The sequence below is a fragment of the Fistularia commersonii genome, chromosome 17, assembly GCF_037954325.1.
Source record: "Fistularia commersonii isolate RoL2024-O1a breed Wild chromosome 17, RoL_Fcom_v1.0, whole genome shotgun sequence".
Taxonomy (NCBI): domain Eukaryota; kingdom Metazoa; phylum Chordata; class Actinopteri; order Syngnathiformes; family Fistulariidae; genus Fistularia; species Fistularia commersonii.
In genome coordinates this window covers 10,595,551-10,739,261 of record NC_141300.1, presented here as the reverse complement: position 1 = coordinate 10,739,261, position 143,711 = coordinate 10,595,551, and the positions used below count along the sequence as shown (strand labels likewise).

Sequence of the window (143,711 nt, the reverse complement as noted above, 5' to 3'; positions counted from 1 at the left end):
TACACACCATGAGAGAAGATTTTTCTCTGTTTATATTATGAATAATTCAATAATTCTTTGATGAAATGACAGCGGTGGAGTTCAGCTTTATAAGAAGTTATAGAGGAACATTTCACTTTTTTAACTTAATGTGAGTGAAACACCTGCATGGAAGAAATGCAAATCAGGCAAAAATAATTAAATATAATCAGCATTTTTTTAAACTATAGTGAGCACAGTTAGTTAGCTAGTTAGATAGATTAACTTGTTCAGATTTGTCACATTTATCTGATTGTGCGACTGGCTGCTTGCATGTGTTTAGAAAGAACAACGCCAATAACTTGACACAGATAACTGATGTCTTTGTTCTTATTTCCACGAAACGTTCCTGCACGAGGAACAAACACGAGGGGCTCTGCACTTGACCGGTGAAATTAAACAAGGCCGACTGCGAAAACCGAAAACGCATGGACAATTAGCAGCGACGCTGGCCGTGAACGTCACCTCATTGAAAAGCAGAATCGTCACGTTGACAGTGTGGTGCCACCGGTGTCGAGTGAATATCTGATATGTGTTTCGTGCTGGAGGTGACAAATACGTAGGCAGATATCAGAGTCACATCAGATTAATTTCCATACATCTACTGTGGAGAGAACAAGTATTTGATACACTGCTGATTTTTCAGCTTTTCCTACTTGCAACGCATGTGGAGGTCTGTTGTTTTTATCATAGGTACGCTTCAACTGTGAGTGACGGAACCACACAAAAAAACAGAAAAACACATTGTATGATTTTTAAATAATTCATTTGCTTTTTATTGCATGGCTTCATTATTTGATACATCAGAAAAATAGAACTTAATATTTGGTACGGAAATCTTCATTGGCAATTACAGAGATTCCCTTGAGTTCTTGACCAGGTGTGCACACACTGCAGCAGGGATGTTGGCCCACTCCTCCATACAGATCTTCTCCAGATCCAGATTTCAGGGCAGTCGCTGTGCAATATGAACTTTCAGCTCCCGCCAAAGATTTTCTATTGGGTTCAGGTCTGGATACTGTCTAGGCCACTCCAGGACATTGAGATGCTTCTTACGGAGTCACTCCTTCGTTGCCCTGGCTGTGCGTTTCGGGTCGTTGTCATGCCGGAAGACCTGGCCACGACCCATCTTCAAGGCTTTTACTGAGGGAAGGAAGTTGTTGGCCAAGATCTTGTTATACATGGCTCCATCCATCCTCCCCTCAATACGGCGCAGTCCTCCTGTCCCCTTTGCAGAAAAGCATTCCCAAAGAATAATGTTTCCACCTCCATGGTGTTCTTTAGAAACCTTATTTCTTCCTTTTGTTTAATTTGGTTAGGATGATTACATACAAAGTAATATCTGTATATTTATATGATCATTAATGATTTTGAAGTTGAAATATAATGCCAAAAAATTTAAATATTTAAACTGAAATTTTCATTTTGTGCAATGTACATGATACCCAGTTGGCCCGCGCATAAAAATGAAGAAGAAACGTGACCCCCCCAGCCAAAATAATTGCCCACCCCTGACTTAGAAGATACTTTAGAGCACAAAGAAAACCAAATAATTAGCTAAATCCGACTGGCTGAATGAGTTCTTTAAAACAAGTCCGCTACTTCAAGAAACCTCTGCGGGATTGGCTCAGGTGGCTCTGACAGCGGCCGCATCATTGATGTTGTTGGAGAAAATTACAGTTCATCATCACATCAGCAAGCAGCGAGCCGCTGACCCAGGAGCGCCGGCACCTTGATTTGCAAAACTATCCGGCAGTCTGCGTCTGGAATTATCTTTTCTTCAGTTCGCACTTTGCCTCGGCCCCCAGTTGTTGTGTTTTGTTTTGTTTTTTTTACCTTTTTATATTCATGAGAGCAAGCCAAACGAATCAATTTCTTCTTCTTTTTTTTTTCACTTCTCAAGTTATGGGTGTCTGGCTTTGTTTGGATGCCTCGCCGCCTCCCAACACACAGGAAATTTGTGTCCTTTTGTCAAACAGGTGTGGAATCCAGAACTTTGACTAACTGACTCCAGTGCAGGTGCGCTGGTTATACGTCACACATACAACTTTATGACTTTGTATGTGAAAATTAAAAAGTGCAATTTTTTTGATATATAAAATATTTGGCCAATAAGATCTAATAATTTCATCTTTGAGTCCAAGAGGACATCTTTGCCAGATGTTCCTTAGAAGCTTAGTTCTTGAGAACATGGAACAAGTGTTCCTAAGATACAGCTTTGCAGAAATAACCTAACCAGACCAAAGGATGATATGCTAATATTTTCAGAGCGGCGCCCATCAGTCCGACGGTAATTGCAAATTTATTCAAGAGCGCGATGTCTCAGCGCCGGCAGCGTTGAGTTTGAAAAAAATAAAATGGTGTCAATTTCTCCCCAAAAATCAGCTGAAATATAATCAACGGATGATGGACTAATCCAACTTTTGATGCTATTTCTACATCCTGTCTTCGTGGAGGAACCGAGGTGGAGGATTTCAGATGGCTGTTGTCATCGGGGCGGGTCATTATCCAGATATGTGGTCCAAATAATCTCAGCATACGGATAGACTGCCATGTCAAAGAGTTCTCCGGGCTATCAAGCTGTTCTTTGTGGAGCGTGTGATGCTCCGAAAGATCACACTTTAATGGAGCATAATGGAAAGCTATTTGGTTGTCCTTTTGCTTCAGTGATGAATTGTTGACTTGCGTTCACGTCCACCTGCTGATGGCGGCAGGCCTCCGACAGCTCGCAGGGGCTTTTCAGGAAACCACTTGAGCTACCAGAAGGAAGCAGATGCTCAATATCTTGATAAAATGCTGCAGAAATGTTTGAATATTGGTATATTTGTGCGAAAAGAGTGTTTTCTATCGTTAAGGCCTGAAGATTCGTCCAGATTTGGGCGTCAGAGCGAAGAATCTCAAGTTACCTTCCCCCTGTAGGAACTTTTCTGGAGCAAGGCTGCTGTTCTGTGCCTTGCGACGGCATTAAAACCAAGAACCATGTCCTCACTTCCTAGAACCGTTTTAGCTCCTAGTCCAGGGTCTTCTAATGTAGATGCTTGATGATTGATGGAACTCATAAACCACACTCATACCCAGATATCTTGTGGAGCCTTAAAAAAAGTATTGTGGTCACCAGTCATTTGTTTTCTTGTAAGGAAATGGACAGAATCTGTGGGAAATGGACTCACGAGGAGTTCCAAGCTCTTCTGGCCAGCCACGCCACAAAGGGGTTCCCATTTTGTCCAAAATAAGTATGGTTAGCTAACGGCAGGGCTCCTTACGAGGAGAAAATAAAATCGCTGTGGCTTCATGTTGTCTCCATGTCGTCCGCTTCTTCTCGGTGGTTTGTCTTAGAGTGCGGTGCTTAAAGTGCATGTTGCAGACATTTGTGTACGGGACCACGGCCCCTTACAGCCTGTGAGAAAGCATCACAAAAATGTCTCCCTGGAGGAGACTACTTCCCGGAACAGAATCGGATAGCTCTTAGAGCTGTTCTGTCCAAAAGCGGTTATCACAAACAGAAACCGGTGTAACCTCCCCATCACCAAACAACCATGAACAGAGAACCCGCGGACATCTTTGCTTCCACGCAGGAGTGAAATGTCGGAAGATGGAAAAGCAGTGACAGAGAACATGACCCCATCAACCTCCCATCACCGCCGGCTTATGGTCCATCCATTCTCAAGCTTTTAGTGGTTGCTGTTTGCTAAGAAGAAAAAAAAAACAAATCTAACAGTTCCCTGCTGCCGTGCTTGGCCAAAAAGTAGAATCTCTGTAAAACTAAATAGATTGAGTGGAGCGGAAGCGTGATGTTTTGTTCAGTGTCTCTGCAGAGGCCCAAGTGATAATAAGTGGCAGGTTCAAATGTCACTGTAGAGTCATTGAGTTCCGGCTCGTCCCGGTTAACGCCCACGGGCATCCAAAGTATTTTCTCCCACCAACCTCGGCATTAGATGAGAACACCGCTGAGAGCTCATTGACAAAATGTGAAACCGGCTTCAGCTCTTTAAAACGCTTTTGTCGCCCTGCGGACGCTGGAGGGTTGTCGTCCGACGGGGCCGCAAACGCTTCAGTCAGGAGTTCTTCGCAGCTCCGACCAACAATTGTATTGGAAAGCAGCCTTTTTTTTTTTTCTCGCCTCTCCATATCCGGTGTTGCCGTCAGCTTTTTCTTTTAACCCTCACTCATGGAAGGAAAAGCTTTGGAGGCTGAAAAGCCTCATCAGCTTGTTTTTATCACACTGTGATTCATTTTTTTTTATCGTAGCTTTCTATGAAAGCCGCGTGGGCGCGCGTTTGTCTTCCTGCAACCCCGGCCTTCAAAGAGAAGCTCTTCAAGGAAAAAGGTGCAAGGGGCTTCACACACACACACACACACACACACACACCCGCGCTCCGGCCATTTTTCAATCTCCGTCCCAGAAACGATTATGGGCTCCGAGCCGTTGAAACACAGACTTCTGCCCGCTACACCCGGCCTCTTTGATTCGGGGTACAAGAAGAGGGCGCGGCGCAACGGGCGACAACAAGAACCGCTCAAACACACCGCTCGGCCGAACGCCGTCATCAAATTTAGACTCGATGACAAAAGTGGTCAAGTGTGACAGAGAGGACGGCCAGCCAATACCATCTGTCTACGAGTGCGGCGAGCCGTGTCGGGCTAGTGGAGGGATCACATCTGATAATGTGACAGCTTCTGTGTGTGTGTGTGTGTGTGTGTGTTGGAGAGAAATAGCCTGCTAGACCAGTTTTGAGTAACAGAGTCATGGGACGCTGCTTGGCGTGACATTGAGAATGATGGACATGGAGGCCTGGGGTGGGAGCTGGCATATGGATTCTATATTAATATCCTGTAAAGACACAAATCTTAATATTCTCCGTCTTCCTTCCACGTGTTTCAAACAGCCGGCAGAACGGCGGCATGTATCTCCATGTGTGATCGACAGGCGGCCTGTCCAGGTTTTTTTTTTAAAACCTTCCCGCCGCCATCTTGGCAAACCTTGTGTACAAGAGAAGCTGCATTTGAATTCAATTTGTTTAATCACAATTTATTTCTATACAGGTGTGTAAAGCACGGATATGCTTGAACGCCAGTCTGTTTTGAAGCTCCCTTTTGAAGATCCTCGAACCACGTGACTCGCGAAAAATAGTTTTTTCTCGATGCCCGATAGTACAGCTTATATATGTGCTTATATATGTGCTTAAAGAAGAAGTTTTCCCCCCTTTTTTTTTTTTTTTTCAATCTCACACTTCCCTCCCTCTCCGCCGGTACTCCGATCAGGTCTGATCGAGGATGTGAGTGGACAGGTTAAGGATGTGGCCTCCCTAATGTTCAGGATGATGCGAGATAGCGGCTGATGATTATTTCCTTATTAATTCGCCTCCAGTCAAAGTGCGTTGAACAGAGCGGGAGCGGCGAAGGAGGAGGAGCTTTGTCACTGTCAGATGTGGAAGATACATCTACTTCTCACGACTTCTTTACGTCAGCGTTGTGACGCAATGCGCCCACTGGAGGGCGGTGCAGGGTTCAATTCCAAGGTTACGCAGTCTGTTTTAAGCAATAACGCTGCCCCCGATGATTGCTGTTGGTACTTCTGTGTTTGCTGCATCCGCAGAACATGAAAAAGTGTTGGAATTTTTCGCATCCCTTTAAAAAAAAAAAAAAAAAAAAAAAATCTTTTTTCTTTTTCTGTAGCTGTTTAAAAGATCTCCAGATACTTATAAACTTCTTTTGAACTTTAACTCCCACAGAGCTACAATTAATGTTTTTTGTTTTTTAATTATCAGCCAGGCCCCTGATTGCTTTCTTTATCGATGGTCTGTTTGGGACCAATATAGAAAGGAAAGTAATTGCTGTGTCCGAAATTTCCGAGGTGACTTTTGCTTCCGTCTGTTTGATTCAGTGTCCGTCACGGATGAAGCAGTAACATATGCATCCCATAGTAGCTGGTGGACAGTGTTCTATTCATATAAACCCGCAGCTAATAACCTTTCAAGGCTCAAACTGGAGGCCACTTCAAGTGCCAAGGAACAAAAGACCAATCATTGGCATTGACTGAACCGCTGCGCTCAAGCACTTTTCATGGTTTAACGAAGGCGAGTGCTAGCTTTGACTGTCATTGCTAAGAAATCTCTATTTAATGAGTGTTTTTTTTTCACATTTAGAAAAAAGTATAATTAGCGTCTATAGCGGCGGGACCACAAAGGCACGGCAGGAACGACGAGAAAACAAGAAAAAAATGCCAGTTCTTTCAGTCAGGAGGCGTCTTTGAAAGCGTGCAGTTGAAAGACATCAACCAACATTTTCTGACTAATAGATCTTTTCACCGTACGCTCTTCTGATCTCACCCTCTGCCATGGAGACACACACACACACACACTCCCAAACAAACCAAATGAAGTGTGTGTCACACCAGCAATATTTCTGAGTGTAAGGCACGTCGTAAACTCGAGGTCGGGTTCATTGAGGTTCCCGTCAAAATATTGTCGTGGCAACCGGACTTGAATTTCTTCACTTAGAGATGTTTCACCACAGACATGTTCACTGAGGGTCTCAAGTCAGTCAGGACCTGGTTAGTCGTCAAATATCGTCATGGCGGCTGAAGATGTCACACTTCGGGAAACTCCCCACGGTCTATTCCAGAAGAAGCCAAAAAAAAAACCATTAAACAAATCGTATAAACATTTCAACGTTAAATCTGCTGTCCGCCCTCTGCGTTCATTTCCTGCATTACCCTGTTAATGTGATATAACCGTGTTAGCATCGCCCTCTTTCATGCAGTTGCTGAGAAAGATTCACTTATTTCCATAATCTGAGAGTCCCTGATGCTTCAGTGCCAGTCAGAGTCCTTGAAGAAAATTTCCTGACTAATGCAGGAGGTGAAAGGAGAAGTACTTCCTGTAGAGAGACAACTACTTCCTGTTGCTCCATCCTGCCATCTTGTATTGTTTTTGATTCAAACTTACCATAAAGTGGTCTAATATCTTGTTGAGAGACGTGGTTCTGCCACCAGATCGGGTCAGATGTGCATGCATCTTAGTTTTAATCAAATTAATTGTGCATATTAGTCGATCTGGATTGATTTTGACAGCCCTTGTCGTTTGTCCAGCTTTGGACAATCGTCACGCAGGAAATGCGTTGCTATTAGCCAAACAGAGCATCTTTTGTGAGTCTCTGCGGGTGCTGTCCGCCCCTGGGGGTCGGCCGCTTCAGCTCACCATCAAGCTCCTGAAATGATATCACAGAAAGTTCGCCGCGACTCCGTTCGAGGGAGAAAAGTTCGATTACCGTGGCAACCATCGGGTCCCTGAAAAACAGAGCGAGCTCTCTCGCAATGGGAAGCGAAATACTCCACAGAACTCGCCTTGATCATGGCGCCGCGGTAAATCACCGCCGCCGTGGCCTCAAAGGTAAACGTGGATTCCCTTCCATCTTGTCGGAGGCACGGCGATCCTCCGGGAACACACTCAGCGTGTTGTAACTCGCTCACAAACTTGAAAAACCGCATAATATTGACTTAATGTGCCCCTTACAGAGCTCAACTGTGACAATCCACTTTTGTCCACCCAGGTATCTAATTTCCACATTCTTCTCCTTTTATTTTTGTTTCCCGGCCCACCAGTGGCTGTGGATACACCGCACAGGTGTATACCTTGTGATTTGGTCCAGGTGAGACCAGATATTGTCATCGGTATCGATCGCAATGCATCCGCAGTCCTCCGCTTCAATTCTAAATGCACTTTTTATTTAAATTATTGACTGCCTTCACACTGCAGCGCTTGGATATTTTTATCCCTCGCTGCGAGGTGTTGCTATGGACATTATGAATGTGCGGTCGCCATGCCAGTACACCAGAGACGGTGGTTTCTGATGTCGATTTCATCCCGGTCTCGCCGTGCTCGTTGCGAGACCCTCCTGTCAGGAGTTTACGATTAATCACTGACCTCGTTTTAGTCGACTAATGCGGCCCTCCCAACCCACCTTCACGCTGTTACCATAGAGAATGTTAACAAGTTATTGTTTCAGGCAGACATATTGATTTCCCCTCAGATGTATTTCTTTTTTGGCGCATTCTTTGAGTTAACGTTACGTATAAACAGAGACGGCGCAGCTCCCCCGTCGCTTCCACCCCCCGCCGAGGCAAAGAGACGTTTGTGCCGACAGAAAGTCGCCGATGCTCGGAAATGTCAAAGCCATCTGTGCCCACGCTGTGCATGAATCGTATGGAGAGCGAAGGCATTGGGCCAGGCGCTATGCAATGTACATTGGGGAAGATGAATCTCAAGCAACAAAACAAAGGGAAATCTCAAAGGAAATAAATGAAAACTATAATTCCGTTCCGACTTTAATGGCTTCCGTTTCATCTAAATGAATCCGAGTGTGTTATTTCAACAGAGGCTGTAAGTGCCGCATTAGAAAGATGAGTCTCATCGTTGATGAAAAAGTATTCTCGACGATGAGCGGGAGAATATTCTGAGGATTTTGCGTGATCCGGAAGCAAGAAATACAGAGATGTATTCCAGTGATCAATGACGGCACTGCCCGCTAAGTTTCAGGATAGATCCCCGTTCCCGGGGGCATTAACCGTGAAAATTTGACTTCAGGACCCAATAGTGGAGCTAAACCATCGCATTTAAAAGTTCATTTGATTGTGTCGAGAAGGAGTGTAAACAAGGAAAGTCCCCCTCCTGCGCTGCCATTTCATCCACCGTTGGTAACCGGACTCGATAGATAAACTCATTTTGGGCTTTCACGTTGCTCCCCGTCAGCTAATTACTGGTTTGCCACCCTCCAGTAGTGGTCTGGGGGAAGGCCGGCGTCGCGTTTCCTCACATTAATTGTCCTCCGCCGATCAACCAGAACTCGCTCTGACTGTGAAACCTGCAATCAAATTTGGAAATACTCGCGATATGACGAGGACGAACCATAACCTGGTAAATGAAATGGACGACTAGAACGCGAAACCCCGTGACCCCCGATTTTTACTGACATGTGTCTCCATTGTGATGTGGTGTAGATCGTGAAGAACCCGACAGACGCCGATAAAGTACAACTGTCAGAATCGCAACGACAAATTTACCGCTGGTGGGCTCGGGCTCTCCATCCATACCCCAAATCTGGTTGCCTAGCGCTGCTTCACTTCTGTTTCATCAATTGCCCGTATTGAGTAAAGCTTCTCAGGGGTCTTATTTTTCGGAACCGCTGGACTTCTCGTATCTCTCTGTTGGTGAACCAACAGCTCCTTTCTCATTGGATCCCAGAGCAAAAAGGAAGCATTAGTTATTCATTTGGACAAATCTTGTCATCAGTAATAAACTCTTCAATATTCAGTCTCTTTGTCTCTGAGGCCTTCCTTTTCTTTTGACACTTTTGATTTTGGCATTTTGGTCCAAGCCTGGCTGGAGGATAGAATGTCCCTGCAAACCAGAAATCAGTGCTGGATCTTCTCCTGAATGAGGAGCTGCTCCCAGACTGCCAATGTTTGACTGGAAACTTTGGGAGCTACGGCACATAGATCAGCCCAAGATAGCGATCAGCTAGCCGGTGCGGCTTATATTGAGGTGCGCTCGAAATTAGGGTCAGTGGAAATTAGAGCCTTCACACTGGAAGGGAAGGAAGTCGTCTCCAGCTTTATCCCAATGTTGAAGTCTCTCTGACGCAGTTCAGCGAGACCCGGTAGGAAAACTAATCCTGTACCAGTAGTGAAGGTCAACCAAGTTATCAAAGCATGGTAGCTGTTCTGACCGGCAGGAGAAGTTTGGGGTGACCGGTATGCTTCTTTGCTAAATAGTAAAGCTGCTCAATTCAAGACTACTTTATGTCAGGTACTTGTCAGATATACATGTATCTTGATGCCCAAAAAATGTATCACAATTTTTCACCCTTTGGTAGCTGAGTTGTGGGATTCAGCCCACGGACCCCCCCCTCATCCGGGATTATCTTGTCCATATGTGTGTACATGTATGCTTCATTTTTTTTTTTTTTTTCCTTGAATAATTTTAAATTTCTTGTACCAGCCTAGAACTCATCTCCTCTTAGACACTAAGTGAAATACTTGGTGGCCTTGGATCCTGGATCTCCGGAGTCCCAAATACTGCTTCCTGTTTGAATTCCCAATGATATTAATATTCCTGGTTGCTGCATCTTTTATACTTGAGGTCATGCATATTCTACTCTTTCTACATTCCCTGACACTCCCGAGTTGGTTGATCCTTCCTTTTCTGAGTATTATTTTCAGGTTTTGTCAAACTTTTAAGCTTAGATCTTGCCAAATCCCACTCCGACTTCCATTTTCAACAACCGAAATCGAAACTAGCTCTTCCACCTTGTGACAAGAGGGTCCGCGGTTGGATTCCAACAGGTGTCCTTGGTGCGTGGAGTCTCCGTTATCTCCTCGCATCCGAGTGGGTTTCCTCTGGGTTCTTTTGGTTACCTCCTCAATGCACAAACACACACACACACACACACACACAGTGCGCAGAGAGATATGGACTTGTGGAAAAACAATTGATATGTTTTAAGCTAATAAAGCATGGTGGAAATTAAATTGGGTTGTCATCTCCATCAGTTTCAGTTCAGTGTGTGTGTGTGTGTCTATGTCTAGGCATATGGAGGAGATTATGGGATGCTGGGCTCTCCCCCAGAACTGGATGGGAGGTGATAACAGGAAGGATACAATTACCAGGAGTTTGACCTCAAGAACTTTCCGCGCTACTGATAAAACAATCCAGCATTATGTGCACTCCTGAATTCAGCATTTGGGCACTATTTGATTCAATTCATATACTTCATTAGTCCTGTTTTTTTTTTATATCATCAATATGGGATGGGAGGCAAACCATTAGTTATGTCAAACAGAAATTAGAGATTCTTTAGGTTTCTTTACCACAGTAGTATAACTATAATCCTGCTGTAAGCGAGGTGTCTTTAACCAGGCTAATACACTTATCTTCCTCGCAGCGACGGGCCAGCGCGCGGAGCCGTTACCCGCCATCTGGCTGGACCGGCTAGAAACGAGGTAAAGCCCATGAGCGGTAATGATGTTTCAGCTTAACAAGGTCTGCACAAACAAGCATCCAGACATTGTTTCACGGACGGTTTAATGAGCGCTGTCTGAGCGGGTCGGGAGTCTTCACAGTGACCGTCGTCTCGGTAAAAATCCACCGTGTCTATTTTCGGGTGATGAATGTGTTAGATTTGTGCGATCAGGTTGTCGCCGATAACTTCGCAACCCGTTTAGCGGAGGGATCCGGTCTCCTGAGTGGCCGCAGTGAGGTTCTTGTTTGCAATACAGTATACCCTTGTTTTTCGCGGGGGTTACGTTCCAAGAAGAACCCGTGATAGGCAAAATCCTTGTAGTTGAAACCTTTATTTTTTTTTACAATTATTATACATCCTCATTAAAACTTATTGCTGCTGTCGTCCTTATGATTTTTCTTCCTTCTTTATGGAATGAACAGAAGATTAATTCATTCTGTAATGCCGACCTACAGCCGCATAGCTTTTACCTTCCCTGAGCATGTCTAGAAGTTTAACTTTATCTGCGATAGACAGCAGGTACTTTTGTCGGCCCAGAGCGTTTTGTCAACATTATGGGTTTTAGAGAAACGCAAAATTGCAAAAGAATTTGCACGTACGTAATGTAAATCTGGCAAGCTGTTTTACGTACGTGTACATATTGAACTGCAACGTTATTGACGCACGGGTAGAGAAGAAGCGGAGTGACTTTTTAGCCAATCAGAAAGCAGAACACAATGCGCGATGCAAATCCGTGAAGTAGCGAAACCGTGAAAAGTAAACCGCGTTATAGCGAGGGATCGCTGCATAGGATTTTAAAATCGTACTTGAAGTTGCGTGTCAGCGTGGGATTCCTCTGGGTTTTCGGGGTTCCTCCCGCAGTCTCCAAGGAGACCCCAAAATCGCCCAGAAATGTGAATGAGCGGTGAACGGTTGCGATCGACCTATGACAGACCCCGTAACCCTGAGCACAGGGTTAGCAGTATAGCTAATGAATGAATGAATACATATTCATCATGCATGTATTACAAAATTCTTAGTAAATTATAAATAAATTATAATCTCATTCTCTATATATACTCATGTTATTCCAATTCTGTGACATTTTCATGGAACCCCCTTGTTTATTTTTGTGAAATACTTTAGAGGAAGAACAAGTCCTCCGATTTCTTCCTCTTGGTTCATGTTCATTACAGCGAATTGGTGCTGTCAAGCTGTTTTTTGATTTTTGTGTTGATTCACATGTGTCGTGTGTGTGTGTGTGTGCATGTGATTGTGTATTCTTCAGCAATTCATAGCCCTGTAGATACAGTCTGGCCTTTGTGTGCTCAGTTTAATGTATGTCAGGGATCCATTTGCACCTCGGCGGCAGCAGCATGAGGCGCAAGGATGCTGGAAGGAAATGTAATGGCTGTGTAATGGCTTTGCAAGTTGATGTCTGAGAAGCCGGATGTGGGAACGCCAATAATTCTGCAAGCTTTGTCGGTATTTATGCAATTTGAGGGAAGTTAGTATCGTCAGAAACCCGCCCTCGGATAAGACGGATTTGAGATGGTTTTGTTAGTCAGAGTTCCTCGCAGGTAACTGCCTTTTAAATGCACCACATCTGCAGAATAGAAGGTCATTTTTAGAGGTTACTAAAAGTTGAGTTCATTTGAGACTTAACATTTGTACAGTGGCCATGTCGAACATGCACAAACGCACTGCAGCAAAAAATGTGCCACGAATTCCTCGGAATTATAGTTCATCTCACCTTCAAACTCTGATTATTTCCATTTTCTTTAGGTATCAAAATACAAACCAATCAAAGTGTTAGTGACGTAACCATGTTTGCTAGTGGAGTTCCAGTTATATCATAGTGTATATAATATATGATAAATATTATATATTATTCCAGTAATATTAAGTGTTCATTATATTCATATACATAGAGAGGATATGAATTTAGGAAACATCATGGAGCTTGAGTCATTCCAAGTGATCTAAAAGTTCCTAATGTAACTTATCTATACATTCTTGTTTGTCCATCTTTCCCCTTTTGCCACCGACGAGTAAGAACTCAGAACCCTGACAGAGACTTTCAAACCTGCATGATTTCAGTTTAAACCCACTTGGAAATAAGTCGATTCCAAAAAACAAAAAGCAAATGCAATTTTCTTTCCCACTATGTAAAAAAAAAACAAGACAAAAATAAAAATCTTTTGCTTTGGTCCGGTGTACTTCACTATGCTATTCTTGCAGCAGAGCTCTGCTAGCAGATTAGCCATCAAACAACTTACTCTAGTACACCTAAATTTGTCACACTCCGGGCCTTTACACTCCGCTCATTAGTATTCATGATAGAAACGCAGATGACGCAGGAGGAACGAGATCCGATCAGGAGATACGTGAAGCCCCGAGAAGCCGTGGTGTGTTTGAGATAGTTCCTGTCTCCTCACCGTATGGCCAGAAGCCTCAGCGCTGCCCTGGTAGTCAATTAGCTGTGAGCATGTTGAATTATTGAGATGAATTCTCCGGGCGCCAGACGACTAAATTAGTAAAACAAAATTCCAAAGGGAAAAAAAAAAAAACAAAACAGTTGCCGAAAGACTCGGCCAAATGGGGGAAGTTGATATATTTATCTCGTCACCAGACCGCGGCTGATAAATGATCAAGCAGAGTTATATGTCAAGAATGATTGGTTTCTTTTTAATTAAAGCAGCAGAAAACTAACGGCAGCCGCATCTGGCCTCCGTCAGAAGGCTCTCAGAGAAACTCCACCGCCGGCCATGACGTGCCGACCATAGACAGGCAGAGTGAGTGACATTGATCATCTGGTTACCATGGCGCCTGACAAGAAGTGGGCAGGTAGAGTTTGAAATCAGGGAAAAAAAAGAGTGTTACGTTAAGCGAATGACTCGGTTGGAACATATAGGAATCCGAAGCTCCCAGGCCGGGTGTGGTCTGTCGAGGGTACGTGAACATAAGTGAAGTGACGGAGAAAGGTCAACCGGTGTTTGTAAGCCAGTTGATTGGAAACTTTGGGAGCTATTGCACCTACCAACCAGGCAGAACAACCCTTCATGGAAACGCGGTGAGAAAAAGTTTCGGGAATAGTTTGATGATTCATCCATTCAGCTCAACCTGCTCTTACCGTCATGAGTTTGGAGTCCATCCCGGCTGCCATTGGGTTGGCGTACATCTTGGATAAGTCGCCGGTCAATCGCAGCGCCGCCGAAAAAGGCATACAAGTCTTACAACCCTGCAACTCACTTCTCAGGGTGATTTCAGGGTCTCCAATGAACCTCCTGAGAAAGCCAAAGCCCTGAGGACACACAGAATGGCCCCCTGTCGGAATCATACAAGGGACGTTATTGCTAACCGCTGCCCCGCGGCGCCGCCATAGTTGGACAATGTGGTGGCCTAAGAAGCGTCAATCACCGAGAACCCAAATGGAGTGGATTTCTTTGCAAAAACTTTGTCGGGTACTTTGGATATTTCTCCCGATCCACCTGTGGAGCTAAATGCTAAATTGTTAACAACTCCGCCACTCGCGGTCGGTGGCAGGATTCAGCAGCCGGCGGCGTGACGCGCACAACTCCACGGATGACTGGCATGGTTCTTCACGCGACTTTGTCCGCACGCCGTCTGACTTCCACATCCGTCTCCAATCGTGCCGTGATTTCCAGCCACTAAACTTCATCTCCAACTAGCCGCCTCTCATCAGTCGATATATTTGAGAAGGCAATGAGATGAAAATGGCTATTCAGTAGCCTGGTAACCATTAACATCATGTCACTAAATCATCTTGTACCATCTTGACTCCGGACAAATGGTTTCGTTCTCTCGGTCGAGAGGGAATATCATCACAACGGAAAACAACGTGTTCGTCATAATGGTGAATTGAGGAGGGGATTATTGAGGAATTCAATATTTCGCCGGCTGCCTCCCAGAGGTTCATCCCATTAAGTTGTCAGGCGTTGAAACACACAGCCGTGAATATTCCCGCTGGTAATGAGGGAACTGAAATACCAGAACGGGCTCCTCTTTCCACGCGGGTCCGCAGGAATTTTGTATTTTTTTCCGTTGCTCGCGAGGTATGTGTGCATGTGTGTGCGCGTGTGTGTGTGCCCTCATTAAGTGTGAAAGGCAGTGGAACGGTAATATGTAATCACTCATTAAGGTGATATTAAATGAGTGGGAATCCATGTGTGTCAGACTGAATGGCAAATGTTTAAAATGCGTTACGGTTGCCATCATTAAAAAAAAATGACAGTTTTTCCAAAGAGGCGCATCCTCGCATCGGCTAAATGCTCGCGGCGGCTCCAAATCCATCTTTGCCTCGCGTCCACGTTACGCCAGAGGTCTTCGTAAAAGGACCGACCGCTTCCTGTTTCTGTAATTAAGGCAGAAAAGATGATTCACTGTTAAATATGTCCAGACTGAAAAGCCAAAAACTGGGAACTGGCCTGACGTCAAACCAGTGATGTAAATTAATGCCGAAGAAAATATTTTTAGCAGTTCATCACAATCTCGGCACATAACATCCCAGCACCAGATTTTATAGCGCTTGAATTGTTATTTGATTGATGAAAAAAATAATCAGCTGTCGGTGAGCTCAGAAAGAAAATGCACAGATCCTAAGGGGAAGAATTCATCCTATCTAACATGGGGTTAAAATCTTTCAAAGAAAAGTTACAATTCGTCCTTTATAAATTTAGAGCAACTGTTTGAACACCCGAGCTTTGACAACACTTGGTCCTGTTAGGAAGAAAAAAATAAAAACATAAATAAATAAAAAAAATTCAAACTGGACACATTCCAGACGGTTATCTGCAAATAAAAAATCTGCAAATATTCTTCATTTAGATCCAGCTGAATTGAGTTTCCTCCCCTACTTGTGCTCTAAAACCTGTCCTGCTCCTTCAGGGACTGAAACTCGCGCTCCCCCCGACTTCCTGTTTTTTCGCTACAGGCGGCGTCTGGCCTGCGATCGGGATTCCGGCACAGGGGCCGCATTTCAGCAGGACGCCACGTTTCTGGCAAGATATGCGACTAATAATTAGCAGGGGAAGATGTGAGAATGCATGACGAAGGCTGGAAGACCGGGAATCAGCGGAAGGATGTTCAAATTTGATGACGAGACGTTCATCTGCGACCGTAACACGAAATCTCTGTCTTCGAAAACAATTATTCATGTCTATTTTTATTCTTACACATGACGTAATCAGAGAATTTGAAACCTGACAGTCCCGTGGAAATATCCTGGGACGGTTCCCATGGAAACCAGACAGGATGCCAATGCCCTTTTTTTTTGTGTGTGTGTGTGTGTGTATATTCTCCGGTCTTCTTCTGTACATTAGACGTCTTCGGTTTGCGATGACAGCAGACACCATGACAACGCATCGGTCCTCTTGCGTTGTCGGAGTCGAGGTCAAGGGTCAAGTTTTTCAGGCGGCGCTCGAGACTAACAAGAAACCACGGTGACAGAGAGAGCGGAGGCGTCACGCGCAATTTTTCCGACTAGCTCGGGCCGCGATGACAACCGAGCGATGCGCAATAACCGAACCTTCAGAGAAAAGCAAAAGACGGACAGCCCGGATACGAGCGCGTTCGTGTCCAAGTCGTATCCGGGCGGATTTAACGAAGACGAGACAGGAAAAACACAGCGGTGGAAACCGTTCAAATTAGATTGAAGAGGCGCGTCGGCGGGCCGGAGGCTCTGGTCTGAAATTCGGCTTCGGTCCCGATCTAATCCCAAGTGATGGAATGGCGGTCATTAGCTTGCAAAGTGGAGTTAGTTAAACATGGAGGACCACACCAGCTCTTACCTCCAGGAACCAGGGCATCTATTATTTAAAACCAAGCCTGCCCGGGATGTCTGTTTTTCACTCGGTGCAAAATCACTGTCTCAATACACACTTAATGCTACAATGTGTTGCTAAATGTAACGTGCACACTTTGCTAGTGACAGAACAAATGCGGACCCTCTTTTTTTAAATGGTCAAACCGTCCCCAACTGGCTTTGAATGCCACATCACAAACAAAAATAATGGCTTGTGCTTGGGAAAATTCGTAAGTCGATGCAGTTGTAAGCCAGAGTGCCATTGTATCTGGAAAAATCGAAAGGTACGCTTTGGGTGCTTCAACCACTTTGGAAATTCATTCCCAAAAAAAGCCATGTCCAAACCTGCTGAATGCTAACATTTGCCACTCCAGTTTAAATCAGAAATTGCTACTGTTGCAAAACATCTCACTTGGCATTGTGCTCCTGAGCCTTCTCCTGGTCAGACATCCCATATAATGGCCATCACATCTGTATTTCCCCCAGCGTTGTAAAACTTATAATTCAAAGTTGAACCCTCATAGATAAACGTTCATAATAAGGTCATTCTGCACAGCCAAATTGGTCGTTCAAAGAAGTGTCCTGCTTGAATTTTGGTTCGAGGAACTAGCCTCCTCTAGGGAAGCGTTTTAGTTTTGGATACCTGCAGGCCAGACTGAATGCCAAATGCTAATGTTCCTCCGCAAGCCCTTGGAAGCCCTCTGCGGCATCGAGGGCCAGAAGAGCTCAGGCCTCTTCGTCAAACCAATTCTTGCAGGTTTTGCACATTTTGTTGCAAAAAAACAGCTGACCAGTGATAGTGTTTTTTTTTTTTAGAAATGGCGCAGTCGGCAAGTGGTTTCTGGTAACGGGCATGACTTGAGCATGAGTTCCACCAACCAGCACCTATGTTACTCTGGAACCATAAAAAGTCCTTGCCTTGGAGTTCAAACAGTTCTTGTAACTTAAGTCCAACGGTCCAGCTCCTGAAAAGGTTCTCGGATCTGCCGAAGGTTCCTCCAGTGTGAATGGGGCTCTAGAACTATTAGAATGAGGCTCTAGAAAACCCACCGTATCTATTTTTGGGTGATGAATGTGTTAGATTTGTGCGATCAGGTTGTCACTGACTTCTGTGTTCGTTGTGAATGGTTGTGATTGACCTATGACAGACCCCGTAACCCTGAGCACAGGGTTAGCATTATAGCTAATGAATGAATGAATACATATCCATCATGCATGTATTACAAAATTTGATTACTTTAATATTGTGATTTCTGGACTACTTTTTTCACACGCTTTGAACACTGCGGCTTAAATAATGATGTGGCTGATTTCTTGATTTTTAATTTATGAGGACCTTTCTCCCCATCTTGCTCTAAGTTGTAACCTAAATCCTGGCAAATCCAACTCCCAAAGGATAAGTGATGTTGGTTATTTCCAATTCTGAAACTTTAATATTTCATAGAGTTGAAGCGAATCCTTCGCCTTAATCCCAAGGCGTCCGTGCAAAAACGCTGTTAAAGCAAATATAACTTGCCTCTACGACCTAACGACGCTTCGACGCGCGTCGTGTCACGTGGCGTCTCATCCACAACAGGGGTTTGACGGCAGATGATAAATTATTGATATTAATCAAGCACAGTTTTTTGTTTTTTTTGGGGGGGCCGCATGCGGGAAATGATGGATTTGTCTCCGTTCAGGACTTAAAACTTTCTCATTAAAGGTGTTCAGGGGTTCAATAGCAGCGGGAGCTGAAATAGTCAGATCAATACAAGTGTAATTCTTTGTCGGGCCGGCCCCGGTGCCAGGAGGACACCCAGGGCTTCTTTCCCTGCTCTGTTATTATGAGTAATTGTCTGCTCTGGTATGAAAGAGGGCCATCCTTCTCCATAAGCAAAGTGAGTCTGTTTTTTTTTTTTTTTTGGAGGTTTGCTGTTTCTTTTCAAGATTTCTCAACTTTTGCTTGTCCAATCTCTCACACTGAGTCAACAGCTTAGGGAAGAAGAGGCTCGCTAATCTATTTCCCTTGTGACTTATGACATTTCTGCAGGCCTCTGACAATATTATTGGGATCTGATAGGCTCATAAGCATTATTAAACAGGATGGGAGTCAAGTAAATTCAAGTGCAGATTCAGAGGCCGAGCGGGAAAACGAGCCAGGTCAAAGGTGCACAAAGGTGGGAAGGGGTGGCAAAAAGCAGAAAAGAAACCCAAGGCAATATGAAAACAAACATGCTGCAGGATTTCTAACATAAAAATAGATAAAAACTTTCTCTGTGTCTGTACCAGGAGGCAGGGTTGTACGGTACGCTCAAGCCCAACAACCAAAAGGAACAGATATTATATTATTGTCTCTTTCTCTTTCTGTTGTCGGAGCAAAGTCGGAACTTGGAAGGGAACGCCGACCCCTGCAGCGCCCTCTAGTGGCCGTGTGCTTCACAACCTTGGTAACGTAGCATCCTTGTGTGCCAAACAGTGCAACCTTGACTTACAAGTGCATTAACTTACGAGTTTTCAGGAGTACAAGCCGTCGCCCGATCGTTTTTTTTGACTTTAAGATACGAGCTGGGAGTGAATGGGATGAGCGTCTGGCGGCGAGCGGCTGCTGCTGTTTGTAGAGTCACATGTAAAAACAGTTGAATGCACCGCTCGCCACTGGCTAGCCTGGCGGGAATTATGGAAAAACATGAATGAGGTGTGTGTGTTCTGAACTTATCCGTGAAGAGATGGAGAAGTTGCTGTCGGTGAGATGCGGTGACAGAATAAGAATAAGAATAAGAATAAGAACGACTTTATTTATCTCGAAGGAAATTGTTGTGACAGAGTTACATGAAAAACATAACAATAAAATGAAAAATAATAGTAGAAAATTGTATAAACAGTTACAAAAAAAAAAAAAGGGGGGGGGGAATAAGAAATACAAATAGTGTCTCAAGTAAAAAGTGAAGACTATAAAGTGTCTTAAGGTCTTAAGTAAAGATAAGGAGTGCACAAGAGTATGAAATTGAAAAAATATTGCACATGCAGCTGTTATGAAATGAAATATTGCACAGTTATGAATATATATATATACAGATAAATTATTACAATTTACAGAAAGTGGATGAGTTTTTTTTTTTTGTTTTTTTTTAAGGTTTAAGATTTTGACTGAAAGAAGCACAAACTAACATCTGAAATAGCTAAAAGTCACAAAAGTAAATGTAAACACCATTCTAGAGTGTTCTGGCTGAGGTATGTGTTCCACCCACAGATAGCTGTGCAAACACACACACACACACACACACACACAATCCAGACTCATTAGAAATAGCTGTGGAGCTTTGTCATAGATCAGTATCAAAGTCCCGTCCTCCTTCCCGCCCCCTCTCGCTCCCAGGTTCTGCTCATCTCAGACATTGGAGCTTATTAAAATCCCCCCGCTATGTCCAAAAGCGTCTGAAAGAGCGCAGGGGAGCCGACAGCCTGCGACGCAGCGGGCGGACGGTCAGTCATCTGGCGAGGAACAGGACAGGAAAATAATGCATAGCTGCGAAGAACGCGTGCTCGGTCGTTCACATCCCCACAAGACGTTATCGAATTTAAAAAAAAAAGGGATTCGTTCGACATTTGGAGATAAGATAATTTCCCTGTCATTTTGCAGTTCTTCGCGGCGTGTTCGACCGTCTGCCGAAGTCCTCGCGGCGCTTAAGTGCAGCTTCTCCAAGCGGAGGTCAGGGAGTTGATCCGCTCTCAGCACACGTCATATGCAGAGCAAAGATCGGTGACATCGTGATATTACATCCCAACTCACCAACTCCGTGTTCGTCTTTTTATAACAAGCCGCGATCGTAGTCGGGTACCGACGGTTCGGTGCACTCTGGTTTAAAAATTTGCACGCCTCTGTCCGCATTTGTACTAAGCGGAAAAAAGAAATCCCTCCGAGCCGTTCGGGGCGAGGCTGCGCCGTCTGGCGAACGTCCGGCAAAACAATCGTCTCGATTTCTACCCGGCTTCGTGAAGAAGTGTGTGATACGGCCAACCTGGCGGAGAAAGTGTGTATAGAACACAATTCTCCATTCCGTGAAAGCATGGAAGTACCAAGTGATCGGTATGTTTATCTCAGCTAATATTACGGGCTCTGTCTCCAAATTCAGGCAACCCTGTTTCCACTGGATACGGACTCCATCCGTCGCCTGTACTCCTACCGTATTATTCTCATTTGTAATATCTTCTTTATTATTCGTCTCTGGAGTCTCTTATGGATGCCGAGCCGGTGGTTTCATCCGAAATGAGCTGCGCTCCAACGAGCACTCCCGCGGGGAATTTGCGAAAGCCGTAACCGCTCGGTTGGGATACAAATCCGAAAGAATGACCGCCGCGGACGGTCGGAACCAGCGACACTTCCTGTTTGGCCGTCCGCGATTGGCCCAAAATAAAAGCTTCATCCGTCACATCTTAGAACGAGCAATAAACGTAGCTGCGTTGTTTTTTTATCAGACATTACAAGGGCGGGAAAGAGAGGGTTTCTAATTCCATCTCACTTCCTATCGTTAAACAGAAATCTCCCTTCAAGGGAGCTTCTTTTGGACTCAATGAGCTTTTTCTGGTAAAAAAAAAAAAAAAGCCCAACGAAAGAAGACACGGAGCTTTTCCGAACTAAGAGAAGGTTGAATAATTAAGCGCTTTAGGAGAAAACGTTAACGTGGAGATGCGACGAATAAAGACCGCTTCATCCTCAACCAGTCGGGTGAGATTTGAACAAAATTAAATGATCCAGTTCATCATAAACAAACAAGCCGGCCCAGATTGTCATGAAAATAGCACAAATTTAATCAAACAGTGGATCCCTGTTATTTAAGTGACAGTGACAATAACTAATGGCGGTAATTTTTGTGGACTTGGGTTAGTCTGAGTTACTAACTAAAGCGATCCGGTTCATTTGAGTCAGTGTTCAGAAAAAAAAACAAAAAACTGTCACTCGTAAAATATGTCAAATGTAGAACAGCCATCGAACAGAACCAAAAATTAGAAAATGGACAAAAAAATATGTATTTTCTGTCGAAGTTGCCGCTGACGGACGGCAGGTTGATAGGTTAAATGCAGAGAACGATTAATTAGTATAAAACGATTGATAAAGTATAGATTATAAATATTCCCTGTGAGTCAGTTGAATTGATTCAGTGAGCTGTTTCAACCGAATCATTTGATTCACTAGTGTTTCTAGTGCTGACTCGAGTCGGGGGACTGGTTCAAATGAATCGTCCGAGTCCAAGATTTTTCCGGTGAATCCGCCGCCCTTCGCGCTCAGCAGCAGCCAACCAGAAGGATCCGGCAGATTCAGCGCGATTCGAATCTTCAAACTTGGTGATTCAGGAACGATGAAAGTAACCGGAAATATTTACCGCATTTCCTCAGAGAATCGAGAAAGCGAGCGAATTTACTCAGGAAGCGCGGTGTTTTAAAATCTTCACATTACATTACATAACAGTCATTCGGCGGACGCTTTTATCCAAAACGACTTATAAAAAGTGCATTTCAGAATGACGGTCATGCGTTTCAACACTAAAATAGTTTCGGCAATATAGATGACATCTTTGATAATGCGGCAAGAACCGTATGAAAAGCGGCACCTTTTTCATTATGCATTCAGTCTTCAGTCTCTGGTTATTCAGCTCCACCGCCAGACTTTCTCTCGCCGCCTTGAGTGTCTGGAACACTTCGGACGACGCCACCTCTCTCTCTTGCTCTCTCCGCTGTAAAATTACTAAACCATAAAGTGCCGATGTAGCGAATCCCCAATATGGTTGTCTCTTCTTCAGCAGCCATTAGCACTTCGGCTGATTTTGCTCTCGCCGAACCCCCCGTAAAGGTACATCGCCTCCTTTTCCGGCGACTTTCCAATCACAGTCTCCATCCAGACCTTTCGGATCGTCATGTTATCATCGGGTAAACGGGCCAAACCGCCTGGAAAAATGGGACGATTAACTAAGTTAACGCTTGGTGATAGTTGTCGCTCTGTGTTTCACGTGAACATAATTCCATCGGATTATAAAAATATGGCGCAAGAGAAGAATGAAACCGGTGTGAAGCTTAAGTGCTTTTTGTTACAAAACACAACAAATCAATTGTTTTCTCCCCCCCCCGGAAAGATGCCGCTTGCAAAAGAGGGTCCGACTAGTTTGTTTTTTCGCGGCGGAAAGTAAAAAATGATCAAGGCCGGTCTGACAACAACGCGTCTCTCGTGGCAAATCAAATCCCCCTGCTGCGCTCAGGGGATGCAGCTTACCGAGTTGTGAGTTGAGGAAGACGGACGTTTATGCTTTCAGCTGAGGTCTAATTATGGCTGTTGCCGCAAATCCAAATAGACAGAAAAGAAGTTGTTGTGCAGCAGTGGAAGGAGTTGTTATGAATAATGCGGGATTGATATCGAGGGATCTTTTGCGTTCATTTCCTGCGGTGTCCTGTACCTTCTCTGTACCCTCAACGCCCAAAGAGCCATTTGGACCCGGTTTCCTCGGAAAAGAAAACGCTGGGAGCCGCGATTACTTTTTGACGTCTAAAATAAAGGTACCGCTGTATAAATTGCATTTTATTACCTTTACACTTTGTATAAACAAGTGTGTAGTGTGTTGCTTCTGAAATTCACAAAGTATTACAGAGAAAATTAAATTTTATTAATGTATTGAACTCATTTTGAGCTTTCAGAGCGTGTAGCGGAGCCTTGACCTGAATTTTAGAAATAAATAGTGAAAAAAATCGCTGTGTCAGTAAACACTAAAAAATAAATATTTGTGAAATATCTTCATAAATAAAAAAAATAATAAATATAATTTCATTTAATATTTCAAGATCACAATCATCTTCCAACTTAGAACTAAAAGTTAAAAAAAGGAATTAACACGAATGAAATACACTTCAATTAAATATTTATAATTTATACACCCAAGCCACTCGAGAAGAAGAAGAAGAAGAAGAAGAAGAAGAAGAAGAAGAAGAAGAAGAAGAAGAAGAAGAAGAAGAAGAAGAAGAAGAAGAAGAAGAAGAAGAAGAAGAAGAAGAAGAAGAAGAAGAAGAAGAAGAAGAAGAAGAAGAAGAAGAAGAAGAAGAAGAAGAAGAAGAAGAAGAAGAAGAAGAAGAAGAAGAAGAAGAAGAAGAAGAAGAAGATATTCCATCTTCTGTTGTCTGAAGCAGAACGCAAGAATTCGATAGTGACATCTGAACTATGCGCTGCCCTCTAGTGAAGGTATTGTGTAACAACCACGGTGACGTAAAGCACATAAGCATGTGAGTTCGGTACATTCGGCCACGTTCGAATTTTCGTTCAATTCTGGTCGAAATCTTTCCGTGACAGCTGGACTCAGGATTTATCTTTCAAAGCCGCCCGGCAAACACCCTTTCCAGCCTCTTGCCTCCAGGGAGAAAGTACCGGAGCCTGATGCTAAGATGCTGAGCTCTCGCTCCTTGCATTCATCATCCCCCCCCTCATCCTACTCTCTGGATGCCGAACTCTCCCCAACTCTCTACTGGACTCTGAAAATATATCAAAATATTACCACTTTTTTTTTTTTTTTTCATTTCTGCTACTTTGCACAAAGGAAACCATCATGCTGCTATTGCAGCATGTACCATTATGGTATTAAAAAAAAAAAACAACCTCTGCTGCAGCTTTCTCATGCCGTCAAATATCAGTCTGTATCTGTATGTAGTACTGTATCGATGAATGTAGGAGCTCAAACAGGAGATTATTTCATTTTTTGGAGCTACTTTAGAATTTTCCTGTGCTGAATGACACAGGTTAGCTTTGTGATTTAGCCTTTACTGTGGACAGACTGACACACATGAATGAACTGGACGTGAAGCTACAAAGGAAAAACTGGTTTGTGCATGAAACGCAAGCAAACGTCAGAACCTTCAAAACCAAGCTGGTTTTATTTTCAAAGCAAATGTCAGACGAGTCTGATATGTACTGTTAACAAATGCGTTTTTTTTTATTTTTTTTTATATGTATCGTATCTTGTGCTGAACCGACCCATCTGTCAAATTCTAAAAATCAATGCGGCCCCTGAGACAAAACGTTTGGCCACCCCTGGTTTAATGTTTACTGTTTAATGTTAATTAAACTGTTAATTTGCACTCTATCATTATTATTTTGTTAATTTCATGTCATAATTGTGAGAAAGATCATCTCAATTCCTCTATATGTCCAGTAAATGCGGAGATATTGACTATAAATATACTGACTATATTATATACTATACTCTATATAGCTATACTATAGTGTACTATAGTATAGCTATACTATACTCTACTCTATATACGTCTATATACTATACTCTATACTATATACTGACTATATACTGACTGAATATACTGACTATATTGACTATAAATTGACTATAAATTTTGACGTTGAAGACGTTTCAGCTCTTATCTGAGAGGCTTCGTAAACATATTTGTTTACGTACAAAACCTGAGCATAAAGCGAGGAACGATGTCAGATCAGCCATCGGAAAATATCATAAAACAAAATGCAGTTGAAAGTGGACTTCGTGAAGAAGTTTTTAAACTTTTATCTCTAGCCTGCACTCTGGTACGCCCCGGGGCGTGCGGATAAATCTGCTTTGCTTTCGCTTCTCGGCTCCCCTGGAACGGTCAGATGGTTGTGCATCTCCGAGGCGCCCCTTTGAGACGAGACGGGCTTCATCAGTCACTTACTGCTCCCGAGTTAAACGCCGAATAACAAGATGATCTATTCGAAACAGAACATGAGGTAAAATAAAGTAACTACTTTAAATCTCCGAAGACCCCCTGATCGAGGAAAGTGAATTTGGTATGAGTCACGCACATCCCAGAGAGTCATTTTGAAAATCATTTCCCATCCAATAATTCCTGAAAATAATTAACAAACATCTTTGGGGACGTTTTAAGTTTCATCAGACGCGCAATGTCATAGTGTTTTATCGCCCGGTCTGTGTTTGAGTGTGTTAAGATAAGATAAGAATGCCCTTTATCGCCATTATACTGAATATACAACGAGATCGGAGAGCTTTCAGTGCAAACAGTTAGCTATACAGTACTAGTATTCTAATGTATACAAGTTATATTCCTACAAGACATTAATTGTGAAGATAAAAATTAAGAAACTAAAAAAATATAAAAAGTATTGCACAGGATGTAAACAAGTATTGCACTGAATATTGGCATTATTACATTGTTAAAGGTGCATATTGTCAGATTTGTTGATGTTATGTGAATGGATCCAATATGAGAACATGTGTACAAAACAGTTTCCCATTTTTTCCTTTTTTTTTTTTTTTTGTGAAAATTCATGCTTTTTTTTCCTAAATGTTTTTTTTTTTCTGTCTTATGTTTATGCCATCCTGTTCTTTTTTAGCTGCTTTAAAAACGCAAATAACGCACACATCCATTTACATATTGAAGTGGGAGGTGAGATCTCATCCCACTTGAGATGGGACACGTTGTAATACCGGGCATTAACTCGTGCGCTGATAGACGGCTGCTGGTGGAAGAGCCGTGTTCTTAGGGGTTATGATTATTTCAATGACAATGTAGGAGATTATTTTGTGGATTAAAGCAGGTACACAGTGTAATCCCTCTACTGTGCGCTGAATTCTTACATTCATGTCTCACATCTTCTTTACCCCCACGACTCGGCAGGGGGGTTGACGTTTCGACTCGCGGTGGTACGGCCCGCTTCCGAGTTTGATGACGACGCGTTAAAAACACGGCATCGGTCAATTTATGCCCCCCCTCCTGTGTTGTTCGCTATCGGCGCGAGCATGCCGAGTTTCATATCGTACCCCCGTGGAGCTGCGGGGATAGCAAGCCGATGCCCGAGTCCATATTTTTTTTGGACCTATTAGAGATGATTAATAACATCATACGACATGTGGAGGTCCGAGGAGATATTTTGCGTGAAGGCAGGCCCGGCGTGGTATCCGGCAGCCGAAACTTAGCCAGCAACAGGAGCTTGGTGGATTCCCATGCTAATCTGAAACACCAAACTAATCTAGGGTCGAGGTTATACTTGGATTATCCATGAAGGACTCAGTAGCTGGTTTGACCGTCTCGAATGAACGCCCTTTCAGGCGCAATGGCACTGTTGGAATAGCGGCAATGAGTCATGCTATTGGTTTTCTTCAGAGATATAGTATCGGTGGTTAGCGGCGCGACAGTTAGCACTTCCGCCTCATAACAAGAAGCTTCCTGGTGCGATTCTGACATGGCATCTATCTATGCGGAGTCTCCATGTTCCTCCTGTGTCTGCGCGGGTTTCCTTCGGGTTCTCCAGGTTCCTCCGTTGGGCCAAAAACATGCGGGAGGTTCATCGTAAACCATAAGTTTTCTAGACGTGTGAATGAGTGAGTGAACGGTTGTGTGTCTCCGTGTGACGTATGAATGAGAGGCTGAATCGCTTTATCTCTCAGATCCTGAGTCGATTGACAGCTGAGATGGGCTCTAGCACCCCCGTGACCCCGAGCGCGGCATAAATATATAGATAATGAATACATTAATGGATTTATTGCTTATATTCTTGCACAGAAAAAACTATGAAGGCCAGGGGTTCTTGTTTGTCGCACAGTAAATGTAAGAGGTTTCATCCATCCATTTACAAGGCGGGCGTTGTAGTAGTTATATTTTATACATTTTACCTCTCTCACACTCACACACTCCTCAACTGCTGCTCTCCGCTCGCCGTCATAGTCACCATCAACGTCACCGTCAATCAACGTTAATCAATGTCATTGTCAGCGCGGCTAAAGATGCTGCAATCAGTAATCCAGAACCTGTAGCTGCAGAGGGCAGAGAGAGAGGGGTAAATGAAACTGAATATATTGATTTTTGCTGCTATTTTGATGTAGAGTACATGCATATTATCATATAATTACTCTTTGCGTTATTATTTATAGTTAGTCCAAAGGTTTATTTTTTTGCACTTTAAATCTCCATGAATGATCCCAAAGCAAAGTTTCAAGATTTAATGCGACCTGTGAAGCAAAGGTCATAATGTCAGTAGGGTAAACAGAACGAAACAGCCTTTTCCGAAGCCGTTAACAACTTTCAGAACCCTCAGCCGAGCTGAAGTTGGAGGAGGAGGTGTACAGAAATCAAATTACGGGGAAGTTAAGCTCTTGATATAACTTGATATAAGATCTGCATCAAATAAGAACTGCAAAGCTCCAATATAGCAATTTAAATAAATATCCTGCACCTCATTCTCACAATCAGAATCAATCTACAAATTGAATGGAAACCCGGAGAATGTTCACTTCCACGCAAGCGACAGATTCGTGTCTGGTCCCGAATTCTTGCTCGGTGACATCATTGCGCGCTCGTCAGTGGAAACGCAAGCTTCACACTCTTATAATGACTTTACGCGTCCAGTGTAAGCCAGGCAGCACTGACGTTACCGTGGAAATGATTCCACTGTCTCCGCCACCCCATGGCCAATCGGGTAAGTCGAAAAAAAAAATCTCTGGTATTAACTGTACTGTGTTCCCTGAATGGTAAAGATAGCGAACGTTAGCCTAGCCTGCGGCTAATTAAGCAATTACTCCACCGATAAAGGTCATTTGGCAGCTTTAAGCAAAGTGAAATGGAATCATCACATCCCATAATATTTCACACATCCGTCGACCCTTTCTCGTCGCATCCGGCTAGCCGATGAGCACAAGTTAATACGGCTGGTTTTGAACCCCAACCCTACTGGATACAACCGGGTGGAGTTTGTGTTTGATGAGAAAAGGTTAAGTGAGCTTTCCAGCTGGGATTTTATTCTTTCCACCCCCCGGTGTGGGTGAGGTGAAGCTGAAATGATGCCACTTCAGCTATCAAAGGGAGACAAGAGGTTTTTAAGGGCTTGGGATGAGAGGTGGGGGGGGGGGATACGGACTCCACGGCGGCCGTCATCCCTTTTGTTGTGTCGCCACGTGGCTGATTTTTTAGCAGCCTTTTCAGAGAACCGACCGAAAAAGACGCGAAGTTCGACCGACCTGCGCGAGGCCGTCAAAAACCAGGTTGTCTGCAACTCCTGACCCGTCGCTCGCTCTTATCGTTCCCTCCCAACCCATCTTTCCTGTTTGCTTGGCCAATACAGCGCCGGCCATTATCTTGTCAAACATGCAAATGCAATCATCAAGGCGTCTTTGGACATGCTAATGAGGGCGTCCGGGGAGAAACCGGCTCTTATTGCCTGTTTCCGGACGCCAAGCAATGTGCTGAGACTGGACAGACACGCTATAAACAACATCTTGCAGATGAAGATTTTTATTTCTCTTCATGTTTCAAAGGATTTCTTTTAAAAAGAAATTATCACATTAGTTATTTCTTGGAAAAAAAAAAGACAGACATGGTGGTTATTATTTTATTCTTTTTTGAAGCGGCCATTTCTTCCATTTATTTGGGACGTAGGAATGAGGTTATTTGTATAAGAACACACCGGCCGTCTGATGACACCTTCCGTGTTTCGAGCAGGTTTTGCTCTTTAAGATGATGCCACATGTGAGGTGTCTCGCATCTAAAGACTAGTTTTTCGAAAAGATTTGGAAAAGACTCACGGAAAACTACAACTAGATTCTTTTGGCAAATTTTTGCAATGTTTTCAGCGGATATTTGCAGAACCTCTGCTATTTCAGTCCATCACTTTCCCTTCTCCGCATTGACATCGTCCAAGCCGGGCCGTTCCGCCCTCAGCTCCCTCTTCCGCTCCTCTTTCCGGACGCTCCAAACTGATCGGAACGACCTTCGCCGTTCCCGTTCATCCGAACCGCCGGCAAACACCGTCTCCGCCGCCGATATCACTCTGGTGATATTTTGTCTACGTAGGTTTTCTGTTCCCAGTTTTCTTCGAGCTCTTTTATCGGTCGTCGATAGCGTTACGTCACCGCAAAGACCGAAAGACTTACGATAATACCAGACTTGATATTGTCGTACGCCCAAGACTAGGAAAAGACCGATCTACGACTGCAAGATTATTAACTTACACTTAACCTGGTGAGATGACGAGACTGCGACTCCAGTAAGACTGAAGATTTCCTTTCGACCTTTAGTTTCAGTGAAAATCGTAAGGTGCAAGCCCAGAATTAGCCTACTTTAGCCTTACTTTCTTAAAAATAAAGGTTTCAAGACTTTTTTTAAACAATAAATTGTATATCCGCCCCCCCGGATGAAGATTTGGATGATGTTTCCACCGAGGAGGTGTTCGGTATCCGAACGCTCCAAGATCGCTCGGCCTTCTCTCCGCATGGGAGTGAGTACATCATCGCCGATTTCGCTTTTTTTGTTCTTCGGATAACTAACGTCAGCAACCACAGAACACTCATCTAGAAAAGTACCGACGTGGATTTTGTCCTTGTGACTTCAGCCCTGAGAGTGAAGGCAGGGCTTCTTGCCAGGGCCTCGCAGAGACGTTAAGGTATTATCCCAGGGACGGTTTTAACAAAGCAAAGCGTGAAAAGATGCGTTTTTTTCAACAAGGTTATTAAAAAGTAATCAAAATATTATCCAGAATTGTCGCCTTTGCTTCTTTGTAAATGCAAGGCCACCTTTTCTTGCTTACAGCTTCGCTTCAGGTACCAATTGCTTGAATGTTAAAGTTATAATCCCATGATTTCTGATGCACATTTCTAATATTGGACAATTACATTAACAGTCTCAGAGAGTTTGTTTCCTCGTTTCATTTCGGGGCATTGTAATTGGATTACATTTTTGATGCACATTGAAAACTGGTAGACATAGGAGACATAATTAAATATCAGAACCGTATCCATATAATATATGTATGTTTATGAGATTCTCATAGCCTTGACTGAACAACAAACTATATCCGAACACCAAACTATGGACCGCGCATGTTCCCTACCTCGCTTAACAAGATGTCCGTTGCTTAGTCGACTTTCTGCCTTCGTAACCGATAGGACGTTGATAAAATTCCTAGACTCTTCTCTGATTCCAGTTCATTTTCCTTATTGTGCCTCGCAGGATCAGCAAGTGAATGATTTCCTTGACAGGTTGACCTCTGTTCGATCCCTTAAGATAAGATAAGATAAGATAAGATAAGATAAGAACAACTTTATTTATCCCAAAGGAAATTGTTGTGCCAGAGTTTCAAGCAAAACATAACAATAATAGATAATAGTAGGAAGGAGGGAGAATAAGGAATACAATAAAATATAAAGTGTCAAAGTTAAGGCTATCAAGTGTTTTAAGGTCTTGAAAAGTACAATTAATACATCGTTGTAATGTGTTACATTTTAATAGCCTTGGTGGCAGGCTGCTGTTTAAGTATTATAAAATGTCCTTGTAATACTTCACATACTTCAGGGTTTGTTATTGTTTGTTGATTGTTTTGTGTTGCCCCCTTTCTTGCGGTAATGGCGCTAGCCGCCTCCTATAGGTATGTCCGTCTAGTCCAGGTGTGCCCAATACGTCGATCGCGATCTTCCGGTCGATCGCAAAGGTAGTGTGGGTAGATAGCATGGAATTAAAACGTAGACGCCAGCTTATCCTCCTCACTATGACATTTTTTTTTCACTTGACTGACAGTCCGTCTGTCCGATCTGACCTTTTCTGACACAGGCGTCACTACGCGTGTGCACATAATGGCGCGTTCTAGCAAGCTAGCGAGTTAGCTTCCAATTTATGTCTTCTAAACTAGTGGGTATAAAAATGAGTTGGGGAGCCGGACCAAGTAAAAAGACTAAAACGTATCACTACCATAAGGGAAGGGAAGGAGAACTTTTTTTTTTATTCTGTCATTTTCAAAGTACGCTTGCCTCATCTACCAGTCTGCCATTGCTATACCGAAAAAGGGAAATGTGGAGCGGCATTTTCAGACCGTTCATAAAAACTACGACACCGACTTCCCTCTGAAAAGTGAGCCGAGAAGGAGAAAGGTGAAGAAACTAAAATCCCAGCTGTCGGGACAGCGGTCATTTTTCTCACAGCTAACTAAAACTATGCCGCTGACTCCATTCATGTCGTCAGAATAAGGTATTTACCGAAAAAGTATTGTGTTGTAGAGTGCCATCAGGGTTAATGCAGTTATGCAAGATCCACAAACATTTATTGTGTTAAGTATACTCAGTAGATATGCAGATAAATATATATATTCAGCATTTTTAGTGGAGATAGATCATTTTCACAATCATTTGAAATGTAGGTCAAGAGGCTAAAAAGTGGCACAACACACTTTCTAGTCGATCTAGTCGTATTTTGGGGCGGGATGTTTTTTTTCATCTCGCTGCCAGTTATCCACCGTCGACTTATTGAGTGTTCTTTGGACACGGAGACAGTTTCCATCACGTTGAATTTGTTTTTTTTTTTTTTCCCTTTTTTTTTCTCTTTTTTCTAAAAGCCATTTCTTTTTGTAGATAACAAACATGCCAAAAGGAAAACACATCCAGGTGGTCCTCACTTAACGACGTACTCTGTTAATGATGACTCGGATTACAACAAAATCAAAATACGCATGGAATGCACTGACAGCGGAGTCGTGAATGAGTACGTATTGATCACGCTTACAAATGATCTATATTCATGCAAATATAACCATGAAAGAAAAAAAAAAGATAAAATAGTATAGCACAAATGACCTATTAGTGTGTAAATACCGTACAGTATAAAACAGAGGTGGGCAAACATTTTTATCCGCGGGCCGCATGGAGATAGTATATTAAGACAGCAGGTCGCAATAATCAAAACTTTCGCTTTATACCATACCATTAAAATTAAAAAAAACGTTAATTTTTTACTTTAAATTAATTCATTTCAAATCGACAATGTTGAAACACCAAAGAAAATAATTTTTTAATGATGAGAATAAAGTGCATAATGAATATTGATTAAGATAAAATTTTGCTGATGTTCGTGGTAAAAGAGCTCGCGGGCCGCACTGGAAACTCGTTAGGGCCAAAATTGGCCCGCGGGCCGTAGTTTGCCCACCCTGGGTATAAAAGTACGCAAATACGGTATGTTCTGTACCATGTTGCATCGTACTGTCAGCCGTCGTTAAGTGAGGACGGCCTGCATACGTACGTTTGGTGGACATTTCGTTGCTCCATTTTGCCTCCAAGCCGACAATTTTAACCAAATATCAGCATTATATCACAACCTTCAAGAAACAGGCAAAAACTGTTCTCTTTCAGGACTTTTTACTGCGCTGATGCCCCAGATCAGGTTAGGCAGCAAGTTAGGCTATGCTGTGTGTGTGTGTGTGTGTGTGTGTGTGTGTGTGTGTGTGCACGTTTGTGTATGTCTTTGTCCAAAAAAAAAAAAAAAAAAACAACAACTCACTAACCCAAGCTTACTGTTCTTTATATTTCCTGTGCATCGTGTATTTGCAGTCCGTATGTCCCCTATTGTAAGTCGCTTTGGATAAAAGCGTCTGCCAAATGCAATGTAATAATAATAATAATAATATTTATGTCAAAGCTTTACAAAGCATGTGACCCCAGCAGCGGCTCGAGGTATAAAATGCTATATTTTCTCCATTTTGAGAATCGGATGTGTTTTCTTTCTCGACCCCTGCCTCTCCCTTGGCTGCCCATCATGCATGCCAGACTGAAAGACGGCTTCCCCTTCCCGTGTTTTCTCTCCGCCCGGGTGTCATCCACCCCCACCCCCGCCCCCTCCTCCGGCCTCCCCGTCGGAGGGCACGGGGGCCACGCTGCATTTCTGCACATGTATAATTCAGGAAGGGAGGGAAGGACGTTTAGCTCTGCGTTATCAGTTCAACGCCCGAAGGGGAAGCGCGACGCCGCGATGACAGCCGGGTTTTCATTATACAAAGGGATTGTTATTTCCTTTTGTCTCAGGCCGCTTGCTTTCACACCTGTGCTGAAACAATATGATATATCCTACGGTATGCAACGCTGAATGTGAAGTATTTACGCAGACGATATATTTAGAATAACTTTGCAAGTTGAGGTCAAGGGTGCTTGAAGTGATTCTCCAGATGAGCCGGGGATCCAAACAATTTTAAATAGCGGGCAGTAATACGTTCACCCGATCGATGTGTTTCCATGGATTTTGTGGTCATAGCAGCTGTTTACCGGCGTTTAAATGTTCATGGGAGTCACGTGTTTCTCTGCATTACAAGTCACCCGAGAATGAATCCTGTAAATAAATCAGGTCCGGTTTGCAACTTATACGGAAACGCGTCAATATTATTCTTTCATGTTGAAAAATATATGTCATAACACAACAATTCTTCCGGTATTTCATTGGCTGAGGGCTCAGAATAGACACGAGCCTCAATTTGTCGTTGGATTTATGACTTCCAGGAAAAAAAAATCTAAAAATATTTAAAAAAAAAACGTGTTTCCTTACACCAATGCAGGTATTATAGAATATTCTAATGTTTATTATTAATATTTTAATTGAATGTATTTTCCCCTCATACAAGACGGCATTGGGGTGCAATTCATGATGTATGCATTATTAAAAAAAAACTACAAAAAAAAGTGATAACATTTATTTAGTTTTGCTCCCATATCATATTCATGAACTTCTACACAATTGAAACTCGGGATTAAAATACTGTTTATGACCATGGCATTCTGCACCGTGTCCGCTGTGCAAGCAAAAGAGGATAATCAAAAAAATCATCTGGCATCCAACTGTTTAGTTTCTCCAATATCTCTCGTTATGCAGACGACACGTTGATCATCAAATAATCGGACGATATAAACTCGATGCTACCTCCCATATGAAAAAATTTATAAAAAAAATAAAAAAAGATCCTCCCATGGTAAACCTTTATTCCTTATATCTTCAATCTTTCCTGCAAGACCTTCATTTCTCCTAATTAGTTTAATAAATATTATATTTCATCAATATGAATGAAATAATTCATAAATATTCAAAAAATGCATGAATTCAAAATTCATATATACACCAAAATACATATCTTTGAAACAATTACGTCCAAGATGCTCGATACGGCAAGCCCTCATCTCAAGCGAAAGGTTTTATTGATTTGCACTGAAAATAAAACACTTATGTCCCCAGCAGAAAGAGTCTCTCGCTCCCACTTTGAAAAAAGGCCCCAAGACAAGAGCAAACCCATTTACCTGCCAAACCTATTTACACCGCTTGGAAATCTATTTGGCCATCTGGCCTCTGAGAGATCCTTTATCCCTAGGAGTTTTCTTGTCTCCACACATGTAAGAAGTCAGTAAAAAAAGAAAAGAAAAAAAAAAACCTTAGTTGACTCACTTTGAAGATATTAAGAATAAAAGCAGGGGAAGGCTCATTAGATCCATTTCTTTCTTTTTTTTTGTTTTGTTTTTTGTTTTTCAACCTAATCAGATCAAACGATCTGAGAATATCTATATTTCTCTTTGTTTTGGATGATGTCTTATTTCCATATGTAAGTTCAGGCTATGAACCATCTGGACTCTCCTTACTCTGAAGTGATATTCCCTCCATTGGTTTCCATACCTGGTATCAATTTCCCGCCCGTATCCAGGTTTTGTTTTTTTTTTTGGTCCACCTGCTCACATGTACTTTAAAAAAAAAAGCAAGATATGCATTTGCACCAGCTGAACGCTTGCGTACGTATAAAGGCTTGATGGATGGAATGGACAGTAAACCAGCTGATGTCGTGGCGTGAATACACAAATACCCGGGACGAGTTCTGACGGATACAATAAGGAGTTGAAGCACAATCAGCGCCCGGTGATTTGTCATATATCAGATTCATACCGCGCTTATTTCCAGATGTGAATGAGGCCCGGAGTGGATCTGATGGTAATTGAGTCCTGGTACTTTTTATTCTTTCTTCACCATATGTATCTATCTGTGTCACGTGGGAGGAAATCATAAGGCTTGATGGAAGTCATAAAATCTCATAAGATGGACAGGGAGTGAACGACGTGAAGATGTCGGACGCCATCTTTTCTAAATGAGCCCTCTTTCTTTGGCGTTCGGACGAAAGGCAACGGCAGCTGTAAGTTGCGCCGTCTCCCGTTTGTTAAGAATGCCACACCCCGTGGGGAGGAAGCGAATCAATCCCTCATCCCCCATCGGGAGCAAGAGATCAATTTCACAGTGCTTTTTCTCGGCACAGTTCTCACTAATGCGACGGGTTAAATTTGTTTGAATCCTGACGGTAACAAGCACGGAGAGGTCGTCTTGCCGTCATGAGCACCTGGATAGGAAAAAAAAATTGGTATAACAATGATAATGTGATGATGGCAAAAAAAATCCCATCCTTGACTTCATGATTTTTATTACATTTTGTGTCATTAGGAAATCCTTATACAATGTCTCTGCTATTCAAATATTTGCAAGGATTTAAAACAAAATGGAAAGAAATCAAATAATTTGCTGAAAAATCATCATTTTATCCTCCTCAGTCTTTCATTCAATATGATATCCATGGTAACTGAAATAATCGCTTTCTGATAATCTGTATTTTTCCCTATTTATTTGTTTCTTTACACTATGATGGACTTGCGTAGCTTTTCATCTCACTAATGCGACAGGTTAAATTTGTTTGTATCCATGATTTTTATTACATTTTGTGTCATTAGGAAATCCTTATACAATGTCTCTACTATTCAAATATTTGCAAGGATTTAAAACAAAATAGAAAGAAATCAAATAATTTGCTGAGTGGTCTCTTGACGCCTCCATTTTGGGGATCAAGAGTTGTAAATCATCATTTTATCCTCCTCGGTCTTTCATTCAATATGATATCCATGGTAACTGAAATAATCGCTTTCTGATATTCTGTATTTTTCCCTATTTATTTGTTTCTTTACACTATGATGGACCGGCGTAGCTTTTCATCGCGTCGATAAAAAGTAATTTGCTGCGGTTTCAAAAATAACGAGGACACCGCATCCGTCAGCGGGGAAGAAGGAGCTGAGCCAGAAAGCAAAAATCTCTCCATTTACCGACTGTTTACGGTATATTTCACCTCTCGCAAACGGTCACGACCTTTTAGAAATACCTCACCTGGTTTCAGGTGATGCAAATTATGCATGACACAAATTCCCCATCTACTGTATGTAGATTCATACAAACAAAAGGCATTTCGGCTAATGCAGGCACATGCAAAGCTATGTAAAGCTATTTAAAAGTATAGTTAGCGAGGAACAGTGACACAAAATAGAAACAAACTAGCAAAACTATTGCGCGGCCATTCATATAGGTTATCATTTTCGATCGTTTAACTCATTTAGCGCCAAAGGATTTGGCAGGCATTGCCCGCAAGGTTGAGATTCGGTGTCTGGCTCATTAAGATAATAGACTATCAACAGGTGCTTAGCAGAGAGTAGACAAGAACACGAGATAGCACTTTAAGATTAATGAATAAATAATCAGAGACGTGTTCGTCGTCGGGCGAAATTCAAATTGTGGAGTCGGATACACCGATGTGCGTGTGTTTGGAGGGTCTCTGAGGAGGCCTCAAGTATCTCCTTCTTCTCCTGACTGCATTATTACCGTAAAAAATATAATCTATGCAACCTCTGAATGCATGTGTTTGAGTCAGCGGTCTTGGCAATCATCATGTCAATGCGTGAAGTGTTGAGGTGAGATGAAAACGTGAGACGCACCAAGTCCTTTGTGCTCGCCAACCCTTCCGACCGCCGCCGTTCTCAAAGGGATTTGCGTCGCTTTGTCGCGCCGGAAGACGAGGACGACTCCCACTCCCGTTGTGAAAGGATCAAGGTTTGGTCGGCGTTAACCAACCCCGACGCGTTTAGCTTCTTTTTTGACGTCTGTTTTCCGATACTTCGCTTGCAAACTCTGCGGAGAGACGGAAATATGGAGTTTAAATGAATATGAGACCCTAGTTAAGAGGACAGAATGTTATTTATCAGCCCCGATCGACTCCAAACATCTGGACGATCGGATGAATGTGTGAAGCTTGGATGCTAGCGGGGTCGCCGTTGTTGTTGTTGAATTTGTTTATTCAAAAGTGATTCCTGTGAATCCCCGTTGGGTGATTTGTGGAATCCACCAGTCGTTGTTCTGGCAGGGGGTTCGAGATGATGTCTGAATTTTCGTGATGTACCAAATCACTGCATCTGGTGAGATAAAGTTATCAGACATTAAGAAAAGTTTCAAAATATGTCATTGACATTTCTTACATGTACCTTTCAACGAAGCCGGTTGACCCAACCTGCCCCAATAATACCTCCACAGGCAGGCATTTGGAGTGGTAATTCATATCTGGGTTCTGCCTGGGAGTGTTTGGAGGAAAAGCGGCGGGGTTTGGCCGAAGAGGCGGGGGGTTCTGGTCATAAAATGCAGCGGGGAGTTTAGTCATGAGTGGAAGTAACAGCGAGGGGCGTATAGGGTGACCGGCGGCCAACATCCGACGAGCCGTTCCTTCCCTCGTCGGACAAATTCAGAAATACAGAACGCGGATAAAAACGCACAGCACGCTGCCTGAGGTCTAGTTTTTGGGAACTATTTGAATAATCAGAAGCTTCCTATCGAGCCGATCTGCCTCTTTTGCCTCGGATCGAACACCAATCGCATTAGTGCGTCTGGGATTTATTGCTGTAATACGGTTCTGTTAAGTATTTTTTTAAATTAATACCATCACACCATCAGCAGTGTGTCAGTCACGTTCCGAACAGCGGGACGCTGGATTTCACCCAAATGAAGCGAATTCGTTTTGTCACGAATCAGCCGGAGGAGCCTATCTCCGAGGAAAAAGCTCCAAACACGTCTTATTTGATGTTAACATCTATGACAAATACAGATGGCCCGTCACTGAAAGATGAACACGTTTAATTTCGAGACAGAGAATCCTTCAAATCTCCCCGTGGACAGAAGTGAGAGTAATCTCTGCTCGAGCGCCGGGGTAATTGTTGCCACTGGACCATTTATAGCGAAACCCAGGCAACAGGTGACACGCAGGATAAGAACCGGGAGGCCGACCGCAATATGTGGGTGCAATATCTCAAGGGTTCAGCGCGCCGGGAGCCACAAAAAAAACGCGCAGAATTGCCGCCGCCAATCTAACGGTACTGTTTGCGAGCGCATAAAGAAAATTCCGCCACTTGAGTAAACACAGCTAGAAACGCAACGTCCATACAGATAACACCAGAGGGGTACGGGTGTGATGTGGAAAAAAATAACGGAACACCGACAGGAGGAATTTTTACGAAGGTTTTACGAAGGTGCCGAAAGAAGGCACTTGTCCGCCGAGACGGACTGATTTGTGTTTGATTTTGTCGTTTTTGAACAGCTCGAACCGCCGGGTGTTAATTGGTAATTACCGGCGTGGAGCTGCAGGGAATGAACATAACGTGGGCGGGGGAGCCGTGCAGAATCAGAGACTTTTGCAAAGCAAGAAGAGACAAATTCAGAGGAAGTGAGAAAACAAAAGAAAAGGAAGGAAAGAAAATTGCCTCCCGGCTGTGGACGGACAGCGCACGTTCCTTACCTTTGCGGCCGCGACGCGGTCCTCGCGCGTGCCGACGTGGACAATTTGTTTCATCCGCTGACTGCGAAACTTAGCGGACAGGGTTGAAGCGCATGGCGTTTTTCTAGCGTTCCTTGTCGTTGACGGGTCCCTTCGGTGGCAAAAGGGTGCCGTCAAGGAAAAAGGGAGTAAGTAAGAATAAGTAAGAATGAAAATGAAATTGTTGTGCCAGTTACAAGAAAAACATAACAATTATAAATAATAGTAGAAAATTGTATGAACAGATCAAAAAAAAAAAAAAAAGGAGCTATAAAGTGTCTAAGTAACAAGACAAGACTATAAAGTGTCTTAAGGTCTTAAGTACCAGGTGAAAGATAAGGAGTGCATAGGAGTATGAAAAAATATTGCACATGCAGCTGTTATAAAATGAAATATTGCACGGCTATGAATATATATACAGATAAATTGTTACAATTTACAAGTGGGTGAGATTTTTTTTTTTTGTGTATTTGTTGTGTTCCGGCCTAACTTGGGCCAGTCGAACTTGTTACGTGTCATGGGGATGATCTGGTTGGTCCTGATCAAGCCGTCTCATTCTATCCCTTTATACATCTTTGAAATGTGTTACATTTTAACGGTGACGTGCGATGAGGTTCATGGCTGGTGAGGCGCCGACGTCATCGGATTTACAAACATATGAACCCTACAGAGTTGCTCATTTAATATATCATATCAGCATTCTTTACATATACAAACTGTAGCATTTAAAAAAGCGTTATTATCTCTTACCTTTACTTATAAATGAAGTCCTGACGCATTGATAACTTGCTTGAAGAAGTCTTCCGTTTCTTTCTTCAGTTTTAAAAGTCTCTCTGTCTCACTGCCAGTGAAGACGGTCGTCCTTGATCGGCCCTGTTCCGACTGTTTGTTTTGAGTCTTTTCGGTGAGAATGAGCGCTCCGCCGATGTTGTCGTAGCCGGAATTGTGACTGCCGGCCGGAGCAACTTTGTCGCGTCAGGAACAGTTTGAATGAGATCCTTCTGGGCCAAAAAGTTGAGAAGCTGCCCAGGAGATTGACGCTCATCCCTCATTGTTTGTGAGCTATGCAGCTTGACGAGATCGTCAAAAAATAGCCGGATGGCTGCACTTGACTTGCTAACTGTTTACTGTAGCTTGCTATTGCTAATTCTATTATTCTGTAGCCGAGTAGTAAAAAGGATCCCTGGGATCAGCGGTGCCTCCTACCATGAGGCACCGTCACTGCGTGCCTCACTTAATGTCTCTTCGCAGTTATGATTACGACAAACACGAGAAATATTGTTGTCGAAAAGCATTCGACACATCAGCTTAACTATGGAAATTCAGTTCATATATTAAAAGTGCGGTTTCAGTGCATAGCATGCTTGCAAGGTTAGCAGAATCATTGCAAAATCCATAGTGGGCTCAGCGGGTTGCTGCGTCACCGCACGTCTCTTTCTTCATATTTAAACGGTAAATGTGAATTTTTTTTAGTGATATTGAAAACAAAAAAACCTAAAAATGGTGAAGCTACGTGGAAAATAACTTTATAGTACAAATCACTGAATAAATATAACCATTTAGTTTATTTTTTCATTTTGCATTTTTTTCTTTCCATGATGACAGGTGAGGCCCGGCCTCCCCTGCCTCTACTGACTGCACCTCACTGCATTTTAATATCCTTGGTGGCAGGCTGCTGTTTTAGCATTATTGAAATGTCCGTGTAATACTTCATGTTGTCGATTATGGGCTGACTGCCTCCTATAGGTATGTCCGTCTAGTCGTATGTCCAAGAACGGTTTGTTTACTCTTGTCGAGTATGTGTCCTTGCTGCTATTTGTTCTCTGCTTTCATTAGAACTTAGCACGTTTTGTTGGAAAACGTTGTTGGAAAATGGTGACAGTTTGACCTGGGTTTTCTAGTAATAAAATATTTTACAGGAATCTCCCCTCCGCCTCTGCATTTTTGGCCTGATCCACCATCGCCTAGCGTCTGTTCGCTGTGTCTGTTTGCCTGTCAAAGTGGAATACACGCAGATTTCCATCAAGAGTTTAGTTGTAAAGATGTATTTGCTATGGGACTAAATTAACATCTTCCAGCTTTTCAGTACACGGCATGTCTTTATCAAGGCAAACAAACTAAATGAGAAAGATGTTGCTCTGATGGACGCAAACCTCAGAGCACACATACGCGATGTTGTTTTTGCTTTTCATACACCAGACAGCTAAAAGTTACATGTTTCTTTTTATCCTGTCGCACCTTTTATGCCTCTTTATTAATCTGATGCTATTCAGACGTATAAACATACACCAGGACTAAGACGTACCCGGAAAAATTGATAAGAAATACACAAAACGCGCAACAGAGATGTTTAACGAACAGTATCTTCTTCCGATTCAGCGGGGAACATTTCTCTCCCCCTTGTTTCCTGTCACCTGTCTGTTCCATAAACTGTTTGCGCCCATCTCCGATCTCCCTGATTACGGATATATAAAAAAAAAAAAAAAAAGGTGAAAGATAGAAGATAAACAAACGAAATATCAGTCGACGATTTGTCAATATTTGTCAAAGCATTTGGTTCAAACCCGGCATTTAAATCCCCCGCAGTCTTTTAAAATCCTCCACGTTGACGTCCATGACCTTCGTGCTAATGATAGCATTGGGCCACAGCGCAGAGGAGGGGTCTGATAAAGGAGGACGACTGAATGAAAATTGCATGTACTGCCAGTTGCTGATTATTAGTTTTAGCCAATGATTTTTTTGTGAGTAAGACCTACGCTTATACAACTAGAGGAGCATTCTTCATAGGTGTCAATATAGCCTTGCGGAATTTATGGCTCTCCTGGAAGTGATGCCAGATTGGTTTAAACCCCTGCACAGGAACTGGGGAAGAATCATGAAGGGTAAAAGTAAAAGAGATACCACCAATTCCAAATAAGGTGATGTTAAAGTAAATATATCACACTGAAAGACCAAACCATGCTCAGAAATGCCGATCAACTGGACTTAGTTCCTCTCCTCAAAGACATTCTTGTGGGGAGCCTCTAGTATATCTGCTGGGCTTGGGTGTCGGTCCAAGTTAGGATGGTTCATTATGGGAATGAATTAGTTGATTAAATTGAGTTGTGTTAATAGGTGCATCATTTGTGCAATTTCCAGGGACTCACCTGAGTTGGAATCTGGGCAGGTGACTGAAAAGCTAATGGTTAGATTGGCTAAAACAAAAGAAATCAGCTACTTCTCTTGGGTCGAGGTTTGGATGGGAGTAGCAGGGGTCCGCTTTGGGTTTTCGATCTCTCTGGTTGGTTTGCAGGGTGCAGATCGATCTGGTACAGGTGTGTTGATCTGTCTTGGGACGAATCTCAACACGGCGTTGTATGCGGGCGAAAGCTCTTGAAAGGGGCAGCCCTTGTCGGTGATGATGGACTACAGGTACTTACAGGTACTTTGGGGTCAACATAGCACAGCTCGCCTACCGGGCAGCGAATGGGACGGCCCCGTCATATCTTCAGGATATGGTCGAGCCACATGTCCCTACCCGTCCCCTCCGATCTGCCACCTCTCAGCGACCGTCCACCTCATCGCTCCGAGCACCTGGCAGCCGATCGAACCGGTCTCAACTCTTCTTGATCTTGGCTCCTCGGTGGTGGAAGGAACTTCCGAACAAGGTCAGAACAGTGGGGTCGCTACCCATCTTCCGCCGTGAGCTAAAAGCATACCTCTTCACCAAGCACTACCCCACTAATCGCACTGAATGTATGTATGTATATGGTTTTGAGATGGCTATTTGGTAGAGTGTTGACTTCTGACTACCGACTACTGGTACTTTGGATATTCGGTGACTGAATAGCACTTTTTGTAAGTCACTTTGGATAAAAGCGTCTGCCAAATGACTAATGAAAAAATGTAATGTACGCTGCCTCTGTACACATAAAACAAATGGCACTGGACCTCCTATATTAGGTTATGGCAGAATCTATTCATGTGTCAGACATTGAAGTATGTAATTTCCTTTCACTATGAGTTTGGGCTTCGTCAAAAGAATCTCCCTGTCCAGTCACCAGTTATCTTGTGAGGCAGGTTTGATAATTGGCAGTGCCGGAACAAAAATTGCCCCGCGGGGAATGCCGAAAGCAGCGTTTTGCACTCATGTAACCATGAGATTGCCGCAACCGTCAAATCGGTATATGCATACCGACGAAGAAAACAAACAAAAAATCGGGTCCTTGCCGCTAATTGGTTGTTTGTCCAGCAAATTTAGCCGCGTCGCTGCCTGGCCCGCGGCCAGCGCTCACATCCAAGTCTTCGCTGCTGCAGTCACGGTGAAAACGACACGGAGAACAAGGCGCCGAAGATGCTTTCAGATGGAGAATGCTTTCAGGAAGTGGAAATCTCTAGTGAAGATGAACAGGAACATCAGTGTTCATCTTCTTAATAGTAATAATATGTGTTTCTATCCAGTGTGGCTGAAGTATCAGATCATTGTGTAATCGTGAAAACAGGGGTACCCCCGCATACCGACCGCCTCCTTACCAAATGTGTCAAGAAGAAATCCACACCAACATTTAGGACTCAGAACCTGAAGAAGAAAACCGTGTTGTTTAAACCCATTTTTTTGACGAGATGCTTTATACGTCAGGAGACTGTTGTCCAGAAAAAACAGGATACTTTCCAGCGGTGAATTAACAAAATGAATGCAAAAACCCAAAAAGGGATTGTGTTTACGGTAAAAAACACTCACAGTGTCTGTACGATTAGAATTGATCAAAGATTGATTAGAAGGCGGGGGTTTTGTGAAAATATATTACTTTACTTTTCTGTGTGAAACGATGCATGTCTATGCTGTAGAATCCAGCAATCCCCAAACTTTTTTGTACCAGGGACCACTTTAATGCATGAAAATGTTTCCACGAACCGGTGAGGGGTTCAAATAATAAAAACGTTTGTCAGTTCACCGTATTCAGTTCAACAATTACACTTTATATGTGGCATTTACAATAATATTTCACTTTAATGTCAATCATAGCTTCATTAGCAAGCAGATCACCGCGAATAATGCATAGCGGGCGATGAACTCGTAACTTGGGTAGGAATCCAAATATTTTCTTTTAAATTCAGCTTTCTTTTTGCTAGAAGTCTGCTACACTTCCGTGGTCACATAATTTGCTCGTTTCCTCCCAAAAAAAGCTCTCAGGCGACTTTTGTTTGCGGCTCATTTCCGGCTCATAGCGCAAGCTAGCTCACAAGGGCTAGCTTGTGCTAGCTGATGGGTGAAATGGCGCAACAGAGTCAAGTACGGCGGTAAGACAGACACGTTTTTTTTCAAAATAAGATCAGGAAGGTCTAATGAAAAAATAACTCAAAATAAGAATTTGAAAACCATTTTGACCGCTCTTTGTTATTCACCAACTTTCTTAAAGAAGGCTCCAAAAAACTCCGCAACAGAAAGCTTGTTTCAGCAAAGCGAATATGAGTCACCCTGCACACGTCCATCTTTTGGAAACGATAACAATAAATGGGGTTTGCATGAATGCGTGATGAACTCTGGAGAGCTGGAGGGTTTTAACCAAAGAGAATTTACTGGATCCTGCATTATGAGAGTTAGCACAGTCCAAGGTGTTGTGTTGAGAGAGCAGCGTATCTGTGACGTATGGTCTCACCCAGGATGCTGCCAAATTACATTGTAGTGACAGCAAAATGCACAGCAGTCAGATTTCCACAAGCGCTTTCTTGATTAAACTCGGGGCAACCTGCTCAGGCATGTGAAGCGCTTGATCGTTTTTTTATATCCGATAACTAATCTCGGCTTTGTTTTGGGTCCGGCGGAACTCGACGTTTCGCTGGAGAACAAAATTGAGACTAATGACCGCGATGCAGACGGGCGAAGACAAGGAGCTCGATTGATTAACGCAGGTGTACTTCATTAGCGAAGGGACGCAAAAGACCCAAGAGTCAAAGTCACAAGCGGGGAAAAGTCTAAAAACTGTCACTTAACTTTCTCACCTTGGTTCCTCTCGCGTTGTTGTTCCACACCGTGTCGTGTGGATGCGGAAACATAATGCGTCACAACCTCAGCTCAGGTAAACATGCACCTTCGGGAGCGAGGATTTTTCGGGATTGGAGATCAATCACTTCAGGATGTGTCAGGCAACGGGGTGTTAACTTCAGAAAATGAGGCCCATCTAAATATACTGCTCAAAAAAATAAAGGGAACACTTGAACAACACAATGTAACTCCAAGTCAATCACACTTCTGTGAAATCATAGTGTCCACTCAGGAAGCAACACAGATTCATTTTGACTTGTTTTAAGGACATTACATCAAAGTTGGATCAGCCTGGAGTTTGTTTTTACACTTTAATTTTGAGTGTGATTCCTAATCCAGACCTCCATGGGTTGATACAATTGATTTCCATTGATCATTTTTGTGTGATTTTGTTGTCAGCACATTCAACTGTGTAAAGAGCAAAGTATTTCATGAGAATATTTCATTCATTTAGATCTAGGATGTGTTTTTTAAGTGTTCCCTTTATTTTTTTGAGCAGTGTATAAATGTTTGGAAAAAATACGAAAAAATACTACGACGATTAAAGAACAACGATTTCTACCGATCGGCTCTTGCAATTACATAACAAGCCACGAGAACCTAAACCCGCCCAATATTCGGAAACTCAGAAATGAAGAAGTTCTGAGATGAGGGATGAAATGTCTTCCAGTGAAGAAAAATTCAAGTCCAGTTGCCACGACGAGACGATTTGGACAAGGATGTAAGTAGTTGTCATCCATCTTCCAGTCACAGCTTCTTCATCACGTTTTAGCCAAACCTCCTCATAAGCCCCGTGTTGGATTTCTGAATTAATTCCAACTTGGATGTTTTTGTTCCCCGTATAATTGAAAGACAGGTCTGGATTCCGTTTTTAAAAAGCAGGCAAAAATGAGGCGCCGTCATGCCCTTCGGATTTAAGTCTCACTAAACAACATGTGAACCTCCTGCATGTTTTTGGACTGTTGGAGGAAAGTGGAGAACCCGGAGGAACCCCAACTTCACGCAGAAAAGCCCCCTCTTGTTGGACCTTCTGGCCGCGAGGCGAAAGAACTGAGCACTGCAGCAATCGGCCGTGCAAAGCTTTATAAAGGAAGAAAATAAAAAACAGATCAGCGCATGATTTCATTTGAAGATGCTTTGGATACTTTTCATTTCATTCAATTTATATCTCCTAAAGTGCGTGTTGCCTTGATATTTTTTTTTTGGATTTTGGATTCATTTGTCCCAACAACGCCTTACAAGGATTTAACCCAGCAGCCAGAAAATAAAGAAAAGTTTACGGGAGGTCATCCAAATAGTAGAATACATTTTTTTTTAAATATCTCTTCTGAAGTGGCGATGTTTCTTCTAATCTAGCGGGTTCAGTGAGACTTAAATCCAAAGGGCACGGCGGCGTCTCATTTTGGCTCACCTTTTAAAACAGAATCCGGTCCTGTCCTTCAATTACACGGTGAATAAAAACATCCACGTGGAACTAAATTCAGAAATCCAACACGGGTGTTATGAAGAGGTTTAGCCGAAACGTGATAAAGAAATGTGAATCTCACATGTGAATGGAAGAAGGATAACAACTTCTCACATCCTTGACCAAATCTTCTTTCCGAGGCAACTGGACTTGAATTTCTTCACTTGAAGACGTTTCATCCCTCATCCCGGAAGCTTTTTTCAGTTCCTTTCTTTTCAGAAAGGAAGAATCCTCTGGGATTAGGGCTGAAACGCCATCAAGCGACAAAACTCAAGTCCATTTGCCACAACAAGAAGATTTCAACCATGACCTGGAAGACCGAGAACCTCCAGAGCCCCGCTTCTCACATCGTACTTTCTAATCACTTTGGTGCACAAGTATGCTGTTTATATTTTCCCCTTTCTTCTCGATCTGCAGAGTCGAATACAGAGGAGAAACATTTTAAGAGTTTGGATTTTCCTTCCTCACCTTTTGGCCTCCGGCTCTGGGAGCTCCGTCACCCTGCAGGTGTGTGACAGGCAGCCTTTATTCGACAGCAGTCCTCCAGCTGTTCCACAGCTGTCAGAACGGTGTCATGTTGGAATCATTACCGGCATGATCTTTCCATCTCCCCCTGACCTCGTTGCCTCCGGAAGCTGGAAGGGCGCCGTCTGGACTCCGGGGGGACGGGAAGCCACTCTGACAAGTGACGAACGTTTGATCGGAACTCAAATCTGGTCCAATTTAGAATCTCGGCCGTGACAGGAAGACGGGCTCCGTTAGCGCCCTACAGGTTCAAAGTGGTGGTTTTTACACTAGGTTGCATTCACGAGCGCAAACCGATGGTGGCAGAGCTGCCATACGAGGCACTAACCAGGCCATTGGGAGCAACTCGCGGTTCAGCGTCAATTACCAAACAAGAGGAATGGGGGAAGGAACTGCCAACCCTCCGAATTCCAAATTAAAATAAACTCCCTCTCCGTTTTGGATTAGCGGTTAGCGGTTGCATCTCACAGCAAAGCAGGTGGTGACATGAAATTTAAAAATAATAATAATAGAGTGCAAATGTGAAAACCTCTTATTTGAAATCTGTCTAATAAGAAAAATCAATTTCTGTCACCGCAGGAGGGATAAACTTACCGGGATGCGCAAAGCTACCGTGGATAGTGGCAGTGGTTGGCCGTCAGGGTCTGCACAGCCTTCTCTGCAGGCCTAAAAAAAACTGAATCACAGACTGATTTTAATTACAATTGAATCTTAATAATATTTTGAATCTCGAATCTGATTAAATAATTCCAAATGGTCTGTTCGCTTCCTTTCATAGCTTTTTCCCTGACTGTGCTGCTTCCAGACATGCATTTTCATTGAACAAAAAGCATTTAACCAATCAAATTTCAGCTGTTATTTGTTGCCAGGTGGTGTCAAATTCAAAGAAATCTGCCTGGAGGCCAGCAGAATCTGATTCACGGGCACTCTGGCGAAAAATAAAAGTCAATGAAACTGTGTCACAACTCAGATTTTGAGTTGTGACACCAAGGCCTTCTAGAAGGCTACGCTAACGTCAGTGTGTTACACGCCTTTTGACTGGATCGTCAGAGAGCGTTCTAGCCAGAGCGAGCGAGCCGCATCTGTAGCGAGCTGCATGAACACAATTATAGTTTGTGCAAAACTTTTCTGGGGGGAAACCAGAGTGGATCTAGAACTTAGTGAGCAAGTGCGCAGGGAAACACAGCTCCACAACAAAAAGATGAGGAAAATTTGAAAAAGACTGAAGGTTTTATAGCGGCTCTTACCTCTGACGAGGCCACGGCCCTTTGGCTCAGACCCGCAAAAGCTGCTGGTTTTAAATATATCGGGAATCCTGGCGGCCTTCTCGGCGATTGTGAGTGACATGTGAGACCGACCCCCTCCCAAGGTGTGTGAGTGTGTGTCTGGAGCGACTGTCAGTCTCCCCATTCACGTCAGAAAGCAGAAAAAAAAACACTAAACACGCCTTGCATATTAATTCACCATCCAAAATATACAGCCAGATATATATTTAACACAACATAGCCTTCTTCTAGGCACCTGTTGTTACTGCTTTTTTACTGTTTAGCATTCTGTTATCTATCTTTATCCTTATTGTTGTCATCGTCCTTTTGATTATCTCTTTTATTTATATTTATATTCATATTTGTGAATGTTGCGCTGCTGTTACAAATCAATTTCCCCTATGGGGATCAATAAGGTATTTCAATAATTATCATGAATAATTACTAGATGGTACATGTCATGTCAAATCTGCACGTTCCTCTTCAAGTTTCTTTTTTTCTTCTTGTTTTATTTACAGCCAAGCGTTAAATGTTCCTCGCCACGTAGACGGCCATGTAATATTCATACATATGTACCGTATATATCGCGTTTAAATTATGCATGAGGCCGGGCCGCCACCTGTACCGCTGGAGAGCTGTCTGAGCAAATAGCCAAGTGTTAATCATTCCTCCTCGCAGCACGTGTTTATCTCCAATGGCAAGCGCGCACACATGACTTGTGTGTCCTCAACTTTGATATGTAAGCGTTTATCGCCAATGCACGTTATTACACATGTTACCACCTCTTGAGATGTTAAAGAGAGCACCCTTTCTCCTGTGAAATTTGCATTCTGACTGAGAAAAATGCATTTAATGTGTGTTTCTGTGATATCGGCTTCACTTTGTGACAGTGGTCAGTCGACGCTTTTTGTGCGTTCAATCGAGTTTATTGATTGGCGATGGATATGTTCCCCGGGAAAGGGGCGGGATCCGGTCAGCTGTCAATCACAGGGACCTTATAGACACACATTCATTTAATCTGTTGTGCGTTTTTGTTTTTTTTTAATTCAGGCAAGTCATCACAGTAGTTTCAATTTTTTTTTTTTTTTTTTTGCAATTTTACTTTAAACCTTGCAAATATTATGAAAATGCTACAATGCTACAGTTAAAAAAAATTCTAAGTCTAACAAAATAATATTAAAATATTCTTATCGTTACTTTCACTTCCAGTGCTGTCACTGAGCCAATCAGAGCCCAGGATACTGAACACCGTGCTCTGGGTGGTCGCCACCCTAGAAAATGCTTTTTTCCACATAAAAACAATTTTAATTCCAACTTTTATTAGTGAGTGGGATATTTTTAAGCCAACCTTTTGGCATCACAGAGACGTGCACACACCAACGTGCAAGTGAACCAGAGGTCATCCCTGCACCCCACGGGGGATTTAGTGAATATTAATATCTTGTTGACGGTTTTCTGTTTCAGGCTCAGTGATGATTGCCGTCTGCGGAGGTTGAGGGTTCTGGTGAGCGGCCGGCGGGGCCGACGAAGCGCTCACGGTCACGCAGAAGTAAGAAGTCATCCGTTTTTCGCCATCTGGCCCGTCACCGCGCTGGATTTTTTTTCATCAATACATTTGCCGCGTCAATTCCTGAAGCGGCGAAACGCGGCCTTCCATCTTCAGCCGGGAGCTGACATTGTGAGAAGGAGAAATTCATTTGTCAGCGGAAGCAGAGGAGTCATTATTTTAACTCTGAGCCCTTCGGAGGAGGGCGGCGGCGGGCGGCGAGGCTTAACTGCCATGTTTTATTCATGGGAGCCCATATGAGGGGCTTTATCCGAGGCCAGGATGCGGATGGAGGGGCGTTTAGCTCCTCCGGCCCGTCATTGCTCCCGGGCGTCGTCATTTGCGCCGGACGTCAGTTGTAGATCCCGTTTTTCGGGATGTTAATTGTCGCCCAAAGGAGGACCAAAGTACTTTTGGTACTAATTGTTGTCATTTCAACTTTATATATCGTCCTGTGTTGTGAAACTAAATTGTCCTCTGCGTCGTGCTAATTCCAACTAATTCCTATTTTCGGCGCTAACGCGGCTCCTACTACTACATGTGTTGTCATCGAAACAGAAATTACATGATTAGCAGTTTTGGGACATGATTACAATGATTTATGATTTTATTTTTGGACATGATTACAATCATTTGCAGTACTGGTGTCACATGATTACATAATTCTACATTATTTCAGTACTCAAAAGTAAATAAAAAATAACATGATGAGAAAAGTAAAAATACATGGTGACATAATCTAAAAACAGCTATAAACACATAACATGATTAGTATCAAATTAATATTGACATTTGCGACAGTGCAATTGCCATTAGAAATTAAGTAACAGTGTACTCTTATAACATGATTACAATAGAACTCATTGAAACTATTGTACATGATTGCACCAACATGATATTAATACATGATTACTTCAGCATCATGAAGTCATTATGACATGATTACCATAGCGTTCAGTTGTAATTAATACCTGATTAAACACATATTGCTTTAGCACCAAGCAGTCATCAACACACTTTGCACGCAAAAACACACATTATTACAAAATTGTATGCAGCTAGTCAGCATTACATGATTGATCGGTTGCCATCTACTCAGGCAATATTAATACATGATCACTTCATCACTTCCGCACATAATAGTCATTAATACATGATTAGTACTCAATACTCTTAAATAGGTGATTACTTGAATACCGAGTAACCAGTGTACATTTGATACATGGTTACTATGGAACCGAGTAATCGTAAATACATGATTGCATTATTCCTATTCACAAAGTATTCAGTAGTAAATTATTACATGATCACAAAAGTAACACATCATCAATACATGATTGAATGATCCCGATATGCACAGCATGATTACTCCAGTATATCAATACATGATTACTAATCAATACATGATTAGTTTTGGGCAAAGTAGCCAATAAAATACATGATTACAATAGTAATCAGAGGTCATTGCTATTTGAATGGACGCCTCGTGTACTTTTGATACACAGTGTTCCATAATTACTCTCCAGGGAGTGCCGACCGGCGGCCGAGCCGAATGACGAACTTCCAGCTCTTTTCGGCAGGTACGTAGTCGAGAGTTCGAGCTTGCGTTTCATCCTTGAGGACGTTGGTGACTCGGAGGATGACTTGTTTTCCGCCTGCTGGTCCAGCCAACCCGGTCTCTACTTCACGTGAAGGTCATCCAGCTCTGAAAGACAACCCGGGGTTAAGCTTCATGCGCCGCTTCGGAGGAACGCTAAGTGTTGGAGTCGATGGCGGCGTCAAAATGGGCCGTAAATGATTCAATCTCGCCCTGATTAGCGCCGTAATCGCATTAAGACGCCGCCATTTAAACAGCATTCTCCGGAAAGCTTAATTCAAGGGGTCATGATTGGAGTAGGTAATAATCAAATTACAACGCGCAGACACTTCCTTTCTTAACAACCTCATTGTACACGAGTAAGTACGCCCTAGTCACACGATGACATCATATTCTTGAAATTGCAGACGGCATAGGATGGTGGTTTGTAGGATGTCTCCGGTGACAAGGAAGATCGAGAGGACAAAGATAGAGGAGGAGTGTTGTATGGTTTTCAGGGAGGAGTTGAGAAAGGCAGTTGGTCCTGAGGAAGTGTCTAGGAGAGGCAGCAGTAGAGTTTCTGACTAGATTATTCAGCAGGATCTTAGAGAGTGAGAAGATGCCTATAGAGTGGAAAGGAAGTGTGATGTGCAGAATTGCGGCAACTATAGAGGGATAAAGTTGACGAGCCATACAATGAAGTTATGGGAAAGAGTAGTGGAAACTAGATTGAGAGCAGAAGTTAGCATTTGTGCAAAACAGTATGGCTTCATGCTTAGAAAGAGTACTACAGATGCAGTATTTGGTTTGAGAATGCTAATGCAGAAGCAGGAGAAGGAATGGGTGGAGAAAAATGTACAAGACAGTGGTGTGAACAGTGATTCTGTATGACCTAGAAACAGTTACAATGATGAAAAGACAGGAGGCAGAGCTGGAGGTTGCAGAGATGAAGATTTTGAGGTTCCCTTTGGGAGCGACCAGGATGGACAGGATCAGGAATGAGTCTATCGAGGAACAGCACATGTTGACTTAGATGGTTGGGTCATGTGCAAAGGAGGGATATTGAATATATTGGTAGACGGATGCTGGAATTGGAGCTGCCAGGCAGGAATTCTAGAGAAAAACCAAAGTTGATTTATGGATGTGGTGAGAGGATATGAAGGTGGTTCGTGTGAGAGAGGAGGATACAGAGAATAGAGTTAAATTAAAAAACAGTAAAGGTTGATTCGCTGAAAAGCTGAAAGGAGAAGAAACACCATTTGGAAATTTCACAAATATGAGGCCACAATGGTTCGCCGCTGCTTCCCTTGCAACATCCGGGGAACCTCTGGAGATTTTAATTTGAAGAAAAAGAAACATATCTGCTAAACATGCACCTTTGGTAACGGTGTTCCTTTTGCTATGGTAACCCTGGTTGCGCTTGTTTCCTACCTTCTGTGAAGGGACGCCTCCTGCATGCTCTGCGTCCGGAGTCCTCGTCCTGTTCTTGGAAAGCGCGCTCGTCCTCTGAACCCAACCTGGCGATCTCCCGTCATGAGCTTTTGCAGATGCTCCGAGTGAGTCCAATTTATACACCCGGGGATGCTGCACCACAGCTTCTCCTTTGCTTTGCTCCCTTTAACCTTTTAATCCTGACTTTAAGGCAGGATTTAAAGCAATCTTTAAATCAATCTGACACCCGGTCTTTGTGACATCACAGCTAACTGACAGGCTCTTTGTGACATCACAGCTAACTGACAGGCGGTTTGTGACATCACAGCCTGCTGGCACGCCCCTTTGTGACATCCCAGTGGCTTTATTCCCTTTATACAGAACAGCAAAGGTATTTTTCCCTTTCAGCGTTCGTTCCTGTGACCTAAAAAAGTTCCTAAACCTTTGTTATTTAAATAACAAAGGTTCCGCCTCATGTCCAACCTCAGGTTAATGAGTGTGTTCATTCCCCCAAACACACACACACACACCTTTTTTTTTTTCTTCAAAGCCAGGGTTTTTTTTTGTTGTTTTTTTTGGCGAGTTGTACAAAGAAGAGCAACAAAGACACTTTGCAAGTTTTATTTCATTTTTTTAATCTAATTATCATTATTGACATTTGTTCCATTACTCAAAGAAAGCCACTGTCTTGTGCATGCACAATATGAAACCACCAACCGGAATCACCATCGAACATCAGATCACGACTATAAAACACACAATGTTATTACTTTACAACACACTGAAAGTACAACAGCAGCTCTCCAGGGCTAAATTAGGACAGAGTTACACAGAGACAATAGCAAGGCTAAGGAGTCCTGCTCTGCTACGGTCCGTCTGCCCTCACGCTCATTTACAAAACGGTTTTTAGCTTGCAGCACGATCGAGGGTTTGTTTAAGTGCACACAAAAAATAGGACCTATTGTTTGGTTCTTGCGACAAACACGGAGCCCCGTGTCGGATTAGAAGTCAGCCAGATAGGAGGCATTCAGGCCATAATCCCAAATCTATTTGTCAAACTACTTAGCAGTCGTTGTTGTTTAGCTTGGTTGTTTAAACGGGATTTATTATGGGATCGGAATATTTACATCAAAGTAGAAAATGTATTTATTTATTTATTCATCACTTTCGCCTTTGGATTTGCAAATCGAGCTACAAAAATTACAGGGGGTTCAGTATTGATAAGCTTATGTTTAAAGTCAAGTCATAGGCAAAGAAACCAAACAGAAAAGAGAAAAATAAGTAAAAAATATAAAATAAATTATAAATAAATAAATAAATAATAGACTAATACTACTACTTCTACTGTTACTGCTACTACTACTACTAATAATAATAAAAATAATGATAATAATAATGATAATAATAATTGTTGTGTTTTACAACAGCAATAGTGTGATTATCATGAGTATTATTGTACTATAATTGAATTAGTATAACGATTATAATAACTCTATTAATAATAGTAAAACTGATAATGATGATGATGATAATAATTAATATTGTTGTTAGCTGTTCATTTAAAGAAAAGTCTGCGCATCATATGTTGTGGCCCTGAGGCAGATGTACATCAACCCAAACCCTTTTCAGTTAATTCCACATAAGAACATCCTAACAGCTGAAAGTCGTCCCCATGGTGGCAGAGGAGCTAGATGAGCTCGCGTTGGAGAGGTTGATTTAGTTTAAATGCTTTGCACTTGCTTTTAGGCCTTTGTATTTGTTACGGAGAGTTCGTTGTTTCACATGCATGCAAGTCTTGGTTCAAGGTAGCGCTAATAACAAGCTATCGCGCCACTGACTAGTCTCTTAAAAGCGTTCATATTCAAGGTTCCCAATCCTTATATCAATATACTTCTCCAAGTGCCAGAGATCCTAAAAAGCTGGAAGAAGTTTTGTAAATAAGTAAGCCATGTCTTGATTCTTCTCAATTAATCTAAAGCGTTATTAAATAGTAACAATTTATTCGGTGATTATAAAGGTCATCCGCACGCAAACAATCCTTTGCATTTACACTTTGAGTTTAAATTTAAAGAAATTTTATGAACCCGGATACGGTTGCAAAACGTTGCCACTAAGTAATCAGTATACATAAGAATATTGTGATAAAGTTCTTTATCCTCTGTAATGCAATTAAAAAAAAAAAAAAACTTTTTCATGATATTCTAATATTTTGAGATAGGATTTTTGAGTTTTCTTAAGATGTAACCCATAATCAGCAATATTTAGATAATAAAAGCCTTGCAATATTTCAGTTGATTTGTAATGAATCCAGAATGTATCACATTTTTGTTTTTGTAATTGCATTACAGAAGATAAAGAACTTTATCACAATATTTAAATTTTCTGAGACAGTCCTGTATTTTGGCACTTAGCAGGTACATACATGTATCATGTAATCCCACAGCCGGTTACTTTGGCGCACAGCGGCAACAGAGCAGAGTAACACGCGTGTGGAAAAATATCTACAAAATAAATACTATTGGTCCGTCTTCATGATTTGATAATACATATCAGTGTACCATGGTTGCCAGGTTACTAAACTCCACTGTTGTGTAGAAACCCAAACAAATGTCCATCGCGCTCAAATATTCAAGTCGGTAGAAACTAATTCAGTCACGTACAACACTATACATTTTCATTTACGCAAACGAGTAAATACACAGGACCAACTGATAAGAACAAATAAAAATATCTGTACATCCGGTACCTCCTTCGGGAGTTTCATTTCAGGTTAAGGAAATATTTCTTAATTCAGGAAGTAAATGTTGGCACGTGCATTTGTGATAACTGAAGGTCCTCGGTCGTTATATTCTAATTGTGAAATTAGGTTTATAACAAATGTATTCATTGATCTTACGCAACAAAGATCAGTGGAAACAGGAGCAGCAAAATATACAGTTTATACAGCGGTTCATCCCTTTTACACTGTTGGCTGACTTTCATACTCCCCGGTGAGTTGCAGTTGGAGTCATAACTTTCTTTCATATTAGAAAAATAAAGTGTTTCCTCTTAATATACTGCTATGATATTGCCGTGCTAGTATACGGACGAGATTAATGCTCTCAATATTCGCTGTGACAGCGGTTGGGGATTTGCGTCTGTCTCTTAATACATACTGTTAAAGTGCATGTTTTGGTTGAAATTAATATTAGCGATAAAATATTTAAACAGATGTCATGCTTTCAATACAGAGGATGCTAAAGATCTGCATTTTAGCTAAAGGCCTGATACCAGACTGAAAGTGCTCTTTGAATTAATTCTTTCATCATCTCGTACTTTTATATAACATTTATTCTAGGGCTGGGGCTTTAAGACATTCATTTTGATGAATTGCATCTGAAAAAATTACAGGTTGAGAAAATAACTCATTTTAATCTCATTTTAATTTGCACCACGGAGCATTGCGCGTGTTGGAGGGCGGCACATTTCACCGATGCACCGTGTGGTAACAAGATGGACGAGGTAGACGGGACGCGACGGGTTAAAGGGAAATTTAGAAACTTCCAAATGAAAGTAAAAATAGAAGCGCTGTTCTTTGGACTTTAGGGCGGGAAGGAGTTTGCATTTCACAGGAGCACCTTTACCTTCCATTAGCACCTAAATACCAAACAGGTAGCTAGCATGCAGGGTGGTAATATTAGCTTGGTATTAGCACGCAAGTTGCTAATGCTAACTTTGCACAACACGCAGGTTAGCCATAATAATTTAGTACGCGTACGCAGGCTGCTAATGTTAACTTCATATGAGCATGCAGGTCGGTAATGTTAACTTTGTACGGCATGCGGGTCGGTAATATTAGCTTGGGTAATGCTAGCTTTGCCGCAGAGAATAACGGCGATGCTAATGCAAGCGGGCAGAGCGTCGCCAGTCAACGCTCGACCGAATGTCGACATTCAAAATTCAAAAACGAAATATCGAAATCCACGGCTGATAAATGGACCTGTTCAACGGCAAGATGGATCTTTGTGGACTTCGGACAACTGTCCAATCCATGGTAGAAGATCGGGGCTTACAGAAGGCGCTTCAGATCGATCCAGCCGATGAGAAATACAAACCGCCATTCAGAAAGACAATGTCAAAACAAATCCGACAGCTGGATGAGGACGGAAGATGATTCTGTTGAGGAAACACTGACATGTTTTCTGGACTCATCTACTCATCAGTGTAGAAAATAAATTCTGAATTTTAAGCTCGTGTATATTTATGCGATTAATTCATTAATTACACAGCATCCTGATTTATAATCCCTAATCCCACCCCTAATTGATTCACGTTTACGCTGCATTAATGTGTGTGTAGCTTCTGTGGACGTTAAAGGTAACTTTAGCCACTTCCTGTCCATAAACCCATTACGTTGTTTCTTTTATTTCATCTCCAGGACAACGGACGTAACAGGCAGGGAATTTTTTTCAGTTTATCGCCGGCGTTTGACAGGACGTGGTTTTGGGATTAGGGATTATTATCCGAACAACAAGACGATTGTTTGTCTTTCTGATATGAAGTGGAGTAAAAGTGTAAAAGTACAAGTTTTCTTCTTCTTCTTTCTGGATCAGAGATCCATAACATCTATGTTTCTATTAACGAAACCCCTTTCTGATTGGTTTCTGCATGTGTGTCTGATAAATCAACCTCGTTTTCATCACCGGATGGAGGCGGATGCAGCTTTGCACCGCTGGCCGTCTCCGTCGGCCCCAGGTCCGAAGCGCACGTGGCCGCGGGAGTTTCCGCCTTCTCGCCTCTGGCTGCTGTTACCTCTTTGCAACCGGCTCCGTTCTGCTTTGCTGTCGTTTCAGGACCGGCGTTCGGGATCACCCTCTTCGCCGTCTTATCGGTCCCGTTGCTGCCGGCCTTGGCGGTCCAGTGGTCCCGCGTGCAGCTGAAGCCGGTCTGGAACACCGACAGCGTCCTCTGGTTCCCTTCGGGCTGCTGACAACGGTACAAGTTGCGAAAGGCGCAGCGGAACTTCTGAGACATGGCGTTGTATATCACAGGGTTGATAGCGCTGTTGGCGTAGATGCATATCCGGCAAAACAGGAGAAACCAGGCGTCCAAGTAGGGCGTGGACACGAAGGAGTTGATCAGAACCAAGGTCCGGTAAGGCATCCATAGCAGAGCGAAGAGGATCACCACGACCGCCAGCATCTTCGTCACCTGCAAAGTGGACACGGATTATCATCATTAACATCTCAATTATAAATACATCTTAATAGTCCGATTTCCTCATTCCATATGAGACATGAACAGTGGAATTCCACAAATTTGCGAACGGATCATTTTGGCCGTCGGGTTTATTTCATGAGAAAAACATTACAAAGGTAATCCGAGCCAGTTAACTTGCCAGATTACAGATTAATGGTGAACAGCGGCCCATTCGGTGTAATCCCATCGGGAAGCCTTCCGGGGAAACAGCAGGGATTTTCACCCCTGAAATGTCAAAGCGTGGCTTATTCCCCCTCCCCAGCCCGGCTCGCCGCCATTGGCCGGTCGCCATAGCAACAGCTCAGACATTTCCGAGCACCCCCCCCACAAGACACAGGTGGGAGAATAGAGCCGGAGAGCCTGCAAGACTCCAGTGATTAGTCTTATCAGCTCCAATAACGCCGCGCACCTTTCACCCGCATCCCCTTGCAGCCTCGCCGCCGCCACATCCATCGCTTTGCGATTTCAAGCCCACCTTTCACGCCCGTAAAAAGCAAGGGGGTGGGGGGAGAAAAAAAAAAACAAAGTGCATGTTGCTACCAAGCATTACGCCATTATTTCTCCTGTCAGCAAAGTCATATTTGCGATAAGGGACAGCGGCGTAAGCCCAGATGCGGCTGCCTCAGCAGGTAGATAAAGAGCAAATACCTGGAGTTTAATTGAACAGTTAAAGAGGCGATGCAGGAATGCTTTCTAATTATCTCTGCCCCGCAATAATGAGACTGGAAGCATCAGGTGGCGGAATTTTAAATACGCGTATTATGACTAATTACGTGTCTACATTTATCAGCGGCAGAGTCCAGGCGTGGACGCGCCGTTATGTCGAGGAAGTCAAAAAAAAAAAAAAAAAAAACATTTTAGCCTCCTCATGTCTAATCAGATCGCCCCGGACAATAAGCTTCCTCAAAACGCACTCGAGAAAGATCACAAACGTGAAGCTCTAAGAGATTAGCACAGCACGCTAATCTCAACAACACAACTGGATTTAATCTTGAAGCATTTAAAAAAAAAAAAAAAAAGTGCCATTCTTTGGCGCGGTTTATCGAAACTCCCATCAGAGGGAGCCGCCCTATCGACAGATGAATGGAAGAGCGTGGAGCGCCCATTGAAAAACAGCGAGGGCCAAATCATCTGTGGCGTTACGCGCACTTCAATGCAAATCCCGAATCACATTATGCAAATCTTCTGCTCTTAGATGGAGCTCGTCGAACGTGACAAGATTACCATCTTCTCTCTGTCGGAGCGCAAGGAGTTCAAGCTCGCCGAGGCCAACGCGTTTCACGCCGTGGCGGAATATCAACCTATTACATCAGGAAGGTGAAGTGCTGGGATCCCGAGGAACTGGGACTTTTTTTTTTTTTTCTTTAACTATCAGCTTGTGGATGACCTCCATTAGCAGCAGTGACACCGGAACTAATTGAGATTGGAGACGAGAAAATATCCGGTGGCGCGAAACCGTCCAGTCTTACCTTTACGTCCTGAATCTTGCCGATTTGCAAGTAGGGGGATAAAAATAACAGGAAAAATAAATCCCAAATATTTACCACACATTAGCAGATACTAGACTTTATGTTGTTTTGTTTTTTGTTTGTTTTTTTCAAGTGAGTTTGATTTGAAACAGATCTGATTCCACGTTTTTGTTTTTTTTTACACATGGGAGTGGGCAATTAGTTCCTCGATTTCCCAAAGTTCTGCCGATCAATATCTCAAGTGGGATGAATCAGTCTTGGCGGACTTGTTTGCTCCAACTTCATTTCCTAGTGTTGCTGGACCGCGTTTTTTTTTTGTGCGATATTGCTTTCCTGTTTGTTAGATGTTCTTTGTTTGAGTCTCATTTCTGTTTGTGTTCCACGGCAGCGTTATTAAAAAAAAAAAAAAAAATTATTTGTGCAGGCAAAACAAAGGAGATGAAACGGCAGTTTAGAAAAAGAAAGAAAAGAAAGCAGCTTGGGCAGGAAGCTGAAGGACGCATTAACAGACAGGTGAAGACCGTGAACTACACAGTAAGTAAAGCCAGTCGTAACGCCGGCGAGGGAGGATTACCAAAATCAAACAGGAACTAGACGCTGAAAAAACCAAAGCAAAATTATGCAGCAGGTCAATCGGAAAAAATTGGGAAAATCGCCCAAATGTATCTGTATATGTGGCCCTGCAATCGACAAGCGACAATATCGATATTGTTGCCAATAATTCGTCACTACTTCGTCAACTGAAAGGAACGTCTTTGAGGGATTGAATTTAATTCTTTTTAATTTAAGCCCTCCTGAAACCCACAGCGAATGCGTTGCCTGTTTTTGCCTGTTTTTTGTAAAAAAAAAAAAAAAGGATGTCACACGAGAGTCTATGAGAAAAGTCTAGCAATTTCCATCTGGCATGAAATCGCTAAAAAAGGGGCAGTTCTCAAACAAAGCGCCATTGCAAGGTGATTGGATGTCGCGTTCAGAGATAGCTACAACGGTTTGAACGGGCGTAACAGTGATGGAATGGGATTTTAAAAATCCCCTCCATTTATGCACTTTGGTGGTGCTCAGATCACCCTTATGAACAAACCGCTTATGGTCAAAATTAAAATTCGGGGTCTGCAAACAGTGTGAGGGCATGATATCACTTTTGAAAGTCAAGCCGCGAAGGGGCTTACCGTCAAAGGGAAACACATGAAGGTAAAAAAAAAAAAATTAAATTCACCACTGAAAGCGTTCAGGTTGGATAATAGGAATTTTTCTCGAATCTCTTAAAGGCGCTTGAATCTCTTATTTAGATATTCCTCAGCGTCTGCACTTCCTGCTTCAGGTTCGGGAAGGTTTTCTCTGGGGAAACTACTACAAAGGGGTTTCGGCGTTAAAAATCCATCCCTCATCGGGGGGGGACGGGGGACGGCCGCCTCTTTCCTCTTCGCGCAATTACGCCAACTTGGCTTTTTGAAGGAAGGAACAAAATGCAGACGGAAAACTATACCCCCCCCCGGATGGGGCGTCCCAAATAAATAAAGGTCGGATAAAAGCAGAGGCTGTCGAACCAAAAAGCCCAAGAGAATGCAATATGAAAGGGAGGGAGCTTTCTCGGTATGAAGACGGTTTGGCTGAGGCCATTACCAGGCTGAATTGCCTTCGGGGGGTTTCGTAATAGCCGGGGGACGTCGGCGGGGATGAGGTACTTCGGCGGGGGAATGGATAGCATCATCACCCTGGTGTTAAAAGGGAACGACCGTTTCTACACCGGCAGCGGATGGCGGACCTGACCGCGGACGACCAAGGTCAAATGCGATGAAAAGCTATCGCACCGCAATTACTTAAAGGATAACACCGGCCGTAACAACAAGAGGGGTGCGAGTTGTCGATGCGAGGCTCAGACCTGCTTCCTGGACGAGAGGGCGCTCTTCGGACGGTTCTGGCGACCTCCCTTGCCGGCTTCGGAGACCTCGCGGCAGCTGCGGCGCAGCGTGGTAGCGCTGGTGTCGGGGTGGTTGGGCAGGGGGCTGCGGGGAGGAGATATTTGCATTTTTAAGGAAAAAGTTTGATATAAGATGCATTTTATGACAAAGGGATCGAAGGTCCGAAAGGACTGCAGGATTATGGCATGTACTCGTGTGAACACCAGATGGCTACCTTGGTTAAAAATGGATTCAATATCCCAGATAATTATTTAAAAGACATACTTTTCATGAACCTGTTGCACGATATCTCCATTTATTGTGGAACTCTAAACTGACCGATTGGTCCGGTGTTCCTTCTACGACTGTAGTTGTCTCATGTTGTCGACTCTGATTAATGGCAGCACCATTTGGACCTGCCGGAGTTGTTGATGCCCTTGGCAAATCTAAAAGGCACCCAAACAATTTGTCTCTGCGATTGGGTTTGACAATGGTGGCGTGGAAAAGAGGTTTCCGTTTTTGTATAAAATCAAACCTGCGCTGATCTGGATCCTCCTGTTTGCCTGGAATATCTCGGTCACTTCCAAGTGAATATTTGTTGGAGAAACAAAACTTTGCATGTGGACAATAAACCCAATGATGGAAAAACAAGAGAAATTTTAAAATTTGGCCGCACAGCGAGAAGGTCCCTGGTCGAATGGAGACGTGAATGCTTGTTAGGGCGAATGCTTGTATAATTCTCTCTATGCGGTCCATGGGAACCAGCCGAGGGCGAATCACGTCTTTCGCCCAATGACCCAATGGCTCGACAAATGAAGGAATTAAAATATCTTAACATGTTCTTTCGTATTTTCCTTGGTCTATTAAGCTACGCTGTGGTCGAAATCGCTCCGTCGCTCAGACAGGAGTCACCTGAGGTAGAGGATGCGCGCTATCAGACCGTACAGCACGATGGCGAGGAGAAGAGGGACGACGTAGAAAATGGCAAAGTCAATGAGGTAGATGGGCAGGTAGAGCTCCCGCTTCACCTTGTAGCCGCACTGCACGTGTCCGTCCTGGTTCACCTGACAGACACGGAAACAAACAACAATTTAAGAAAAAAAAAAAAAAAACGATACAAGAAGTGGCGGTTCAAGGCTCTTGAAAGTGACAGGAATTGAATGATGCAGCTTTTAGAGGTATTTAAACCTTTTTTTTTTTTCAACCTTTTTTTTTTGGCGGTCCTGACTCTCCTGACTCGTACACTCAAATGTCAGTACCTTATATGAGCGAGTACTACAAGCGCATTGCAATACAGTGAAGTGAAATTAGTGCAGTTGAACTGACATTCTATCTTGGATTCTTTAAAGTGAATGATGTGCTACATGCCAAGACTGTCTACATCAGGGTGGGAAAACTACGGCCCGCGGGCCACATCCGGCCCGTTGGTCTTATAAATCCGGCCTGCCAAAGATCGATACAGAATTCATACTTGATGTGAATGATTGAATGATCGGATCAATGAATGGGGGGGATTATTTCATTTTTGGAGCTACTTGAGAATTTTCCTGCGCTGAATGACACAGATTGGCTTTGTGATTTATCCTTTACTGTGGACGAACTGACACACATGAATGAACTGGACATGAAGCTGAGAGGGAAAAACTGGTTTGTGCATGAAATGCAAGCAAACGTCAGAGCCTTCAAAACCAAGCTGGTTTTATTTTCAAAGCAAATGTCAAAGTATGATATGTACTGTTAATGGTTGCTTTTTTTAAAAAAAAAAAATTTTTTTTTATATGTATCATATCTTGTGCTGATCCGGCCTGTCTGTCAAATTTTAAAAGTCAATGCGGCCCCCTGAGCCAAAAAGTTTGCCCACCCCTGATCTACATGCAGGCTTCTGTAAATGTACCAGGAGCTATCTGGAAGAATTATGTGGATACAAGCCACACTTTGCCTTACAATGACATTTAAAATGTCAGAACTCATTTGTTTTCACTGAATGTTTGTGAAAGATTTGTCGGTATCAGTATCAGAAAATGCCATTGTGCTAAAAAAGCATAGCATGCCACTTATATTGTACCAGCGCACAAGAGTAACTTCATGTCTTCTCATTTGTCTCATTTTCCAGGACGCCTCTCATAATTTCTACTTCTTGTTCTCTTTTCGGCTTTTCCCTTCAGGGGTCGCCTCAGCGAACCAACCTTCTCCATCTAACCTGATTCTCTGTATCCTCCTCTCTCCCACCAACTACTTTCTTATTCTCTCTCACTTCGACCATAAATCTTCTCCTTGGTCTTCCTATAGACCTCCTGTCTGGCTGTTCCAATTCCTGCATCTGTCTACCAATATTTTCACTATCCCTCCTCTGTTCATGATCCAACCATCTCAATCTGGCTTCTCTGAACTTCTCTCCAAAACATGTACAGGACTGCCTCAGAAAATTAGAATATTGTGATAAATTTCTTTATCTTCTGTAATACGATTACAAAAACAAAAATATCATACAATCGGGATTCATTACAAATCAACTGAAATATTGGAAGCCTTTTATTATTTTAATATTGCTGACTATGGCTTACATCTTAAGAAAACTCAGAAATGCTATCTCAAAATATTAGAATATCATGAAAAAGTAATTTTTTGTTTTTTTTTAATTGCATTACAGAAGATAAAGAACTTTATCACAATATTCTAATTTTCTGAGACGTAACATGTGCTGCTCCTCCGATAGACTCATTCCAGATCCTAACCATTCTGGTCACTCCCAAAGAAAAACCTTAGCATCTTCATCTCTGCAATCTCTTTCCAGCATCCGTCCACCAAAATAATCACTCTCCCTTGTTTCTAGGTCTGCCTTCTACAATAACTACCATATCTACCTCAGCGTAACTTGTCGTTGTTTTTTTATCTCTGTGACAAATTACTTATAATATTTTGTATTCTTGCACTGTTGATCTTAGCTATTTCAGTGCTCTGCATATGTGATCATATGGCAGTATTGACAATAAAGTTGACTTTAAGCACTACTGGTAAAGTTTGTATGAGGTTGTTTGAGATGAGATGAGATGAGAACAACTTTATTTATCCCGAAGGAAATTGTTGTGCCAGAGTTTCAAGCAAAAACATAACAATAATAGATAATAGTAGGAAGGAGGGAGAATAAGAAATACAATAAAATATAAATTGTTTGTGCCTGTCCCTGCTAATCCTCATACCTCCCTCTGTCTCAATCACTTTTAGATCTCTCTGTTGATCCCTCCCATAAAATCTTTCGCTGCGGTTGAAATCAGTAGAATCGTAAAACATGTGCAAAGCGTCCAATTAAACACATTTCCCCTGACCTTACTGTCCACCAGGAAAAACCAGAGGATGCAGTACACGCAGGTGAAGATCCAAACCACAGCGATGATCCGCTTGGCCCGGGACACCGTGCACACTGTCTGAGCCTTCATCGGGTGGCATATCGCAATGTACCTGCAAGCGGTAAGAGGAAAAAACAACGCGCAGACGAATTGTTCGTTTCAGATGATGTTGAAACGGTATATACTGAGTTTGCTAGCAGAAACTATTATTTTCCGATTTAATAACAGGCACAGCTAATTGTCCCTACATCGGGACACTGTTAAACCCTTCAGGTTTATTCTTCAAGATTGTACCAGTTTTGTCAGAGGTCAGTATTTACTTCTCTTACGATATCCGCCCGTGTTTTCGGGTCATTCCGTATCACTTTTTGCCGTATCAATGTTTTTTTTCCGTGACCCGAAGGCTGCAGCGGGCATCTGAGGTAAGTGGACGTACTACGTAACCGTTCTTTTCTGGTGGCCGCGTCCGCCGCGGATGTAGAGGTGATTCGATTGTGTCTCCAACAAAGCTGTGTGTTACGTAACCTGGGCAGTGCTCTTGTAACCTATCCTGCTAATGTTTTTTTTTTTTGAGCTATATCGCCCATTACTGGAATGAGCTGAAGGGTACATCCAGCGGAACAGCCAGCGCTAACACCCTCCCCCTTGAAATACGAAACGAACTGAAGGGGCTCCTTATTTCCACTGGGTTTGTTTTGTTGCTCGTCTTCGACGCGGCGTAAAATCCCAACGGAAACGTCTTAGTAATTTGTCCACCCAGACTTATTGATCCGAACAGTTTTCCTCCCCCTCCCTCGTGTTTCGTTCTTGCCATGCAGGATCGTTCTTCTTCTCCGATCCCCGTATTTCCGAGCTGGTGTCGGAAACTACACGGTGTTGATTTCACAGATGATCGCCGAGCTACTGAGTTTAATTTGACAGCTAAATAAAAGTGTGGAGTCAGAGCTGCAGTGCTTTTGCAACGTACCGACGAGAGTTTGCCTTTAGCTTCACCCTCACGGTGAGTTTTATCCATTCATTTATTATCTATACCACTTAACCTGGGGGGTGGAGCCTGTTCAGGAGCGCTCGCCAGTCAATATCTGGCACTATTAAAACATACAACCATTCACTCAATCATTCACTTGACCATTCATTCCTTCATTCGTGTTTTAGAGACTGATCACCCTGTTATTCAAAGGTCAACCGTCAAACGACAAACGGCGAGAACATGTAGACTCCACCCCAAAAAGGCCCCCTCTTTGGAATCCAACCAGGGACCTTGTTGCTACGAGCCAACAAGACTCCTCCGTGAATTTCCAAACAAGATTTGCCTCAGAACTGTCAGAGCTAGTAGCTGCAAAAAAAAAACAAAAAAAAAACCTCCAAACTATTTTCTGGATGGAAATGTTTCATAGTTAATTTGGCAACAGCTCTTAATCTCTACTGAATCCAAAGAAGCTGAATTAGCGGAGTGCTCACCACCGCAACGCCAATTTTTAAATCCAACTCAAAACCCAAAGGGAACAGTTTCGATTGGCGACGTGTTGGCGCTCACCTCTCCACGGTGAAGGCGGTGATGGAGCAGGAGGACACGTTGATCCCCAGGTACTGAAGGTACGTGATGCCTAAGCAGCCAGCGTGTCCGAACACCCAGGTGCCCATCAGGCTGTCGGAGATGTTGGGCAGCCCCGCTGCCACCAGCACCGTCAAGTCGGCGATAGCGAGGCTCACCAGGTAGCAGTTGGTGGGCGTCCTCATGTGGCGAGTGGTCAGGACCACGAGGACCACCATGATGTTGCCCACGATCCCCACGCCGCACACGACCAGCACCAGGAACACCGAGACCGTCTTGTACTCCAGGGATTCTGCGACGCCGGAGCTCAGAGAAATGTTAGTAGGGGTGTCCACCCTGGAGCTCGCGTTGTCAGCCATGTTTACTCGTGGCTAGTCTTCCTGTCCTCCCAGAGTTTACATAAAGGCGGTACTCATTGAAGAAGTGAAGAACTAGTGACTAGTGAACAAGGGACTCACTGGCAGAGGACGGGTAGTCTTCGAATACCAACGGGAGCATCGGACCACCGTCCCCCTTCTCTTGACCGATTTATCTTTCTGTCCATCTCCATCCGGCTCGCTCTCCTTCGCTCTGATGAAGGCAGGGTGACAAATAGGATCTTGATGGTGAATTACCTCGGACCGTCCAAATGCCTCTCAGGCACCTAATTGGTCACCTGGAATTAGAAAATTAGTTGGGTGAAATCAGGTGGAGAAGGAAATTATCTTTGAATTGACTTTGACTTTGCTGACTTCTATCAGCACACACACACACACACACACACACACACATGTCAAACATCGCACTTTCTCATCTTCTCCATCCATTTCCTCAAGGAGTATTAAGTTTTTGTTTATTGAAGCGGCTGCAAGAATTAGTGGCACGGCTGCCTTCTGCTTCTTCTGCTCCTTTGAGCTGCTCCCTTCATGGGTCGCCACAGCCAATCGCCTCCTTCTATCACCAAATCACTTCCTTCCTCTTCCACTCCATCCACAAACCTCCTTTCTGGTCTCCCCAGATCAGATCTTCACCATCCAGTCTTGACTGTAACTCCAGAACATCTAACATGTGCCTACATGCTGGTTTAAAAACATCCCAGATATTGGGATCCTTTAGCCATCATGTCTTCAGATACGCTCTCCCCAGCTACTGCTTTTCTTTGCTGGTTCGATACATGGGGATTCTGAGCTGTCCCAGGCATCCAACGATTCACCATCTCATTCGCATTTTACATAGAACCATTCACTCCTTCATTCACACATTTTACGGACGTGTCTAACCGTTCACTCATCACAGAGACATAACCACTCTCATTCTCAAGTCATAGAGACAAAAAACCATTCACCATCTCATTCATATACCATTCACTCATTCATAAATCATAAAGACACTTACAACCACTCATTCATTTGAGATATACAACCATTCGCTTCCTAATTCACATGTCGTATAGAGACATATTACCATTCACTCATTCCCAAGTCATATAGACAACCAACCACTCACCCTCTCATTCATGCATCATATAGAGACCGTTCATCATCTCATTCACATATGATATAGGACCATTCACACATTTTACAGACGTCCAACTGTTCACTCACTCACTCGTTATAGACATACAACCACTCACTCATCCACTAGTTATAGACACACAGCCATTCACTCCCTGACACATCATATAGAGACATAAAACCATTTACCTTCTCATGTATACATCATAAGAGGCATACAACCATTCACACATTCATAACTCACAAAGAGACTTACAACTAGTTAGTCATTATAGATACACAACCAGTAGCTTCCTAATCCACATGTCATATAGAGACATACAACCATTCACTCATTCAGAAGTCATTTGAGACATAAAAACCATTCCCCCTCTCATTTATACATCGTAGATACACAACCGTTCACCACAGCTAATGTTATCAGGGGACAAGTAGGAGAGTACTTGGTGTACCATCTGGGAGGAAAGTAAATGAGGACACTTGGTGATGGAATGAGATATATTCAGAGAAAGCGGTTAGCAAAGAAGAGGGACACTGAGGGGACTGGATAGAGCAGACAGGAGTCCAGGGAGATACAGTGCAAGGTAACGATAGAGACAGCAAAGGCAAAACAAACGGTGTACGATGACTTGTATGCTCAGTTGGACAGTAAGGAGGGAGAGAATGCTCTATACAGGTTGACAAAAGAGAAAGATAGAGATGGAAAGGATTTACAGCAGGTCTGGGTGATTATGGACAGAGAGGCAGCTGGTCCTGATGATACACCTGTGGAGGGATGGCAGTGTCTAGGAGAGGCAGCGGTAGAGTTTCTGGCTAGATTATTCAAGATCTTAGAGAGTGAGAAGATGCCTGAGGAATAGAGAAGAAGTCTGATGGTGCCCGTTTTTTATTAAGAATAGACAGATAGGAAGAGAAAGAGAGGAACTCTGAGGAAGTCTGGAGTAGCAGAGAAGTATGTTAGACTAGTGCAGGACATGTATGCTAGCTGTGAGACAGTGGTGAGGTGTGCTGTAGGGGTAACAGAGGAGTTCAAGAAGGAGGTGGAACTCCATCAGGGATCAGCTCTGAGCCCCTCCTTGTTTTCAGTGGTGATGAACAGGCTGACAGATGAGGTTAGACAGGAATCTCCATGAACCATGATGTTTGCAGATGACATTCTGATCTGTAGTAAGAGCAGAGAACAGGTTGAGGAAAATCTAGAGAGGTGAAGGTATGCGCTGGAAAGGAGAGGAATGAAGGTCAGTCACAGCAAGTCAGAATATATGTGTGCGAATGAGAGGAACACGGGTGGAACGGTGAGGCTACAGGGAGTAGAAGTTGGAGGATTTCAGGTGCTTGTGGTCAACAGCCCAGCAGAGAGTGTGGAAAAGAGGTGAAGAGATGGGCTCAAGCAGGTTGGAATGGGTGGAGAAAAGTGTCAGGGGTACTATGCGACAGACGACTATCGGCCAGAATGAAAGAAAAGAAAAGGTGTACAAGACAGTAATGAGACCAGCGATGCTGCATGGCCGAGAAGCAATAACAATGCTGAAAAGACAGGAGGCAGAGCTCGAGGTCAGAGAGATAAAGATGCTATGATTCTCTTTAGGAGCGACCAGGATGGATAGGATCGGGAATGTCTATCAGAGGAACAGCACATGTTAGATGTTTTGGAGAGAAGGTCAGAGAAACCAGACTGCAGACTGTACGGTTGGGTCACGTACAAAGGAGGGATAATGAATATATTAGTAGACGGAGTTCTCTGCACCTCCTGCTCTGTCTCTGCTGTTCGCTACATTAACCACATGGGTATTCTGATGTGTCCCATTAATGTGGTAAATTTAGATGCCAAACAGGGAAAAAATCAGAAACCTCACAGTTTCAGGTCATCGCGTTTTCTCAACAAATTTCGAGCTTTTCAACTAGACTCAAGGTTTATCAGCTCGGCTCGGTTGGCCTCGGGAGCCGGTTGAACGGCGTCTCGCGAAAACGTCATCATCTCCGTTCGTTCGGCAACCTGCGAGCAGAATATCAAAAGCTGTTCCGCACGTTCAAACAAACTTCCAATGCCGTCAGATGGTAGTCAAGGTTTTTCCATGGAAACACAAGTGGCTAAACATAATCGCGCACACACACACACACAAAGGTGCAACAACCTTTCCTTGCATTCCCAAAGCTCTAACAGTATGCTGCCCCCTAGTGTACACATTGCAAAATTACAACCGCAAGCACCGCAAACACACATCCTTAAAGTTTTTTTTTTTTTTTTAACTAATCGTTAACGAGGTTTTGGAGGTCAGCGAACGACGAATCGCTTGGAGTTTGTTTCGAGGTTCTGCACCTTGCCGGAAACCAATTAAGCAGAGAATCTCTCCGAGGCAACTGTTGCTCTTTTCGCTTTTGGTCTCCCACTCTGAGCCAAAGCGGATGGAGAACCTCCTGAGGGCTGCCTCCAAGAGATTGAGGTGGACATGAAATGAAAAGTAAATTAGTTTCGGTATACTTTTTAATTTTTTCAGGTGTCTTTCACTCACCATCACACAAACACACACACACACACACACACACACACATACAGTGACTCAATAGAACTGGCTCTTGCACGTTTCTGACAATCCATCAAAATGCAGTCATTGAGTAATTTCAGATGTTTTTGCTGATTTTCCTGCAGAAATCAAAGCTGATTTTTTTATGTCATATTGCTTATGTTCAGACAACGTTTTTGTCCCAAAATGCCATTTAAATGTATGTATTGCAAATTTTTGATTGTCCACCACTAAATTTTGGTAGTCCACCACTGGATTTTGGTAGTCCACCACTGGATTTTGGTAGTCCACCAATGGATTTTGGTAGTCAACCACTGGATTTTGGTAGTCCACCACTGGATTTTCATCACAATCTAATGGCAGAAAATTGACTTGAGCTGAGTTAAAATCTGGGTGTTTGAAAGTTTGGTGGATTTTGGTTAGATAACATTCATCCATTCTTTCGTTCATTATCTATCCTGTTTATTCTGCAGTCATGGTCGCAGGGATGCTGGAGCCTTTCCCAGCTGTCACTGGCCGATAGGCCGGGTTCACTGGACCGTTTACCAGTCAATCACAAGGCCACATATAGAGACATCCAACTCACCCTCTCATGCGTCATATAGAGACCCACAGCCACTCACCATCTCATTCACATATCATCATTAACCACTCATTCCCGTGTTTTACAAAGACAGCCAACCGTTCACTCATTCAGTCATCATAGAGACACAACAATTCACTCATTCAGAAGTCATAAAGAGACTTACAAACATGCACTCATTGCAGACACACAACCTAATTCACACGTCATATAGAGATACACAACCATTCACTCATTCACTGGTCACGTGCAACACAACTCCTAGCGGAATATAAGCATCAGGTGACGTCAGACGTCACAACATCCAAACCGTGTTGGTGTCCAACTGAGGACGGCAATACGATAAATGATCAGATAAAGTATTGACGTATCAATATGTTTGTCAAACACTGCGTGATGTGTTGCATCTGTCACTCGTCACGTAAGAGTGAGCAGAATAATTCTCTGGAAAACCAACATGTTTAAATGGATGAATGACCCTTGCCTGGTGTTTAAACTAAACTCCTGCATTGAATTGTGTCCCATTTCAGCATTAAATCGTTTCAATCTGCACTGAGCTTCACACTGGCCGAACAAATAAGCCCATCAACCTCCCGAATTTAAGCTCCTATTTCTATTTAGGATGATGTTTTCAGCTCGGCTTATCCTGTGACATCCAGCCATCCTATTTGGTTGTCCGTGATATTAGAAATTAGCCCAAACCATGGCAAGTGTTTAGATCCTGCCAGGGTTTCCATCCAGGTTCAGACTCTGGCAGCTGTTCTATCCTTTCGGTTTCTTTTTTTTTTTTTGCCTGGTGGCTCAGCAGGTTTCTGTTTCCCTCGAGTCTCAGTCAAATCCGGTCTGCAATTCTGCAATTTAGGCTGGGAGACGAAGATTACTGGACTAAGAACTTCATATTCAGGAGCTGTTCCTTCTGTTTCAATGTGTATGTAATGTGTGTAAAATAGACACACACACATACACACGCACATATATATGATAATATTGGATAAAATAATATCATACATAATTCTCAGTAACACATAATAATCATTATTATTATTATTATTATTATCATTATTATCATTATTATCATTATTATCATTATTATCATTATCATTATTATTATAGCAGGATGCATGCAAGATTCAATAAAATTAGTGAAAAAACAGGCTGCTCTTAATTTCATTTTCATTTTCCAATAATAGTTATAATTTTATAATGATAAAAATAACAGTACTGTTGATAACGGTAATAAATTATAATAATAAGAATCATAGCAATGAAACATTCAAGATTTAATAAAATTGGTTAAAAAAAACGAGGAAAAACCAGCATGAATCTATAGTTGGTATTTGTCCTGTTGTATTAGTTTGTGTCCTGCTATGTTTTATTTCGATTTTTTTTTCATTAATTTCAATTTGAATTTATTTGATTACAAACGACTAATACTGCAACTATTGCTACTACTACTACTACTACTACTACTGATAATAATGGGGATAATAATAATAATGATAATAAAAATGATAATGATAATAATAATAATAATAATAATGATATTCTTTCCTTTTGAAAATTAGGGCACTGCGTCTGGTTACTAGATGACAGAAAAGACCATAAAGCAATTCCAAAAAAAAAAAAAAAAAAAAAAAAAAAAACACTAAAACTTTCCCCCATGATATTCAGCAAATCGCTTTAAGAAGTGCGCGGACTCACCCGGTTCTCCACTGCCGGGTCCGGGTTCTCCCTGCAAGCCCGTGAGTGCGCGTCTGGAGCGGGCGGGCGCGTCGGCTCCCGCCGTCCCGGAGCTCCGTGCCTGCGCTCTGAGGGAAGCAGAGCCGGACTTTCAAAATACAAGCTTCTGCCTTTCACAATAAGGCACAATGAGACATTTAAACCCCGGTTGGATGGATTGAGGATGACGTGCAAGCAGACTTGTGATTATTGGTTATTGATTTTTTTTATGCAGTTTTATATTTACAGGTGTTCATATAGGCTTTTGTTTTGGTAAGGGATTAACCTACTGTTGACACTGAGGATGAATTCAACAGAAAAAACAGCAACTTTTTTGTTGCTTAAAAAAAAACAACCAAACAAATGTGATTTTCATGGATAGTTCTGCAAAAATATTGAACTTTCATTAAGTAGAAACAGCGACCAACGGTGGACATGGTCCAATGATTCCACACAAAAACAACCCCTATTTTGCAAAAAAACAGTAACCAAACAAATGAGTTTTGTAATCATAATAATAATGACAAAACATTTTCTGTAAAGCAGCTTCCTTAAAGCAGCAAACCCAAAAAGCTGCCTGCTTCTGTGTGCCATCATTGTAAATAATAATTATGGGACAGCCTCATCCATTTTGAAAAGTATTTCTCCCAAAAAGTTGAACTTTCATAAAGTAGAACCGATGACCAATGGATTTCACAAAAAACAGACACTTTTTTGCAAAAAAAAAAGAAGGAATAACCAAACACATCTGGTACATGGTTTATAACAATAATTATGATAATTATAATAATAATACAATTTCATTAAGGTGCCTTTCTTTAATTGGAAAAAGCCAAATAATGTATGCTTCTATATGCCGTCATTGTAAATAGTAATTATACGCATCGTCATTCATTTTTACAGTTATTTTACAGGTGTAAAATCGTTAAACTGACACCCACGTTTTTGGAAAAAAAAAACAAAAAAAAAACAATAGTGGTATAATAATTAAATAATAATAATAATAATAACCCTCAATATCACAAGTTTACATCCCTTCTTTTCATATCTAAACTAGACCATGTTTACTTTTTTAATGTTTTTCATCCAGAAGCGTATACAATTGTATTTGAGTGACCTAGAAATACCTCACCAAAGTAAAAACAAAAACATAACAATTTCCTTTTTGCAGTTTACTATAAGCGTAGTCTCTGTTTCCAGACGTGTATAAACAAAGTCATTCATATTTGTCTTTCTTATGTATTGACTTTTATAAACAACACCAATGGATTTTTTCTTATTGTCGCTGTTGGATTTGTTGTATTGCCGCTAACAACAGCTTAATCACCGTAAATGTTTTGAGATCATTGTGTTTGATACATAGAAGCAGAACACGGTGTCCAACATAACATATTGATTGTCTTTCTTCATTTTATAGCATTGTCTTTGGGGGATTGCAAGGATCAGATTCTGCTAAAGTGTGTGTCTGGGTTAATTTATCCTAAAACAATGAAAACAAAAAAAAACAATGTATGCGCTGTTTTACATGCACTAAAGTTTAAAATCTCCTTCTTTTGGCTTTTCCCTTCAGGGGTCGCCACGGCAAATCAACCTTCTCAATCTAACTCTTTTCTCTGTATCCTCCTCTCACATCAACTACCTTCATATCCTCTCTCACCACGTCCATAAATCTTCTCTTTGGAGGTCTTCCCTCTGGACCTCCTGCCTAGCAGCTCCAATTCCGCCATCCATCTATCAATATATTCTCTATCCCTCCTCTGTACATGACCCAACCATCGCAGTCTAACCTTCTCTCCAAAACATCTAACATGTGCTGTTCCCCTGATAGACTCATTCCTGATCCTATCCATCCTGGTCTCCCAAAGAGAACCTTAGCATCTTCATCTCTGCGACCTCGAGCTCTGCCTCCTGTCTTTTTGTCATTGTTATTGTTTCTTGGCCATGCAACATCGCTGGTCTCACCACTGTCTTGTACACCTTTCCTTTCATTCTGGCTGATAGTCTTCTATCTCATGGTACCCCTGACACTTTTCTCCACCCATTCCAACCTGCTTGAGCCCATCTCTTCACCTCTTTTCCACACTCTGCTGGGCTGTTGACCACAAGTACCTGAAATCCTCCAACTTCTCCACTCCCTGTAGCCTCACCGTTCCACCCGGGTTCCTCTCATTCACACACATATACTCCGCCGTGCTGCGACTGACCTCTCCTTTCCAGCACATACCTCCACCTCTCTAGATTTTCCTCTACCTGTTCCCTGCTCTCACAACAGATCACAATGTCATCTGCAAACATCATGGTTCATGGAGATTCCTGTCTAACCTCATCTGTCAGCCTGTCCATCACCACTGTGAACAAGAAGGGGCTCAGAGCTGATCCCTGATGGAGTTCCACCTCCATCTTGAACTTCTCTGTTACCCCTACAGCACACCTCACCACTGTCTCACAGCTAGCATACATGTCCTGCACCAGTCTGATATATTTCTCTGCTATTCTAGACTTCCTCAGAGTTCCTCTCTTTCTCTTCCTATCTATGTATTCTTAACTAAAATGGGCACCATCAGACTTCTTCTCTATTCCTCAGGCATCTTCTCACTCTCTAAGATCCAGTTGAATAATCTAGCCGGAAACTCTGCCGCTGCCTCTCCTAGACACTGCCATCCCTCCACAGGTGTATCATCAGGACCAGCTGCCTCTCTGTCCATAATCACCCAGACCAGCTATAAATCCTTTCCATCTCTATCTTTCTCTTTCGTCAAACTGTGTAGATAATTCTCTCCCTCCTTACTGTCCAAGCGAGCATACAAGTCATTGTGCACCGATTGTTTTGCCTTTACTGCGACTAACGTTACCTTGCACTGTATCTCCCCGGACTCCTGTCTGTTCTATCCAGTCCCCTCAGTGTCTATATTTTTCTTCAGAAAAATATGAGGATTTCTAAGGTCTTCACTTTGTTCTCCACACTTGGAGGCTCCCACTTGCTTCTGGACATTTTTCCCTGTGCCCAAGTGAAAAGTGAAAAAGGGAACAAAAGCTGTTTTTTTTTCCACGGTCATATCACTGAGTGCTTCTGCATAAGGCGCTTCTACCTTGTTTCTCGAGTAAAAACACAAGTGATTCCCTTTGGCAAAGCACTTCATTTGGTCCCGTTAAGCCTCTCATGTCTGGACTTTCACGGTAGTTACTCTCATGATCCAGGTCTTCTGTCTTCACTGGCTCAAGCATCGTCCTCTTCTACCCCGATCATTTAATCTGCTTCAAAAAACACGCAAAGAATTCTCTGTTACAAGGAAGATGGCCGTGGGAAGCTATTCCCATGACGGTTATCGATCTAAGTTGCCTGAGATTACTTCACGTTGACGCTCAGGCGGCTAAACAAGCGCTGGAGACGGATGGCAACTCGTCCCCATTTTCGTTACAACCTCGGACATCTCTTGTCCGAGAAAGATGTCAAATCGTTTTACCTTCATCATGTATAAATCTGTATCTGCGTGCACTTTATACTTCACTCCTAATAGGTGTTTCACTGTTTGGCCACAGCTTTGCCGCAGTTTTTAATCGCAGACTAATGTCGACAAAGTAGTGGCCATTTGATTTGACAACAGTTTGAAGAAACTGAGACCGAGGCTCTGATGCTGAAATCGGGGACAAAGGTGAAAACTCCCTCTAGTGACTAACTGTGTTTAGTGCAGCACAGTTTGAGGGTTTTTTTTTTCCTGTAAATCACTTTTTCAATGGGGAGAATTTTATCTATGCTTGTTTTGAATGACACAAACAGCCGACGTGTGTGGAATAAACAGTATTTGACTGTTAAGCTTGCGTCTTCTCTTTATTTAGCTGCCTTGCTTGTGTTGGAATGGTGATGGATGACATGATTGTCCACATGACACAGTGTCAGTTTCCCTACGAGGGTCTATATTTAGCCGGGGAAGGGGACAGGGTGACCATTGCTGATTCCAGCACACACACACACACACACACATACACATGCTCCTCGGGCTGTAGCTGAAAATCAGCTGGTTGATTAACACAGCGTCAATGAAACAGGAGGTGAGTTTAACATGTTATTTCCCCATTTAAGCCCCTTCTGTCTTTTTGATCCTTTTTCAAAATGTCATTTTTTGAGGACTCTTAAGCCGCTGTAGCAGCTCGACGTGGAGAGCAGCGATGCAGCCCGGGGATGTATCTTGACCATGCGTCAACCTGAGGTTCCGGTGGCCAGGTCGGGCCTGGAAAGCCCCGACCCCCTTGTGAGAGAGGCTTTCTCGATGGCCTACGATTACATAGACTATGTCACCACGGGGGGTGCGGACGGCACCATGGGCGCGGCGCCCTCGACCTGCACCGCCGCTTTGCGTCACGCCGGCGACGAGCTCCTCGGCCGCTTTCCCATCTTCTTCCGGCGCTGGCCCCGTGTGTTCCAGACCGTGACGGAGGAAACGGCCTGCCCCACCCTGCTGGGCATCCTGGACGAGCACTTCTTCCCTCCCGTCCCCGGAAGACGGCGTAGAGACCTGGCCTGGAGCGCGGTGCTGTCGGTGTACGTGCTCGCCGGACAGATGGCGCTGCACTGCAGCAGGAAGGGAATGGACGCCGTCCTGCCCAAGCTGAAGGAGTGCGTCGGGGCTTACGTGGAGACAGTCGTCTGCCCTGAGATTCGAGAGAGGGGAGGCTGGGTGAGTTCACTTCCCATTAAATCACCGCTCAAATAATAATGATAATCATAATAAGAATGCTAATAATGGTTAGCGGTGGTTAGCATTTGGCCGCACGGCACAAAGGACCCCTGTTTGATTCGACAAGGGGACTTTTCTGTGTGGAGTATGCATGTTCTCCCCGGGTTTCCTCCCACAATCCAAAAACATGCAGCAGGTTAATTGGAAAAAAATTTGTAAAATTGACATCTATCTGTATATGTGGCCCTGCGATTGAGTGGTGACTAGTCCACAGTGTATCCCGCCACTCGCCCAACAACAGCTGGGATGGGCGCCAGCATCCCGTGCAACCCTGAGTGCAGGATAAGCAGCAGATGATGGATAATAACAAGAACAACAATAATAATGATAATAATGACAATGATAATAATACAGTGCCTTTCTTAAAACTCAATGAAACTTAACAGTAGAGAACAGTGGATAAAATGCATCACAATAATGTGAAAGTATATATTGACTTTGACACTGCAATACAACTGCCTCTGAATGTAAGATAAAATGCAAAAAATTAAAAAAAACATTTAGAATGCTTCGCAAAGAAACAAATGGAAAGTAAAATTAAAATTCAATGGCACTACATGTTAATAAGCATGATATATCCATCAATAATAATGAGTTGAAATGAATCCTGAGTTTATAATATCTTCACAAATTCAAGAAAAGCTAACAGACAGTTCAGATAGTTTTATAGTTTTCCAATGTTAAAAAACATATTAAATAACAACTTCTCCCAAGTGTTTGTACATTATTATATTCTATTTTGAAATATGTATAATAAATATATGATCATAAATATTTTGAAAATCTAAAAAATAAAGCAAATAAATGATTTCATCTTTTGATATTAGACTAACGATGTTTGACATAAGTGTTTAATGTAAAATTTAAGTCTACATTTTTATGTTATTGTATTATCATCATTATTATTATTATTATCATTTAATCATATAATTATTATTGTTATTTCAGCCTAGGAAATTCTATTAGTTATAAAAGTTAAGGTGCAGTAAATGAAATCACTTTAATTTACTACAACTTAACTTTTTTCCGACTTCGTCAATAAACTTGCTGCCGTGTCATGACTTGTTGTAAGTGATATTTATAACTTTTCAGAGTGGCTTTGTGGCTCGCTTCGGGCAGAAGCAGGGCCTTGAGGAACGAGTGAAGACGGTATGCTGCTGGACGTTGTTCACGCTGACCCTCAGCATCCTCGCCTACTGCTCCTGGAAGAGGATGCTCTAGCCAACGCTGCTACCCGATGGCCACAAACACAAACTACATTTATCTGTCGGTTTTTGATGCGGTCTCTGTATCCCGGCCTCTATTCTTGTACAAATGAGGGACGGTAGATGCATACGTGATGTGAGTTGGGCTGCAAATCACCCGCCGGGAAACCGAGTGGTTTAATAAGAGCTGGTTAATCTGGTGAGATTCCTCGGGATTACGCCGGATGATATATTTGACATGATATGCTATCATTTAATTAAAGGCCTGAGACAATTACAAAACCTCAATACCTGTTTGGCCTGACTTCAAATTGATTTTTCTCCTCTTGGTGTTTGTGCTGTGTTCGTTTGTCAACGATTTCATCAATGTCTAGATTTTAATTATCTAAGACGACTGCTTTTCCTCTAATGTTTCATTTATTATCTTTTCAAGTCAGATCTTTTAGAATTTTAAAAATATTGGTCTCACTTCAATTTACTTTTAGTATCTAGTAAAAAATTCTAGTATTTTTTTAAATTTAAATGCATCTGTCGAATGTAACATTATTTGTTTTAACCCTGCATACAGGAATATGTGATGATTTTATTTAGTGATTAGTTCTATTTGAGTCTAAAATGCATTTTGTGATGTACTATATGTATGAAACAAAGGTCAAAATGAGTCCTTGCAAAAAATATCATTTTGTAATGGATTTGAAGGCCTCTAATCATTGTGTTTGTTGTTGAAACAATGTTTTTGTTTCTTAGAATTTGCACAGGATTTTATAGTTTCTCATAACATAACCGTTCGCAGTCAGACATGGAATGGGTCGATGCCATGTTTTTCACTGACCGCCTGCAAAAACTATTAAAAACAGATATAAAAACATAGCAAAGTCACTGTTGTGCATGTTAATATTTTTTGAATGTTTAGCTTTTTTAGATTTGCATTTTTTTCTAGTTATTCCACAGCTTTGATGAGTTGTGCAGGAACTGTTTTCTGTGTGGCAGGAAGTTCATCTCTGAAAATTAAAACATTAAATAACATTTAAAAATAACAAATGAAGATGCAACAACCAAAACATTATTTCAAAGTTTAGTTTTTTTAAGGGCAGCCATTCTTCTTCTTTATCGCCATTTACAGATTCCATTCTTCATCAGAGCTCAGTACTTGTGACATTACAACCCTTTTGTGACATCACATTGTCACCCTTTGTGACTCGGGTTTCCCTTCCACAGTAGCCTAACACCGATCTACCTGGTCCTGGTGCCAACACACCGATGGGTCGGGTCTTTGGCTGGTTGTCCTTGGAATAATCCTGCAGCAGGCAGGACTGGACTTGGGGCTGCTCCCAGGGACGATCGCTGACAGCCAAAATGACACCGTGTTAAAACAGTGGCATGGTGGTAGACAAGGACAGTGGGACTCCCACTGCAAATACTGTTTCATGAAATTGTCATATGATAAGGTCACAAACAGTAGGCAAATAACAAAATGGGACAATTCTGTATGTCTGACAACAGTCGTCTCCCAGAAGGTCAGCGTCATTGATAATTGATCCTCGAAGTAGCAAGACTGACTGAAATCAGACTAAATATCAGTTCACATAAGCCATGGCTTCAGACTACTTTCATTTTGCACCTCAAGCATAAATGGGATTTAAGCAACATTCATTACTCCTTGCAGGAGTATTAGGTCTTGGTTGTACAGTTGTCAGAATGTACGAAAAATGGAAAATTTTTGACATAATATGACATGTACATACTGTTAATTCATTTAGCGTTTTTTTCTGCACCAGCTGTTTTTTGCACATCTAGTTAGATACTGCACTGCATGTCTTTGCTCTTTACATGTGCAATGACAATAAAGTTGAATTGAAATCTAATGTAATGTAATCTAATCTATGACTTTTATTTTTTTTACCTTTTACCCCTTTTCACTTTTATTTTTTTGTATTTCTTTTTATTGTTTCATTTTAATCTGTATTTTGTGAATATGCATATTTCTGTATATGCATACGTCTGTCAGGTAAGACGCCTTAAATAAAATGTATTATGAATAGGATTATTATTATTAATCTCGAAAACACTTGTAACATTTTCATATCAAAATAGAGATTTTCTAGAAAAAAAAAATTGGAAATCACAATTTCAGAAACATTCAAGGATGGTGAAGTGATTTTTTTTCTCTTTAATTTATCAATACATAAGAACCCTCTGCCTTGAGTTTCTATTTTATAACAGAATCCACTGCACTGTGTGGTAATAAAGATTATATAGTTGATTTTTACTTGCACATTTTTATTGTTCTTTTGTTTGTTTGTTTTTATTAAAATGTGTGCTTTTCTCCGCGCGTATGTGTGTGTGTGCATGTGTGTAAACACACACATATTTATACATATGGATACATGCACATAGTCCGAATTTGTACGGCTCCATTATCAGGGCTCTTCCCTCACTGAACGCAAATCAGATTTGCCCCCCGCCGCTGTATCAGCTGTCAGCACGGCCTTCCATCTCACTGATCACAGATCAGTTCCCAGCCGGTTTAACCGCGGCTACCCATTCACTCGGCCGCCTTCAAGGCCGTCGCATGTTGATGACGTAAGGGAATGGCCTCCCTTGCCGTGTCGTGCGGGGTTTCTCTATTTTCTACACCGTAGCGGATGAATTCCGCCGCATTACATTCGCTGTATATTGTAATTGACGATACCGGCGTGAGAGGGCGATTTTAACGCATCGGTGCCGTCTTTTAAAGAGATCTGGGTCGGCAAGGTGAATTTTAAGCGTGTGTTTGTTCCAGACCGCCGAGTGTAGCTTACGTTGCTAGCTTACCTTCGGGGCTCAGACTCATTGTTAATTGAAAAACGGGCGATTGCATTACAGTTTCCGCTCCGTTCCAGCGCCCTTGCGGACAGATCATTACGCCTCCTTGTTAAATCGTTTATTTGTTAATAGACGTCCAGGAAGTCGTTTGCAAGCGAGTTCGGTGCGCTTGCTGTTTATCCAGCTCCCTCCGCGCTATGAAGTCACGGGCCTCGTTGTTAACTAGCGATTAGCAGCGTTAGCAGTCATTTGCGCCGGGGGTCAACTATGTTAGTGTTTACAAACTTGGATGTGTTGTCGTTTAATATACACACAAGTAGGTATATGTCGGACCCTTATGAGACGTTTGTTTCATTTTTGAATTAGATATCTATTTGGAGCCATTCGGTGGCTTGCATGCTAATGCTAAAGGGCTATAAAAAAATTGCAGCGTTACAATTAACCACCATTGAGCTAACCTGTTGTCTGTAAACATCGTCACCTAACACTGGGTGCCTTTTCAATAAATAATTTTCTCCTCACTTTTATTGGGATTGTCCAGTGAGATAAAAGATATATTATTTATATGTACATCATTTAGAAATATCGATAACCAAACAGTGCTACACATAACGCAATATGTCACAGACCATATTCAGGTTTGGGGCATTGTGAGAAATCTCATCTGGCTTATCCCCTATGCAGTTTGAAGTAGCTTGCAACAATTATCAATTTATGAATACTCCAATAATCGTACTAATCGGGTAATAGCATTTCAATGGGGGATTGCATCTGTTCAGATAGACTACCTCAAAGAAAATGTATTAAAAAATGACCTAAGTTAAACTACCAAACAGTCCAAAAGATGTTGGGCCTGATTATAATTTGATGATTTAAAAAGCTACAAATGTTTTTCAAATGCCGATTGTAACTGTTTAACTCTATTATCTTACAGACCATTCTTCTGTTTACAGTTGAATAGTCTCCAATGGATACCCCGGAAAGCCCCACCCAATCCCCTCAGTCTCCGGAGGAAGAGAAGGGGCTTTCTGACAGTGAACTCCTGGATTCTGCCGATGAAGATGACGACAGGGTCATCTCGGACAGCGAAATTATCCACGAAGATGAGAACGGCGAGCTGGCCGATGAGGATGATGAGGATGAGGCGGCGGATGGCAGAGTAAGAGGTTTTGGATTAGATGAGGAGTTGGAAGATGAAGACGAGGTGGTGCCCGACTTTGTCTCCGAGCCCGATGACGACGAGCCGGTTGGAGACGCGGGAGGGATGGGACCGGAGGACGAGGCCATCGTACTGATGGATGGGGATGATGAGGGTCCACATGGGGGCCAGATGGACGGAGAGGATCCCATCATTGATACGCCACTATCTCCAGACTTGGAGCCAGATCAGGGAAGGAGCTTCATCACGGAGGAGGATGGAGACGATGTGGAAGGGGGAGATGGTGACTACAGAAGAGATGCTCTTCAAAACCCTGCTTTAGAGTCAGCTGAGGAGGAGGAAGAGGAAGACAAGAGCAAGACTGAAGAGGAGGATGAAAGAATGAGGGCCGAGGCGAGGAGGAGAGCCGTCGTGGTGAGAGAGATGAAGGACGACTCCGCGTCTGTCTCAAGGGAGCTGGATGAGCACGAGTTGGATTATGACGAGGAGGTGCCAGAGGAGCCAAGCATTCCTACCCATGAAGACGAGGACGATGACGAAGACGTGAAAGCCGAGGAAGAGGACAGCGAAGAGAAGTCCCTCAAAAAGAAGGAGAAGAAGCCGATCCTCCCGCCATCTCCCAAAGACGGCGAACCTCGGAAGAATGACGACCCCAACAAGGGACCCGAGCGGGTGCGCAGAGACTCCTTCAGAGACAAGAAGAAGGAAGAGGATGATGGAGAGATAGATGAAGGGGAGATTGATGTAAGTCTATTTTCATTTCCTAGGGGTTATATGGGGATGGACAACACATTTGAAATATCAAAATTACAGTGATTTGATTAGCGTAATAGTTGATACATGATTTGTGCGACTGAGTTGCCCAGCCATTCAGTTCATATTTATTTGTGAATGGCAAGGCTTACTTTTCCCAGTAAAAATCTTTGTGGTTGCTCAGTGTAAATGATTGCATTATGATATTTTTTGTGTGTTTGCATATTATCTCTGCCCCCCATAAGTATTGGCTGCAGGATATAGGCTTTGTATTCTGTAAATTGGACTCTTTCTAATGGGCTGTAATGTATTTTCTGTGTCCACATTGAGATCTAGAAACCAGGACATGCAGTGTAAAACTCGTGCACATCTACCAATACAACAAAGAGCAGGGCTCGGTAAAACACAAGCTGGATGCTAGTGGTCCCTCATGCTGTTTTGTTGTGCCTTTGCACTTTTGCACTTTTGCTGTTTTTTTTTTACTGCAAAATTACTAAACATTTGTAAACATTGCTGCTATAGATCCCTGCACAGTCACCTTACTAGGATTTTGATCACATCGCATAGTGTGTGCCTCAACATTATTCTGATAGATGTAGCATATTAGTACATGATGAACATGGGGTCGTAGTTTTGTTATGTTGACAAGCAAATCTCGTATTTTAACTTTATCATTTTGTTGTTTAGTTAGCACTAAACACAAATTAAATAACCTCCTGAAATGTCATCATTTACTTACACAGCATATGTAACATAACAGTTTAAGATATCAGAAATCATCACATTGTGAACTAAAATTAAAGCTCCAGCCTCTTGAATTTTGTGAACCCAGTAGCTGGAACAGGTATATATTCTTTAGCATGTTCATTTGGATGATGGATGATTGATGTAGCTAAATATAAATTATGTTATGCACAGAGTCAGATCTTCGCATGTGTGAAAAAGCAGGAAGTTGCACTGGGCAAAAATATGTAAATGCTGATACATCCATCCCCCAACTGACTTATGCACTCTTATATAAGGAAAGACAGAATAAAGAGAACTCAAATCCGGGAACACTATTAGAATCAAAATCATTATGATAGGAAGTAAGCTAGAAAAGAAATAATGATATTATTTTGGTACATCCCCCAAACCTGCCTGGACTGGAACATAGTTTTTGTTTGTCTAGTGTTGTCCTTTTAACCTGCAGTTTTGAGTATATTAAATAGTAATGGCTGTATTTTTTATTTTTATTTTTTTCCTCTATTTTATGCATTTGTTGTATTTGGTTGGGGATTCTTTTCATTATTCATTTAGTGGTCTTCATCTCCTACTTTGCAGGCAGCTATCGTTGCTCTCTCCAGAGCAGGGGTGCCAAACTCAAGGCCCTTGGGCCAGATCAGGCCAACAAGCAGGTTTAATCCAGCTTGCCACACCAAAAGATACCAGGTTTTAGGGGGGATTTGAACAGTGGGTACAATAACAGTAGTTAATATGTCATGATTTTACCCATCCGATCCACTTGAGAATAGATTTTCCTCCATGTGGCCCCTGAGCTAAAAAGAGTCTTGACATCCCTGCTCTAGAGCCTGGAAGGTAGACTCATATTGTCACTCATATTGTTTTGTACCTGGCATTGCTGTTTTATCTTGTGCTTCTACAGTCAGTATTGTCAGATATTGGCAATGAAATGCGTAATGAATGCGTAGGATGCTCGCAGCCACCCCTTTAACCAGTAATTTTACCATTATAAAAGACTAGCTTGCATAGTGATGTTTAATTTTCTCGTGTTTTAACAGGATGATGACCTAGAGGAAGGGGAAGTCAAAGATCCCTCCGACAGGAAAATCAGGCCACGTCCTATCTGCAGGTTTTTCATCAAAGGTAGGTTCTGGGCAAATCCTGTACTAATGTGCAGTCCATAGCCTCAATGCTATCCGCGGCCTCTGTTTTATAATACGGCAGCATCGAAACTAGGCCCCGTTTCACTCGCTCAGAGAGAACTGAAAGAAAAAAAATCACAATTTGCAAAATGGATTTTCTATGCTGAGGGTGAGTAAGGTGACGTGCAACAACCGTAATTTTTGGATTATCGAGCGGACCATAATACAAGCCGGACCCCCTAAATACGGGGAAAAAAAGTACATATACATGCCGCACTTGACTATAAGCCACAAGTGTCCATTTGCAACGAGATATTTATACAGAAATTTTTTTAACTTCAAATTAAATATATGCAGTTTTTTTTTTTTCCACAAACAGTGCCTGTAACATGGCCAGTTAAAAAATTCAAAATACAGTAGCCTACCAGGAAAATTCATTGATCTCTATCCTCATCTTATTCCTGCACATAAAAACCACTGACGCAGTCTTTTTCATTGTTGGAACTGGACAGCCTCAGAATTCCTCAGTCACACACTTCCTTGGTCTCTTTTTGTCATCACTCTCACTTTCACTTGTGTAAACCACATGCGTATGTTTTGCAATGCCTGTGTAATTTTTTCCCGATGTGACGAGGCTAAATATTTTGCCGGCACGAGGCCCGGAAAAACCCAAAAATTAGCCGTATAATTGTTTAAGACGCAGTGTTCAAACCATGTTGAAAAAGTTGAGGCTAACAGTCCGGAAATATAATATATATCCTTGAACTGATTCCAATCATTATATACTAAAATGTCTAATTGTCTACCGTAATTCTGGATGCACCTGAATATAAGCCGCACCCACTAAACTTGAAAAACCAAAAAATATAATTTGTGCAGTAATTGATTTTTTTTTTCCTGACTGTAACACAGTGTGTTACAGTTGTGTTAACAGTCAGTTAACACAGCCTGTAACACAACTGTTTTAAATCATCATCATTGTTTACACTGCTGTGTTCAGAGCGTGTCAAAAAAATAGCAGCTCATATTCCAGAAATTACGGTATATCGTTATTATAACAGTACTTTGAATGCTTATTATGAAGTCATCGGAAAATCCAGATTATTATTAATAAAAAGGTAAACATGTTAAACAAACTGATCTTCAATTAGATGACAGCCCGTTTAAGGGCAATCGTAATTCTAATTTCTGGTATTCGCATATTTTCAAGGCCAGTATTTATTTTCAATGTAGCTGTATTGCCGTGACCAGACGCCTCTTTCTACTCCAAATGAGCTTTTTCTTTTTTTTTCCCCTGAAACATTAGGTGTTGGTTGTGTTGCTGTATAACTTGAAAAGAATCCTTCCGTTTTGATACTGAAGCCGAGTGTTTTTTTTTTTTTTGTTTGTTTTTTAACATTTATTAGAACATGTTCCTTAACAGAGTCATACACATTCTTACAAAACCTCATAACAAGATATACATTATACAATAATCTTTATAGGTCACTTATTTCCTCAATAGCTAGCCGAGTGTTTTTAATTCAACCCACACTAATGATTTGATGACATGCTCACAGGCCTTTTCAGTATATATTGTATGATTTTGCCATGAGATTCTCTACACCAGAGGGAGTCATTGTACTTCATGTTGCCTGAAGTGGCGCCCTCTGCACAGCATCTCCCTCACCGTGCTCAGTGTGCAAATATCGGTACCTCAGCTCTCTCTCCTGAACTTCCTCAGAATGTTAGCCATCCATATTTCACTATTAACTATTATCATCAGTTAAACCCACCAAAGTATTCAGTAAATCATCTTCTTTTTTTTTAATCAACTGAAATGATCTGAGATGTGAATATAGCAAATCTTTAAATCTGCCGTACCTCAGACTCTGGCATAACAAAAAGGTTCCAATGGCTGAAGTAAAGACATAATATTTTGCCTTTCCAAACACCACTTTGGTATTCTAAGTTCAGAGCAAGTGAACTGGTCTTTTTGTGTGGGGAAAAAGATGACCACTTTTCACAGGTCTGGGGCGAATCCCACATCCTTGTGGGATGATAAGTGTTTTGGCTGTTCCCTGATTCACAGTAAACCCCATGTTTTGCTGACGAAAGCTTAGAGGCAGGACTTTGGTGCTCGCAACTTGACACTGAACACGACCTGCATTTCACTCCTGACTGTGAAATGCAGTCAGTGAGCCAGTGTGGATATTTAACAATCCAATGTCTTCAGCTGACACCCAAATGAATGCTCTAAATTTAATTACATTGCTGTAATTATTGACATTTGCACTTCAGTCACAATTGCTAAAAAAAAATGGACTCCAAATAAAACCAATTGGCTTATTATGACTCAGAATAGCAGTGTATGGATGTCAAATATTCAAACACACATGGATATAAGCAGGAAAGCTACTGTCAACATGCAGCCAGTCCCTTTAACTTGGGCTGTTCCAAATATCTGCCGGCTGCTTCCTGGCGCCGATGTCGCGTAGAGCTCAACCTGGCAGCTTGTAATCGTGAGGCCGTTGTTTTTGCTTGGCAGCTCTTGAGCTGAGTCTAAAGTTGTGCACCCATCTTTTTCCGTAGGAAACTGCACGTGGGGTATGAACTGTAGGTTCATCCATCCTGGCGTGAATGATAAAGGAAACTATTCCCTCATCAGTAAGCCTGACCTCTTCTCACCCAATGGAGCACCTCCCGGAGGACCACCCCCGCTCTTACCCAACAATCCCTGGGTACGTCGCTCACATAACCTATGTAGGGGTTTGGATTTGTGTAGACTGAGAATTTGATTTTCTTCAGCAGAGGGTAAACATATGGGCTCTTACAAACATATTTGTTGTGTTTTTAAATAGTTGCATGTTAGCCAAGCGTCGCACCTACACTTAAGTTTGCCCTACCTCCCCTCAGTGACTATGTGTAAGGAGATCCAGGTTTGTATTTTTTATTATTTGTTTTTCTCCTGTCTGGATTTCAGGCTGGACCCACAGTGGAGGAGCTTCCTCCACCACCTCCTCCTGTGGAGCCTCCTGTGGAGAGCGCATGGGAGAGAGGGCTACGGCATGCCAAAGAGGTAAACGCCGCTACCGTCCCTTTCTACGGGTTTGTCCCATCCACGTCTTTGAGTCAACAGCTTGCACTCCCTCCTTTGCCTCGCAGGTGCTGAAGAAGGCCACCATCCGCAAAGAGCAGGAGCCGGATTTCGAGGAGAAGCGTTTCAACGTGACCATCGGGGAGGACGAGCGCGAGTTCGACAAGGAGAACGAATTCTTCCGAGAACGGAGCTACCGCATCATTCGCGAGTACGGCCGGCCGACAACGAAAAAATACGCGTGACGGCACCAGAAACGTAGTCAATTTCTGCCGCAGCAGACAAGTCGGGGCCAAATGGAGACTTTCTCCCTGTCAAATACAAAGCTTCATTCTTCATCCTTCAGCTGAATGTAATGAGAACACTGTGTCGGGTTATTCCCATTAAACCAAATAATTCCAACATATGTACATTTACAATTTAAGCATTGCACGTAATGTAACTTTTAACTATTCCAGCCAGTCCATAATACCCACACGGGATGTTTGCTTTGTCCCAGTGAGTGAAACAAACAGATTAGTGAAACAGATTTTCACTAAGCTCATTTTGTTTGTTCTTGCAGTGAAATGGAGTTCAGAGATCCAGTCTATGGGTGAGTGGGGAATTTACATGACCTTGTTGTTTTGCAAAGCATTGATGATTGATGAAAGTGTAACGGCATCATAAGTCCCCTTATGATAACTACAGGAGATGCGCAGATAAGGTGCTTCCCCCTCTCACACTTCCTGAAAGAATCAAAATTGAAAGTTAACAGTTGGGTTTTCATGATCTGTCTAAAGCAAGGATTGGCAATCACTGTGGCTTTTGAAAATAAATTAGTGTAAATTTTGTTTTTATTTTTTTTAATTAATGCAATTCCCAACTTGAAAATTACAGTGATTTTATAACATTAAAATAACGTGTGTTTAGCAACACTGTAAGCTGAGGTTTGGGGGAGCAAAAATCGCAATAACCGGTTAAACAAATATGTTAGATTGGCTATTTTATTCACAAATATATATTTCATTATGTATATTTTGCACCTCAGTACAGGCAAAAATAAATGACGGCATGCGGAAGCAGGCGGCATTTTGGGTAATGCCGGGATAATTGAATTGGGGATAATTGAAGTTGCTTTTCTTTTCTCAATATGATGGGGGCTCAAATAGACATTTGCCATTTGATTCAAAAGTGACTTTCAGCATTGTTTTTTTTCTTCCTTTTGGGAGTTTTATAATGTTTTTGTTGAATGTAGAAATGTTAGTTTTCTCAGTTGCCGTTTAGTTATTACCTAACTGCAGCACACTATTGTTTCCTTTTTTTAATACGTAACATAAAGAGAAAGAAAAATGACAAACAGTGTTAAACTCATTTTCATATCGTCAAAGGGGTTTTGTGGCTCTTGATGTTTTCTGCGCGTTTTCGGCGCGAGGGCTCTTTGATCGTCCATGGTCGCCGACCCCTGGTCCAATGCGTGTCTGTCCACCAGCTGAAAAGTTACACACCTTTTTTTTTTAAACGTTCCATTAAACACTGTTGCGCCGATGTCAGGTCTTGAAGTGCGTTTAGCATGTCAGCGCGTTACCTCCTTAGGGAGGGACAGTTCAGAGATCCCTGGCCGACGGCCAATCGAGCGACACGGTGTCACAACGGCGGTGAAAAGGTTGCGTCAGAGGTGTTTTGGGCCAAGTACGATTGCACAAGACCGACAGTGCAGCGCAGAAAATTCCAGACCTTTGTGTATACAGCATGTGCTCATGCTTGAGGAAACAGGTTGCTCGGCGGCGAACTTTCCTTTTTAGGAACATTGAAACATATGTAAACGATTATTGAAAAACGTCAACGGGAGCACGTTAAAGGCGACTATTATGAGGGTGAATGAAAGGTATCCTGGCATTGAGCTAGTGTCATATATTTCTACGTTGTGTAAATGAGGAGAGCACATAAGCCATTACGCGTGCACGCCCACGCAAGCATGCATGTGCGCAAGGGCATCTGAATTCCAATCTATTCTGCAATCAGGTTAATGTGAGCGTGTTTTTATCACGTCAAGGATTGAGCGTAGCGACTTCTCCCTATTCTCATTCCGCTCAATGGTCGCACCACGCCAGCGCTATGTCATGCTATGTTGCGCTATGTTACTCCGAGCAGTTGAATCGCATCTCATCAGCTGAACAAGGCCTCGTGAGACGGATGAAAAGATGTGTTTGCCCATCTGCTCTGCAACCGGTCCGAAGGCGATAAAGGGACGCTAATAAGTCATCGCAGAAAATTTGCTTCCTTCCACAGCGACCCGTATGCCGACCCGTACTATGACTATGAGATGGAAACGCTGTGGCGTGGTGGCCAGTATGAAAACTTCAGAGTTCAGTACACAGAAGCTCCTCTTCCTTACCACTATAGTGTGAGTATCCTGCACGGGAAAACACATATAGATATCATTGTAATTCTTTATCAACTGGAATTTTTGCAATAATAGCACGCCTTATGTCACAGATTGAAATGGACATTTGGCTTGTGCATACAGCAGGCTTTGTAGGGGTTGGAGTTATGGTTTTATTGTCAAATGTGATTTTGTTTATTAGTGCGATACCGTCTCAGTGTCAGACGTGGCGCCACATATTCGCCTCACTTTTTCCTCGGTCTATTTCCATTGATCCATTGCAGCAGGAGCGGGAGCGGGAGCGGGACCCCCGGGAGCGGCACCGGGACCGAGAGCGCGAGCGGGACCACCGCGAGAGGGAGCGGCGGCAAAGGGAGCGCGAGCGGGAACGGGAGCGCGAGCGGGAGAAGGAGAGGATGCGGCGGAAAGAGGAGTGGGAGAGGGACCGGATGAAGCGGGATGAGAAGGAGCGGCCGAGGATGCGTCCGCCCCGTGATGCCAGGCTGAAGAAAGAGGAGGAGAAACACAAACCGCACTCGCCCCTGACCCTGCCGCCAAAGTAAGTGGGTCTCCAGCGAACGCGAAGCGAAACCCTACAGAACGGGGAAAGTTTCTTTCCAGAGCTCCCGACAGTCTCCGCCCTTTTGTTTCTCGTAAGTTTCCCATATACCATTATTTGTCTTCTCTCAGACGAATATTCCCTGGCCGCACAACCTTTGCGTTTTACAAAGGAGGTTAATAAATCAGTGCAGTCCTGTTTGGCATTGAGACAATAACAGGAGCAAAATGAAATGACTTCATCACAGTCTAAACCGCAATGTTTTTTTTTTTCCTCTCCTCCATGCTGTTTCAACTGTCTTAAACATGAGTTTTCAGAAAATCCGTAGTCAAGCTGGGTCTGCTACACACCCAATATCTACTCATTTGGCTGTTATTTATTATTATTAAATCGTAACGTGATTTTTGAATTTTATTCTGTCACTGAGATTAATACATCACAGTCTTTCAAATATCACGTAATAAATTCAAATACAGTAGCCCCATGTGATGCGCACCTCGACTTTTTAACACCCATGGAGCCCATGGCGTTCTGCAAACATCATTTTGAATTTTCCCCTCGTGTTTTTTGTCCATGCCTTTTATATGCCTTCCTTAAAAAAGTGCTATAAATAGCAGCGAATGGGATTAGGAGTTAAAAATAGCACACTCCTTGTGTGCTATTTTTAAAAATAGCACACTCCTTGTGTGCTATTTTTAGCCTCCCTGTCGGTATTGCATCACACCTACGCACGCACGCATGCACGCACACCTCATGTCATCACTGCCCTTTGATTGCAAGTTTCAGTCCGTAAGCGAAGTGATAAGACTCATTCAAGTGTATATTGAAATTTTCTGATGCTTTTTGTTGTTCTTTTTTTCAATGGGAATAGCCAGTCCGAAGTTTTTAAAAGCAGGATCTTTTTTCGTTTTGCCCCTTTTGCAAGAAAATAGAAGGAACATCTTTATTTGTCTCAGTTCTGCATTCTCTATTTTCATTTATTATCCAAAAAAAATCAAATTTTAAAGTAAGGGAAAAAAATGTTTTCCCCCATTTCCTTTTTGTCCCATTTCCGTCACGATACCTTAGATGAAATGACCATTTTTTTAAAGAAGCTCAGGTTGCAAGATTTTTCAAGGGGGTTTTGAAATTGGAACAAATACATAAAAACGACATTTTGATTTTGCTTCCCAAGCTGAACCCTTTGTGCGTGTCTGTCTATCTTTGTGAGGAAAATATTGCGTAAATGTAGCAGGAGTGCAGGTCTCACAGAACGGAAAAAGCAAGTTGTCATGAAGGTCCAACCAATGAGATCCATTGTAATTTTCTATGTTTTTTTTTTTTTTTGGACGAAGCTGAAGCATCTCCATACTGCTGTAGAAGAAGGACACTTCCCATTCAATGTTCATTTTATTTTCATTTTCATTTTTTGTTTTCCCATGACTGCCGGAACACGACTGGAGCTGCTGCATCAGCAGTGCTCATTACGCTTCTTCAGTAGTGGTTTTGCATCACTCTGCACCAGTACTGAGTGAAACATCCAAAGTCAATATCAAATTGTAACCCTCTCATTTGTCCTCCCCAGCCTCGCTCTATCCAGCTTTGACTTTTCTGCCTTAATCTTTCCAGCAGACCAATGGAGCCCCCCTCAAAGAAAGAAATTGTTCCCGTCATGAGGCGGCCAGATGAGTGGAAGGACCCGTGGCGGCGGTCCAAATCTCCCCGAAGACGACCTGGCCTCGGCTCCCCGCCCCGTGGCCGCCGGCGACACCGACCCTCGGGCTCCTCCGTCTCCCTGTCGAACTCTTCCAGGTAGAAATCCCTCAGGTTGTCCTCGGTCGGAGTACCGGAGTGTCTGACAAAATATCCGTCGCAGCACAATTGTTAGCAAGCGGCGAACTTCAAGAAAGAACAGATTTCATTTGATCGACAGCCCCGATTTCGTGGAGGATGCCCGCGAATGACCGCGTCCACGAGGTCTTTTCGTTTTCCCCCGATGCTAATTTTCGGCAAACGCAAATGCCGTGCTTGTTTGGCAGGTCTTCATCTCACTCTTCGTCATACACCGGCTCTGGGTCGTCTCGCTCCCGCAGCCGCTCCTCTTCATTCAGTTCCTACTCGAGCCACTCCTCCCATCGCAGCTCCTTCAGCGGCAGCCGCTCCAGGTGTGTATCCGTGCAAACCGTGCGCTCCGCAGAGTGTAGCATTTGCCAGGACCTGACATGCTGACAGCCCTTTTTATTCTCATCCCACCTTCTTGGCATTACGTACAGAAATTAACTAATTTGACTCACTTTAATAAAATAGCTTCAATCCATGCAACTTTTTTTTTTTTTTTTTTGCGTGTTTGATGACTGCATTTGCCGATTCATAGGTCTCGATCATTTTCCACGTCTCCCTCACGAAGTCCCACAGCTCCGAGGAACGCGAAGAACAAACCCGACCTTCCCCCTCTGCCAGCCAAAGGGTGAGTTCGCGTTCACGTCAGTCGAAATCCCTAACGTCCCGTCTGCACGGTGGAAAAAGCAAGATATGCCTTTTTCCTTCGGAAGCGTGCTGCTGAAGCCGGGCGCCATGCCCCCGCCACGGAGGGACAAGCCCCCCATGAAGAAAGCTCCCAGTCCGCCTCCACCCAGCGGTCCGCAAGGGAGGCCCCCCAAACTGCTGCCGGAAGCGGGGAAGCTTCCCCCCAACCCTCGGGACGCCGGATGTGCCGGCGGAGGCGGCGCAGGGAGGCCCCTTCCACCGCGGGAACCCGGAAAGCCTCCCAATCCAAGAGAAGGACGGCGGAAGGAACGCCAGCAGCATCCCCCGCGGCGGTACGTTTCCCGGCCCTGTATACTTATCGGGTTTTCCGTGACACATTAATTCGCTGCCGCAGCAGGAAATTAGATGAACAGGATTAAGGGCTTCGACCTGGAAAAGGAAGTAACTATCTATTTTCTGTGATCCAAATTCTCTTCTCTGATCCTGCGCGACCAGTTTCCAGACACAACATTTGAGCATATTTCTTTTTGCATGAGATGATTACCTAATCAATTAAATGAACCAAGGTAGTTTCTGTTGGCAGCCTCCCACCAGGCATAGTTTCAGGGCAGAGATTAAAATTAAGTTGCTAAAATTGAAGTAATTTTGCCTTCTAAAAAAAAACAACAGAAAAAAATTGCCTCGTGGACTGGAATCAGGATGCAACCGCTTTCAACCGCTCTCATTCTCCTGCATGGCAAGGCCTTCGTTAAAATCCACTTTGGTTAGTTGAGGGACGGCGTTCTTTCATAAAAATGTCTAAATAACTGTCAGACCAAACTAATCAAGACAGGATATTTGTATTTTCACATGGGTTGTGATGCTTAAAAAACAAATTCAGGAAAGGGCTGAATCATCCCATCCGTCTGTCTGGGGCAGTTTGTGGATTTTTTTTATTTTTTAGCAGGGCTGGGAGAACGGTGCTGTTGCAGTATTGAACCCCCGATATGTGTGTGTGCATGTGAATGTGTGTGTGTGTGTGGGGGGGGGCATTCTAGTTACTGAGTTGTCAAAAAAAATATGCAGAATAGAATTGCACCCAAGTAGGGCTCCACCTTTTTCTACAATAAGTCATAGACTCTTGGCCTCATCTTATCACAGCTGGGATGTCATTGGATTTACTGATCAGTGAAACAATATAGGTTATGAACTTTGTTTGAGCAAAGGAAATCCTTTCAGAAACTCAACACAACAGAGATTTTTAATTAGAGGTCACCATGTGTAAATGCAATTACGCAGCTCACAATGATACGTGTTTTGACCAGGGACTGAACCTCGGTCCATGTCTGTTTTGACCTGATGAAAGCATCAGGAGACGCAGTAGTCCAAGGAGGCCAACGATACACATTTTCCCTTTGGCAGTTTGAGTTCAGATTAAAGAATTTTAGCAAAAGAATTAGACTAAAATTACATCACATGATGCAAATAAAGTCCCATTTTGACAGTCTATTGCAAACACTTCAATAAATCCGCTATATTTCACTTCACAAACGTCTTAACCCTTGTGTTGTCTTGCGGGTCAAAAGTGACTCACTAGCATGTTTAGCTGTAGAAAAAACACCTTAACCTATTTTTTCCAACTTGAAATTTTATGGCTTTTCCTAAAGAGACCTCATAATTAGAAAAAGTGATACTTGGTTTTTGTTTATGTTTCCATGTGGGCTGTACACCACAAGGGTACAGAGATTTTCTTATGGGTCATTTTTGACCCGCAGGACAAGGGGAGTAAACACAATGTTAAGATCGCACGAGGATTAACAGCCACAGTCTTTACAGATGTAACCATTATCATCACAACATAAATATATTCAAAATTTTTGTTTTAGATTGTCTTTACATGTTTAAGTTTGTATATACAGACTTTGGTCTGGTTGGTTTAACTAAAATGGTGTGGAATTTTAGATGAGATTTAAAGAAATGGTAAACAATGGAAACCGTTGTTTCTTGGTTCTCACAGTGAGTCAAAGTTGCGTTCAAATGCATTGGACGTCCGAGTGTCCTCGAAATCCCGGGGTAGAGACAGGAGCCGTTGTTGGTTGAAGCACAACTAAATTTGTTTAAAAAAATAAATGATGGAAAAGCAAAAAGACAGGTAGGAAAGACAAAAGGCAAAGGGATATCACAATATAGTAGCCGTCCCACTATGGAGGACATATTAGTGTCTCAATCAGTCCATTCTCTTACCCTGCCACTATTTCCGGTCCAGTATTTACAAAATAGCGTTTGCGTCACCTCCACAACAGGTAAACCGCATTTCAATCAAATCTGACCAAATTGAGACGTTGTTAGAAGTCAAGTTAGAAACGATACTGGGTGCAGCAGTTGGGAAATTGATCAGCCCACAGACCCCTAGAGATGCTTATCACATGAATAGTTTTTATTGTGCCATCGCAACCTGAAAGTACGCGCAAGGGAGTCCTCACCTTGTCATGACACCGCGAAAAAGGAAAGAATGATTCGCCGCCCACATTTTGTTTGACGGAGGCAATTTCCTCAAAGAAAGCGAGTCAGCAGTACGTGACGGTCTCGAAGCTGTTCTTCCTCCATGCCGTGTTTGGGGAAGACGGCTGGTGTGTGGGCTAAAATAGAAAGGAAACCCAGCTTGGGTTTCAGTCACTGTGAAGGCGTGGATTGTGGGTCATCCAGGGAAACCAGTTCCAACATGTGTTTATTTGGCAGTAGCATTCCTCAAGTACTTACAATTATCCATACATCAAGTGCAAAACTCCATAGCCTGAATTATTAACTTTTTCCCTTTTTTTTTTTTTGGCAACTGCGGGTGCTTAATAACTGCATGTGTATCAAGCGTCGTTTTTTTAACCTGGCAGATGAAATCACCAGATGCACATAAAAAAATGTGCCTCGAAACTGGGAAAAAAAAGAAAAAGTAAATGCAAAGACACGGACATTTGTGAAATGCACTGTTTGTTTGCTAACTATTATGAAACGAATGGAAACCGGTGCACGTGAGGAGTGTCGTTTGGAAACACAAAATCCACCGAGTTACGAATATCATTGTCGCTGGTAACTACAATCATTTTCAGGATCTGTTCAAAAGGCCATTGACTGAGTTAGCAAAGAATAGGTTATATCAAAATATGACACCATATACCATCTACCATATTGACAGGATATTTTGTTATCATGACGTTGGACGTCCTTCTGTGCGCCATTTGTCGGTTCTGAATAAGCGCCTTGATTTTCAGTGAGGAACTAATGGGTCAAAAAAAAAGCTTTGGTAAGTTAGGAAGCGTGTCAGCTCTCTCCCAGCTCCATAAGATAATCATTACCCAAAAACTCAAATCATTTGTAAGGTGTAACCCTCAGGAGCCAATAATCATAAAGTTGCGAGAGAAATTCCTGAGAGCAATGATTGAAAGAATGGATTCTAGGAGTGTTTGGCCCGAGTGAATAAACTTTGGCAGACTGCTGCTCTTTTTGAAAATGTTGTTGTTATTCAGGCATGACATCCATTGCCTTCTTGTATCCGTTGAGTTTAACGTGATCTCAGAAATATCATTTACAGCACATTTTTAAAAATGTGCTGTTGTGCCTATTGTGTTTTTTTTAAGTCTTGTTTTTTTTTTTTCTTTTCTTTTTTTTTTCTTTTTGTTTTTTTTTTTCTTTTTCCTTTTTTTTTTTTTTGGTTTTGTTTTGTTTTTTGACCTGTTTCAGGCGATCCATGAGCGGGAGTGTTAGTGGAAGTGGTAGCAGTTATACCGGTTCGAGCTCCAGATCCAGATCCTCATCCAACTCTATGTCGCGCTCACACTCTGGATCTAGAAAATCCAGGTACTAGCCAGTTTAATCACTGTCATTGTAAAGGATCTAAAGATCTAATTCCCTTTTTTTGTTCAATATCGACTGAGTTTTATTAACTTTATTGGTCAAAGGTCATCTCACTGGCCTGATTCAACATTCTTCTCACCAAGCCTCAACACCATAAATCAGCAACAGAAGGGCTACGCTTTCTTTTTTAAACAAATTCCTTTGGTCTTCAGGCCGTGTTTTTAACCTACTCCAGAACTAAACCTACCATTTTTCCAAATGTGGGTATCATTCAATCTTACATCACTGCGTAAACAATACATATCATTCTTAGCATTTCTCACGTGTGTGTGTGTGTGTGTTTGTGTGTGTGTGTGCGTGCGCGCGGGTGCTTGTGGGTGCATGCGCTGATTTGATACCGTAACCTGATAATTGATTCAATCTTCTCTTCTGCTTCCATGTGGTGCTTGTGCTGGTGAACGTGCAGGAAATCCAGGTACGATAACATTTATTGGGGGAGGTCCAGGGCTAAGAGGGATGTCCGAGCCATTGTGGGGCGATAAATAGATTAATCTTTACAATGTATCACCTCCCATTAATTACTTTTAAGGACATAAAAACAGATGCTTCTGTCCATCCAGAGTTTTCCAGTTGGCAGCCAGTACGCCAGGCTTTCCGAATGAATAGATATGGCCGAAAGTATTGGCCCACCTGCCTTGACTCCCATGTGAAGTGACATCACATCCCTAATCCGTAGGGTTCAATATGATGTCGGTCCACCCTTTGCAGCTATAGCATCCATCCATCTATCTTCTCTCAGCCGGAGAAGAGAGGCCCAGACCTCCCTCTCCCCCGCCACCCGGTCCAGCTCTTCTGGTGGGACCCCAAGGCGTCCCCAGGCCAGCCTAAAGACATAGTCCCTCCAGCGTGTCCTGGGTCTTCCCTGTGGCCTCTTCCTAGATGGATATGCCCAGAATGCCTCATCCAGAAGGCATCCTGACCAGATGCCTGAGCCACCTCATCTGGCTCCTCTCTCTGCGGAGGAGTAGCAACTCTACTCCGAGCTTCTCGCCCTACCTATAAGGGAGAGTCCGGCCACCCCGTGGAGAAAACGCATTTCGGCCGCTTGTATCCGTGATCTTGTTCTTTCGGTCACCACCCACAGCTCGTGGCCATAGGTGAGGGTGGGAACGTAGATCCACCGGTAAATTGAGAGCTTCGACTTCCGCCTCAGCTCTCTCTTCACCATGACAGACCAGTTCAGAGTCGGCATCACTCCATCCCTCACTTGTGAACAAGACCCCAAGATACTTGAACTCCTCCACTTGGGGACCTCCTCCCTGACTCCACCCATCTCCGGTTGAGTGCCATAGTCTCTGATTTGGAGGTGCTGATCCTTCACCCTTGGCTGCAAACCGCTCAAGTGAGAGCTGGAAATCATGAACTGATGAAGGCAACAGAAGCACATCATCTCCAATAAGCAGAGGCTCGATCCTGCAGCCGCCTGACGGGATCCCCTCGTCGCCTTGGCTGCACCGAGAAATTCTGTCCATAAAAGTTATGAACAGAATCAATGACAAAGGCCCCGGCGGAGTCCAACTCTCACCGGAAACGGCTCCGACTTACAACCGGTAATGCGGACCAAGCTCCGACAACAATCATACAGGGACAGAACAGCCCGTATGTCTTGGTATGCTGAAGCTTCGGTTCCTTTCACTGGAACTAAGGGGCCAAGCCCAGCTCCTGAAAAACAACCCCACACCTTAATCCCCCCTCTACCAAAGTTCACGCTTGGCACAAAGCAGTCAGACAAGTACCGTTCACCTGGCGACCGCCAAACCCTCACTCATCCATCAGATGGAGAAGCGTCATTTGTCTGTCCAGAGAACACGTCTCTTCTGCTCTGAGTCCAGTGGCTGTGTGCATCCGACGTTTCGCATTGCGTGTGGCGATGCGTGGCTTGGACGGAGCCTCTTCGGCCATTTTTGAGCTAATCTGAAGGCCACATGAAAGTTTGGTGGTCTGTAGCGACAGACTCTGCAGAAAGTTGAAGGCCTCTTCGCACGGTGCGCCTCAGCATCCGCTGACTCCGCTCCGTCAGTTTACATGACCTACCGCTTCATGGCTGACTTGCCGTCATTCCCAAACACCTCAATGTTCTTATAACACAGCTGACGGTTGACTGGAATATTTAGGAGCCAGGAAATTTCATGACTGGATTTGTTGCACAGGTGGCATCCTATCACAGTCCCACGCTGGAAGTCATTGAGCTCCTGAGAGCAACCCATTCTTTCACAAATATTTGTAAAAAGCATGCCTGGGTGCTTGATTTTATATACCCGTGGCCATGGAAGTGATTTGAACACCTGATTCCCATGTTGTGTGTGTGTGTGTGTGTGTGTGTGTGTGTGTGTGTGTGTTTGTGTTCATCCATCCATCCATCTTCTACTGGTCGCCAGTCATTCGCAGGGCCACATACAATTAAACATTCAATCACTTAGTCATTTGGGGCAATTCACTTTTATTAATCAATTAATTTTCCGAATCAACCTGCTGCAAGTTTTTTTGACTGTGAGAGGAAACCGGAGAACCCAGAGGAAACCCCAACAGACACGGGTAGAACATGTGAACACACTCCACACAGAAAGGTCCCCTTGTCGGAATCAAACCACGGTCGTTTTTGCTGTGAGGCCGAAGCGCTTGATGAATCAGGCTAGCGTGCGTGCTAGCTAGCTTGCGTGCGTGCGTGTGTTGAGTATCTATAGCTATAGGTATCATGTGTGATAGGATGTATTTCACATTCTGTCTCGAAACAGATTTACAAAGCAAAGCTGCTATGGGGAAAGAAAAAAGGCCTAGAGGCTAAACCCAGACGTGGCAGGACAAGAGAAGATGAGTAAAACGTTGCACGTCGGAAAGAAGAAGCAGCTCACGGTCTCTGTCTCTGCAGGTCTCTGAGCGTGAGCAGCGTGTCCTCCGTTTCGTCCGCATCATCCAGCAGCAGCTCTGTCCGCAGCGCCGACTCAGACGACATGTACGCCGATCTGGCGAGCCCCGTGTCCTCCGCCAGCTCCCACTCGCCCGTGCCGGGGCATCCCCGCAAGGAGCGGGGCCCGCCCGTCCGGGAGCGGCCGCCGCACAGCCGCGAAAAAAACCGGGGTGGGTGCGCGGAAGCGGCGGCCGCGGCGGGGCGACACGAGAAAAGGCAGCGGGCCGGCCTCCGCCAGTCAACGTGTGTTTCCCCCGTCTCCGAGAGACCGTCGAAGAAAGACGAGCCCTTCAGGGAGGATCGCAGGAAGATGGAGCCGTCCGGAGCCCCGCTAAGGGGAGGCGAACCCCTGCCGAGATCGGGGCCCGGTAGCCGGGGTGGACACCATGGGCATCCGCCTCCAGGGAACATGGGTCCTCCCGGCAACTACGGGGGCTCAGGCTCACATAAAGACATCAAACTCACACTCCTGAACAAGGTTACTTTCGCTTCTAAATTCAGCATATTTAAAAGTGTGTGTAGCCGCTCTTGTGTGTCAGCGCCAACACGATAGCCACGGTACCAACCGCACATTCTGGGTAGTTTGAAATTGCCCCATCGTATGCAGAAATGCATATATAAACTCGCCGTTGAGCCTTTCGGTGATAATGAAGCCATTACGTACGCTGCGTTTAAAACTTATGACCTCAGTGATCAGAAAGCGGTCTGCTTTCATCACAGAGGCATTTTTCATCAGACAAATATTGAAATCACCCTTTGCATGTGCGCTCTGCGTTCCAGCAGCAGGCGGACAAAGGCAACAGAAAGAGGTACCTGCCATCGGACAAAGACAGACCGGGTTCCCCTCTCAGCAAGAGAATGGCCATGTCTCCAGACAGAGGTGAATATTAGCCACTCGTTTTGCTTGTTTTTTTGTTTTTGTTTTTAATTTTTTTACACACATGCCTGCACTACACTTTGTTTCAGTATGAATTCCCATCAATTTTTTTTTTTTTTTAATCCCAATTTCTTCAGTATGAGCATCAAGCCCGGGAAAACACATATCATGTCTCACAGTGGAAAGTAAAGGTATAGAGGCATCATGATATGTGTTGACGTGCTAAATAGTGGTTTGCAGGAAATTATTTTTTTAAATGAAAAAATGTAAAAAGGGTAAAATGTTGTTGTTACTTTTAATTCAATCATTGCTAAACCTGATTGATTATGAATAAATTACTTACTAGTTTATGTATGAATGTGGCAAGATGCGCCTTTGTTCATATGAAACCCCCAAAAATGCTAGAAATGCTCATTTAAAATGAAATAGAAATAAAGGAAATAGAAAGAAATGTAACATTATATTGGTAGATTAGTTTTTTCTTCTTCTATTTTATTTTTTTAAATTCCTTGATATAATATTGGAAGTAGACATTTCTGTTTGTGTCCTTCTTGATATTGTTTTGTCCAATAATGCAATATTAGCCCCGATCGGAATCTCTCAACGTTGCAAAAAGGACCCGCATTGGCCTCCAGCGAGGCATCAGCCCTGCTCATGTGGCCGCCGGCCAAGAATAATCTCATTGAGCCTGGCAGGAAGTCGACTTTGACCCGCAGGCCACCCTTTTCACCCACTGTGATTCCTCGAATGCCAACAGCAAACTGGTTTGATGCTCGGGTTTCCTTCCTACCAGTTTGCCTCGTGATGACTTTCCTGCTGGCTTGCAAGCAAAAGCGGGCAGGGGATGGCTTTTCTTATCTTTTACCCGAACGCCTTCACCGTGACATAAACGTTGAACCTCTGAAACGCAAGATCCTATCTGTCCGTCAGAGGGACAGCACGTTACGAAGATATAGTGGATATAGTGAAAGAGGACATGACGTCCATTGGCAGGAGAGCAGAGGATGCTGCCGTTGATCCGCGACGACTTTAACCTTTTAACGGTCATTTTTTTCCAGGCCGTGACAAGAGGATACCAGGCCGACCCCCGCTCTCCCCTCGGATGGATCGCCCCAGAGGCCAAGGCTTGCGGCCCATGCCCCCGCAGGCTGACAGGTCAGCAACACCGCGCTCCTCCTGCGGAATTACATAAGCAAAGCGTCTTCGAGCAACAGCAAAATCTGCGCATTTCTCCCCATATCGGGACTTTCTTCTTCCGAGCCTGCCTGGATTCCATAAGACCAAATAAATAATATTCTTCGATCAAACAGTCATGTCGACAAAAATAAAAACCAATAGCTTGTTCTTATAAGACCAGTAGAATTCGCCACTGAGAAGCGATAGCTTTCATATAATCTGAAAAACAAAAGCACTTTTCTTAAGACTCTGGTTTTGGATCGTTTTTCTCAGGGACGGCTTTTGACATTGGGATAGCAAGCAAAATAGAACAGAATATTCCTCAAAGCATCCCACCGTGGGAAAACTTAGTCACACAGCAGAAAGTGGATTGCGCATTAGTGATTGTTAACGTGCAATCGCCGAGATATATACCGTATTTTCCGCACGATAAGGCGCATCGGATTTTAAGGCGCACTTCAATGAATGGCCTGTTTTAAAACTTTTTTCATATATAGCGCACCGCATTATAAGGCGCATAGAATAGAAACTACTGTAGTGGCCGGGGTTGCGTTATGCATCCGCTAGATAAAGCTGCATTAAAGGGAACGTCAACAAAACAGTCAGATAAGTCAGTCAGTCGAACTTCATCAGTAGAATACAAACCAACGCTCTGACAACTCCGTTCACTCCCAAAATAAGTTAAAATAAGTGTTTTCAATAAGGTACCGTACATACCGGTAGCTCTTACCGGTATTTGCGCCACCGTCGTTGAAAACAATGTTTTTCCTACTCCATTTGTCACAAGCTTTTCATAAAACCAAAGCGCCTCTAAATTCACTGATGTTCACGTCGCCAGCGAGCGCTGTTGCCTTCATTCGAATCGCGTAGAGACGCTTCTACTCGCTGTTCAACAACCCACTGTTTGAGTTTGTCCTCCAAATGTGACCATCTCGCTTCGATTCCCCAGAATCTCTGTTTAGTCTTCTTTACTTGGCGCAGGTCATCTTGTTGCTTCCTCCACTTCCGTACCATTGATTCATTAATGTTGAATTCTCTCGCTGCTGCTCTTTTCCCGTGTTCTACTGCGTGACTGATCGCCTTGAGTGTTAACTCTGCGTCATAAGCGGGTCTCTTTATACACACACAAGTACCGTTTTTACCGCTGCTAGCCATAATTAACTAATATTGGTCCATACATAAGGTGCATGGGATTATAAGGCGCAATGTCGGTTTTTGAGAAATTTAAAGGCTTCTAGGTGCGCTTTATAGTGCAGAAAATACGGTAAATATCAGGTCAGAATACAAAAAATAATGTTTGGGGGAAAAAAAAATGGTCCAGAAATGAAAATAAAGAACATAAGCAGTAGAAAATCAGTATTAACAGGCAAAAGTGGCAACTAGCAGCTACGCTTGCAGCAGCGGCACATATGGCTGCTCAGGTGAATGAATGAATGAATAAATGAATTAAAGAAGTCTATTGAGAGCCGAGCTGGGTGTTAAACAGCCGAACAGCGGCAGGAAACCTTGGTCCGTCGCTGAGGTGCTGCGACGATGACGTGAGCAGCACCTTCACTCCCGACAATCACCTGAGACGTCGCCCTCTGCTTCTCCCCCCTCGTAGGAAACGTCCCATGTCTCCACCGCCGAAGTCGTCCGGGAAAGGCCCGGCGGCGCTGTCGGGCAAGCCGCCGGCCCCCAGCTCCGCTTCGGCCGCGAGCTCCGGCTCCAACAAACCCAGCAACACACTCTCGCGGCGCGAGGAGCTGCTCAAGCAACTCAAGGCCGTGGAAGACGCCATCGCCCGCAAAAGAGCGAAGATCCCCTCCAAGTAACCCGAGATCCACTCTGTCGGCCCACCCGTCCGGGCCCCCCCCCCACCGGTCGGAGCAGCCCCTCTCATCCCAGATGGACGTGTACAAAAAAAAAAAAAAAAAAAAATTAAAAATAATGTATGGTTCTTGTATAAAAGGCTGGTGAACAAAAAGCGGCCTCCAGGGAAAAACCCGTCTCCAGAGCGTCCCTCGCTTCCCCCCTCGAAGCCCATGAATGTCAAGACTTGTAGAAACAGGAGGGGGGGGGGAGGCGTGCTGGCAAAGGAGCACGAGTCGGGGGGGGGAATCACCCGGGAATCACCCGCTGCTCCTCCTGGCTTTTGGGCAAAGAGGAAGAGGAAGAACCATCCTCGTGTCACACAGCTGAATCTACTACTTCTGTCTTTCTCCGCCCACCTGCCCCCCCTTTTTGTCATATCGTCGTCTTAGCCGTTCCCTTTAGTTTTTGTTTTTTTTTTCCCTGTCCAGTGTGGTGTGTGGAGTCGGTGTGATGGGGAGGGAGGGGTGGAAACGGGGGCGGGGGGGCGCAGGGCTTCTTCACTTCTCTCGCCAACGGGCGCGCGTTCAACCGCCGTCCCGTCCGCAATCGAACGGCGCCGTTCACTCGTCACATCTTGTACAAAAAAAAAAAAAAAACAACTAGCAGTTCAGCGGGACTACAGTGATGTGTGAAGTATTGCTTTTTTTTTTTTGCTTTTTTTTTTTTTTTAAGAAAAGAAAACAACAAAAAAAAAAAAAAACACAGAAAAAAGATGTTTTATTTTCTTTTTCTTCGTAGCTCTTCTCAAATGATTAAAAAAAAAAACAAAAAACAATGTTTTTTGGGTCACATTTGTAGTGAGGCGGAGAAAGAGAGAGAGAGAGAGCGAAGCGTGAAAGGCCGAACGGGGGACATTGAGAAACGAGACGTCTTGCTTTTGTGACAAAAGCCTTCTAAATAAACTATTTTGATAAAGAGAAGGATTATAGTCTGTTTTGTTATCGCCTACGCCTAACAATGTGAATAACGATGAAATCGAAATTCCACGAATGCCGCGCCAGGCCGTTTCGACCATCCCTGCTTCAAAATGAGAAAGAAAAAACAAGAAATTAGGAAGCACTCTTGTGTAGGAGTTGATAAGTTATCGACAAATGTGTTTAAACTGACCACTGTATCACAGAGGGAAACCTGTTTTTTTGTACACAAGTCTAAAAATATGATCTTTTTGTGATACATGAATTCATCTCACAAGAGAAGCAGGCTTTATATTTAACTGCCCCTGTTAACCTATTCTTACTGTTTCTGTTCAGGGTTTGCAAAAGACATCAAGCGTTGATGCTTTCTGGTGAAGATACACTGGATGTTCATGCAGAAGCCCACCTGGTGTGTGTCTGTGTGTTGACAGATGCATCAACAAAAAGCGAAAACCTAGTTGTCCCAGGATCTCCTAAGTGAAATTGATTTTTACATCTTTGCATTCAAACGAGCGAACGTCGTTTCGGCAGACAATCTCTGAAAATGTCCTGAGAGAATCTTAAAACCGGTTTATAACCAGATTCCTGTGCGCCCTCGCCCACGTCTCGTCAATATTTTTGTGATCAACCCCCCGCATAATACCAGTGCAACCTCACATGCGTGGGTTCCCCTGCAGACTTTCTGTCTTCGTCCCAAAAACATGCAGCGATTACTCTAAAAAGTAACAGAGGGGAATGGGAATGAATGGCTGTGTATATACACACTGAATGAATCATTTCTTTTGTAGTGGATCAGGACCGTTATTCATCTTTTCTTTTGTTTTTTGCTATTTTTTAATGATTCGGGGCCTTCAGGCGAAACCTAGGGCGTGGAATCTTAAGAGGTATTTTCTCATCGGGTTGTTTGACATTTGGGATTTCTTCTCCGCTGACTCGTAGATCGAGCCGCTGAAGAGCTTCGATCGCCACGGTGCTTCCTGATAGCTTTGCCCTGTCATGTTTTTTTTTTTTTTTTTTTTTACTTCCTCTTTCTGACTTGCTTTCCCTTCAGAAATAGTTTTTGAAATACTCCGGAATATTCCATCGAGCCTTTGCAGAAAAGATCTGCACAGATTTAATTACATGAGAGATGATCTCATTTGTTTTTGGAAACCCAGAGGCGGTGCAGCCCCTCCGGAGCGCCCAGGGGTTGCCAGGTGACGATGGCTTCCATAGAAACCGCCCGAGAATAAACCCAAGATGTCTGTTATTGCCTGGGATTCTGCAGGGAATTACAGGAGAATCGCATATTTTATTATATTTGCAACATCCTCGGCATTTTGCTTGAATCTGATTAGTATGACAATCCTTTCTGCGGGTCAAAGGTCGCACTGAGAAATCTGACCTGAAACTTGGAATAAAGCAGTTTGAAGTGACTCAGTGTGTGCTGGCTAGTTCTCTACATTTGCATTTCCCTTGACTATCCTAACACGTATCAGCTGCAAAACTCCAAAGTTCTCTCTCTGAAAACTCCGGGATTCGTTTTCAGGTCTCCAGATATTGCTTTTAGCATTTCAGATATTTCACGCGTCGCTTTTTCTTTCAGGGCACGACTTTTTCACTGCATGTGAAGGCTGCATGTCGTGGCAAAAACGCTGAAAATGTTCTTTGCACAGATGCACGAATACGTGAAGAAAATGTAAAAGTTGGAGAGTTTTTACTCCTAAATTAAAGTCAAGATAAAGATATCCAGATGAACACATGAATTTTGCAACATTCACCCATTTATTCCGTATCTTGCTTTTTCTGTAGTCAGGATCAGATGGGGAACTGGAAGCCAATCTCAGCTGTCATTGGGCGACACTTGGGGTTCCCCTGGATTGGTCGCAAGTCCATTTCATCCAGATGTAAAGACGTACAACCGTTCACCCTCTCATTCTCATCATATAGACACAAATGACCATTCACAAACAGGGTGAATTGCACTAGCGAGTGAACAGACATACAACTATTCACTCATTCACAAGCTGTATAGATACTTGAAACCAGTCACCCTCTCATTCACTTTTATGGACAATAGAAACACAAACATTCGCCCCCTCATTCACGAGTCATATAGAGATCAACAACCATTCACCCTCTCATCCATTTGTCATGTTGTTGCATACACGCATCATATAGATACATGCAACTGTTCATGGATAATACAGATATATAACATTCACAGATCACATAGATACAAATGACCACTCTGTCATTCACAGAGGGTGAATGGTTGCATGTCTCTAAAGAGTGAACAGACAATTATTCACTCTCATTCATACAGGACTGTCTCAGAAAATGAGAATATTGTGATAAAGTTCTTTATCTTCTGTAATCCAATTACATAAACAAAAATGTCATACTTTCTGGATTCATTTGAAATCAACTGAAATATTGCAAGCCTTTTATTATTTTAATATTGCTGATCATGGCTTGCATCTTAGGAAAAGGCAAAAATCCTATCTCAAAATATTAGAAGATCATGAAAAAATAATTTTTGTTTTTTTAATTTTTTTAATTTTCTTAAACAGTCCTGTAAGTCATATAGACATGCAACTATTCACCCTCTCATTTACAAATCATATAGAGACAAACGGCCACTCAGCCTCTCATTCGTCAGCCATATGAAGATCAACATTCCTTCCCGTGACCAATAGACACGCAAATTTCGGAACCAGCGACCTTCTTGCTGTCGACCATTATACCGCCTTAATTCCCGGCGTTCGTTCATCTTCACCGCGGCTTTTCCCACAGGAGCAGGGACCAACCCAAACTGGTGCTTGGCGAGGGGGAGAGGCTACCAGGGCAGCAGAGACAAACAACCGGTCGACTCTTTTTCCCTCCGATGGACAATTTGGGGTCATGTTACCAAACAGCGATGGAGGAAGCAAAAGAACCATAAGACCCAAACCCACTTTCCAGATCGGACCTTTGAGGTAAGAAGGGAAGAATATTCCTGGTGTGACTCCGGGGGTCTCAATGTGTGAATGAGAGGATGAACGGTTGCATGTCTCTACATGTTGCTTGAGTGAGAATCAGAAAAACCTTTATTTGTCCCGGAGGGTCAACTGGGAGGGGGCACATGGGGTCGGGTGAATATAATATAGATATAATAAAATACTGAACAGAATTGTGCAAATTATAAGAAGTAAGCTGCGCTCTGCATTTGTAAGATAAATATATCATGGGTAGCATTACACGGGGCGATGAGGGTGTTTGAGGGTTGCTGGGAATTGAGGACGGCTCTTGTTGCCACTCGGGTGTAATTCATTGGAATGGTCCACCAGGATTTTTTGGCTGTTTTTAAAATTTGACTGTCGTGGAAGTGGGCGAGAGGCCTGAGGGGTTGGCCAATTATTTTGGAGCCGACCAAGGCGGTATGCTCCAACCATTCCTAGTGAATGGTTGGATGTCTTAATATCACATACGCGGGACTATTGCGGCCCTCAAACATTTGAATATTAAAATGGAAGGCAGTGGTTTTTGCTCCTGCCTTCGGGGGATGCAAACAAACCAGATATTTTTTTTAAATTTCCAACACCACTCATAAAACTAGTGGTGATTCTCACGATGCAGATGTTTTGGTTTTCAGTTACAGTTTCAGGAACTTAAATCCCCGCTTATTAATGACGGTAAAACAAACGTGTCATGCAATCAGAGAAGTCAAGGCATATGTTATTTTTACAGAGCCAAATCGAAGTTGTCCGATGGCGCTTTCAGTGTAGAGCAAGTCTGGATCACGGTCTTGAAGATTATTTATTAAATAGAATAAAATATTCCTTAAAAAAGCAAATCAATGGGAAAATTTCAACTATTCACGGCAGAAAGTGGACAGTCCAAGAAAAGTTATCCAAAATAGAAAACTAAAATAACCAGTGTTAACAGTATATGAACAGGAAGGACTTGTTTAACAAGGTGCGCATAAATAATATGTTGACAATATATAAACAGTATAAACAAGTGTTTATACTGTTTATTATATATATCTATCATTAATGATAACAGTAGTGCTAACAGTTACATCAGGAGTTGGGAACCTTTTTGACCGGGAGAGCCACAAAAGCCAAATATTTCTGTAGTACTTTTAATGCACAAAAAATGAAATTTACTTTTAATGCGACCTCCTGTGCTGCATGGATTTGCTCGAAGTGCTGCTTTATATTTGACCGTTTCATCTATGCAATTTTATTATAGTGTATTAGACATACCGCAGATCCAAATGTAAATTCCTCTGTCCACGCAGCCTGGGATGCACGGTAATCGTCTTTTTTTTTCTTTGTCGCCATCTTTTCCATTACGAGGATTGATGCGGATAAAGTAGTTGGCTATTTCATAAAATTAATTTCTTCACCTTTACAATGACCCAGACGTGCTCGGAAGCCAATGGTTCCCAACCCGACCGACAGGTGACCGGTGAAATTTATCTTCAAAACTAATTTCTGTTTACTTTAATACGACACAGTATTATGAAGAAATCTTCTTCTTTCGGCTTTTCCCTTCAGGGGTCGCCACAGCGAATCAACTTTCTCCATCTAACCCTAAAATTATTATGAAGAAATATCACAAGTATTTTAAAATCAGTTCCAAACTGTTTTTTTTCTTTTTCAACTCAAAATTGTCTGGGAGCCATATGGCATCACCAGAAAAGCCATGTATGGCTCGCGTCATGACCCCTGAGTTACATGCTAATTTCTGAAATTATATACTCAAAGCGTCAGTAGTAGTAAAAGTAAAACCAACGGTGGACGTCTGGCGAGACGCTGCGGTAGATCGAGACACGTCCTGTGGGAACTCGCGTTATGAGAGAGCCCGAGGACACGGGAGAAGATATGAGGTAACTGTCAATCACTTGTGATGGCAAGTGAGTGCAAAATGAGAGAAGAGCATGATGGGATATTCCACTGAAGAGGAAGCCTAAGGCGGCGCAGATGTGCTCACCTGAAACAGAATGCATTTCACAAAGAGATACCGGCTGAACTTCTGTCCCGGGTTTTGTCCACCCCCGTGGAAAAAGCCAAGTTCTTCAGCTTCCCTGCAGTAGCAGGATAATAGGTAACTTTTCGGAGGCAAGGAGTGGCCAGGACGCAACGGGGCGGCTTATTCCATTGACTCACACTTACACGACGCCGTGTGTGTGATGCGGGGAAAGTGAGTTCTTGCACAATACTTGACTTCACATCCTTTAGCAATTTTGCAAACACAAATAATTGTGTTCGCTGCAAAATGCACAGTAGCGAAAACAGTCCTTGTTATTATCCTTATGTTATTGTTTTATAAATAAATTAAATGTATTTACATGGTGGGCTATGGTTGACTAGCAGCAACAAACCCAATAAACACCACTTGTGGGTTCATCTCATGCAGGGGGAGCCATTAGGCATTGTGCCATTTTCTTATTTTTTACAATTTTGTCCATAATTTTCACTTCACAGCACATGTTGAAAATGATTCTGCACTTTCTCAATGCTTTTTTTAAATTTCCAATTCAAGACCCCCCAACGTTCATGAGTCTGACATCATCAATGACATTGTTTACTACGTCGATGATGTCATGCTATTCATGCTAAATAACAATCAAGTGTACTTTGAGATTTTAGTGATTTTCTTGAAAGTGCTTCCATTAGACCCCAGTTTAATGAGAATAAAGGAAGTCTAACTTGCCTGTTGAGTCATTGGAGGAATGGATGCAGGTCCCGGTGTGCATGAAATTGTGCTATTATCATGTATTACTTCATCGGGGCCGCAGGGGTTCAGGTGACATCACAAAGGAATTGCCAAATATATCTGCTGATCTGTCAAAGCACCTGGCAGCCTTTATGTGGGTCAGTGAGATGGAACCCAGCCCAATGGTGATCTAACATCTGAAATTATATCTTACAGTTTTACAAAACCTGGATGACGTGAAAAATTAATGTTTTTCTTTTATTCTTTTGTCGCAACAAATGTAGTTACATCATCAAGGGATTTAGCATGATAAAGTACACTGCAGGATGCATTAAGCAAGAAACTCTCAGATTGTGTTATTTGCAGGAGTTATTTTCCACTGATACTTGGATGCCTATTATTATTATTATTATCATTATTATTACCATTATTATTATTATTATTGCCATTATTATCATGCTGTTGTTTTTTATTTCATTATTATTAATAGCATTATAGTTGTTAATATTGATAATATTTATTAATCGCATTTTTAAATCAACAAGTAGTTTAAAAGCAGTAGCTGTGAAACCCAAAAGCATTGCTTGTTCTATATTGGAAAAGTAGGGAGAATGAGTTTATTGGACCTTAGTGAAACATTTCAATCACTTCATAAAGTGTGGTATATACATATATATATATATATATATATATATATATATATATATATATATATATATATATATCAGATGCACATACCAGTATGGATATGTGTGTTTATATGTATGTGTGTGTTTACATACATACATATATGAGATGAGATGAGATGAGATGAGAGATGAGAACAACTTTATTTATCCCGAAGGAAATTGTTGTGCCAGAGTTTCAAGTAAAAAACATAACAGTAATAGATAATAGTAGAAAGGAGGAAGAATAAGAAATACAATGAATATGAATATGTATATATATATGTCCTTGTGTATACATAAACACACACATACATTTTTTAAAAATGTATATGATATGTGTGTTTATGTCTATATTTATATTTCTATATTTCTTTATTTATAAGTGCCTGAAAACAATAAGCAGCCTATGAATTGTGTCTGTGATGGCAGGTCAAAGGTCAGGACTCTGGCGTTGATGAGACATGAACGTCGTCCCATATGTCCCACGGTGTCACCACACATTAAATAATAATAAAGGTAAAGATTAGAAAAACAAAGCAGTTTATTTTGCGTTGTCTTTAAATCGTAGCCTCAGGATGTAATCTCTTTTTTTTTGTTTTTTTCATGCTTTTTGGTTATTTACCAAGAAACCGGTCTTTGATTCCCTTCATGTTGATGCCATTTAAATTACTTTAATACTTGTTCTATTGTGGTAAATCCCCAGGGAATTCACTTGTAACATTGTGTCAACAAAACAAACAAAATAGCACACAATTTTCAACCACACTTTATATTTTTACTCTGATTGTTTGTATGTGTTAACTTCTTTACTGTTATTAAATTTTATGACAAGTCTGGCACACACACACACACACACACATGCACTTATTCCCACTGACATTGTCTGCACACACCTTTGTTCACACCACACCCACACACACACACACACACACACGCACACACACACACACACACATACCTATGTTTACTCACATGCATACTCCGCATGTGTGCACGTGTGTGCATGCATGAATGAATCAGTGTGTGTTGTTTTTTTGGGGGGGGCGGGGCGCAGACGGGGATGCCATCGTGCTCACCTGTAACGTAACTTTCACCACCAGTAGGAAGAGGAAGTGCAGGGCTATTTCCTCATGCCGCCGGTTTTTCCCAGGCATATAAATAGAGGTTGTGCGGCCGTGATGGACAGCAAAGCGACAAACAAGCAACCAGAGGACACACACACACTCGGACACACGCATACAACTACCGACGACGTGATGATACAGGTGAGTGCGGCTCCCGGCGGCTCAAACACACACACACCCACCCACACACATACACACTCACGCCTATCCCTCAGCAGATCGTGTTGCTGAGCCTCCTGTTGGCGCCGGCGTGGGCCTGCAGGCTGGGGAGGTGCTACAGCGAGGAGGAGCTGGACTCGGTGGCGGAGAGGAAGCTGATGAGTCTCTACCCGCAGCCGCCGGAGCCGCCGGTTCCCGCCGAGTCGGACTCTGCGGCCCCCTGCATGCTGCAGCTCTTCAACCATCAGCAGGATTACAACGAGAGGTCCCTGTCTCCATGGAGATACGTGTGAGTGACAGCTTCCGTATCCCCCCCCTGTCCCACTTATCATGCAGGATGTTTGTTTACTGAAAAATGTAGATACAGGACTGTCTCAGAAAAATTAGAATATTGTGATAAAGTTCTTTATCATCTGTAATGAAATTAGAAAAACAAAATTACTTTTTCATGATATTCTAATATTTTGAGATAGGATTTGTGAGTTTTCTTAAGATGTAAGCCATAATCAGCAATATCAAAATAATAAAAGGCTTGCAATATTTCAGTAATGAATCCAGAATGTATGACATTTTTCTTTTTGTAATTGCATTACAGAAGATATGAACTTTATCACAATATTCTAATTTTCTGAGACAGTCCTTTATATTTTTTTGTCATGGGACTAGTAACTGATTGTTTTTAGTTACCCATCTTTGTTGACACCCCCCCCCCCCTCTTTTAATTTATTGATTTATTTGCTTGCTAATTCTTAAGCCATCTCTGGTGTTTTTAAAAGGAAGATCAAGTCTATTTAGTAAAAACCATACAAAAGCGGCTTAAAAAAATAAATCATCAAATGGCATGCCAAGTAGTGATAGGCTGTATCTATTCTGGTGTCAGATTGATTGATTTTGCTGTGGATCTTGAGGAAAAATGAAAGTACATATTTCTGCTCAACTAATTCAAAATGACCTGAATGAATTTGAAGCGGGCAAAACTACAATCCATGAATTCTATGAATATACTAATATGTACGAAGATGTTGAAATATTGATCCTGGAGGGATTTATATATATATATATATATATATATATATATATATATATAAACATATATATAAAACATAAAACATATATGTATATATATACTGTAAAATGTTAAAATGTAAGTAGCTATTTATATAGTCACGCTCCTTGACCTAACCAGGTGAAGGGTCCTTTAAAATTAAAATCATATCATAAATGTGTATGGATACCATAAATGATATTCCAAGCCGTGAAAGCCAATATAATAATTACACTGTTTTAAAGTTAATATCGACTGTGTAATCTAGTAGATTAGTCACATTTTTAAACGTCTTTGGGAAAATAGTGAAAACCTTCACCTTCATCTCATATATAAAGCAGTGATCCGTTCAAATCCACTCTTGTGTTTTATTGGGTCAAATTTAATTTTGCGTGTAGACAAAAGAAAATAACAGACTATCAACCTGAATTTCAACATTTTATCAACATGTGGAGATCCAAATGGAAAAAAGACTTAAAAATGTGTTCAGTTAAATTCCTCTATTTGTTTTGGTAATTTTTTTCAGTAATATACTGATGATAAAATGGGGATTTAGCTCTTCCTCCTGAAAATGTCATTAGATTAAAATAGCACCCAGCGTGATGTTTATAAACAATTGGAGAAATGTTGCTCACGGTCGCCCCTAGTGGCCAAAGCCAGAAGTACGTGTCCGAAAACCCAGCAAAGATATAAGCTTGAAGACTTAGCTTAAAAAAATAGCAGAACTCGCACTTAGAACAGAAAAATAAGATTAAAAATTATTATGAATATTATTATTTTTGATTTATTATATGTGCTCAGAAACGACACGCTGGACTTCCGGACATGTGATTGCCGGAGGCATTGGTGACGTCACAGGTGTGGAGGAGCGAAGAGGAGGAGGCGGAACCGCTCCACCTGTGACAAACTTTAGCAAACTTTTTTTTTTGTGACGCTGGCAAACATTATTATCACACAGCCGCTGCCGGTGACGTTAATTGCGTCACTGAAATATACCCGGTTGTTTCCCGGAAGCTACTTCCTGTTTACTTAATAGTCTGCGTCACGGTTTATTGACAAAGCGGCTCGCGCTCAGGCGCGCGTTAGAATTTAAAATTAAAAGTAAAAAGCCGAAAACGAAATTCAAAGAAAAAAACTTAAAATAAAATAAAAGTAAGATAAAATACACAAAAAACAAACTGTGTTTGAAAACAATCGTGCTTCTTGATTTATGAGCTCTCTGCAAAATTTCACAATAAAAATCTTGAACCCCCAGTGGCCACAGGCGGAACTACATTTAGGGAGTGACTAAACTGTCAGCATAAGTTGCAGAAACAATTAATTTGTTGTTAAACATAGCGGTGAACAAGACAGTTTAAAATAATATATAATCATAAAAGGGTAATATAAACATTTATAAATCTGTAAGGAAAATTATCCATGCACCTAAAACAAGCCAAACATCAGGATGAGAATTTTCATGAAAAAAGAAAACCCTTATGAAAACAACAACAATAATTTACATTTAAAAAAACACAGAATAAGTGTGTGGTCTTGTCCTCCCTGTGCAGCCGTGTCATCATGAAGGATCACTACCCGTCCTCCTACGTGGCCGCCAAGTGCTTGTGCACAGGATGCATCGTGATCAAGAACAAGTCGGGTCCGATGTTGAGCTACGACTACAACTCGGTCCCCATAACTCAAAGCAGGGTTTTTCTGAAGAGGGAGCCCTGCACCACCGGGGATGGGAAATACCAGCTGACGCCCGTCTCCGTGGATGTGGCAGTGGGCTGCACCTGTGCCAGGCCAAAAACCACCTAGAGCGCCGAAAGGGCAAGCTTAAGTACATGTGTTTGTTTTAAAATACACTTAAGTTCCCTGGAATGTCAGGGGTCCATCAAGCTGCTCTCGAACCTCTGCAGCTATATGAGGCTTTAAAAGTCAAGGTGACACCGGCCTGTTTTAACCGGGCTAATTATTTATCCATAAATCTCTAATATGTATGTTTTCGGTGGTAACTGTTTACGCATCTGCATAGTGCAGATTGAGGAAATTGGGTATTTTTATTATGTGCTTTTGTTTAAAACAAACGCTTTGACACTAAATAGCTATTATACAGATTTGTTTGACAGCTACAAATATTGAAATGACTCATTTATTGGGTTATATATTTCATGGCTATGAGAATGAAAAAAAAAATTATCAAAATGGTATGTGTTTATATATTTATATTGGTTTGGTCCCAGTGGGACTTAATCAAGTCTGAAGACTTTAAAATGACAGCTTCTTTGAAGCAAATAGAACTGTAAAGTGATGGAGACATTTTTACGATGTGTTTCTGTTTATTTTAATTGGATATTTAATGTTGCCATTTGAATTATTAACTAAGAAGGAGCCAGAGCCTAAGCTGTTTTTGCCAGTCGACATGTAAAATGTGTTACAACGCTACCTTAGAACGGTGATTTTCATCACGGTCGTATAAATCGAAGCCAAGAAAAAAAAATATCTATTAAGAGATTGCTGATGGTAATTTTATTTTATTTTATTTTACCTTTTGTAATAGAGCCAAACAATACTGGATTTCCAGGGCTGGTACTTTGAAGTAAAAAAAATCTGATAGTGGAAATGTGTCTGACTTTGTGTGTGAAGTACTAAAGTGCTGTCAGTGTCATTCATTTAAAGATCAAATTTCATTTAATCATTTGTCTGCTTGTATCTTTTTTTTTTTTTAACAATTTCTTCTTCTATTGTGTGGTCGAATGCTTTGTTAATGAAGACGAGTGTTGACCCTCGCTTATACAATCACTACTTTGCCTCAGAGAGAAAACTTGCATTAGTTGCCTTGAAAATGAATTCATTACAACTTGATAATTTTGACCGTTACTACTTAGTAAGAATGAATAAAACCTCATCCGGCTGGTTAGCAGTCATATTTATTACTTTATCAAAACATTCTTTACAAAGTGGTGACTGGTTAACCTTTTCTCTGAAAATCATTTGGGATGTGGAAGTTGTGACCGGGTAAAGAAAACAAGGTGCTTCTGCTTCTCGGTTGTCTGAAAGGAATGCGGGGGAACCTTCTCGCTTCTTCAAGTGGCAAACTTCTTCTGTTTGACAGCAGGAGGCAGCTGGGACACGATGTCCAGCAGGGGGCGCTCCACCACAACCAGAGAGTTGTCGTCCAGCAGATCCACGTACAACATGTGCTGGGGGACGAAATGTGTCATTGGTTAGTTCAGTGTTTCCCAACCACTGTACCGCGGCATATTAGTGTCCCGTGAGAGATCATCAGGTGTGGCGTGGAAAAATGCCCACTTTCACCTGATTGGTCCGAAAATTATTTCTCAACGCAAATAATGTGTCTCCCTATGTCTATGTGGGCAGCGTGACCATTCGATGACAACGGGTAGTGAATGAACCTGTGCATCTGTGTATCAGAGTGATTAGTGACGCTTTGCGTGATACGTTTTTAAAATAAAAAGTAATTTCCGGACTGTTGAGCGCACCTCAATATAAGCCGCACCGGCTAGCCGGTAGCTATCTCGGGCTTCCTCCTGCGCGCTAAAACTGTCAAAGTTGAACGGACTCAGAATTTCCTGGTCATTTCATCGGTCCGATGTGACGATGATAAACGTTTTAGCGGCGTGAAGCTCGTTAGCGCCCCCCACCCAAAGTCCATACATTAGCCGCATCGTTGTTTACGTGAAAAAAGTCGCAGCTTATCGTCCGGAAATTACGTAAACAAACAGGCAGAATTGTCGAAAACTACCGAGACGAGTGAGAAAGCGGCGAAAACTTGCTACAAAGTTGCTGAACTCATCTCTAAATCCAAACAGCCACACACCGAAGCAAAACATTAATACTACCTGCCGGCAAAATCATTGTAGAAGAAATGCTCAGTTTTGGCGTTGATAAAAAAATAGCCCAAGTTCTCTCAAATAATACCATTTTCAGATATTATTGATGACGTCTTCGGAAATTGCAAAAAAGTGTTCTGGCAAAGTTGCACATCAGTGGGAAATTTGCATTGCAACTCGATGAATCTACAGATATTAGATATATTAGATTTCACACTAAGTAAATTGAGACCGCGGTTTCATTCTAACTCGTTAAAAAATGTTTTTGACATATTTATTGGTGGTGGCGGTGAGTTTTCTAATGTAAAATGTGCCGTGGCTCAAAAAAGGTTGGGAAACACTGGGTTAAAAGGACAAATTTACATGAAGTCTTGATTTGAACTCAGCGGTGGAAACGGAGCACCTTTGAAGGGCCAGGAATAAAAGCATGTCAAATCTGGATTTTTAACTATTTGCTCATTTGAAATTTTCGGAAAACACGGAAGAATCTATATAAATACCTTTAAAAACGTAAAATATTACTAAAAACAGCATGAATCTAAATAAATATAAAACCAGATCGCTGATCTGACACAATTGGCAAGAAGTGATTATCCTGTTGTTCAGGTGTTATTTGCTATTTCCTTTGTTTTTGACCCCCAGATCAAGCGACAGTGAAACGATAAATGACTAGTCTATTTAAAATAAAATAAATAAATAAATAAATAAATAAATAAAGATAAAAATAAATAAATAAAAATAAATAATAAATAAATAAATAAAACGAGAGGGAAGTGAAGCTGCGTGTGATGAACCACCTGGAAACTCTTGCATATCTTGAAGGAGTGACTGTGTCTGCTCCTCTCGGACTTGGGGAGGCGCATCAGATCCTTCTGATTGCAGAGCGCTGTTGATGCATCGGGATGCGGCTGCGTTAATAGACAAAAGAAGGTTATTCAACGCCAACGCTCTACCTTTTTTTCTTTTTTTTGTAAAACAAGACGAGGCGACGGACCAGGCTCTTGTCCAGGATGCAGAACATGTTGGAGTCGTGCAACAGGATCTGGGCCGGGTTTCCGGGGTTGAAGGTGACGCGGGTGACGGGCGCGTCACGTATCAGCCACGAAGGATGGAGACCTGCTGTTTGGAGCTTGCGACTCCAGTCCGTGTACTCCTTCTGCGCCAGAGAAAACTCAAACATCTGCACGGGAAAGACACGGCGACACGGTCAGAAACGGCCAACGCAACCTCCCTCCGCGCTCGGTGTGACGCGTACCTGCTGGTCGGCATGAATTGCAAACAGGTTGCCCGTCGTCGGGTGGATGGCGATGGCGGTAGGGCAGGAGCTGTACACGGGAACCGTGCAGTGAAGCTACAGACACACAAATAGGTGGTTGAAGCCCGTGACTCGCTTGACGGCAATAAGTAATTGTAATTTACATACAACGTTTTACCCCAAAATACTTGTCAAGATACTGACAAGTGTCAAGATATACTTTTTAATTCCTCTTCCCTCAGCCGCAGGGGATGTTCAAATCTTTGTAGTTAACAGTTAAGACAATTTATATTTCATTGTATTTCTTATTCTTCCTCCTTCCTACTATTATCTATTACTGTTATGTTTTTACTTGAAACTCTGGCACAACAATTTCCTTCGGGATAAATTAAGTTGTTCTCATCTCATCTCATCTCAAGATCATGCGTACTTTCATGTGTGTGAAGTACAGATGACAATATCTTAGACTAACTATTGTTGTTATTATTGTTCTTAAGCTGCCCGTACATCAGAAGACTTGGAAAAGACTGATGGAAATCATCTCATACTTGCTCTCATCTTAAGACAATTTTCTACAATTTTTCCATCGCAGCCCAGCCTCAGACTGAGATTTTACAAAGACTAAGAATCTTGCAGGGTCACTATTTACAAAACTACAGCTAGAATTCTCCCGCCATGCAATGTTTTCCGCGGGTCTTTGCAGAGCCTCTGCTATTTCGGTCCGTCGCTCGTCCTTCTCCACTTGGTTGTGATGCGTTGGGGAGTTGACGTCGTACAAGACGAGCCGTTCTGCAAATTGATCGGGGCGTCCTTCGCCGTTCTAATTCATCCTCACCGTCAACAAATGCCGGCGATACTGCCCTGGTGATAGTTTGTCTGCCAGGTTTCATGTTTCCTGTTTTGTTGGAGCTCATCTGTTGGTTGCTGATCGTGTTAAATCACCGAAAAAAATGTAAGAGTCTCTAATATAGTCGTAAACCGAAGACTAGACAAAGACTGAGCTCAGACTGCTCAGATTGCCTTCTCGAGAGGACGGGACTTACGGCAAATCCAGAACAACTCCTTAAATATCCTTCTGACCTTCAGTTTTTAGTCTGCGACCGTACAAATCTCTTAGCCTAGCATTAGGAGGAAAGTTTTTTCGGGATCCTCCCGAGAGAAATCCGTCTCTGCCCACCTTCAGCTTGTGAAGATTGTAGACGTGGATCTCGCAGGCTGTGTTTGCCGCCGCCAGCCATTTGCCGTCATCGCTGGTCGACAGCAGGTGGATGGGCTGCCTGGAGCCTGGATTAACCCGCAAAGACACACAAACAAACCCGTCGGATACACCACAGAAAGAGACGCCCAGAAAACTTGACCAGAAGTGGAGAGGCTCCTCACCTGACTTGGGCTTGAGTGTGTGCAGGTATTTGCACTCCGACTCGCCGAGGGACACGACCACCACCGAAGAGTGGCCGGACGAGGCGAAGAGTCTGGAGGAGTCCGAGGAGAAGCAGAGCTGCTGGGCTGAGTGGAGGACCTTGGGCAGGTTGGACACCTGGAAGGAGGAGGGAGCGTCAGGGAGGCACTCGGGAGTTCCGTTTACCTCCCGAACGCGATCGGACTGCGTAGATTTTAACCCGAGATGCCTGCATGGGGTGAACATGTTTGTCTAAAAATGCCACGTGCAACGTTTTATACCTTGGTATAAACATCATCATGATCCAATAACAGAAAGACAACATCAGGATGTGACCTCACATGCCTTTTTTTTTGGTCTTCAAATTTGGCCGAAATGAGTTTTTCCGGTTAATTTTGCCAACACCCCCCCCTTTTTTTTCCCCCCTCGGCCGTTTCACGAGAGTGGAAGCGCTCTGTGGGGCTCGAAAAATCTCATTTTCAACAGGCCAGGCTCAGAGCAAGAATTGTACTTTGGACACTTTTAATTGGGGACTTTCCGCGTTACGCTACGCGACTCTTGACGGCATGTGAAGAGGACGAGCCTCGCCTTTATGACGCTGACGTCTCCCTGCGTCTGCAGCCTGTACAAGTGGACTTTAGAAACGGTGGAGTAAGCCAGCCAGCCTCCACATGCGGAGAGAGCACTGCAGCAGATGTGATCCTGTCCCTGAGAACACACACACACACACACAGTAAATATGGACCATATCTGACACATAGAGAATACAAAATATCAGTTGTGATGACTGTAATTTTTCTAGCTTCACTATTTTGCTCTAAAACCAGGAAAGGAAATTGAATTGGGAGTTGATTAATTGTCTAATAAACGGGCGGATGTGGATGAAAACCCAGCGACTGGGTTCCCAAAGTGGCGAGGAAACAACCAAAACAATTAAACAACGGTCTCATCCTCAGAGGAAACACATCCCGGAATCGGCTGGAAATTATCCAAGTGCCGAAGAGCATCTACATGAAATCTCCCAAAGTGGAGTGGATGTTTTCCTCAACTCCCCGGACTGGGAATAGTCTGTTTCTACAGCTAAGTAAACATCCTAGGATCTAACACGCACGCACGCGTGCACGCGCTCACCTTCCTCTTCAGCATGATCAGTTTTTCTGGTTTCTGCTTAACAGCCAGACTTTCCCCGGGCTTCCCTGATAGCAAGCACAAGTAGTTCCATAAGTCACATATACTGAATCATCTGTGAGTGTGTGTGCATGCACATGTGTGTGTGTGTGTAATGCTCACCGTGCCCATCGCTCTCCCCAAGCCTCCACAGCTCCAAATGGTCGGTGAATCGGAAAAGCAGCAGCCCTGATTTCTTGGCGCAACAGACCAGGCTTCTCTGCAGGGGGCGACGACGACACGGCGGGTTCTCGGTTAATCTTTCCGAATTATTTTATTCATGCTGTTTCGCGGAAGATTTTTCTGAATTTATTTCGGGACGGGCAATTCGAGCACGGCTCGTTCTGGCGATTTTAAAAACTTTAAACATTAAAAAGAGGGAAGGGGGCGGGGGCCCAGTCTCCTTGGCGACGGAGTCAGATGTAAATAACACATGTCGTCTTTCTTTAAACGCTGACGCGTCGGAGTGTGTACTCACGTGCGGGAAAGTGACTTTGGTGAGGAGGGATTCCAGAGAGTGTTTATCCACTTTGCCCAGCAGATGGCACACTACCAGCTGCGTGTCCATACCTGGCGGCATTGGAACAAATGTTTATCTCTCTTACGTTCAACGCACATTGACAGGCTTAAAGCCGAGGTTGTGTTTCTGCAACAGAAAACATTATAAATAGCAATGTGCTTTATGGCAATTATTTACTCGTATGGATCCAATATATTCCAACTTGTGATATTTTACGGTTACCAAGACTTCTGTAAGCGAGCTCATAACTCTATTTGTTTGAATATCAAATAGATTTCCCCATTAAAATGAATAGAAACACCACACATCCATTCCAGAACTCTGCTTCGGAAAGAAAAACTGGGCTTTATAAGAAAAAAAAAAATTGAAAGATAATAACACATAATAAAAGAGAATCTAAAAGGCTTTAATAAACATATTTTACCTTGCAGATAAGAGGATAATGCTGGAGTCTTTTATTCCAACCTTGTTTGATGAACTTACTGGCTACACACTTAATGCGATGATGTATTGCTTAATGTAACTTGCACACTTTGCTACACTTGCTAAACTTAAATTGAGCGACAGAGTGAATGCCAGTCCTCTTTCTAGAATGATCAAACTGCCTCCAACTCCCTTTGAAAGGCTCTTCAGATGCCTCATCTGTCATCTGGCTTGCCCATGTTCTTCCACTGGGCTACAAGGTCAGTGTCAAACTCTCATCCCGCTTACTCGTAAAATAACGGCTATATCCTGGAAACTTCTTAAGTTGATGCACTCATAAGTCAAGGCTCCACTGAAATTCAGTATAGTGATCCCTCGCTATAACGTGGTTTACTTTTCACGGTTTCGCTGCTTCACGGATTTGCATCGTGCATCGTGTTCTGCATTCTGATCGGCTAAAAAAAGTCACTCCGCTTCTTCTCTACCTGTGCGTCAATAACGTTGCAGTTTAATATGTACACGTAGGTAAAACGGCTTGCCAAATTTACATTACGCACGTGCAAATTCTCTTGCAATTTCGAGTTTCTCTAAAACCAGTAATGTTGACAAAACGCTCTGGACCCGACAAAAACACCTGCGGCAGGGCCCAAAAGGCAGCGGAAGATGCTATCTATCAGATAAAGATAAACTTCTGGACATGCTAAGTGAAGGTAAAAGCTATGCGGCTGTAGGTCGGCACTACGGAATTAATGAATCTTCCGTTCGTTCCATAAAGAAGGAAGAAAAAAAAACATAAGGACGACAACAGCAATAAGTTTTAATAAGGATGTATAATAATTGAAAAAAAATAAATAAAGGTTTCTACTTCACGGATTTTGCCTATCACGGGTTCTTTTTGGAACTGCGAAAAACAAGGGTATACTGTTTTTTTTTTTTTGTATCACAAACAGTTGGGACTGTCGCTTTTAATTATAGTCTGAAATCAATACACTCTGCTCTTTTTGAGGAGCCTTCTCCATCCGTGGGCTCTTCAGTCCCGACGGATTGCCAGCGGACACTGACCTCCCGAAACCACGGCTGTGTCGAGGTGGACCAGCGCCCGGACGTCGTGCGAGTGGTTTTTGAAAGTTTTGGTTCGGACCCACTGCTTGTCCTGCTGGCCGAGGGTGGAGGGGAGGAACTGGAACTGGACGACGGTGCCCTCCGACGTCCCGGCCACAAGGCTGCTCCCGTCCTGGGAACATGGTTCGCACGTTTGAAAAGACTCGACTGGTTGTATTAAAAGGTATAAATCAAAATACATATTAAAAAAAAAGCATTATGAAATCGTTTGCTTCCAATTTAAGCTAAGAAAATGTGAAAATCTAAATTGATTCTTTCTGAAAACACATTTACATAGCAACAAGATAAAATAAGCACACAACATTACCAAATTAAAATGAATTATAACAACACTTTTAATTGAATAACTGAACTAAACCAACAATGAAAAAAGTTTTATCAAAATATGACACAGGAGTAACTGGAGACACTAAAATCAACTTTACCTTGAATACATTTCTTTAAACTAATTTTTTAGACAACACACACACACAAAAGCAAATCTTTGCACTTTGCAATTAAGTCCTTAAAACACTTTATAGCCTTGACTTTGACACTTTATAGTTTTATTTATATTTCTTATTCTCTCCCCCCCCCTTTTTTTTTTACTGTTTATACAATTTCCTACCATTATTTATTATTGTTATGTTTAACTTGAAACTCTGGCACAACAATTTCCTTCGGGATTATTCTTACTCTTATTCTTAAAAGTACAATTGTCACAATAAACCACACACTCACCGGGGAGAGCGACAGAGCCAGGACGTCCCACTTGGTGATGAGGTGGGTCCGGACCAGTGTTCCAGTGACTCCGTCCCACAGCTGCACCTTCCCCGTGGAGTCGCCGCTGACGACCACTTGGTCGGACAGGAAGACGACGCACCACACCACCACCTCCCTGCTCTTGGACGCCCCGGCTCCTCGTTCCACCAGCAGCCTGTGCGTGCTGTGACCTGAACCCGGCGCGGGGAACATCACACACAAAGGACTCGAGACGTTTTACAAAGAGACAAAGAGGCCGCGCAGCAGGACGGTGTCCCGGCAGCTCACCCGTCTCCGCATTGAAGATCCTGATCATGTCCGTCATGCCGGCGGCGAGCAGAGTGCCAGACGGGTGCCAGGACAGAGAGATGATACGACCTGGAGGACGGAGAGTCACAGGAATGGATCAGGAACAATGGGAGAACATGTCATCTCTCAGGAATTCTATCCTTCACACAGACAATGAGCCAACTGTGAAAAATGCAGTACAATGATAAGCTACATTTGTGATCATTTCTGGTCACTTTGTATATAGAAGATCTCAAACTTGAATCATTTGCTCACTGATGAATTAGTTGATTATCAATGCCTGATTACCGAAAAAATTAAATAAAATAACAAGAGACAAAAAAAAACAAAAAAAACTCAAAGTGGTATTTCATCAGGCCGGACACTCCACTAAATATAATCCAAATTAAAATATCAAAAATAAAAACATTACAGCTTTCTAACTGATCCTAATTATTTTCTGAGTGATATGGGGAAAAAAAATTCTTATATGCAGATGAACTCACTCATTAACAGAATCTAAGATCTGGATACATTCATGGTTGTTTTCTCAAATCTGCCTTTTGAAACTAACATGTCCAATAGCTTACCTGTTAAAAAGCAGTAGTATTAAAACACAACAGTACGACAATACCTCAAATAACGTTGCCTTCTTAAAATAATCGCCTGTTATATTTTCCGTTTTTCAGAAAACACAAAAAACAGACAAGTGTGTAGAATAAGGAGTGGATTTCGGACAAAAAAAAAAAAAATCCTGTCAAAAAAAAATCGTATATTCCAGTATTTCAAAGCTTGATATTGGATGTTGTTCGCATAAACTGGGGAAAATTCCCCGGGAAAAAAGTTACATCCAAATCTGGTTTACGTTCTTACCTCTCTGTCGTTCCAGGTTTCTTTCAAACTGAATACCCTCCTCAAGAACTGCAAATATCTTCACCGTTCCATCCTCACATCCCACCTGCCACAGGAACATTAGTGACCATCCCCACCCACACACAAACCTAGGAAACTTAAGGCAGGCAGAAGAGGCCTGATGGGAAGAGGCAATTTTTGACAACTGACCGCCAGTTGAGTTCCCTGGTTGTTGTTGCTGATGGCCCAGATGGGGCCGCCGTAGGCGTCCACGGTGTATTTAGCCCGGAGGTTCTCCAGGTCGTACTCTGTGATCTCTCCGCTCAAACCAGCACCGAAGAGGCGATCGTTCACCCAGCAGAGGTTTTCGACCCCATGGTCTTCCTTCCCGGGGATTATCTGCATGTTAGACCGCGGAAAAAAGCCTTAAAAATACAATATTCACCAGATTCCATTCGCAACACTGTGGACAGTAAAATCATTTCATTGCACAAGGAAACACGTTTCCGGTTTGTACATATATCAATGAAGACTTTGAACATTGGCAGAAACATCGGACGGATCCCGAACTCAATGCGGGCGGCCTTCTGTCTCAACTGGTCGAGGAAAATTGGACAGGCATTTGAGAAACCGTTTACATTTTCTTACAATACTATGCCCATAATTTGTTTTTATGTTTATGCTATCTGAGTTTACTGTGGACAGAAAATAAAGAGTTTCATTGTACAGGGAAACACATTTCCAGACCATGCATATGACAATGAATACTATGACTCTTTAATGCGTTTTGTTCTTGATAATAGTGGTCTTGAGGTGTTTACAGACCCTGCTGTGTGAAGCCTTCAATACAACTCAACTTTCTCACTGCTTGAACAAGTGCAATTCGAGAGGATGTGATTTTCAAAATTGATGGCTTTACAAGTCAGTAAATGTCTGGATTGTTGTCAAGGAAATCAAAATGTGTGAGCCCTGCCGGAGTGTGTGCAGCGGCTCCTTACCTTCTCCTGGAAGTACTTGTCGGTGAAGTTGAAGACCTCTAAGGCTCCATCGGAGCGGGCTACCGCCAGCCTCTCCGTGCGGCCGTTGACCGCCATGGCCCGGATGGCGCTGGGCATGTAGTCGAAGAACCGAACCCGGTGCACCTTGAACTCACCCATGTTGTTTTTTTTTCTCTATCCTTTCCAGAGAGTGAAAACTGACACTGGGAAGCGACAACGTGGGGTCGAGACCCCGCAAACCAACACGTGAACGCCCAGCGGCGTCCCCCAACCGGCCGGCGTCCCCAGCGGAAGCCCACGGTCTTGTTTACGAAGCTCAACTTAAACGGTAATGACGGACTTTAACGAACTATCCCGCCGTTTTCGTCCCGAAACTTTATTTCTCTATAACTTCACACCCTGCAAAACATCAGGGAGCCACGTTGGGAGCCTTTGAACCGGAAGTGATTGAAACGTCCCAGCCAGGGTGAAACGGAAGTACGTCATCAAACCGTGATACATCCAGCTGGCGGGAAATGAAATAGGAACGGCAACTTTTTTTCTGCTGCAAAACTGTCAATTTAGCTTAAAAAATAATTTAATAAACGTTTTCACTATTTTCCGTTTTGTACACGTCGGTGGAACTACGTCCCGCTTCCCGGGAGGAAAATGGTTCAAATAGTCATACGGTAAGAACACCGACTTGTCGGTCAATGACAGTTCGACATTTTATTTAGAATGTTTTTACATATAAAAAATATAATTTGTAAATATGTATAATAGAGAATCGCGTTTAGAGATTGGAATTTTTTTTATATTTGTGATAAATTTTGAATATCTGTCGAGCAATAATTTAATTCGCAAATATTAACCTCAGTTTTAAGTATTTGGTATTAGTTTTTATGTTGGCAGGTACAAAACAGAACACATCAGTATTGTAGATAATAACTCCCAACTGCACACCGGCATTCTTTAGATCTTGATATTTGTTATTCAGATTCAGGCGATGTTGATGTTTGGTTGTTGTTACGTTGTGCAGTTAACTAATGAAACATTAGTTTCTGATGATAATCGATATTTTTGTGTATCTTCATTGAAATTTGGTTGAATTGACATGCAGATATAGCCAATATTCTTTAGGCTCAAGTTGAAATGATATCAAGTCTGTTGACGTTTTTATATCAATTGGACATTTGGCATAATGGAAGTCTGTGCTGTTTATAACGTCGATGTATCTTATTGATCAGTATAAAATCAACCACTCTACCAATATCGGCTCTCCCCACGGCCAATATTAATATTGATTCCAAAAAACACAGCATTTAATAAAGGTCGATGGCCCTGTTTCATGCAGAGGAAGTGTGGATGGCAGCTGTCCTCCAGAGTGGCTGCTGGTGGAGCTGCAGGGAGAGATGGTGTCCAGACACAACTCTGGTCTGGCAGGAAATGTGATGGGAGACCTTCTTTACACCAAAGAGGTAATAATGACAATTTTACAATTTTTGACAATGAGTATCAAAAATAAGAAATTAATCTTTGGAAAATGTACATTGAAATAAGAAATAAAATCTCAAAATCCTTCTCAAATACCTAGCTCTTGTCAAATATAAAAAATACACAAAAATTGGTTAAAAATTTCATATGAAACAACATGAATAATTCAGTGATAAATAGCATAATAAGGAATTACTATATGTATAAATACATCAAAGAATTTGAGGAAAATATTCAATATAAAAGAATGACCAGAATTGTCGTTCAAAATTGCTGAAAATCAGATTAAAAATTGCGGCAACTTTGGAAGAAATGATCAGAAATAATTTTGATATGACCTGTAAATAAGGAAAACAGAATAGAAAATTAGTGCTGCGAAAAAGCCTCACATTGGCAGGGAATGTTTGGAAAATGCACTCTATATTGACATTCTAGAAGGAATTATCTTTAAACTGCAAGAAAGAGAGGGAATGTATTGATACTTGTCTAACCAGCTGGTCCGATGCTGAAAATGTCTTGTGTCTCTTGTCTCCTTTCTTTTAAATGTTTTTCAAAAGAACCTTATTTAGAAAAGAATCTGAAGTGTCATTGACTCATCTGTCTTTCCTCTTCTCTCCACTAGGGGGTCCCTGTCCTCATCATTGGACATCACATTCTGTACGGGAAGCAAGTCAAACTGGAGAAACCCTTCGCCGTTCTCACCAAACATTCCACCAACTCACAAGACACTGAAGATGCCACGTCAGTTCCCATGGAAACGGAAGCGGCGGGATCCACTTCGTACTCCGTCTCTGCCCTGATAAAAAGGAAGCTTATATTTAAGACGCGACCCAAACCCATCATCACTCATGTGCCCAAGAAAGTGTAGAGCAGCTGGACCAGGTCAGAGGTCATGATAGAGTAAAGAACAATCCGTCTGAAACCCTGCTGGACTTGTGACGGAGAGCAGTTTGATTTGTTGTTGCCTTACTCAATACAATCTTGTGCAAAAACCATGAATCTCCTATCGGGTCAGACCACATCTGGTTCAGTTCAGAGCTTTTCATGTTTCCAAGAATGCACTAGTGTCATTGTGTCATGGCAATTTTGCTTTCAGTGAAATATCCTTTATTTTATTATGTAACTGATTAACTATGTGTTTTGTATAAAACTTTAAAAAAATCATTGATATCCTTTTTCTAATAAAATAAGTAAAAATCAAAAAATGAGGGAGCCTTTCATCCTACAGCACTAAAACAGCATTTTTTTTATTGTTATTGTTGAATCAATAAGGGGAAAATTAAATTAAAATAATTTATTATGTCAAATAAGTACTTGATCAGCTGACTTTTCATGTTCCACAGTACGTCCTGTTTATATAGTTTTTACTGCATAATCGCGGGTTCTCATCTTCTGCAGATCGTTATATAGTGATGGGAAATGCAAAAAAAAAAAAAAAAAAAAAAAAAGAACGCGAGACAACCCTAAAAATGGCCGGTCAAAGAAAAGCTGCTGTTGAGTTTCAGATTGTGATGGAATTCTGGATTACGGTCCAGTGACAAGGCTGTTCCTATTAATAGAATTATATGGGTAGTTAAAAACGTCTCCTGAGATGTTTTAAACCTTAACTAATATAAACCTATGTAGTTTGTGTTTTTTAGAAAAATAAACGGTTTAGCGCTTGAGACGGTAAAGCAAAAGGACCATTTCTTTCTGTTGTATCCAGAAAAAACTAAAATAAAAAAAACACCTTTTACAAAAAACATTACTTTCTGCGCCATTTCAATCGGAAACACTCTTCTTAAACCAAGTGAGCTACATCACTGCTGCAGCAGGGAGCCGGAGAAGATCTGAAAAATATCCAGCTTATTCTGTCGACAAAGAGGGAACATGTGAACAGAAGGCGAAAGAAACTGAATAAATGGAGAAACAAGCTTCTGAATAAAAACAGTAACACAGAAATTGTTTGAAGACAAGAAATGTCTTTCTGCTTATCCTCCCTCATTTTATTCCTTGTAGATGCTGATTTCTGATTAACTGTAAGATATATTTATTTTTAAGGTATCTTCTCCCTGATTTGTCATGTAATCCCCCTTATTTTAAGATGATGGTTTGCGTGATTTTAGAATACACTTATTTATTAAGACAGCCCTTTTCACATTATTAAAAAAGAAATCCTTTGCCAGGGTAAAAAAAATTAAGGATTTGCAAATTAGAACTATATATAAAAAAAGTCTTTTACAGTATAACCCTTGTTGAATTTTTTTTTAATCCCAGTCTTATTGGTACAAAATGATCGATGAAAACAGGCAGCAATATATTTAGAAATTAGCCTGATGAATATCAGCATGACTGAGCACTTGATCAGCTGAGCGATCAGCAGGGCGAGTGTAAACACTGAAAATAAGTCAGACAGACTTCTGGCATTTGATATGTTGACTTATGGAGTATTTACAGCGTGTGATTGTGTGCTTGTGTGTGTTGGTGTGTTTGAAGGCGGTTCCCATGTTGTGTAAACCCAAGAGGTAAAATGGTGCCTTTTAGCGCCACATGTCTGAAGAGGTCGATTCATTCAGCAGTTGTAACGCCCCCGTTCAGACCCCCGGGGCCCCCAAAGCACAGTAAAGATCGGAAAATATAGCTTATTTTTATTATTTTCTTTGCTAATTTTAAGCTATTGGTTGCCCAACCTTGCAGCATCTCTGGTTCTAATTTCTGTTGGTGATTTTGTTCCCAAAGACTTCATGCATTCCGATTACTTCCAAACATTACATTATCAAAAATAGTCTAAAGGTGCTGTCTTTGGTGAATGATTATGACATAACATGGCAAAAAGCATGAGAACACACGATGGAAAGGATCAGCGCTTTGCTGCAGAATGTCGCTGGCATGTATCGAGTGAGCAAATAGAAGCAGCGGACATAAAAACAATAGATCAACATCACTTTCCATTTCTGAGATAATGTAAAGGTCCCTGCGCCGTCCACTCCGTGTCTACCCTCTTTGCAGGCATCATCATACAACTTAGCTGCATACAGATAGAAGTCATTAAAAAAAGGCCAACCGATGCCAAGATCCACTTCCGTCCGAGTTGGAGTGAAAGTGTCGGCAATGTGAGCGAGAGATAAAAATGGAAGATTGACAACGGCATGAATAAAAAATGTCTGCGGTCGTTAAAACGTGGAATCACGATGATTCTAGTATGAATGGCAGGATTGTGTCACAAGCAGTCAGCATTTTAATGACAGGAAAATTCCAGTGTTCCTCGATTCCCAGTGATGGAATTCTATCACCAAATATCAGACCACTTACATTGCTGGTTGACCGTCGAGTCTTAAACTGAATAATCTGTGCATTGATGAAATGTAAAAAAAACAAAAAAAAACAAAAACAAAGGCAGTGTGAAAGAGATAAGTACAAGAACTCTCTTGCATCCGGGTGTGAAAAACATTGTGACATTGTGTGGAAAAAAAGATATAGATAACCAAAGTAGAATGACTCGTGTCCTGCAGTAAAACTTTACTGATTGTTTGGCACTTTTACAATTTCAAAAAGCCACCACATGTGACTTATCTGAATCACTTAATTGAAATTACAGCTGAGCCTTACCTAAAAACCGAGAAAATGACCAGAATGGACAAAAATCATTGAGTGATTCAACACTGTTCAACAGCGCCTATGATACAACAGCATGTCACATGTCCGAACAGATTGTCTGTCTTGATGATTTGTAGCTGCTTTATAAAAATGAAGCTGTAGCTCATGATTGTGCTGTTCATGAATAAACTGTTCAAAGGCTCGTTTCAGAGCCAAAGGGTAACCGGACCTGTCACCTTCCTGACCCGTTGCACCGCATTTTCTGCATTTGTTTATTTCATTTGGCCATCGCTTGGATCGGGTAACAACTTTCAGCTTCTCCTCACGAGGACTCGTATCGTCTACATCGTCGGCAAAAGTCTTTATGAGCTTTCCTTGTGATGGAATACGAGTGTGGACCTTTTTTGCGGCAAACCTGCTTTCGTGAAAGTTTATTGCCTGTGATTTCTTCCTGCACCAAATGCAAAAAAAAAAAAAAAAGTGCAACAAGAATACCCCTCACCTACGGCGGCTACCGAAGGAGTTGCTGCCTAAAAAAGGGGGTTTGGAAAACTGCAAATCGGACAACTCAAACTACTAAAACCTTTCATCGGCTTTAGCTTTTAGCAACGCTAGAAAGTCTCCTCTGAGAATTTCCACCGTAACAGGGTGGAGAGGCTGGCCTGACTCTGTGATCCTGGTTTGGCAAAGGCAAGAGGCTGGTATCTTTAGACAAATTCCATATACAGAATTTGCAGGTGCAGGTAGCTGATCAGTGAGAGGGAAGACTGGGGCTTCTTCCGGGAGCCCAAACACGTAACATGAAGCTGCCGGTCGGCGGGTCTACCATCTCTGAGAAAGGCATCGGGTTGGGATACATTGCCATGAAGATGGATGGAAGAGGAAGGACTCTAGGAAAGGATGTGGAATTGTACCTTCCTGCTGGCAAAGAAGATATCGCCCAGGTAGTCACACCAACTAGATATAGCACCTCTATTCACAGTAACAATGTCTGTTTTTAATACCTCAAGGCAGCTGCAGCAGGAAGCGTTTTATTTTAGGGGTTTATAAACGTCAATGGATGAAGGGAATGACGTTAAACTTGGAAGAAACACTCACTTTTGGATAAATGAATTTGCATGTTTTGTTTCAATAACAGGATCCTTTGGGAGCACCTCAAGGGGATATGTCGGATCTGTCAGCACGTATGAAAGGATGAACGGGTTGGGTGCTTGTCAGCGTCCGTGTAAAATAACTTTTGTACCATCTTTGAGAACATTATTAACCCCTGAACACTCCACATGAATCTGCTTCTTTGGCACAAATCGTTTGGACGAAAAGATCAGGGTTTTGGAGTCACAGTTTGAAAGAATAACGACTCGATGGACCTTCGGAGTAAAAAGAATTTCGGGAATCCTCCTTTTTTTTTTTTTTATCATTGCTGCTGATGAAAATGTTTCGCTTTGCACCAGGAAATATTACAGTGTGACATGTGACAGCTGCTCGATGATCGACTTGGGAAAAAAAAACAAAAAAAAAAAACCTAACCTGTGTTTATACTTGAGACAGAACGCGTCGTCGAGCGACCGAATCAGACGCCGAAGCGTTACATTCAAGCTGAAATGTTTCAACTCGTTCCGACACGTCTGCTGACTCCTTCGATTTCCGATGCCCGGCGTCACGATTTTTCCCACCTCGTATATATCGAGAAGAAGAAGGAGAACGACGTAAAAACTGGCCATCAAAACCTGCATGTTTTTCTTGATAGACATTTCAACGCCGCTTGCGCTCTTTTCGTTACGGCACGCCGAGCCTGAAACCGTTCACGATGTTCTTCTCAGCTATCACTACCGCTTGCGGTAGTGTCCATGCGCTTGCACAAGTGCATGAATACGTGATAACCTGGGTCAATTTTGTTTGGTTTTTCTCTATGAAGCACCATTGAGCATGGTTTCAGTAGAAGATCCACTCATCTCCTCCCCCCCAAAGTCCTCTTCCAACACGATCACACTCCTGCAGCGTAGATTTCAGATTCGCACCTTTTAAAGCACCACTGATAGGGATGTGACTGTCCTGGTTCATCTTTCATCCCTCTAGCAGTTCACACAGTCACTGGAGACCCTGCTAGAGTCAAACCGCTGCTTCCCACGGCACGAGTGCCCCACCAGCCCTCCCTTCCAGCGCGAGGATTATGCCTCAGCATAGGGCAGGTGATAATTCTCCTCCCTCTTGTTGCAACGTTTGGCAACAATCGCCAGGTAGAGTACCAGCAGAATGAGCCAGTAGCAGGCGTACAGTATCGTTCCCGCTATCAGTAAAGCCTTTTCTGTCTCACTGAACGGCTCCTGTGTTTCGCAATAAATCGTGTACGCGACGCCGCCGAGGAGTATCATCGTCCAGATCGTGACCGGCACCGCCCCGATCAAGTTGATCACGATCTTCCTGCGGCCTGATGTGCCCCACCCGGCCTTGTTGATGGTGAGCAAGGCAAATATTTTGGCGGGGAGCAGGCTGGACATGTAGAGCAGAGAATAGAGGGACATGAAAATCATGACCAGGCTGCCGCGCAGGAAACAGGCGTAGGTGGCCTTTACCATCCCGACCAGCTGGACTGTCAGCAAGAAGAGGAGGATGTTCCATAGCCTTCCACGGTAGAAGAGATGAATGACCGTGGCTACCAGGAAGAAGGGAAAGAAGCCGGTGACGACGGATTCGTAGGTCATCCAGAGGCTGTGCTTGTGGAACCAGAGGGCGTTGTAGAGCCACTCGCGGAAGTAAGACTTGCTCCATCGAGTCTGTTGGTTCAGCCAACGTAAGTATTGGGTCGGCGTCTCAGTCTGGCATTTTGATCGCGCCGTGAATTTGGTCTTGTAGCCAAAGCTGAGCACCCGGTTGGTTAGATGGCGATCATCACCGAAGCTGCACTTGGATCCCAGGAATGTCTGGTGGTACCAGGGTTCTAGGAAACGCTGAAGCAAAGAGTTCCTGTACATCCCTAAAGGGCCGCTGATGCACTGGACGCATCCGAAGTAGGACTGGCAGGCGCGTTCGACGTTGAACGCCATCCAGTAGCGCACGCTGCTGAGGAAGGAGATCCACGAGTCGTATTTGTTGAGAATCTGGAGGACAGGAAAGCACGGTGAAGGGGGGGTGAAAATTACTAAGAAAAGATGGAAATACTTTCAGCCGTTGGTTTTGGCAGCACGAGAGCTGGCTGCTCGACTTCCAAAGCAAACATCGCGCTAATGCATACCAACATACAATACATGCAGTATCTACGTGTGTGAGCGTTTACCTGCACATCTCCACCAACACCTCCAACCATTGGGTCTTCCTCAAGGATCTTCAACATTTCTAAGGTACATGCTGGGTCTAGAACTGTGTCTGAGTCACAAACCTGAAAAGAAAAGGTAATAAACAAAGGTATATAGTTGTGGTCATGTATGCATCTGGAGTTAATAATGCGCCGCATATGCGGCTCATCACCGGGTCGACTGGGAACTTAATCTTGACCCAGAAGAGGTTCTCCAGCTGCCGGCAGTTAAGGACGAGCCGGTCAGATTAGGAACGTAGAAGCTTTAATTTACAACCGACTTGTGAGCCTTGGGAAGGATCTAAAGCTTTTTAAGTAACTTCCAGCAACACTCTCATAAATGAAATGAGTGCCTCGTAAAATCAGCTCACCCCGATGACACAGTTTGAAAGTAGTTATTCTTCGAGAGTTAAAGTAATTTTTTTTCCTGTACGCCCTATATTATCGATTCCGTCTATTTTATAGATCAAGTTGATGGACGCAGAATAAATTTAACAATAGTACACGATTGCAGCAGAAAATCTCTTTTCGTTCTTTTTTTGTGCTCCTTTAACATCCATTTTGATGTGTGCACTTTTAATTAAAATGCAATACAGAAAAAGAAAAAGCAAATAAAAGAGTCCCCAAAACAGTATTTTTAAAAAATAGGGTTGGCTGGTTCATTCTATGATCATGCATAAATTCACTCATGCACCTCATCTTAATATTATTGCAGGGAAACCTTAACCCTTGTGTTGTCTTGCGGGTCAAAAGTGACCCACTACCATGTTTAGCTGTAGAAAAAAACACCTTAACCTATCTTTTTCCAACTTGAAATTTTATGACTTTTCCTAAAGAGAACCCATAATTCGAAAAAGTGACACCTTTTTTTTTTTATGTTTCCATGTGGGCTGTACACCACTAGGGTACAAAGATTGTCTTATGGGTCATTTTTGACTCGTAGGACAAGGGGAGTAAACACAATGTTAAGATCGCACGAGGGTTAAATCGGGTTCAGGGAAAAAAAAAAAGTATGATTTCAGCTAAAATTGTCCATTTTACTTTGCACGGTGCAATTCCTTATGCTGTTCTTACCTGCACATAATCCACACTGTCCCCCAGTGCTTTAAAAGCAGTGTACATCACCTCCCTCTTCCCTCCCCACTCTTGCATGATGCAAGAGTAGCGGCAACATCTGACCAGCCGAGTCACCCGCGCCGCCTCCTCCATATGAACCGTACTCCTCCCTCCTCCGACGCCCTGTCCTCCGCTGCCGTCGCTGTGGTAGTTTCCCTTCCAGACCATGCTACCGGCCTGGTCGGCCCCACCGATGACCTCCTGGAAAATATCCATCATGTAGCGGTCCTCGGGCCTGTTGCCGTCCACCACCAGCACCACTTTCAGACCGGGGAAGGAGATTCGCCGGATACTGCGCAGGCACTTCCTAAGGTAGTCCGGGTCCTCCTGGTAGGCAGCGATGCAAAGGGCCACGGAGCGGCGGAGGTGCTGGGGCCGGACCGGGCTCCTCATCCTTCGATGCTCCAGAAAGGCAAAAAGGCTCTGGAGGAAAAGGTGGAGGGAGAGGAAGGCACCATAGAGGCCGAAGGAGAGGTGGTGCTGCTCCGTGTGGATGAACTGGTAACCTGGAACCAAAGGGAGGCCGACATCAGTGAAACGTTATTCGAGTTATTCCGTCGTTGATGGTACGATGAAGAATAGATGACTACAACCTGTGACATAGGCCAGCAGAATGGTGAAGAGGACCACCGCAGCAAAAAGGGTGGTGACCGCGATGTTCAGCGCATTCCTGAAGCGAGAGGGCATCTGAAGACGGAACCAGACATGGGTTTGAGTAAGATGGTACGAGGAGAGCAGGGATGTCGGGAACAGAGATGAGTTCCCGGTCGATAACATGCACATGCGTTCATTTCTCTCACGTAGGTGGAATTTAGGTCATTTTTAATGTGTTGCATTTGCAGGACTGTCTCAGAAAATTAAAAAGAAATTAAAAAAACAAAAATTCTTTGTTTTTAATTCTAATATTTTGTGATAGGATTTTTGAGTTTTCTTAAGATATAAGCCTTAATCAGCAAATAACAAAATAAAATAACAAAAGGCTTGCAATATTACAGTTGATTTGTAATAAATCCAGAATGTATGACATTTTTGTTTTTGTAATTGCATTACAGAAGATACAGAACTTTATCACAATATTCTAATTTTCTGAGACAGTCTTGTACTAATAAACCAAAGTCAATACCTCAATACCGCAGTCAATACCTCTCTCTATATTTATATATATATATATATATATATATATATACTTTTGCTACAATTGTTAGCTAACCCTAAAGTAGTAGCTCTACAATGACTGCTACAATTAAATCTAATTATGGGGTTGGATATATTGCTACTAATAGCATTAATAGCAAAATTTAAAAAAATGATGTCACTGTTTTTATGTGTTGAATTATTGTTACAACAACTTGACTTGCATTAATAGTGCAAACATGCACTTTAATTGCTGGCACTGTTGCTTGTACCGTTGCCTCCGTCAGCACAGTCAGCGTCATATACATTGATTTTAAAAATATATTTTGATACTGCAAATCACAAGGTCATTTTTATTAAAATCACCGCAAAATGTATATGGCAGCCCAACGCAAAGCTTGATATCATTACATTAGATGACGACACTAAAGAAGAGTGAGTTGACTTGAACAGACATTAGTCCAGTCCACAGCACTTTCACAGGGTGTGTTCTAGTACCTGTTGTTTTTTCAGTATTTAAACAATAATTTGCCAAACAGCTACACTGATAATGATACACGAATTAAACCATATGATATTTATTATTGTGCACTCTTTGTGCATGCTTTAAATTACATTTGTGCAACAAGCATTGCAATACATCCATTATATTCCTTCTCTGTTTTAGACGGATCAATTGATGGAATAATATTACAACCATTATTTGTGATTGCCACCTTGCAAGACAGTTAATGTTGAAGTAAAACTGAATAAATATTTTTCTACATTGGCTTGTTCTGACGCCTTGAGTACTACTGTTAGACAGGTCAAATATCACAACAATATCATAACAATAGCACTTGCAACTTGCAAAATACATATTTTATTGCCTGTTTATATACTGTATAGTTATTTTATTGCCTATCTGTATATTTTATATATATTGTCTATTTCATACAGTTTTATATTTGTATTGTCCAGGACTACAGATGGAAATTAGCTATGAGCTATAATCTGGTACAAACATCTCTGCCTCTGTGCTTAATGTATTTGTACACTGTCCTAATAAACTTCTAAACAAACAAACAAACAAATTTTGCCATGGCATGACAACCACGGTTTTACAACAACACACGTACCCTGCTATGACACTGTGATGTGCAGCATCGTATTTCTTTGTCAGTAACGTAAATATACTTTTTGACAATAGCACCTCCAAATAACCGTCAATCCCTTAAGGCACTCCCTCTATCTCTGTCTGTGTGTTAATAGCTCTAATTAAAGGTCTACCAGGGTCTGACTGCTGCTCGAGCGCTTTGGAAACAGGGTGAACAATTCTGTCCATTCATTCATGAATTTACCTCCCCTGTCTCCACCCTGCCAGCCGTCCAAGCCAACTGACTGGGCCCATGCAGGAGAAACAGACTGATATTTATACCGATACATTCAGCTCTGTGGGACAGACTTACTGGGAAATGCACAGATTTACATGCAGGCACTAAATCACTCTGACTCTACTTGAAACAAGACGTTGGATATTTTTTATATGTAGGGATGTTTGCAGATTGACATTCTGCATCATGGTGGTACATTTTCCCTTTCGGACGTTGTTTGCAGCCCGAAGCTACCGGCATGCAACAGTCATCGTTGTATTTTACGAACAAGCGCATTTATTTCTGTACGTATACAGTGCATATTAATATCTCTGCAGAGGAGCTGGAGCAGGTGCTATTATCCCCTTGATTTCCTATTTTAATTTTGTGGAGTTATCTGGAAAATATATTATTAAGGAAGCATATTACATAAGCTATTGCAGATGGAGGAAATTGGTGCTAGCTCCTGGTTAGCATTTGGTGTAGTTGAACAGCTATTTTAACTGAAGTGACGCGCTAGCAAGCGATTCAGGCTAAAACTTTGTTTAAGTTAGCTTAAGCTCTGTTTTAGCGGCCTACTTAAATGTTTTGCTTACATTAATTGCGCAAGCTTACATGTTTTGGTGTTATCAGTGGCATATTAATGAGCGCGTCTTATCTTTTTAAACAAACAACTGTAAAGAAGATACCTAGCGTACAGGAAAGCTAAGCATAGGCTTGTCTTGGTTTTGATAGCATGTTAGCTATTGGAGCTAAATGCCTCAGATTTAATGAACAAAAATATCACCTAAAGTTAAATATGTTTAAGACATTCCGGAAAAAACACTTGTGTTAACATAAGTGGCAGAATTATAATCTTTGACTGCAAATGTTTTTTTGATGTTTTTCTTTTTTTTCTCTTTAAACTCTAGTTCTGTGTCAATCGCTCCTCTGGTATCTTTCACATCAGCCACTCTCTTCAAGATTTGCGATTAATGGCTCGATCAGAAATATCCTTCTTCTTAAAAGACAAATATTTTTGACACCCCCATCAAGTGTTTGCTCATAGAGGAATGTTTGGTCAGTATAAATAAATATGGTGAGAGTTGCCTCTAGACGGGCTCCATATGAAGAACACCACGACAAATCTGGCTTGACGTTTCAGGTTATATTCCAGTATTAAGAAAAAAAACTCCTTTCCTATGGTTCATTAGAAGTTGCTGGTTTGAATCTGCTGATTCTTGTGATTCTTGCATGTCTTTACCCCAGGCTCTCCCTCCTACTCACAGATCCGATGTTGAGAATAAACTATCCAAGGCACTGAATTCAACCATGAGTGGTTGTTTGTCTCTGTTGACCTTTCCAGGGTTTATGCAGCGTTTGGCCTCGACGTTTGCCGAGATCAACTCCAGCTCCAAAAAAAATGGAATATGCCGTGATATGGGTGGTACTGCACAGGGGGATTTAAAAATACTTGCATTAGATTAATTAAAAAAGGGAAAATATTGACTAAAATCAAAAGTAAATCACAGATAAATTGCATCGATATGCATTTTTTTAAATCTAAAAATGACCTGAAATTAGCTTTGACTTACACAGAGATAACCAAGAAAACAAATAGTTTTAAGAAAAAAAGGATCAAGGAATCCTTGGGAATAATTGGATTATAAAAAGCAAAAAAATGCATGGAATAGCTTTAAAAGCTTTTCACACTGATACTAAAGTGAAGCAAAGGTGCTCCATGTTTAGGAGATACAAACAGCTTATTAGTTTTGTTTATGTGATATGTGATTTTTCTAACACCTTAGCATATAATATAATGAAGTTGCATACAATGCATATAATTGGACTTCTTTATTGATTGGCTTTTTTATTTTTTCTAATGCTCAGCCGCACCACAAGCAGTAAAAATAACAATTTCCTCGCTCTATAAGGTTTAATGGTGGTGTGGAGTCACTAATAAACACCACCACCATCTGAAGATGAACGACTGTCTCACTCCAGCTTCCTGGAAGGGCGTGACGGGATCTCATCACCAGGACGAGCTGAGGTCAAAGGTCTTCCAGCACACACACACACACACACACACACACACACACACACACACACACACACACACACACACACACACACACACACACACACACACACACACACACGGGCTATTTTCCACACTCTCCTCCTGTACAATAGAGGGCGCTCCCCTCTCACTTCCACCTGAAGGGGGATCTGGTTGCCTTCGCTCAAAATAATTCTTTCAGAGACCTCATTGAATGAGGAAGGAAATGATGCAAGTTAGGTGTGTGTGTGTGTGTGTGTGTGTGTGTGTGCGCACACATCGTTTCACTAGCCACAGAGTACAGAGTGACTGGTGATGTATAACAGTTGTGTTTGTGTGATAGTGTTAGTGTTAATCCTACTATTTCTTTCATTTTAGCCCTTTTTATTTCTTAAAAAACCTTGTAGAAATGGGAAATATCTGTGCCTTTACAAGCAAAATGCTTTGCCAGTTTGTTTGTTTGTTTTTTTAACCGATTTATGGAGTGTTGTGACATCATGCAGGACGTCTCAGGAATAGAAAGACCAGGCATTCAAGCTGGCTGAAACCTGAAAAAAACTTGATTTTGTATTGTTTTCATATTTTTTTTATATGTTTGAAAGCGATCACCTGGATCCGGTGGCTCGACTCCCAGCACTTATTAAAGATTTAAAGGTTAAAAAAAAGGGAAAACTTGCAAGTACTAGATAGACAAAACCAGCGAGGGACTCACATGCAAAAATCAAGGTTTTAGCTGCTAAAGTGACAAATAATTCATTTAGTTACAAGTGAGTGAGGTGGGGGTTAACAGACAGTGACTTCAGGAGTAAGGTTGGACTTATGAGTCATATAGTGTCTGTGACCTGGACTTGTGAATAAGCTTCTGTTTCCTGACCAAGTAAAACATAACGGCTTGAAAAAATAATCAGTTTTGTGTTCTTGGCTTGGTCTGCTGCCCTCAGGTGGCCTGAAAGCATTAGTCTGAATGAGAGAAATTAGAGAAAATTAAAAAATATTTCTGGAAAAAAATTAGATGAAGCTCTGGGAATTCACTTCATTTTCAGAAATCGGGCCGGGTAGAAACGGCCGATTTAATTTAAATAATTTCGTCGGGATTTCAATTTTACAATATTTTAAATTTTCGTTTTGTTTCATTTCATTTTACTTATTTCATTTGAAATGATTGACTTTGGACATGAAATGACCGATGTCCTGGATCCAAAAGTAACAATTACATTCGTGAAATAAATGTACGTGAAATGTATGTTGTATTTGTTTTTATTTTATATTTTTTTCTGTGTCAGTGACAGTGGGAACCAGAAATCTCTGGTACTTTTATTTTGAAGGCACCCTAGAAATTCATGAAGCTCTGATGTAGGTGACAGTAGATCCATATAATTTCTATGTCAACGTTTACATTTACTGGGCATGTAACTTCTGTATGCGGGGGCTGAAATGCTTTCATTTGAAAAGAAATTTTGTGCCGTTTCTCCACTGAGGGATTTACCGCTTCGCTCTCTAACGTCTGCTGTGCATCAATGAGCATTGTGTAAAGAGGCAGCGGGCTGAGGACCGTGATGCCATGGAAAACCACATTTCCATTTTCTTTGGAGACGCCAACAGACACTTTGAGGTGCTCCTGTCATGGCAGGCAACCCACACACACACACAGACACACACAGAGACACACAAACGGTTATAATACACAAGCCAGGAACGTAGACAAATTCGTCTCCTCAGCATCACTTCTAGCCCTGTTGAATTGAGTATTTCACACACACTCTCTCTCTCACACACACGCACATACACAGGCTGAGTCAGAAAAAAAACATTTTCTCTACCCTCACATTGCAAACATTCAAAACACACTCATGTCTTTGTGCTGCATTTTTTAGCTCAACTTTCATGTCACTTCCTCTAATTTTTCCAAAACTTTCCATACAGCTTTCGTCCCCGCTGAATGCGTTTGCCCACATTGTCAATACTCCATTCACCCTTGCCTCCCCCGAAATCACGCTCGTGGCATTGCTCTCATTTAAGATCTAATCCCAAATCCCACGTATAAATCTGTGAAGAGAGCGAGCTTTCGGAGGAATGTTTGCATCAAGGACGCGGGTGTCAAAGATCATTCTTACCTTCCTGATCCGGTGGACCCTCCGTCTTTGTCTCCCCCTCGGCACTCCCCCCAGGTTTCTGTCCTCCAGGTCCGTCCGTCCAGACGGGACGTCCAGCCTCCCCCTTTCCTCTCCTCTCCTCTCCTCTCCTCAGCACAGCGTGCTCCTTGTTTGGACCCCCTCCTTCCCACCAGCTCACACTACATCTTTATTCCAGCTTGCTCACTTAATTCACAAGATCTCACATCCAGAAATACTGCAAGCGGCTCAAAACCACGGTCCTCCACCACTTCTGTGAGCCAGCCTCCCCTGCTGCCTGCTCCTCCTCCTTCCTCCTCCTCCTCCTCCTCTATCTCCCAGGACTGTCCCAAGGCATGAAGCCCCCCCAGCCCAGATGTGATCAGAGGTGCTCAGCCAGCAGATGATGAGGTTGCACTCTTGCGTCTGTAAATTACAGGCCGGGGGCAGCAGCTGTTTCGGTCACTAGCGTTCTCCATCCTGGTGCTGCACCTTTAGCCGCGATGAAGGGCGAAGGCCAAAAAAGGGTCCTCCGATCTGATTTACATTTGCTGACCCCCCTCCGGTCGGTCGGTCGGTCCGGTGCCGCAGTATCATCTGTTAAAGCCTGAATTCTTCTGTCCCGCTGTCCCCCGTCCCGCCTGACCGGCTGGCAGAGCAACCGAGCTTCTCCTCCAAAAGCTCTTCTCTGTGACTCCTTCAGCACCCGTTTGCCCCCCTTCCTCACAGGATACCTCAGCTAGAGCTCCCCATTTCTCTGCAATGCAGCCAGCAGCCTCTAATAAGCCCGGGTTCTGTTTGATCGGAGCCACCTCCACTCTCTCCA

General features: G+C 42.6%; 7 protein-coding genes across 21 annotated transcripts; 4 read left to right on the top strand and 3 right to left on the bottom strand.

Annotated features, from left to right (window-relative positions):
• Positions 1-56,511: 56,511 nt before the first annotated feature.
• Positions 56,512-73,003, bottom strand: trhr2 (thyrotropin releasing hormone receptor 2). Its single transcript, XM_086163607.1, has 6 exons — positions 72,891-73,003; positions 66,571-67,243; positions 65,013-65,145; positions 62,599-62,750; positions 61,668-61,791; positions 56,512-58,268 (listed from the first exon to the last, which is right to left on the bottom strand). The coding sequence occupies exons 2-6, from the start codon at positions 66,945-66,947 to the stop codon at positions 57,684-57,686; spliced, it is 1,371 nt and encodes a 456-aa protein (XP_086019733.1). The 5' UTR covers positions 66,948-67,243; positions 72,891-73,003; the 3' UTR covers positions 56,512-57,683.
• A 3,844-nt stretch (positions 73,004-76,847) lies between these two features.
• Positions 76,848-79,728, top strand: bcl2l16 (BCL2 like 16). Its single transcript, XM_086163849.1, has 3 exons — positions 76,848-76,958; positions 77,035-77,584; positions 78,737-79,728. The coding sequence occupies exons 2-3, from the start codon at positions 77,102-77,104 to the stop codon at positions 78,863-78,865; spliced, it is 612 nt and encodes a 203-aa protein (XP_086019975.1). The 5' UTR covers positions 76,848-76,958; positions 77,035-77,101; the 3' UTR covers positions 78,866-79,728.
• Positions 79,729-81,416: 1,688 nt separating this feature from the next.
• Positions 81,417-104,696, top strand: zc3h18 (zinc finger CCCH-type containing 18). 14 transcript variants are annotated; one of them, XM_086162615.1, is made up of 19 exons: positions 81,417-81,603; positions 82,608-83,557; positions 85,348-85,432; positions 88,003-88,151; positions 88,394-88,489; positions 88,576-88,718; positions 89,070-89,099; positions 90,776-90,890; positions 91,154-91,428; positions 93,037-93,219; positions 93,447-93,572; positions 93,782-93,874; positions 93,960-94,226; positions 97,609-97,725; positions 98,189-98,197; positions 100,652-101,168; positions 101,471-101,570; positions 102,626-102,722; positions 104,347-104,696. In XM_086162615.1, the coding sequence occupies exons 2-19, from the start codon at positions 82,622-82,624 to the stop codon at positions 104,555-104,557; spliced, it is 3,549 nt and encodes a 1,182-aa protein (XP_086018741.1). In that variant the 5' UTR covers positions 81,417-81,603; positions 82,608-82,621; the 3' UTR covers positions 104,558-104,696. The 14 variants fall into 14 exon arrangements, with proteins under 14 accessions (XP_086018741.1, XP_086018746.1, XP_086018740.1 ...); XM_086162614.1 differs by having other exon boundaries at positions 81,443-81,970; positions 82,589-83,557; XM_086162621.1 differs by having other exon boundaries at positions 81,463-81,603; positions 82,589-83,557; positions 93,815-93,874.
• Positions 104,697-113,120: 8,424 nt separating this feature from the next.
• Positions 113,121-116,370, top strand: il17c (interleukin 17c). The gene is made up of 3 exons (XM_086163682.1): positions 113,121-113,129; positions 113,207-113,436; positions 115,743-116,370. The coding sequence occupies exons 1-3, from the start codon at positions 113,121-113,123 to the stop codon at positions 115,990-115,992; spliced, it is 489 nt and encodes a 162-aa protein (XP_086019808.1). The 3' UTR covers positions 115,993-116,370.
• Positions 116,371-117,086: 716 nt separating this feature from the next.
• Positions 117,087-127,093, bottom strand: utp4 (UTP4 small subunit processome component). The gene is made up of 16 exons (XM_086162612.1): positions 126,794-127,093; positions 126,006-126,194; positions 125,817-125,901; positions 124,944-125,033; positions 124,635-124,846; positions 123,855-124,026; positions 122,328-122,419; positions 121,973-122,069; positions 121,814-121,878; positions 121,271-121,390; positions 120,664-120,820; positions 120,461-120,567; positions 119,284-119,379; positions 119,023-119,208; positions 118,826-118,936; positions 117,087-117,377 (listed from the first exon to the last, which is right to left on the bottom strand). Exons 1-16 carry the CDS (start codon positions 126,950-126,952, stop codon positions 117,261-117,263), a joined length of 2,055 nt encoding a protein of 684 aa, XP_086018738.1. The 5' UTR covers positions 126,953-127,093; the 3' UTR covers positions 117,087-117,260.
• A 216-nt stretch (positions 127,094-127,309) lies between these two features.
• Positions 127,310-129,978, top strand: chtf8 (CTF8, chromosome transmission fidelity factor 8 homolog (S. cerevisiae)). The gene is made up of 3 exons (XM_086163576.1): positions 127,310-127,461; positions 128,127-128,250; positions 128,889-129,978. Exons 1-3 carry the CDS (start codon positions 127,442-127,444, stop codon positions 129,132-129,134), a joined length of 390 nt encoding a protein of 129 aa, XP_086019702.1. The 5' UTR covers positions 127,310-127,441; the 3' UTR covers positions 129,135-129,978.
• Positions 129,979-131,749: 1,771 nt separating this feature from the next.
• Positions 131,750-143,066, bottom strand: has3 (hyaluronan synthase 3). 2 transcript variants are annotated; one of them, XM_086163717.1, is made up of 6 exons: positions 142,889-142,906; positions 140,003-140,165; positions 136,844-136,937; positions 136,209-136,756; positions 135,117-135,218; positions 131,750-134,940 (listed from the first exon to the last, which is right to left on the bottom strand). In XM_086163717.1, the coding sequence occupies exons 3-6, from the start codon at positions 136,935-136,937 to the stop codon at positions 134,011-134,013; spliced, it is 1,674 nt and encodes a 557-aa protein (XP_086019843.1). In that variant the 5' UTR covers positions 140,003-140,165; positions 142,889-142,906; the 3' UTR covers positions 131,750-134,010. The 2 variants fall into 2 exon arrangements, with proteins under 2 accessions (XP_086019843.1, XP_086019842.1); XM_086163716.1 differs by lacking the exon at positions 140,003-140,165 and having other exon boundaries at positions 142,889-143,066.
• Positions 143,067-143,711: the final 645 nt, after the last annotated feature.

Coding starts and splice junctions, on each gene's coding strand:
- trhr2 (XM_086163607.1), bottom strand. CDS start 66,947: ATGGCTGACAACGCGAGCTCCAGGGTGGACACCCCTACTAACATTTCT. Junction 65,146..66,570: donor ACCGCCTTCACCGTGGAGAG/GTGAGCGCCAAC, acceptor TACCGCTTGCAG/GTACATTGCGATATGCCACC. Junction 62,751..65,012: donor TTTTCCTGGTGGACAGTAAG/GTCAGGGGAAAT, acceptor CGTGTCTGTCAG/GTGAACCAGGACGGACACGT.
- bcl2l16 (XM_086163849.1), top strand. CDS start 77,102: ATGCGTCAACCTGAGGTTCCGGTGGCCAGGTCGGGCCTGGAAAGCCCC. Junction 77,585..78,736: donor TTCGAGAGAGGGGAGGCTGG/GTGAGTTCACTT, acceptor ATAACTTTTCAG/AGTGGCTTTGTGGCTCGCTT.
- zc3h18 (XM_086162615.1), top strand. CDS start 82,622: ATGGATACCCCGGAAAGCCCCACCCAATCCCCTCAGTCTCCGGAGGAA. Junction 88,152..88,393: donor TCTTACCCAACAATCCCTGG/GTACGTCGCTCA, acceptor TCTGGATTTCAG/GCTGGACCCACAGTGGAGGA. Junction 101,571..102,625: donor GGCCATGTCTCCAGACAGAG/GTGAATATTAGC, acceptor ATTTTTTTCCAG/GCCGTGACAAGAGGATACCA.
- il17c (XM_086163682.1), top strand. Junction 113,437..115,742: donor CTGTCTCCATGGAGATACGT/GTGAGTGACAGC, acceptor CTCCCTGTGCAG/CCGTGTCATCATGAAGGATC.
- utp4 (XM_086162612.1), bottom strand. CDS start 126,952: ATGGGTGAGTTCAAGGTGCACCGGGTTCGGTTCTTCGACTACATGCCC. Junction 126,195..126,793: donor ACAAGTACTTCCAGGAGAAG/GTAAGGAGCCGC, acceptor TCTAACATGCAG/ATAATCCCCGGGAAGGAAGA. Junction 119,209..119,283: donor CAATTCATGCCGACCAGCAG/GTACGCGTCACA, acceptor TTTCCCGTGCAG/ATGTTTGAGTTTTCTCTGGC.
- chtf8 (XM_086163576.1), top strand. CDS start 127,442: ATGGTTCAAATAGTCATACG. Junction 127,462..128,126: donor ATGGTTCAAATAGTCATACG/GTAAGAACACCG, acceptor TGTTTCATGCAG/AGGAAGTGTGGATGGCAGCT. Junction 128,251..128,888: donor ACCTTCTTTACACCAAAGAG/GTAATAATGACA, acceptor TCTCTCCACTAG/GGGGTCCCTGTCCTCATCAT.
- has3 (XM_086163716.1), bottom strand. CDS start 136,937: ATGCCCTCTCGCTTCAGGAATGCGCTGAACATCGCGGTCACCACCCTT. Junction 136,757..136,843: donor TCTGCTGGCCTATGTCACAG/GTTGTAGTCATC, acceptor CTTTGGTTCCAG/GTTACCAGTTCATCCACACG. Junction 134,941..135,116: donor GTGTTGGTGGAGATGTGCAG/GTAAACGCTCAC, acceptor CCTGTCCTCCAG/ATTCTCAACAAATACGACTC.